Source organism: Xyrauchen texanus, chromosome 40 (genome assembly GCF_025860055.1).
Source record: "Xyrauchen texanus isolate HMW12.3.18 chromosome 40, RBS_HiC_50CHRs, whole genome shotgun sequence".
Lineage (NCBI taxonomy): Eukaryota > Metazoa > Chordata > Actinopteri > Cypriniformes > Catostomidae > Xyrauchen > Xyrauchen texanus.
Genome location: NC_068315.1, coordinates 8,631,166 through 8,753,302, shown reverse-complemented (window position 1 = coordinate 8,753,302; position 122,137 = coordinate 8,631,166). Strand labels below are relative to the sequence as shown.

Below are 122,137 nucleotides of genomic sequence, written 5' to 3'. Positions count from 1 at the left end.
TTATTCGTGCATATCGCCATCTACTGGGCAAGGAGCATAATTTTTAGTCAAAAATTGATTGATTAAACATTGATCTGTTTCTCACCAACACCATCATGTCGCTTGAGTCGTATGGATTATTTTTTATACTGCCTTTATGTACTATTTGGAGTTTTAAAGGCTTGGCCACCATTTGCTTGCATTGTATGAACCTACTGAAATTTTCTCCTAGAAATCTTTGATTTTGTTCAACAGAAGAAATTCAAACACATGTGGGATGTCATGAGGGTAAGAACATGATGAGAGAATATTTTGGTGAACTATGCCTATAATGTATTACTAAGAACAAAAGATGCTAATAGGAGCTCTTCTCAGCCTGTTTGTGTACAAGTTTGTGCGCGTGTGTGCGTATTTGCGTGAGGGAGATAGAAACATTGATTGTGCAAGTTTCTCCTCCCATTTGCGACTTCGCACGATGGCAATGTTGAGCAGTCTAGGGGTTGATCGTGACCATGTGATAGCCAGCTTTGGGAGAGAGAACGCCACTGTCTGAACATAGAAAAATCTAAAGGAGTTTCCATTGCGCGAGAGAAAGATTGCCCCTGCTTACAAACCCGTTATTCGAGTTCTCTCAAAGGCATCGACGGCTCGGTGAAAAGTGCTGGAGAGAAGCTGTTCCGAACAGCCTGACATCTCCGTGGGTCAGAAGAGAGACGCAATCTCAGCTGGCATGCGGGAGTTTTCGGAGTCATTTGACGGCAAACATTGTACAAAATAAATAAGAACTCGTTCGCAGATTCTTTTCCTTGATTGCGTCATCAGTTTGGTAATTAAAAACTCTTAACCGATGACTGTCGGTGATACAAATTTGCATAATTATTTTTGAAAAAGTAGCTACTGCAGGGCAGGAGTTTGAATCCTGGAATAAAACCGGGAACAGAGATTACACCCCTCAGTCGCCTTTTTTGTGGGGGACTGTCGTGTTTTCCCTTTGCTCAACACATTTCCGAGGTTTATAGGCAATATTTGAAACATGGTTGGGGAAATGGAAACGAAGGAGAAGCCCAAGCCGACTCCTGACTATTTGATGCAGCTCATGAACGACAAGAAACTGATGAGCAGCCTGCCAAACTTCTGCGGTATCTTCAACCATCTCGAGAGACTGTTAGATGAAGGTGAGAGGAAGAGAGCACATCCATGTTTTTTTACACAAAATAGCCTTTGGGTTTGGATGATCTGCGGATGCTTCGTGTTGTTATAGTTCTCTTTTCGAACTTTGTCATTCATTATGAGTCATACCTGAATGCTTTTGTTTATCATGATAGAAGTCGGGTATTCTTTTTTATTGTGTAGCTGTATAATTCGGAGCTTTTCTGTGGTGAAATTGCAATACTATGACGTTTGTGAGATTTTTTTTTTTAGTCATGTACAAGAAACATGTAACTCCTTCAAACAATACAAAGCAACAACTGAAAATAGCTTTGCCAAAATACTCATTATTTTATTTTTAAGAAAAGGCTCAAAATATTCGACTGTAGGGGGAGAAAGTCATCCTTTCAGAAGACTGTAAATTCTTTCGCTGTCCCTCGACGGGCGTGAAGCTGCTCGTCGGCCCTGCCCGGGTCACGCACGTGAGGGATTTGTAACCGTTGATGCCCAGAAACTTTTGCGGCCTGTGTGTCTGGTATCGCCAGGTGGCGTTCTCCAGTTCATCTGAGGGGTGTGGATAACTCACATCACCCCTAAATCTAATCTAGGGCTGTAATGATCTCATTCTTTACATGAACACTATCGTCTGCAGATTAAAGCAAATAGAAAGTGAGGACACTCTTTCACTATTTAAGGATTCGATCTTTTGAAAAGTACAAAAAGTGGGTATGATTTTAGAAATGTTTAAAAGTTTTTACTGAAATGTGTAAAAGTTTAAAAGCCGATTATATAAGGAAATATGGCGCGCGCGAGCGCACACACACACACACACATGTTGTGTTTCCATGTTTTATGGGGACTTTCCATAGACATAACGGTTTTTATACTGTACAAACTATATATTCAATCCCCTAACCCTACTATTATTTTGTATGATTTATAAGCTGTTTTCCTCATGGGGACCGACAAAATGTCCACACAAGGTAAAAAAATCCGGGTTTTATTATCCTTATGGGGACATTATTTGGTCCACACAAAGTGATAAATACATGCTCACACACAAACACACACAGCCTAATTGGGCTATTTTCACGAAAACTCTCAAGAACATGCCCTGGTACTATTTTACTCCAAAATCAAAAGAAACAAAAATTAAACAATGTTTTATATACTGTATAGAAAATGTCAGCCTATTTTAGACCAATTAAGATTTTGTACGTTGTAACATTATTTTCATGATAGTTACGCACATTTTACCTCCGAATTATTCTTACTGCAATGCAACAATTTGGTTGTTTAATTAGTGGTTGACCGAAATTCAAGTGGTTGACGCTCAGTGTCCGATGTATCGATATAAATCCAGTATAGCCGATATAAATGCTGTTGTACATAATACAATTTAACAACATTGAAGCAGATGACCACACATTTTCTAAAGTAAAACAAACATTTATTTTATGCAATATTTACTTATTTTCGGATAAACTTGAAAAGAAAAACATTGAAAACAAAACCTATTGACTATGCATTGACAAATCTATTGGTCGATTTTGGAACTGATGCAAGGGAAAGTGAACTTTTTGTTGTACTGTTAAGTGTCCTGAAAAAAAAAATCTTAATGGCTTTTTTTTTTTCTTAATGCAAAATATAATTTAAAGGTGCACTCAAAAGTTTTATTCATGTTGTCTTGGACACTGACCTCTAGTGGTGTGGATGCAGCATCATTCAAAATGAATAGTTTTATGTAACAGATCCCAATTTAGAAATGTACTATTCACAGTGAGTTTAATTTAATAATTTAATGAAAGTATCCAATAACATATCAGTTACTGAAATTAACCGAGCAGTATTCAGCTGATCATGTAATCTTAACATGGTGGCAACCGTGGGGGGGACCCTCTCCATGTAGAATAAAACAGCTTTTATAAGGTTACTGATATGACTGGAGTCTTCTCATCTCCAGATCTCCCTTTTTCTTTTTTTTTTTACACATGTTTCCAAATTGCAATAAATTTTTGAGGAGTACACTTTTTTAATGAGGAAAAAATTACTGAGTGCAACTTTAAATATGACAAGGGCATTTTCTGATCAGATTTTGTGAGAATCACCCTATTGTGGTTATATATGGGTCCATTCGTCTGCAATAACAATTCAAGGAAAGTTTTTATAAAGCTATCTCAAACTGAAAGCTGAATAGATCCGAAATGGCACAGAGCAACTGTATTTCTTTACTAAGGGCTTAATTGAAAACTAGAACGTTTTTAGTTTGCTAAAATGCATCACTGAACTGCATGGCTTGGATGTGTAGACTCTGAATGTATGTAATCAAATCCAAACAGACAGGCTGAGATATCTTCCATCAAACTGATAAAATCAGCACATATGTATCAAATCAGAAAGCATCATTATGAGCCATGATATACTGACAGGTTTTGGGGAACTACTGGTTACAGTTGAGATCAGGCTACTTGTTATATTTATGAAGTTAGTGGCAGACCTATTTTTAACACATACTTCAATAGCAAGTCATCTGGTGTTACCCTTCTGACTGGTATGGTATTGTGAAACAGTTTTTGTATGTAAAGAAATTAAAAGTTTGAGTTTTTATGTTAAAGTGTTCTATGACAAAACACCTGAATACTGTAGAACAGGGGAAGCTAAGTGCCTGATAACAGAAATACTTCTCCCTTTTTCTCTCTCTTTCTAAATCACACAGCACGTGGCCCTGGATTATTTCATTCTCAGTTTATTGCTGATAATCCAGTGGAATATAAAGTTTATCACTGTAATACTTTCACAGAGAGAAGGGTGATCTGGTAGATTTTTATATCCCCAGTATTTTGTCATCCATATTTGAGTGGATTCAGTCTAGCTGGTTCTCTGGTACAATGAATCTGTTCAACAGATCTCAATTGTGGCATGCTGAACTATGTATGTGTGTCATAAATAACTTTACTAAGTTTGAGATTTTCAGTTACTTTGTTTAGAGCTAATTTAGCCTTGCTTGTTCTCTTCAGTCATACAAACTGCGATGAGCAATTGCTGAAAAATAGGTGGAACTACAGTGTTTAGCTTTCTTTGATCTCCTTTGATCTCGCAATCTTCTAAATATCACTAATGGGTTTTATATTACTCGCTGCATTTTGTATAGCTTTATTGGCTCACTGTAGATTTATTTTTCTTATATATGAGGATCCCAGTTCTGTCAGGTTATTTTTAAGAGGGTACTTTATAATAAGCTTGGTATTTTGCGTGAGCATTTGTAGGCCATTTTTACACCCACCCATTGCTTTTTTTTGATACCAGAGAATGTTGTTTGGGTCTGCGGTTTTCTAAAGTGTTTATGTTCTTGGCTATTTTCTACCCTGAACTCAGTACAATATGTTTTTAGTTGCTTTATAGTTCAGGTCTACATTATTTTATGTCAGGTTTCTCAAGACTCTTCCTCATCAACTTAACCCCTTAAACTCTTGTGCTTTTTTGGGATGTAATACACAGTTTTTCACACTCAAATTTAAAGGCTCATCGTTCACATATACTTTGGACTAATTGCAAAACATTTGTGTAATTTTTGACACAGCCCACCAAATAATAATAAAAAAAGACTCCAATTACTCATAAATAATATTGTATATGTTTACAATCTTATGCTGAATAACTGGTAATTCTGGTTCTTTTCACCTCAGCTCCCTCCAAATAGTAATTTTTTATTCCAATAGATGGCAGGAAGTTCTAGACATTGTTTTCGTCTTATCACCTTCTGCCACAAAAGTGGCGCTATAACGCATTTTAACCCTCTCAGATGTGCTCGTCCATTCAGTCTAATTTTTATTTCATGCACCAGCCTCAATGTTTCATCGAATATCTCACCCTGTGAGTGAACTAGAAGCTCAATCTAGGTGTCATTAGAAAGCTGATCCTCCCTTTTGCAGTGCTATAAATTTTGTTGTCATCAATAGTCGATAACATATATTTCCGACGATTTGTTTAGCATACTTTTTCTGCGTGACTGCATATTTTGTTCTGGACATTTAAGATATAACATTGGATTATTCACAAATGCAAGCTCACTGAAAGGTAAACCATTTTTATTTGTAATGTGGATACGATATAATGGAATCTCGATGTAAGCCATAGGTTGATTCCCCCAAAAAACGTAAACACTGTGGCATTATAAAAACATTGCTCTTTTTGTTGGAGCATCCCAACCAGCCTGACACAGCAACATTGGCTCAACTAATGGCTTGAGTTTGAGGCAAGGCTGTCTGTTTGTCTAACCAGTGGAGGATGGGGGAGTGTTTGGGAAGCATGTTTGAAACAGTTAATTGTTTTTGCAATTCCATTTGGTGCAAATCACAATTCTGAGAAGTTGAAATTGAAATCATTTGAATTCTATTCATAACACATGCTCTTAAGTGTGTGTTGTATTTATAATGTTACAGATTCTCAAGGGTTGTTCAGACGTTCTACTACATAAACACAAGCACATAATATTTAATAATCTGCATTATTGAGCATTATTGGTCTGGCTATTATGAAGCTTCAAAATATGAATTAATTTCCTTCGCTTCTCTTTGTGTTCCATCTAAGGTACAGAAATTCGAATGGCATGCCAGTAATATAATTGTTTTGAGTTATTAAACCATCATAGAAGAAAATATCTGGGAGAAGATTCAGAAGCAATGTTGGACCTCTCTTGAAAAACTCTGGCTTTCTCTTGTCTGATTTCAATTTAAAGAGGGACTACAGACCCCCAAGTGTTCTTTCAGTTCTTTCAATGTATCTGTTTGGCAATAATTCTGCATTCAGCTGAACACATCAATTGCATTTAATTAATGCTTGGGATTAGTAATATTGGGCCTGCGTTAATAGCATCACACAAACATTTGTTCATAGTAGTTAGCCTAGATTAGGATCTTCTAATAATAACTTTCTTTGAAGTCTGTCATCTAATGATGATGTGTGTACATTTTTTATGTTAAAATACATGCTCTTATGTGTAATGACAAATATTAGTAAGCTGTTTATATGTTGAATTTTCTCCAAAAAGTGTTAACACTGTGGTGAATCTGGCGATATCAAAACATTGCTCTGTTTGTTTGAGCATCCCAACCAGCCATATTTTAACAACATTGACTAATGGCATGAATTTGAGGTGAAACTGACTTTTTTTTTTACTAATGGCAGATGGGAGGACTATTCAGGTTTGGAAACCATTAGTTTTGCTATTCTGATTGGTGACGCTAGTGCAACAGAAATTACACACTGCAGTTTTAATTAATAATTGGAATAGTTGTTATTTTGCCAAATGAATGTCTCCATAGCATCATGCATTTCCTAAAGGGTTGAAAGTTGCTTGGGGCAAAAATGATATGAAAAGTTGAATTATGACTGATGTATTGACCTTTGATTTTCCTTGCTTCATGGTCAAACTATAGTCACCCCTTCCAAACATAGCCTGTAACATGAGTAATCTAGAGATTTGACATGCATGATATGACCACGACAAGGACACACACGACACACAATGGAGTGAAGGACTGATCACATGAATCTGTGACCACTTCATGACTGTTAGAGGTGCTAAGTGTTTCACACATGTCATGTGTGTGAGTATGTATGATTGTACTTGATTATAGTTTGCAGAGAAGTGAGCTAAATATGACAGAACCTCTCTTTGGATACATTCAGGGATGCCCTCAATTTGAAAAACAAGTCATTTAGAAAGTAAATATTATTACTTTTTTTTAATGTAAAATGTTTTCTGTTAGGGTTAGTCTGTAGTAGTTGAAAGTGATCACACACCCTGACATCGACCCTATTCCGCTGAGTTACTGATAATCACCATCTCCCATCAGACGTTTTTGGTATGGTTTATAAAATGTGAATTTTAGTTGACTGTATTACAAAATAATAATAAAAAAAACAGTTTTAGGCACCACTCTGTGGACATTACACCCAGAAACTGGAGCTCACAAATGCCCATACTTTCCACAACACTTCTAGCTTTGACCACTGGGGGCAGTGGATCGATTTTCATTAAGCACTGACCGATTTCAGCTGAAATTGTTACCTACTGTCGCTAAATTTACAGTGAGATAATTCTAAATAGTTACAGGGTTAAACATCATTAATACATTAAACATAACTTTTTCTAGTTATGCTCTGCTTTAAAATATTTAGCTATGAAATTGCTCTTTGTGAGTGTAATAGCTTTAAAAATATTTTGAAAAACTCTTATCCAGTAATCATGAAAGTTATGGATTTTCATTGGTCAAAAGGTTTGGGAATCATTTAGTTTTATTTAAAAACAGTTCTATGGTATGTTCCCAATTGGTGTGTGTTTGTTTGTATGTATGTTCCAGAAAACAATTTCAATCTGAATGTGTCCATGTACCTATTAGTTATTATCATGTAAGTGCATGTTCCACAGCAATGTCTTTCAGTATGATTGTGTGTGCTGTGTGTATGTGTTTCCAACTCTCTAAGAAACTTACTGACCTTTTTGTCTCAGAGTGCATGTGACATCCGCGCTCTTTGATTTTGACTGCATTAAGCCATTACCTCCTTAGCCAGATCCCGTGACATAGACCGAGCGAGACACAGAAAGACCCAGGGGATAAGGGTATTGGTAGAGGGCATGCAAACTAGACATCCTCCCTCAAACTCTTGGAGAGAGCATTCAGGACAAATATCACAAAATTAACATTCACTAAAAGGAATCCTTCTGATATCTCTGTAGGGAGCAGGTGTCATGGAACAGGCTGAACTCGCTATGCAACCTACAAACTAATAGGGACTCACACAAGTTATTATATCTTGCATCAGAAAGCTATTTGGCATTAGAAAAAAATCTGGATTATTAAAGGGAGAAAACAGAAGATTTTCATAAACATCTGATGAAATTGGGTGCATGAAAAACTGCTATGACATCAGCAAGAGTTTTTCATAAAATCTTAATGTCAGGACTTGTTTTGGTCCTAATCTGTCAAAGTCAACATAAATCGCAAAATATTTTAGTGAAACAGGATATTCAAAGAGAACAAAATGTTTTTATTTTAAGTTAAGATCAATGCTGCCGATTGATCTTAACTTAAATTAAATCTGAAACATTCATTGAGTTTAGTTATTAATCGCAATCAGAAATAACAAAAACAAAGATGGAAACAAAGAAAAACATGTTTATTGCAAAAGCCAGATCTCACTCAGAGGAGAAATGGCCTTTTGGATTGAAACAGCATTGCTTGTCAGTAGCAAACTATCAAAATGTGTGCCTCGAACTATAGGGTGGCATTTCTAATCTCATTTTCAAATCTTTGCCTCTGTGGCAAACTGCAGATCTTGTGTGTTTTTGAAAATTCTGTTCAGTTGTTTCTCTTTGTCACCTCCTCTTTGACACGATAACAGTGTTGATTATCAAGTTTGTCAGTGCCGTCGCCCTGGTCTCATCTGTCTCTCCTGCTCTTGCCAGACAGCTTTGTTTGCATCTGTAAATCCTCAATACTTATCTTGCCCTTAACTGCCAGTTTGCCTTCTTTTTTTCTTGATACATCACAAAATCTCTCCCAGCAAAAACTTGATCAGTGTCATCCAGTCACAACAGCTTGTTACCGCTGTCAATTACAGTCACATCGAGATGATTTCATAGAGCTTACAATCAGAGCGATGCAGTTATGAGTCAAGGTGCACATTCAAATTTTTCTTCAAATGTGAAGAATCAGGATGAGATGTACACATATCAAGACGAAGCATTGAATGTGCAAAAGAGTTTATTTTAAAGGAATAGTGCACCCAAAAATTATAATTCTGACATTTACTCACCCTCAATTCATTCCAAACCCCTATGGGTTTCATTTTTCAATTTTACACAAAAGATGAATTTATGAAGAATATCATGGAGTGACACTCTTTTCCATATAATTAAAGTAACAAGGGACTAGGGCTGTTAAGCTCTAAAATCAGTGTATTTTTTACTCTCATAAAATAAGATTTAGTCATTATTGTTTTATGTGAATAAATGAAGGTACATTTCTTGTTTCAACATTGTACTTATGACTTTTTTGTTAGACAAGAAAACATAGCTTCATACCATGTGACACACTTTTGGACTTTCAGCCATTGAATCGGGGTAAAATTGAACAATTATCGAGTGGAGCCACATTGAGATCCCCATATTTCTGGAATTTAATAATATATGGTCTTAGAAATTAAGAATCAAAAAAGAAAGTTTGTTCAGAATCAGAATCTAAAAGGTTATCAAGACATCTTTAATACTTTTGGAGATATAGTCACTTTGGAAAAACAAACGTTTGGAAACACCAGTGGCATATAATGCAACAAGGGGTGCTGAAGTGAATGGATTTTAGTTTTTGACCTGCTTATCTCTGTGAAAATGTAAAATAATGTCACTGACACCTTTATAAGGGAATTTTTTTGACCTGTAGTTTTGCTCCAAAATCATAAGGGAATGTTTTCATTTTGACCCCCGCCTACAAAGAATGGATCTCTCAATAATTATTGATCCATGGCTATTAATATTTTGGCTTTCATAATAATTTGTTTTATTTCTTTAGAAAAAGTATTAACAAAATTTAAACCAGGAACATTTATGGCATTTTGCTGATTTCACATGGAATAACCCTGCTTTGAGTGAGAAACAGACATGGAATTGTTTTTATTCACTGACCACATTTATATGCATTTAAAAAAAGGGGATTTGCAGAAAGCGGCATTCTGAAACATCATATAAAGTATAAAACTGATTTCCTCATTAGGGGGATTAAGAGAAAGCAGTTTAACACTCCTGGGTTTCTCCTGGAGAACGCATGTGCGTGAACAGACCGAATAACAAACACCATAGGATGGAGCCCAAGAACAAGTCAAAACAGGAAAGAATTCAACATATCTAGGAGTACAGTGGGAAAGGCACATGCACTATAAACTATATCCATTTCCATTACCATTCACCATTGTAAAATATTTGCCGTCTGTCACATTCATGTATATGTATATGTGCATTGGGGGAATCCCAGAGTTTTACATAATAGAGCAACCCCACTATTGCAGGGCAATTCCGCTGCAAGTTGCGATTGAAACAAACATGGAAACAACTCTAGAATATTTGTAAATAAATCGCAGCAACAAAGAATAAAATAGCGAAGTCTTCCTCAGAAAATTCTGTTTCTGGAGAAAGCTGCTTACTGACTGATCCACATGTATACGGGAGTAAAGAGAAAGCCGCTAACACAGTGTATGTAAATGCATACACTGATTTTGAGTCTTAAGCAGCTTTCTTGCAATAAATGGCTTTCTGGTGTCCATGTAAACATAGTCACTGAAACAGCATTTGGTTGCAAGAATTGCGAGGACCAATTACTTTAATGTTGATGCTGATTCTATCAATGCATCAAGAGATGCAGTTTTGATTTTAATCTTTGTTTTATTGACTTTTATGATACTTTTATGGTGTTTTTTGTTTCTTCTTTTATTATTATTTTGGAGCTTTACAGCCCCAGTCCCCACTCACATTCATTATATGGGAAAGAGCGCCCAGGACATTCTTCATGAATTCAGCTTTTGTGTTCCACAGAAGACAGGAAGTTGGAAGGTTTTAAACAAAATTAGTAAATGATGACAGACTGAGAGTTTTCTTTTTGGTGAACTATCCCGTTTAATAATGATTTTTGTCAGTTGACTGTTAATTTTAGGATGTTTTATGCATGTAGCATCTAAGCCTTGGTTAAAATTAAAGAAGTTGAAATGGCACAACCTTCAATACAGGAATTTGCTCTGGAATTGAAAACAGCATTCAGTTCGAATATATATTGTCAGAGTAAATGGGAATATTGTTATTGCATGTACACATTTGTTTTGACACTGTCACTAAAAGCCTGACAATTGCAGTAACTGTACAGTCTGCTCTCTCAGTATGAACATGAAGGAGTCATCGAACAGTTTCCTGGCAGTGAGCGATTATCCAGATGGTTTCCCTGTTTGAGGTCTGCTCTTTCATCCCTTTAGCAGCCTTTTCTGTTTTTTTTTTTTTTTACCTTTTCTTTGCCATGTTTTCTCTGTTCTTCCCAGCGTCTCTCATCTCTCCTACACTGCCACAGATGGCGACTACTGTCTGTGTATGTGAGACTGAAATACTCTGTTTTTGATCCAAACTCACCAGCTTGTCCTGCACTTTATGGTGGACTGTTATATCAAAAATAAAAAAGACTCATAAATCTGTGCCAACTTACAATTAGTCACTGCAGAAACTGCATTAATAAGAAAATATTAAAAATATTTTACACCATAAAGTAGGGATGAGCACAAGAACTTGAGTTCTTGTAGGTAAAAGTAATGATCAATCATGAAGACAAAATAATTGCATGTCTACTTTTTTCAACTACAAAAGAGTACCAACCTGTATTTCTTAACAACTTTAAAGCTGTTTGTAGTCCTACAACCCGGAAGAGATTTAGCCATGGGTTCTTAGAACTTTGTTTTTAGAATAATGGTTATTGATTTATGAATAAAATAATCTACAACATAAATTACAGTCATACCTCAAACATGAAGCTGCTGTATTTGTTTTATACATACAGTAAATTAAGTTGGATTACAAGGATGTAAGTTAAAATGCTTGACAAATCAGACAACCTTTGTAGTCCTTATGTAGCAACTTGTGTTTTAAAGAAATGTATATACTGTATCTGTTGAGTATTTGAGTATGCAACATCAACAGAATGACTATCCCTATCATTAATTATATGCAAATTTATTTCTCTTGATAACTTCACTTTTATGTTGTTTAAATTAATCTCAGTGTGTGTTAGACCACATTTCTCTGAGCCTTATGTAATGACACACTGTGAAGTAGTGTTTGGTAGAGTAATCACATTGTTTGCATCTAGCATCCAGCGTGGTCTGAAGACCGCCAGCTCTCGCAGGCAACAACACTTTTGTTTACCAAAAGACCAAGGATTGTGTCTGACATCTCGCATTAAATCATGCTTTCTGCCAGCACAGATATTTGATTGCCAGTTCTTTCTGTATAAATCACATGAAAAATGACCAAAAATGTAATACAAATTTGGAATAATTATTGAGTTGCAAACTTCCCTTGGGTGACTTCATCCTCTGTGAGAAATTTACAAAGGTGTCAGCAGGAGTCATTTTAGCTAGATGTATGGCAGTGTATATAACAGTAACTTAATAAAATACTGTATCTCTGTGTTTAAAGTGCAGGAGACCTGCTGGCATAATGGAGGTGATATTTATGTCTCAGTGATGTAGTCGTTGCGAGCTGTGGTATCGGACTGCTAGACTCAGATGACAGTAAACAAACACAAACTGTAATCAAAGAAGTCTTGGTCTCTCACTCTCTCTCTCTCTCTCTCTCTCTCTTTCTTTCTCTTATGCTCACACGCATGTAATTATTGTCTACAGTAGGAAGCACTATCTCACTGTCTGTGTATGTGTGGTTTTTCAGTGTTGATCAGTTGCATGTAATTTTTGTTTTTAGTGCTCTTGAAGGTTGTGCTAATAACAGTCAAACTGAGGTTGGAAATTATATGTCACCTTATGTGTCACTTCAGTTCTTCTGTGATGAAATATATTTATGGTCAAAACAGACTGCAATATTTATGCATTTTAACTAATATTTATTTTTTAAGCCTTATGATACTAATCATTTTTTCATCATCTATGTATTTGCTCTGAAAAGGCTTAAAAGAGTGATTTTATTTTTCTCCAATTAGATGAACCAAACAGCTACTTCAACCAAACAAAAAAGACATTTGATCCAAGTACTTAAACAGAGTACAAGTCTAAGCATGTTTTCCACTCTGGGTTTCATTAAATAAACACAAATAAAAACTATATTGTATCATTTTCATTTACAGTTGAAGTTTACATACACCTTAGCCAAATACATTTAAACTCACAATTCGTGACATTTAATCGTAGAAAACACTCCCTGTCTTAGGTCAGTTAGGATCACTACTTTATTTTTAAGAATGTGAAATGTCAGAATAATAGTAGAGAGAATTATTTCTTTCAGCTTTTATTTCTTTCATCACATTCCCAGTAGGTCAGAAGTTTACATACACTTTGTTAGTATTTGGTAGCATTGCCTTTAAATTGTTTAACTTGGGTCAAACATTTTGGGTAGCCTTCCACAAGCTTCTCACAATAAGTTGCTGGAATTTTGGCCTATTCTTCCAGACAGAAGTGGTGTAACTGAGTCAGGTTTGTAGGCCTCCTTGCTCGCACATGCTTTTTCAGTTCTGTCCACATATTTTCTATCAGATTGAGGTCAGGGCTTTGTGATGGCCACTCCAATACCTTGACTTTGTTGTCCTTAAGCCATTTTGCCACAACATTGTAGATTGTCCATTTGGAAGGCCCATTTGCAACCAAGCTTTAATTTCCTGGCTTATGTCTTGAGATGTTGCTTTGACATGTCCACATAATATTCCTTCCTCATAATGCCATCTATTTTGTGATGTGCACTAGCCCTTCCTGCAGCAAAGCACCCCCACAGTATGATGCTTCCACCCCCGTTCTTCACAGTTGGGATTAGGGATGTCCCGATACCACTTTTTCCACTTCCGATTCCGATAACGGAAATCTCAGTATTGGCCGATACCGATCCCGATCCGATACCAGTTTTGTTTTATTGCATAATCAGTTTATAATATCTTTCCATTATTGTGTGGAAATAATTGGGTGTACTCTTTAATATGTAAAGAAACACAAACCTTTAACTACACATTATTTCAATATAAATGTATAGCTTATTAAGAAACACTTTATTATTAACTAGCATACTGGATACTGGCACTCCCTGAGTTCTGATTACATGCACCTGCATATCATTAGTGGCTAATCAATGACTGCATAAATACCCCGCTTTCTCACCGCGCGCGCACACTCTCTCTCTCTCTCTCTCTCTCTCTCGCTCTCTCGCTCTCTCGCTCTCTCTCTCTCTCTCACTCACTCTCACTTTCACACTCTGTGCCTGTTCTCATCGATAGTAGAAAGTTCTGGAGTCTCAGAAATACTATGTCAAACATGTGTCTTCATTATTGCCTGCAAGTATCATAAAATTGTTGTAAGTTATCTCTTTCATCGTGTCTATACACTGTCTGGATATTACTTACCTGCTGTTTCAATCCTCTGCTCAATAAACCCTGCAGAGTTCATATCTCTGCTGTGAGTCTCTCCATGACAGCTTTAACTTTTAAACCCTCACCCTTTTTATTCACAGTTTAATTCGCTTCTTATTTATATTCTGGTTAAATGCACCTCCAGTGCCGTTCTAAGTCCATATTATAAGTGAACCGAACTGCTGAGCATCTACATCTGAGATGTTCGTTTGTAGCGCTCAAATATTGTGCACGTGTGAAGGCTATAAATAGCCGCACGCGCGCGTGCGCGTGTGTGTAAACCGAAGCACCATTCACTAACGGGCTGAAGCTGCGCGTGCATTTATATGTTTACTTATTAAACACAGCCTATTGCAATTCTTTGCCTATTGCTTTAATGGTGTTTTAACAGTTCTTTTATGTAATTTTTTAAGCTTGACAGTAACGAACATGACTAACACAGAGTATCGGATTTGGGTCGGGCTCGTCAGACCGATACCCGATCCGTCTAAAAACGTCAATATCGAAGCCGATACCGATCTAGGTATCGGATCGGGACATCCCTAGTTGGGATGGTGTCCTTCAGCTTCCAAGCCATCGCCCTTTTTCTTCCAAACATATCTATGGTCATTATGGCCAAACAGTTACATTTTTGTTTCATCAGACCAGAGGACATTTCTCCAAAAAGTAAGATCTTTGTCCCCAGGTGCACTTACAAACTGTAGTCTCGTTTTTTATGGTGGTTTTGGAGCAGTGGTTTCTTCCTTGCTGAGCAGCCTTTCAGGTTATGTCAATATAGGCCTTGTTTTACTGTGTATATAGATACTTCTCTACCCATTTCCTCCAGCATCTTCACAAGGTCCTTTGCTGTTGTTCTGGGATTGATTTGAACTTTTCGCACCAAAACTACATTCTTCTTTAGAAGACAGAATGCGTCTCCTTCCTGAGTGGTATGATGGCTGCATGGTCCCATGGTGTTTATACTCGTATATTAATGTTTGTACAGATGAATGTGGTACCGTCAGGTCTGTGGAAATTGCTCCCAAGTATGATCCAAACTTGTGGAGGTCCACAATTGTTTTTCCTGCGGTCTTGGCTGATTTCTTTTTATTTTCCCAAGATGTCAAGCAAAGAGGCAGAGAGTTTGAAGGTAGGCTTTTAGTTGACTCCAATTAACCTATCAGAAGCTAATTGGCTAATTGCCCTTTACATCATTTGTTGTTATATAGTCAATTAAAAGTGAAACAATCTGTCTGTAAACAATAGTTGGAAAAATGACCTGTGTCATGCACAAAGTAGATGTCCTAAACGCTTGCCAAAACTATAGTTTGCTAATATGAAATATGTGGAGTGGTTAAAAAAATTAGTTCCCCTTCTGTCACTCACTTTGCACAACGTGCAACTCATGTTGTTTAGAATGTAGTGACACAAGGTGTCTTTCTTGAGAGCCTCATGTACCTTTGAACTTGAGAAAAGGCCAATGAGAAATTGGCAGACAGAATTTGCATGTACCGTCCCCGGACATACGGGTATAAAGGGAAGCGTACGTCTGTCAGTCAGATTTTTTCTTCAGAACCGAGCGGTTGTGCAGCAGCAAGCTGAAGTTCACTACTGTTCCACTCACCTCTGTTGGCAAAGCACTGCTGTTGGATCTACGGTGCATTACCAGCGACTTCTTCCCTCTCTGCACGCTATGCAGTCCATGCCCCATGGGCGCTTCGACGGCGCTTCTGTCTGAAAGAGTGTTCTCTCCTAAAAGAGTATTTTCCTCTAAAAGAGTTTTATTTTCACTCATAAAAGAGCAATACACAGCTGGCGTTGAACATCCTTTTCAGGACGTATCTTTTTAAAGATGCCTTTCCGCCACTGTGTAGTTCCTGGATGCGGTTGATATATCTCCAAGACTGACAGTCATAGATGCTGCCTCGTGTGCCTGGGTAGCGATCACACTGAGGCAGCGTTTGTGGATGGTTCATGTACTCACTGCGAGAACATGACCATGGTAGCGTTGCAGTCACGGCTTTCATTTCTTAACCCTCTGGGGTCTGCTGGATATTTTCGTCATTACAGCAGATACAATTGAAAATACTCCGTCATTTTTGGGTATACAGATAAGTGTAAAACATCATTAGAGACTATAAAGGGTCTACTTTTATTTGTGTACACTCACAATAACAACAAAATCTTGTGCTTTTGTAAAATAAAGAAAATAAAAAGGGTGAGCTTTCAGCAGTCTCTGTGTTCACGAGCATATTTCAGAAACACGTCACAAAAATGAACTGAAATGCATTTGGGTGACGGTTTTATCCAAAGTTTTGTACAGTTTTTACCGGTCCATCTCATTATCTGTAATGTGATCTCACCCACCAGCAGAGCACGCCATTCATACGCTAATGTGCTGAGACGATCAACGCAAATGTACACGCCCCCGACAGTCTTCAGAGGTTTGATGTAAACACAACACAACTCAACTTTTCTGCATGTTTGTAACAATACACATTCGAGGAATCTCCTGGATATTAAGGAAGAGTTAACATTTTCCTCAGAAGAAGAGCGGGACTCCGATGAACATTTGTATTTTGAAGAGAGACTTGATCCAGCCGAGGATACAATTTCGGATGAGTAAGTCAATTAGTTTTCATTAGCTGACATGCTATTTTATATAAACATGTACATATTTTACTACTGGGACTGTTTCCAGACTTGCCAGACAGGATTCATAGTATTGACATTTGAAATATGACTCCTAATAAGCAAGTTTTAGTTACATTTAAATGCTGTTTAGGCTAAAGCAGCTATTTAAATTGTATGCTGTATAATATAAATATGGTATGTAATATGATATAAAATAATATGAATGTTTAGATTATATTTTATCTATTTATTATATAAAATTCAGCTTTGATCACAAATTGCCTTTTACAATGTATTAAATAGAATGAATATTCATGATCATTCACGCCTCCTCGCATTTTACCTTTCAACACAAAAATTGTCTTACAAAAGTTAAATTACTATATTGTTTTGTATGAATGAGTGATCAGGATGGTTTTCACATCATAGCAAAACCTCAAAAGTCTTGTGGACAAATGTTTAATATGTGTTATATGGCCTTATTTCAGTGACTTAAATTTTTTTTTTAGTTTTTTCAAAAAACATGCATAAATGTTATTTTCTCAAAAATACAAACCTGTACACACATTTTGCTCACATATTATTGTAGCCCAGTTTGTGCTGAATACAGTGTTATCAGACTTTAGCCATTAATATGTTTTTAAGCAACTGAAAAAAGCACAAATGTCAAGGCACGTCAAAACTTCTCCAGGGCCCAAAATACCCTCAGACCCCAGAGGGTTAAAGTGAATGCCACTTCAGCCCCCCAACCCCCCGCGTCGCTCCTTGTTCCCACGGGATTGAGGATGACCCGGCTTGCGATGGAGGCGATTTGGGGATGGCACCGGGCTCGGTTTCGCCAGGGGAAAATCCCCACGAACCTGTGCAGTTCGGTCAGTGCTTTCATTTCTGCAAGAGAGGTTGGAGGGGAGGCTATCCCCCTCCACCTTGAATTTGTATGTAGCCGCTATCGCGGCCCACCAGGACGCAGTGGACAGTAAGTCCTTGGGTAAGCACGACTTGATCAGGTACCTTAGAGGTGCCCGGAGGCTGAATCCTCCCAGCCAAGCCTGTTCCCCTCCTGGGATCTCTCAGTGGTCCTCTCGGGCCTTCAGAGACCCCCCATAATTAATATCGCAAGGAAAATCATTGCAAATGAGTTGTAAATGTTTTGTATATATCATCCAGCCCTAGTCTCTTGTACCTGAAGGGATAAGTCATACTTTGTTTTAAGTGTAGAGATTGTTGGAGTTTTAAACTTTGTAGTAACACAAAACCAACTGTAATCTATTTATCTGTTTAATCACCTTTCGTTCAACACTCAATGTAGAGTGATCAATTACACAACTTAAAAGGCCAAAATGTGTCAGTTATACGCCTTGGAACTGCCAAAAGCTTTTAAATGCCTAATATGTTTATATTTGTGTTTACTGTGGGCATCATATGGTGGAATTCACTTTGAGGCTGTTTTTCATCTTTATTCGAAATGGTAGCATATGTGTGCATACTGATGAAACCAGTCCTAACATTCATTGTAGATCACAAAAAGCTTTGTTTTGGAATTTTGTAGTAAGAATCGAGCAAATGGTCTGATGGGCCTGTGCCAATAGCATGTGTTGTACGTAACTGCGTGTATGTGTGCTTACACACGTTCACCAACTTAAGGCAAATGAGAGACATGCTCATGATACCCTGTTCATTCTTTGGAACTGGGTGTGGGTGGTGGCACTGGTGGGGGTGGGATTCAGAGGAAAGACAGCCTGCTGAGTACCAATGAGTTATTGTATCAGATCTAGTTGAGGTTCTTTGCTTTGCTCTGAGAGGATCCTATGGGAGCCCAATGGGCTACAGCTGGCTCCGCTCAGGGTTATATTGAGGTCAAATTAATCTGCAGTCCTGGGCCAGGCTTTGATGTTGTCATTTTGAACCATATTGTACATCAGTGTTAATCCATTAGAATATACGTCTGCCTCTTCCCAATATCCTCCAAAGAGCCTTTGTTAAATAATAATCATTGCTTCAGTCTTTTAAGCTGGTCTCTTTGGAATTCTACAGTTTGGACCAGAGAGAATTCAAAGTGTCTGATGTCTGATTCACTTTTTGCGAATGCACATCATGGTGCATATCTCCATGGCTGGCTGGGCTCTCATGTCCTTTAGGAGTTGTTTTTGAATTAGATAGTTGCATGAACTCATCAGGAGTTCTTTGAGTTATTTTTACAGGAGTAAATTCTTTTTTTGAAGAAAGATTGAAAGTTCATTGCTTTATCAGCTATGAGTTACACTCAGATTAAACTATCTAGAGAATATTAAATCTGTGCTATTTGTGGGGAATTTGCATATTGATAGCTTTTAAGGGCATTATTGACAAAATTGACTAGTCTGTGGTTCGCCTTAACAATTGTTGGCTAATCTGCCTTAAAGGTATACGTAGTTTACCAAACATGACAAATCTGTCATCAGCCCCTCTCCCTTTTATTATTCTAAACCTTTATGATTTTCTTTCTTCAGTGGAGCACTAAAGGAGATGTTAGGGCTAATGACAGCCTCAGTCACCATTCAACTTCAAATGCTGTTTTTAAAATGCAATGCTTATGATGGAACATTTAAAACAACAGCAATGTACACACACACACACACACACACACACAATACTGTATACAAATATTCAAACATAAAAAAAGAAAAACTGGTCCAATTTACTAATCAACTAGTCGACCATTGTGACTCATCCATAATGCAAAGTTTGCATAACTATGCACTTTGCATATTTATTGCATTGCAGAATGTATTCATGTGGTGACTTAGCTGGCATGATCTTTCTGGGGGTTTACCTCTGTCCGATGTTTTACCTTAAGCATTTTGTGCTCTATAAATTTTTTCATGTTTTAATTTCTGTTCATACTCTCCGGGGCTTAATTCTCTCCATGCTTTTGTATAATTGAGCTTGTAATTTGTCTGTTTGGCAGAGATTGGACGGGTACGGAAGGACATGTACAATGACACACTGAATGGCAGCACAGACAAAAGAACATCAGAGCTCCCGGATGCTGTGGGGCCCATCGCACAACTCCAAGAGAAACTCTATGTGCCTGTCAAAGAGTTTCCAGATGTGAGTGTTAAGTTACTTTTCCAAAGTTTATTACTTTGTTGGCCAGTTACAGAGATTGTTGTATTGATGCAACTTTAATCTAAATATATAAAATTGTCAGGTTGATTTATCTTGTAGTTTATCTTCAGAATCAAACACATTTATGCCAAAGGTTTGTCTTAAGTGGAGTGTGTAATTTCTCCACCACTAGCGACACCATTGGTCAGATGAAAAGGTTGTCCTCCCCCAGTCTTCTGCCATTGGTAAAGTTAATGTTGCTATGATGGGTTGTTTAAATAAAACCGAGCAATACAATATAAAGCTCAGCAGTGTTAATGTACACCTTTTGGGGAATTTAATGAATGGCTTAATTAAAAACGGGCTCTGCACATTAAAATGTGTTACGAGAAAGTAGTTAAAATTGAAAAAATGACACGCATCACCTTTATTGACACATACATTAATTTCAATGTAAAGCAGAAGATGTATTGAGAAGAAAAGGTGTGCCAGGTGCATACTGCTCTGGTTATCTATGCATACAGCATCAAGTGGAACATGCTCAGTTACAGCAGATTTGTATCTGGATAGTATAAATGCCACATTCATGGAATTACTGGAAAATTAACACAGAGAAACAGCCTTTTCCTTTAAAGTTAAATGTTATGTGGACTTAGAGTGCTCTTATAATCTGATCAGTGCATGTAAATACAAGTAAGATCGGGGTATTTATTAGTGCTGAAGATCATGTGTCTAATTTTGTAAATTTTTTGTAAAATACGTACTGATCCAGTATACTTGTCTATGCTAGAACTGAAGTAATCAAAAGACAACAATAAGCATGATAAATATTGCTTTATACAGGGATTCTGGGCATTATTTGGAGACTATCACCCTGTCCTGCTTATTATTTGAATACATCATGACTGTTGAATCATGTTGACAATGACAACTTTCACACTTCTCTCTGAAATCATTATAATAATTTATGCAGAAACAGTCATCAGACTTCAGACAGAGTGGATTACAAGGAAGCGAAACTGAAATATTTGTGGGTGTCCTCAATAAAGTAGTACGTTTTGAGTAGATGATTATGTGGCCCGTTTGATGCTTACCGGGTTTGGGGTTGAGGCAAAGTTGAGGAGATTAGAAATAGACGGAGAAGTGTTTTGAACTGTCGTCTCACATGGTTCCATGATCCTAAAGAGCTGATAAGACGGATAGTAGGGTCAGGGTTAATCGAGTTTGAATGAGAGACGTGCAACAGGGGCTCTTTTGTTATCTCTCATTTAGTTATAATTAACCTCTCTGCATGGACCTCAATATCAGGGTGAAACCCAACTTACTACTGAAAGTGTAAGCAATTAACTTATGAAAAAGAAAAGGGAAATTCTACACTGCTAAAAATGTGCCAAGTGTTTGTGTCTTGTTTTCCACTTAAAAATCTAAACATACTTAAAAAATGTCATTTACACAAAAAGCCCAAGTGTGCAAGATGTTAAAATGTTGTATTGTTTTCAGAGAATTTATCTTGAATTAAGTGTGTTCCTTATCTGCCACTCACTCAAGGTTGTGTCAATGTAGTGACTCTAGGGGTTGCCCTTGGGAGCCCCAAATACCTCTGATATTTGAGAAAAGGCCAATGAAAATTGCAGAGTGGAATTTGCATGCCAATCCTCTAGACATACGGGTATAAAAGGAGCCGGCTTGCAACCACTCATTCAGATTTGTTCTTCGGAGCCAAGCGCTGTGGTTCAAGATACCGCACCCCTTCTGCTCGTCTCCGAGGGCATTCTCCTGTGGCAGCAACACTGGCTCCCCCTTAGCCTGAGCCAACCGCTCAGCCCTGGCGTAGAGCCCCCTGCAGGATGTTGATGCCCCCCGTCTCACGATCCGGCTGACCTGTCCTATGGTGGGCACGTGGAGCAAGGTAAGTGCTTTAGTGGTTATTTCAGCACAGTCACAGGCTTGAGCCTCAATGTGGCAGTTCCTGCTCCCATACACAGGTACGTCAAGCGCAATTGTCCCCTTGGTACCCCTTGCTCGGAGGTTGAAGGCATGGCTAGGGCTCTCCAACCTGTCACGTTGGCTGACCAGCATGATCCGACTCGGCTACGCGATTCAGTTCGCCAGGCACCTGCCCAGGTTCAGGCAGCCCTTGCCCCACTAAGGGAAGTGGGTGTCTGCATCCTCAGCTATCTCAACAACTGGCTGATTTTAGCTCACTCTTGAGATCTATTGTGTACACACACAGACATGGTACTCAGACATCTCAGCCAACTGGGGCTTCAGGTCAACTGGGAAAAGAGCAAGCTCTCTCCGGCGCAGAACATCTATTTTCTCAGCATGGAGTTGGGCTCAGTTGCTATGATAGCATGCCTCTCGAATGAGCATGCCTAGTCGGTGCTGAACTACTGAAGTCATTCAGGAGAAGAACAGCGGTCCCACTGAAGCAATTTCAGAGGCTCCTGGGGCATATGGTGTCCTTGGATTGATGTGTGATGTGAGTGCTTCAGCGATGGCTTCAGACTCAAGTCCCGAGATGGGCATGGTGCTGTGGCATGCATCACATGGTTATCACGCTGATCTGTCATTGTGCATTCAACTCTTGGATGGACCTTGCATCTCTGCGGGCAGGGGTCCCCTTAGAGAAAGTACGTCGTTTGCAACGGGCATGCAGCCTCAGTTTCCTGGACAGGACCTCGACTGCATTGGCATATCAACTGCCTGGATGTGCTGGCAGTATTGCTGGCCCTGCGGAGGCTTCGGCCGTTGATCCAGGGGAAGCATGTGTTGGTCTGGACAGACAACACAGTGACATTAGCGTACATAACAGACAGAGCGACTTGCCCGCCATCTCCTCCTTTTGGAGTCAGCAGCGAGTGAAGTTGTTGTGTGCCACTCACATCCCAGGCGATCTCAACCGAGCAGCGGACGCACTGTCGCGGCATGTGACGCTCATAGGAGAGTAGAGAATCCACCCCTTGGTTGTTCAGCTGATTTGGAGTCAATTCTGTGAAGCACAGGTAGACCTGTTTGCTTCCCAGGAGTCCTCCCACTACCTGCTCTTGTACTCTCTGACCGAGTTCCTCCTCTGCAAAGACGTGCTGGCACTCAGCTGGCACCGGGGCCTGCACAAATATGCGTTTCCCCCAGTGAGCCTGCTTGCACAGACTTTGTGCAAGGCCAGGGAGGACCAACACATTCTCACACCCCAACTCGTCACACATGGACGAAGCGTCCAGGACCCCTTGGCGTCACTTATTGATGCACTGGGTGTACCTTTGGCGTCATTTTTCAACGTGCAGGGTAGTCCGATAGAACCGGAGCCTGTAGTGTTGAAATTTGACATCTTGGGCTGCGAACGGGTCGAGAGTCGAGACTGCAATAAATAAAACTAAAAATGAATAGGCTACAATAAATGATCTATGCCAGGGCTAGTATAATGGTGGCCCCCAGATCATCTTTATCTGGCCCTCCAACTGTTTTTTTATGTTTAAAACCCCTCACAATCTGATATCAAAGTGCCCTCTCAGCAAAGGTTTAGCGCGTTCATAGGCAACCGCATTCATCGGTGAGTTTAACCGCATTCATCGGTGAGTTTAACAATATAGAAGTCTATCGGACTACCCTGCACGTTGAAAAATGACGCCAAAGGTATACCCAGTGCGTCAATAAGTGACGCCAAGGGGTCCTGGACGCTTCGTCCATATGTGACGAGTTGGGGTGTGAGAATGTGTTGGGAGGACGCAGAACAGGTCTTGTTGGTAGCAGAATGCTGGCCCACCCAGACTTGGTTCTTGGAGCTCACGCTCCTCGGGACAGCCCCTCCCTGGTGAGTTCCTCTGAAGAAGGACCTCCTTTCTCAGGGACGGGCACGATTTGGCCCCCACGTCCAGACCTCTGGAATCTCCACGTCTGGCCCCTGGACGCAGAAGACCTAAGTAGACTACCACCAGCGGTGGTAGACACTATCACTTAGGCCACGGCTCCATCTACAAGAAAGCTATATGCCATGAAGTGGTGTCTGTTCACCAATTGGTGTTCTTCCCAAGGTGAAGACCTCCAGAGATGTACTGTTGGGTTGGCGCATTCCATCCTGCAGTTGAATCCTCCTAGACCACACCTCGTGTGAGCCTTTGAGCTAAAGGCCCTCTCCCTGAAGACGGCCCTCATGACTGTGCTCACTTCCATCAAGAGGGTTGGGGACATGCAGGCATTCTCTGATTTGTCTGATTTGTTCCTGGAGTTTGGTCCGGCATACTCTCACGTGATCTTGAGACCCCGACCAGGCCATGTTCCCAAGGTTCCCACTCATTTTAGGGACCAGGTGGTGAGCCTGCAAGCGCTGCCCTGAGAGGAGGCAGACCCTGCCTTGTCGTTGCTCTGTCCAGTAGGCACTATATGTATCTACTTGGACCACACAGAGAGCTTTAGGCACTCCGAGCAGCTCTTTGTCTGTTTTGGGGGACAGTAGAAGGGGAAGGCTGTCTCCAAACTGGATGGCCCACTGGATCGTGGATGCCATCGCCATGGCATCTCAGGCCAGGGCATGCCGTCCCCCCTGGGAGTCCCTTACTGAATGCAGTAAATTGGTCGATTTAAATCAGCTGTTAATAAGTTTGAATATTGAATATGCCATATTATTTACTGTACGTGGACTAATAATTGAGCAATAATTACATTTATTCTATACCATATCAATTTACAATAATTTTCATTGACCTTACCTTAACAAACATTATTACAATATATAATACAATACAATATAATGCTTAAAAGAAACTGGAGTGCAGCTCATATTCACCATTGAAATCTGCTAATCTGAAGAACCACACGTTTTTTTACTTGTGACGTCACGGTAATTACATTTTTTTAATCCAAACTAATAATCGCAGTTACAATATAAAGAACAATAATCGATAATTATGATTTTTGCTCTTATCGTGCAGCCCTACTGTGTAGCATCCTACTGGGCCTTGGCGAACGACGGCTCTCTAGCAGACATCTGTAGAGCAGTGGGCTGGGCGACACCCAATACATTTGCAAGGTTTTATAATCTCCGGGTTGAGCCAATGTTTCGTCCCGTGTGTTGGCAGGTACGAACAGTTAAGTGGTGGGCAGCTGGCCGGATGTACCGCTTGCACACAGCGCCGTGCACTTTCCCCCATGTTAGTTCATGAGACAGGTTAACCCTGGCTGTCTTTCCTCCTCAGCCCTGCGGCAGGCAAGTTCGATGCCGAGAAATTCAATGCCGGGCCCAGTACTTGCGCTGGTATGCCCTGTACTGGGGTAGGTTGTATGTTGTAACCCTATTTGATGTATTTTCCTCGATACAGTTTCCCTGACGGCAAACCTGTGTCTTCCCTCAGGTAGAGTCTCCTCCAGTGGCCTGCCTGCACCTGCACCGCCAGTCCACGTAACAAAGTTCAGCAGGTTGTGCTGTTTTGTATAGAGACCCCTAGTGTCACTACATCGACACAACATCGAGTGAGTGGCAGATAGGGAACATCTTGGTTATTGTTGTACCCTCCGTTCCCTGATGGAGGGAACGAGACTTTGTGTCCCCCTTGCCACAACACTGAACTACCCGCTGAAATGGCCGGGACTCTGTCTAGGCTACTCAACACAAACCTGAATGAGTGGTTGCAAGCCGGCTCCTTTTATACCCGTATGTCCGAGGGAGTGGCATGCAAATTCCACTCTGCAATTTTCATTGGCCTTTTCTCAAATATCAGAGGTGTTTGGGGCTCCCAAGGGTGACCCCTAGTGTCACTACATCGACACAACGTCTTGTTCCCTCCATCAGGGAACGGAGGTTACAACAGTAACCAAGATATTTTTCTTTCAGGTTTAGATGAAAACCTCACTAAATGTTGTAAGATAAAGTAGATGCTTAAAACAAGTGAAAAATATTTACCAATGGGTAAGAAAAATAAAAGATGCAGAAGTCTGTTCTTGTGTCAAGTAAACATGTTTTTGAAGGAAGTAAAGCATTTGAATAGATTAGTCTGATAGATGACATCAAAGAGGAACCTCTGATTTGTCTGGTGTCTAGTGTATTAAAATGTGATACATTTTGACAACCTGCTCAGAATTTCCCATTATTGAGTGACTTATTGAGGTCACAAACTTCATAAAGCAGCAAAGTCATTTGAAACAACACACCACCACCCACAGTGGGGTGCAATCATGTATGATATTTCACAATTATCATGATTATTCAGGGCTCAACACTAAGGACTTTTCAGATTTCAGTTTTTATATGCCCAGCTATCTGTTTCACTGGTCCCACCACAAACAATTATTTGTTTTTCATTTGCAATAATATGGCTCATGGCAAAAATTACAAAAAATAAAGGCAGAAATTCAACATACAGTATATGGGCAGGAAATATTCACAATCTTGATCATTATTGTTATTGAATCGATTTAATTATTTGGTTAGAAAAAATATGCCCTCATTAAGGTAATAAATGCCCCTAAAATTTAATCCAGGGAACAAATATAGACCATTCTGTATAATGTAAAACCACAATGTAAAATTTCATGAACACTTCAACCCATTCTAACTGTCTCCAAGACTATCACAAGTCTCGCAAATTTGTGAAAACCTCATCAATGTTAGCCTGCTAGATAGCATTACCTTGGTGACATACTTTATTTACATCAGGCATAAATAGACATGTTATAAATCAACAAATATAAGATTGTTGGAATTAATGAATGTGTACACATCCTTATTGTTGAGCCCTGTTATCTATTTTTGGATATATCGCTTTGCTCCCACACCCTTTTAAAAAATATTTACATATATGTTGGTCGTTTTGTGTTGTAGATCTGTTAGGGGCTCAACAAATCATCATCTTATCTGTGGTCGTCAGTCATCAAGCTTGTTTTGAGAGTGGCTTTGCTCCCCTGTAATGCTACCTGGTTTCCGATAATCTCATAAGAACCTGTCATGACTGCCACCATCCCAGCATCTGTGCCAAGTAGGAGTGAGAAACACACAGGTCAATGGCCTCTCTGCCCTCAGTTGCCCACCTATTTCAGAGAGAATGATCTAGAACATTATCCCTGCCAGTGCAGTCCATGTGAAAACAAATGTGGACTTTGATGAGGAGGTGGGAGGGGTGGCGGTATGATAATTCATTTTGCATGCTCTCACTGTCTCTTTGTAAAGAACATTTGGAGTGATTCTCATTCTGTCATTCTCTTCCCACTCCTTTCCCTTTAGCCATTGGGGTGGTAATGAGATTTATTCAATACGTCGTAGTTATTTCTTGAGCTTTGCACACTTTAGATGGATTTCATAAACATGTTACTTTAGCATTTCATTAGCATTTTGGAGACTTGTGTCTGCAGAACAAAAATGGGTGTTTTTCAACTGCTTTACACAAATTACCAACTACAGTGAGATTCCCTACTTTCATTGAATAGCTGAAAAACACCCATCCCAGTTTGAAAGCTCCTGCAGTTTGCGAAATGCCCATTATTGTTCCGCAGAGACCTATACTAAGCATTTTGTCGGTTTCTTTGTTCTTTAAAGCAACAGTTCACCCGAAATGAAAATTCTGGCATTTATTTGCCCTCGTGTCATTACAAACCCATGTGTTGTTATTTTCTGTGTAATACAAAAGATAAAAAAAAAATCTTTCTCTTTTCGAATGCCCAATTCTCAATGCGTTCTAAGTCCTCGTGGTGACTCGCCTCAATCCGGGTGGTGGAGGACGAATCTCAGACGAATCCAGATTCTGAATCTGGCCAGAATCTGGAGTCACTCAGCATGCCCTGGATTCGAAATTGCAACTCTATGTGTGGTAGTCAGCGTCTTTACTTACTGAGCTATCCAGGCCCCCCAAAAGATTAATTTTTAAAGAATTTTTATATAGCTCTTTGCCATTCAAGAATAGTTTATAGTGACGTCTGTCAAGCTCTTAAACAGACAAAAATAACACCATAAAAGCACTATAAAAGCAGTTCATATGCACTATATACACATATATGTTGTCTTTAGACAATTGACAATGTCTATTGTATGTTTTTCTTTGTTTTTGTTTGTTTTGTTTTCTTTATGGAGCTTGACAGAGGTGGTCACTAGATGGCCATTGCAATTACTATACGTAGATCAACATGATCCAACTGAGAATCTTGTGATCTCACGATTAAACAGGGGTACATGGGTAAACAAAAATACAGACAGAGAAGTTCACAAGTCAAACACTTGCACAAACATTGCTCAAAACTACAGTAACACAAGGACGCAGGCAGATAAACAGTGCCATTCACACAGTAGTGTGATGAGGTCATCTCTAAATGTACACCACAGAGGCTTCACGGCCCCCAGCAGCTGTGAGCGGCCTGAGAGGACATGAGCTTTAAAAGGAAGAGAATGTATTGTGACCCTTAGAGAGACGCAGCTGCCTGCCTTATCACTCAACCCTTGTAATAGATAAGGTTAAATGCTGAAAGAGCGGCGCTGCCGCCAGCCTGCAAATGCTGAAAAGCACAATGTCTCGGTCCCGCAATAAATCATGCCAGGGGCTAAATCATAGCTTTACATTCAATTGGCTTGACTGGTGATTTTCTATAAACCACTGTTGTGATGAGCCTTAGCTCAGTAATAAAATCCACTCTGTCTTTTAGAATTTACAATGCATGACTGATATATATATATATATATATTTTGTTTTTCTTTTGTTTTGGGGAGTGTTACAGATGAAAGAAGCTTAGAATATGCTTAGTGCTTGACAGCATTCAAACACGCACCCTTATACTGTACAGCAATATTAAACCTACTTACGGGGACGTTTTCTCCTAAAAATTTAGATGAGAAAATAATATAAACTATACATCCCACCATATAAAAATAAATAAAATATTACGAAATGAGATTAAATAGGGTGTAAGGGGCCATTCACACTAACACATTGTTAGTGAACAAGCTAGACATAACACAATGAATATAACGAAACACTGATTTCTCAAGACATGCTTTTAAAAGTTAAACTTAATTTTACTGTCTAAAAAATGTGGTGCTCCTGTGTGAGATGCTGAAAAAAACACTAAAACTTATCACAACGGTCAAAAATGTCCATCTAGCACTTTTGCATAGAAGTACAATTAAAAAACAGTGCCTGAAAATGCTAAATGTGTCCAGTGTGAATGGCCCTAAACCACTAGGCTTACTAAAGTTACACTGTCCAGCGATATCAGTGGATTTAGCTTTTTACTGTATTATTGAGGTTGTTATTTTTAAATCAATGTCAATTTTGTTTTTAAAAATGCACATACTTGGTTTTAATAAGAAATGTGTTAATATAAACATACAAAGTATGCTATTTATTATTGGTTGCTTGTTGATAGTGTTATGTAATATTGTTCATATGCCTAAACACAGAAACCATGTAAAAATCAAATGGAACATGAATTTAAAACACCTAAATGCAGAGAGGTGCTTGTATAACCTATACCTATTCCAAATCATGTGAGCTGTTAACTTAGGTGTGTATTTGTGTTTTTGTGACTTTTTGACCCCTTTGTTAAAGTTTATGTTTCATATTGTTCCATGTGACTTGTGTTAGTGCAGGAACAGGGTGGAGAACTGTTGAAGCTTCCCTGTGGCAATTGGGGCATTCCAAAACCACACTTTGTCTCTTGATGTGCCCTTTTCAATAAAAGGGGGATTACACATTCCATGCATTTTGCCAGGCTTGACAAAGTGCCTTTGACTAAATGATACAATTATGTTACCATGCAACAGTTTATGTTCAAGCACTGCCAAAGCTTCCATAGGGGAGAAACATTAGCAGAGGGGATGATGGTCTGTTTCGTGTGTTTAACCTTGAGGATGTGGTCATTGCTGCCTCTCTCTAATGCGTCAGAATTCTGGCTTTATTTAATGTGATTTTGAAGGGTCTTTTTAACTAGAATCAAGCTAAGTTTGGTTAAATAGTTAAAGGGCTAGTGCACCAAAAACTGAAAATGTCCCAAACCCAATTTACTTTCTTTTTTCTGTGGAACACAAAAGGAAATGTTAGGCAGAATGTTTGCTGCAGTCATCATTCGCTTTTATTGTATGGAAAAAAAGATGCAATGAAAGTGAATGGTGACTGAGACTAACGTTCTGCCAAACATCTCCTTTTGTGTTCCATGAAAGAAAGGAGGTCAGGTTTAAACAACTTGAGGGTGAGTAAATGATGGCACAGTTTCTGTTTTTGCATAAATTATCCCTTTAAGGATTAAAACTGTTTATACATAATGTATGTTTGTGCACAATGATAGAAATGCATCATGCCCATTTGATACTGTTTTTGTATGGCAAGCTCGTTAATCCATTTCAGATCTTCAGCACTTGGATGTCTTCCTCTGATCTTGATTTTTCTACCTTTTTTATGTCTCTTCACAGTTTAATTTTGTTGGAAGAATCCTGGGGCCCCGTGGCCTGACAGCCAAGCAACTGGAAGCAGAGACGGGCTGCAAAATTATGGTGCGAGGCAAAGGCTCCATGAGAGACAAGAAGAAGGTGAGCTTTTCTTCCATTCCTTTTCCTTTCATTTTTCATTTGCCATTTTTACCTTTTCTTTATTCTTTCCCTTTTTTCTTGTTTTCTTGTTTTTACTTTTATTTTCAGTTCCTTTTCTTTCCAATAATTGTTTGCATTTTTCTTTATTTCCTTTTCTTTCCTTCCTTTCCTTTCCCCCCCCTTTCTGTCCCTTAAAGAGATAGTTCACCCAAAAATTTTAATTCTCTCACTATTTACTCACCCTCATGATATCATGATGTGTATGGCTTTCTTTCTTCACCAGAACACATTTGAAGAAAAATAAAGAATATCTCAGCTCAGTAGGTCCTTAAAATGAAAGTGGATGGAGATTTCTCTCTTGAAACTCCCACCCTCTCGTGAAGCCTAACTGAAGCTATGGTTTATAGTTAAAAAGTACTTAAATATTTATCTTTTTCGCACATTAAATGATTGCATCAGTTTAGAAGACATTAATTTAAAAGCTGGTGTCGTATAGATGACGTTTATGTTGATTTTCTGTGATTTTTGGAGCTTCAAAGAGAAATCTCCATCCACTTGCATTTTAAGGACCATACTTTTCATTATAAAATACTATATACCACCTTTGCGCCAATGCATAACCAATACAGTAGATTCCAAATGGAAAGGCATCTAATAAAGTAGATGCCAAAATCTAGGCAATTCCATTTTATTGGAATTCCTGTCGGAGTCTGAATGGCCTTCTCCACTGTAGAGCAGAGGCATACGCTTGCCTCCAAGGCTGTCTGACACAGAGTAAAATTACTTGCATTAAAATGAAAATGAGTACTATTAGAGAAAGGAGAATTCTCTTCTGTTTTTCAAACTCCAAGAGAGCTCTTACACTTCCTTTCTCGCCATTCACCATTTAGTCCAAAACAAGAAAAGAACAAATAATGCTACTAAAATCTGTTATACTTTAATGGCATCCATGCCTTTCAGACGTTTGATGTCATCCTGTCAGCTTTTAAACTTAGCATACAGACACTAGCAAATATTAAAAATAATTTAATGTCTTTGGTTTAATCCTCTAGGCCTGTTTCACACTCCCACACACCAAGTCTATAGTAGTGATCTCTCTTCCACAAACACAGACTGCATACTTGCTTAAAATAAATGACTCATAAACAATCATTTGTTTCATTTTATCAATTTGAGACTTTCTAATTTCTGTGTTTATTCCTTAAATAACAACTGCCACTGCTTACACAAGCATACAGATGAACTATTAGGAGCATACTGAAAAAATATTGGGTTTCAGGGATTGGTGAGATTTTTCACTCTGCAATGCTATAATTCAGTGTGATGGCGAATTAATGGAACACAATGGGCTGAGTTGCTTCAGGCAAAGTGACATTCTCTCAGTGTATTACACAACCCACGTTTATCACACCAACCATCCACAGAGATGCTTATAGAGGTTGTTTTTATCAGTCAGGTTAGGAACACAGACTGGTGGCTCAGCATTCTTAGCCAGACGAGGTGTTGTACGTCTAGGAAGCCTCAACAGACAAACAAAATGGAAAGTTGATGCCTCAGCTCTTTCCACAACTTTGACATGATTGTGTTCTGACAGCAGTCAGAAGGGTTCTGTTTTTAAAAGGGCTCTTGTCTTAATAGCTTGTCAAAATTAAATTTGTCAAGTGTTTTTGAATATTGTGCAAGAATGATTATTAGATTTTGAAACCATGTGTTGCTTTATAAACAATTTAATGACTGCTCAAACTGCTGACAGCAGAGCAAAAGCAGTCTCTATAAAAATCTCTATCTAAAAATGCTGCTAAGCAATCCACAGAAAAATAGCAAAGTTACAGCCAGAGGCAAACAAGCCAGACGTCAAATGGAGATGCCATCTGCATCTTTTCTCTCTCTCTCTCTCTCTCTGTCTCTCTCTCACTCTCCTCCTCCTCCTCCCCAAAGTGTACAAACTTCGGGGAGGAGACGTAGTTCATGATTGGCGTTGTAGTTCTATAGATTGTGAGGCAGAGACTATTTAGCAGAGATGAGTCACTTCTATTTAAATTAATGGGAGAAATTGGAACGCCCATCCAAGAAGCTCCAGCACCCAACAGTCAAAATATGTATAAAGGAAGTCCCACCTTACAGGTAGAAGAGTAACTCACCTTTTAGATATAGACATCAACTCGCTAACTCGCATGCGCATTTTGTGTTTTAGCGCAATATGAGGTCAACATTCGGTTGCGTGAAACGCGATTGATTCATGTGTTAATACACACCGCATAAAAAAAAACACTAAACGCGTTTAGCCAGAGGGATTATAAGTCGAGTCTTCCACTGGTCACGACATGATACACAGGGCGAAATACTCGCTCAATTCACTGACTTATGTAGCTGAACTGCTCCGTGTTAGAGCTCCCTGTAACTGGGAGAATGGGATGAGGAAAGACTCTGGATCAGTGACTCCAAGCAACGTTATACATGGATTGTGTATGCAGAGAAAATGTCTTAGTTTCTAAAAATATTCTTCATTTTTGTTTTATTTTAAACTAGTTTGATTCATGAAACAAACCGTTTTTATGACATTTTGGAAGCATAAAAAATTATTCCATTCAAGTTGTATCAACTTGCGCCTTTGAAGTTGTGGTGTCTGTATGCACCGTGGATCAACTCAGAACAAGTGTGCACTGAGATGACTTTAGTGAAAAATATTAATTTATTCATCAGACCTATTCTTTGTTAGGCTGGCATTCCCCACTGAATTTTATCCTGACTTTTGAAAAACATCTCAAGTTGACTTTGGCATTGTCGATGGGCAGAGCAAATGATAATAGAAATGATGCATGTTCAATTGTTGGACTTTGCTGCTTTAGGTAAGACAGTGGTCTTCATTATTCATGTTGGCTGCCATGTTGATGGAAAAACAAATCATGCATATTCATGTCATTGATTCTTTATTATAAATATGAGGTGAAGACCTACTTTCTAAATATCTGTTTGTTTACTATGAGTGTTGTACAGTAGCTAGCATGACCTGTAATGTCTGTTGTATGCAATGCATGGCTTATTTGTATGGAATGCATAGCATAGTAGAAGAGAAAGTGGCTGTGGGAAAAAAGTAACACAAAAGTAACGTAATGCTTTACTTTCCATAAAAAAATACTTTTACATTAATTAAGTTTTTTAAGCAGTAACGCAATATTCTAACAAGTTACTTTTAAAAGTAACATTACCCAACACTTGTGTTTGGTGACTCTACACTGTAATTCAAGATTATGTGAAAAGTTCACATATTACAACCCAAATTCTGAAAAGGTTGGGACAGTATGAAAAATGCTAATAAAAACAAAAAGAAGTGAATTGTACATTATAGTAACCCTTTGTAATATTGAAAGCACTACAACTATACATTATATGTTTTAACCTGTGAATTTATTATTATTAATTTTTTTTTAAACAGTAATTTCAAATCAGATGATTGCAACACACGCCAAAAAAGTTGGGACAGTCAAGTGTTTTTCATTGTGAAACATCACCATTTCTTCTAATAACAGTTATTAAGCATTTGGGCACTGAAGAGACAAGTTTTTTAAGTTTAGAAAGTGGAATTTTCCCCCATTCATCCATTATGTAGGTCTTTAGCTGCACAGTTGTACGAGGTCTTCGTTGCTGTATGGTGTGCTTCATAATGCGCTACACATTCTAAGTTGGAGACAGGTCAGGACTGCATTCAGGCCAGTCTAGCACCCACACTCTCTGCTCACACAGCCATGCACTTGTAATCCGGGCAGTATGTGGTTTGAAGTTTTCCTGCTGGATAATAAAGAGACATCCCATGAAAAGATGGTGCTGGATGGCAGAAAATGTTGCTCCAAAATGTGTACTGCATTCTGTCTGCATTCATGGTGTTCTCACAGATGTGCGAGTTACCCATGCCATGGGCACTGACACACCCCTGGCCCATACAGACACTGGCTTTTGGACCAGATAACAGATTGGATGGTCCTTTTTGGCCCGGATAACACGACGGCTGTGTTTTTCAAAAACATTTTGAAATGTGGACTCTTTGGTCCAAAAAAACACAGTTACACTGTCCTACTTTTCGTATAAGATGAGACCGAGACCAGCAAAGTTGGTAGAGCTTCTGGACTGTGTTGATGTAAAGCTTCTGCATTAAGTCTTAACTTGCATATATGGATGCAGTGGCAAACGGTGTTGACTAACAAAGGTTTGCTAAAGTTATCCCAAGCCTATGTTCATGATATCCATTACAGATGAATGCTTTTTTTTAAGACAGTGACGTCTGAGGGATCAGAGAACACGCGCATTCAGAAGTGGTTTTCGTCTTACCCTTTATGGACCGAGATTTGACCAGATTCCTTGAATCTTTTAACTATATTGTGCACTGTAGAGATTGAAATGCCCTAAATCCTTCCAATTTGGGGAACATTGTTCTCGAAGTGCTGGATTATTTGCTGAAGCATCTGTTGGTAAATTAACAAGTCTTGAACAATCCTTGCTCTTGAAGGACTGTTTTTGGAGGCTCCTTATACAGTATACAGTACTATGACACAATTGCCTCACCTGTTAAACATCTCCTGTGTCACATCGCCTTGGTATTTCAACTCATCAAATTGTTATTAGTCTTAAATTGCCCCTGTCTCAACTTTTAGAAGCGTGTTGCAATCAAATTATTTGAAATTACTGTACATAAAATTTAAAAAAAAATACAAAACTATAAAATTCACAAGGTTAAACATCATTTAATGTGTAGTGCTTTCAATATAGCAAAGGCTGATCATAGTTTACAAATCACTCCTTTTTGTTTTATTCACATTTTTCATACTGTCCCAATTATTTGGAATTGGGGTTGTATATACTGTTTGTGAAGTTTGGGGAAGTGGGTTTTTGCAATTGATGAGCCCCCATCCACCCCGTTTTAAAATTTAATATAAAAATTTAATATGATTTATTGCAAAAAATTATGATTGCATAGTAAATTTGTGTTTGTCACATGAACAACCAGTCAGTAATGATAATTATTTATGTTTTGTTTTAACCTTAAATACAAGTATACGTGAGTCAGATCTAGATAGAGCACAACATTCTGGTTCCAGAAGTTGAAATCCCAATATTTTCTCTAAAGGGGTGTATATATTTAATGATACATTTTAAAACTTTAAAGACAGACCTACCATTAGATTTGAGGTTGTTCATCGATTGGATATGCTTATCTTGAAACCTTCACTTAAACAAATATTTTGTCTAATATTGGAATTCCTGGGGAATCAATACCCATACCCATGATCCTGTGGGGGAAATTCACCAATCAGAGAATCACTGTAAACAAAGCACGCCAAACAAGCTCTGCATCGAGTTGGTCTGCCTACACTCTCAAACTACTTGTATATTTGCAAATATCTGAATATTTTCTAATAAAATAAAAATATATTGTTTCTATACTTACAATCAACAACTTGAAATCAAAAGTTGTATATTTTTCTATTGTTTTTATTAGAAATACTTTTTTAGGTGAATGAGTCCTTACAAGACAGATTGTGAAATATTTAGAATTGATGTGAACTTTCTGTAATTAATAGCTTGCTTTGGATTTGCTTTTTACGTTCACTTTTGATGTATTGCTGTTATAGTAGGGGCATCGTGTAAGCAGCTTTTTTATAGTTTGCTGTGTTGTGCACAAAACTGCATTCCCACCAAAAGTTGGCAAAATAAAAAGGCCTCTATGCATTGTGCTGTTGCTTTGATTTCTTCTCTCTTTAAAAGTCACAGTTATGATTAGCATGTTACCAGCTGTGTGCATGACTGTACTCTTATTGGATGCATATATTTGATCATCTAATTACTTTTTTCTGAAGAGGTGGCAGCCACTTATTAGCGAATACACCGCCACCTACTGTTATCTGAGACTGGCGTCCCCCGGTCAAGGATGTGACTGGGCCGTCTATGTCTTTGTTTCTCTCATTCAGACTTTACCCTTGAGACCCAGGTGATCTGTGTGATTCCTTGAAGAAGGCGAGCGAGTTCACAGTAATTGATTGTTCTTTGGATCTGAGCTCTGTGTTGTAAACAAAAGCCCCGCTGTGATGAAAAACCCAACTGGAGACAATGTATTCAATAAGACTAGGTGCTCGGGCCCGAGACCCCGTTTCTATGGCAATAGTCACTGCTGTTGGTGGTCAGAACCCTGAGATAAACCAACAGTCATTTGACCCCAAGCTAACTGTTGCTATGGCAAGCAATCTTGTCTATGTTTGTTGGAGTTTTAGGTCCATGTGTAGCTGCACACTTGAAATAAGTGTCTCGAAAAGTTTCCATGGAAACTGGGCACCGCACACTCACAGGAAGTGGTCTATACTCTTATAAGCTGTAGATTCCCAAGTATTAAAATGGACCTGGAAAATACATTTGAATAAAGTCTTGTTGTGAATGTGACCTTGCGGGTTAGGGATGTCACAATGCCAAAATTTCAGTGGTTGATACCAATACCAGTAAAATTCCATAATTCTCAATGCCAATTATGATACCACAGCAAAAAAATGTTTATATTGAACTAGCTACTTTATTTTAAAAGTTAAATATTTGAGGCCTGGGTAGCTCAGCAAGTAAAGACGCTGACAACCACACCTGGAGTCACAAGTTGGAATCTAGGGCGTGCTGAGTGACTCCAGTCATGCTTCCTAAGCAGTGGGTAGAGTCACATTGGGTTAACCTCCTTGTGGTCACTATAATGTGGTTCTCACTTTCGTTGGGGCACGGGGTGAGTTGTGCGTTGATGCCGTGGAGGCGTGATAGCGTGAGCCTCAACACACTCTAGGTCTCCGTGGTAACACGCTCAACAAGCCATGTGATAAGATGCGTGGGTTGACTGACTAGTGTGAAATTATATTAAAAGGGTAGTGTATTCACAAATGATAATTATTTTATCATTTACTCACCCATATGCTGTCTCAAATTCTTGACTTTCTTTTTTCCGCGGAAAACAAAGATTTTTTTTTGGAGGATATGATTTGAATATATCCATTTACTGCCAGTCAATGGGGTCCAAAACTTGGCAAGCTCCAAAAAGGACATAAAGGCAAAATAAAGGTAATCCATATCACTCAAGAGGTTTCATGTCTTTTGAAGCGATATGATCGGTTTTGGGTGAGAACAGATCAAAATGTAGATCCTTTTTACATTGTTTGTGTTCCGCAAATGAAAGAAAGTCATTACATTTTTATTTTTGTGTGAACTATTCCTTTAATCTTATCAGGTGAGGTCTCTGATTAGAGTTATTTTGTTTTTTGTTTTTCTGTGAACAGGAAGAGCAGAACAGGGGGAAACCTAATTGGGAACACCTGAATGAAGACCTGCACGTCCTCATCACTGTGGAAGACTCTCAGAACCGCGCTGAGATCAAACTCAAAAGAGCTGTCGAGGAGGTCACGAAACTGCTAGTTCCTGCGGTAAGTGATATCAAGGTCCCTTTGAGGCAAGTCGGTTCACTCGGTGGCCAGCTTCAGTAAACCACCAGGTAGCAATTTTTTATGGACACAATAGGCATACAAGTACATCTCCTATCTGCTCGAATGGAAAAAGACGTAAATCTCCAAATCTGTTTATCAAGATTACATTTCAATAACATATTTGAAATCAGCAATAAAATATGACAACTATGTTGCTTCCTTAGCCTTAATCACACTAAAATAAATTGGTTTTTAGGCTGGTCCAGTAAATGATTAAAAACAGGTGATGGCTTTTTACTAAAAAAAGACATTTGGCTCTTTTAACTGAAAGGCTGGACTTCCATTCCTACAGTCGCCATATTGAGAATTGTGATTTTTTTAAAAAATATATTTACTTAACGAGTTGTCCATCTCCTCCCCCTTATATGGTCTCTCCCTGTTCTTCTGACCTCGTGTGAAATCGAGGTTAAAAAAAAATTGTGAAGTTGCAAAAACATTTTGACTACATTTACAATGGACACCAGAAAGCGGGTTCTTGCTAGAAAACAGTGTTACGGTTTGCATGCACTGTATAAGTGGCGTACTATTTACTCTCGTGTACATTTTCCTCTTACATAAAACTCTGGCATTAGCCCAATGTACGCAGACATTAAGGACAGTCGAAAATGTACATTTGTGTGTATAAATGGGTATAGTTTATAGTGTATGTGATTTTCCCTCTGTACTCCCAGAAAAGTTTAATTCTTTCCACTGTGTTGTTGGGTTCCATCCTATGATGGTTGTTATCCACGCACACACACTCTTCAAACACCCATCAGAAAACCGCTTATGCATTTACATGGCTATATTAAGCCGCTATCTCCGAGAGAAATCTAGGTGTGTGAAACAGTTTTCTTAATCCCTTAAAAATCATAAGGAAATGAGCGTTCTTGTTTACATAACATTTCAGAATGCCGCTTTCTGCTAAAACCCTGGAATAAACCGTTTTCTTAATTGCATGTAAACGTGATCATTGATTTGCCCTAACAAACACGACTCTTGGGTTCTCCTCAAAGAATTGCCGCTTAGGCACTGATAAATGTATTTTCTCTGAGGAGAGCACACTTGAGCTGCACTCAGTAGGTCTTCTGTTTCTACGGTAGTTGCCTTGCATCTTCAGACAGGTGAGTGTGGTAGGGGGCAGAGAACAGAGGAATTGCTTTTCTCCATGACAATAAGCGTGGAGACAACAAGCACACTTTAAACATACAAAGGTGAGCACCATGGGCAGTTTTGAATAGGCTTAATTACCTTTGCTCATAAATTAATAAGGAGCATCGGCAAGAAGGGTCATGATTAAAAACGCTGCACAGGGGACTAATGAAAGTCTCAGCATTGCTGTGGGATTCAAAGCTGAATGGCAGTTAACATTTGGGTGTAAAGGAAATTGCAGCAGGTAAAGAGGAAAGAGAAAAGAGGTTCAGATAAATTACTTGAAGGGATAGTTTGCCCAAAACTTTTAATTCTGTCATCATTCACTCACCAGATATTCAACAGAATGATAACCTTAGTCACCATTCACTTTCATTGCATATTTATTTCTGTTTTTGTGTTCCATTGAAGAAAGTAATTTGTGTTTGGAACATCATGAGGGTTCATAAGTGATGACAAAGTACATTTTGGGGTGAAAAACACCTTTAAGATAAGTTCAAGATATCAAGATAGAAATACTTTAATATTCTTACATCAGAGTTATTTAATCTAAGCTTGAAGTATTACTACAAAGTTGATTCACATTTTGTGGCTTAAGGTTACATTTTAACCTCAAATAAAATTCTTGGTCTTATTGTGAACGATTTATTTGTGCATGTATCCCAAAAAATAAAATCTTTTGTATTTGTAATCTTTCATCAAAATGAAACAACTTGCTCCGCCTCTAGAAAAACCTTCTTTTTCGACTGACATTAGCAAACCATATTATTCTTCAGCCTCTCTCCTCCTACCATCTGTCATAAAGAGACCACTTTTCACAATTCAATCAGTTCTTGATGAATAAAATATTTTTGTTCTACAATTTTCTGATTGAATATCCTGTTTCACTCAGAAATACATCACATTATGGAAGTATTATGGGTTATGGCATTTTTTCCATTGAATATTCTATTTCTCCTGAAAATCTGTTGCATTACAGAAATAAAATGGGTTGCGAAATACATTTCATGTTGACTTTATTGGTGGATTGAAGATACAAGCAAAGAAAAAGGTTTGGTTTCAGTTGTGTGGAATTTCTCATTGTGAAAATGAGCAATATTGTTTAGAAAGCAGAACAGAATTAAATGGAGAATGGAATTCAGTATTTTGTGTAACCGTGGATAGTAATCTCTTCTCCGCTGTCTAAGAGAGAGAGTGTTTCTGGACTCCCTGTGGTGCTACCATGGCAACCCTCTTGGGGATGCACTGATCCTTGATTGAGAGTTGTGCCCTTTCACTGGAATGGAATCCTGAATAGAGAATAAGCTCTTTATAAAGTTTAGTGATGTTTACTCTGGGAAGCTCTCGTTCTGAATGTAAACCCACCGCTGTTCTCTTTGTCTTCATCAAACCATCTTGGAGAAGACTATTAAACCTTTTTCCTTTTGTCCTTGCACTCAAAATGTGAAAGATTGTCATTGCCAACTTGTTGCAAAGCTGTGAGAAATGGTAGAGGTAATAGAATGAGGCGTGAAGAATAAAAAAAAAATAATAATAATTTTAATTCAAGCCAATTTCTAGCAAGTCAATTTCATGCTCTAATGCCCTTTGCAAGGTCACCTAATAATCTTTCTCCATCAATGTCATATTCTAAAAATGTCGAATGTTTCTCTGCCAGTGGAACAGTGTATAAAAATTGTTTACGATGCTAACAAGTTTATCAGTGAGGTGTATGTTTTTTTTCTTGTATACACAGTATATTAGGGCTGTCATTCGATACACATTTTTAATCAAATTCAATACCTGCTATGCCGATTAATTAATCAAATTAATCACAATTTATCGCATATATAAATATTTGATGAGAAAGCCCTTCAAATAACAGTAATTCAATATATAATGAATTAATAATTATAAATTGTTCTGTTTAAATAATTATAAATAAAATATATATGTATTATAAAAAATTATTTAGATAATTAAAATGCATTTCATGATTGTGGTAAACGAGTAAAGCATTGATATATTGGCCTACAAACCACAGCAATCCATTTGGGAACTGAAGTCATCAATCTGTCCGATCTGTCAGAGATTTCTTATAATGGTTTTCCAAGGACTTATCAATGTACACCTGCAGCAGACAGACGCTTTATGAGTGTCTCACTTTGGTTGCATCACGTCATACCTATGTCAACGTACTGTGTTTATCTTTAGGTTGCATACGTAACATAAGTTAAATGTAGTTTAAAACTCGTCTTGAGATCACTGTGTTCAGATTTGTGCTCTATCAAGCTGTTAAAACGCAAGAATGAGACTCATCTTGTGCTGTCTGCTGTTGGTAAGTGTGGTTTGTTCTCTATATAACTTACGTGTTGCTTATACATCTGGAGTTTCGTTTACTGCCCCCTGGAGAAATTACTTTAATGGCTCTGATGGTAGGAAAATTCCATATTCCAAATTCTAAAATAATGCCTTAAAAGAATAGTTCACCGAAAAATGAGAATTCTCTCATCATTTACTCACCCTCATGTATCCCAGATGTGTATGACTTTCTTTCTTTAGCAGAACGCAAATGAAGATTTTTAGAAAAATATGTTTGCTATGTTGGTCCTCACAATGCAAGTGTATGTGATCAGGCTCCAAAAATCACATTAAGGAAACAAAATTATTCCATATGACTCCAGTGTTTAAATCCATATCTTCAGAAGCAATATAATAGGTGTGGGTGAGAAACAAAACAATATTTAAGTACATTTTTATAAACTTTCAGATGTGAAAGTGAAATTAAACAGGCACCACATGTGACTTTTAGATGTAAAAGTGAAAGTGTAGATTTAATGTAAAAAGAAAAAGACTTACATTTTAAATCTGTTTCTCACCCACACCTATATCACTTGCATTGTATGGGCCAACAGAGATATTCTTCTAAAAAACTTTGTTTGTGTTCTGCTGAAGAAAGAAAGTCATGCACATGTGGGATGGCCTGGGATGGTGAGTAAATGATAAGAGAATTTACATTTTTGGTGAACTATCCCTTCAGTGTTTTTGTCTCCAGAAACCCAGTGAACAAGCCAAAAGCAACTGTGTTAGTTTAAAGTAAGATGTTAGTTAGAAAAGAGTGGGGAAAAATAAATTGGTCAAGGGAAAAAGTATTTTAAATTTGAAGAACTTGGTGAGCAGTTACAGAACCTCAGATAGGCACTTTTCCTCATGCATTCATTTCAATTTAAACTTTAAAAAAAATCTAGATGCGTAATCATCAAATTCTAGCAATGATCATCATCCCTACAGAGACTCTGACTAGTGGCAGACATTCACAAGCTTCACTTCATTTGGAAGGCAGATCTCAGAAAAGTAAGCAGAGAAAAGAGTGGTTTGAACACACACACACACACACACACACACACACACACACATACAGAGAGAGATCCCATTTTGAAAGACTCTTCTTTTCTTTCACTACTCTGCTTGCTGACATGGTTCATATTATTCTCTGGACTGTCTGTCGTACCCTTCTCTGGCCCGCTCTCAAATAAAACGTCACTATCCAGGAGCTTGATGAAAACAACTTAGTTGCTGATCTTTCCCCTTGTTGTGCTTCTAAAAATTTGAAATTTTTATGCTGTTGAAGTTAATAAATCATTGAATTGTCTGCTTTTTCACATGCCTTCATTTCATTCTAACTCTATTAGCATTAATAGATCTTTTTTAATTTTTAAATTTTTTAAGGATTTAGATGAAACTTCATTATTCACTGGCAAACATCATCAGTCAATTAGATGCAGTCAAGTACTGACCACTTCAGAGGAAGTTAAGTGCGTTGAGGGGGGAAAGCTTTTAGGATAAACCCGATGGAAAGGAAGGAGAGAGAAAGCAGAGAGGACAGTTGTAGATCCCAGCACTGGCTGTTGAGGATAATGCAATATGATGCTTTAACCTTTCTGCTCTTTGGGGTTGGCTTGTTTGGACAGTGGCAGAGTAAATCATCCTCTGGCTGTTAGCAAGCATGAAACCTTAGCTTTCCCATTGCCCCACTTCAGCGCACACATTAGGACAGCGGTTCAACTGACTGAGAATTGATTCTATGATCTGCAATAGTTTATATGCTCATCTCAATTTGAAGGTGCAAATTATTTTGGGGGAAAACAATTCTGTGGATTAAAGGCCAGTCAGTTGTCATTAAAAGTCCTGTCATGTTGATTCCATCTATATGAATAGTGATAGATCTATATATTTTGGCTAGTCAGATTAATCGCCCAATATTTAGCCATTTTGAGATTATTGTCAGATAACTGTGCTGATTGTCCAATTAACAAAGAATTTTGAAAACATATAATGTTTATTATCCATTGACTAAGCTGCCGGTAGATTTTTGACTTTATATTGTGTAATTAAAGTGTTCATGTAATTGTAGCACTATTGCGAATGTCTCATTTGCTGTCGCTTCATCTGTCAGGTCATCAGCTACTCTGCTCTCTAGATATCATCATGTGCAATTGAAAAACCTTTATTGACTGACCACTATTTATAAAGAAGCTAAAAAGTGTTTAAAATTATTCCTAACAATTTTCTAAACTTTGTTTACTGTGTGTGTGTGCAGGCGGAAGGTGAAGACAGCTTGAAGAAAATGCAGTTGATGGAGCTGGCCATTCTCAACGGCACATACAGAGACGCCAATATCAAGTCATGTAAGAATGACATTAGCAAACATCAACCTCTGTCCACTTGTACAGTTCCCCTTCTGTATCCATCAATCTTTTTTGAACTCTCGTTTCCTTTTAAAATTTTTACTTTTTTACTCTCCTTTCAAACAGAAAACTTTCCTTCTTTGGCGTCAAAACATGAAATGCTTTTACAATGCATTTTTATATCCGTCTATGTAAACAATCAGCAGATCAACATCTTTGTCTGTTCCGTCACATTTCGCTGTCTTTCAGATTCTCACGCAGAAGCGCCACAATGTTTTTAGATGCTGTGACTATATTAAAAAGAACGTCAGGCAACTCAAGACAGCTGCGTTCTGTTTTGTTTGTTGCGCTGCGTCTAGCCTTTTTAGCACAACAATACGTTTGGTCCCTAATGCTTGCTGTCACTTGTCTTTTCTTGTAGATGAATGGATATACATACATATGGGTAGTTGAAAATACTAAAATATTTATAAAATACTTTTGGAAAGTTGTACTTATTATGCATGCAGTTTTTATGACCTTATATTAATTGGGGGAAAAAACATGTCATATTTATACTTTCATTTTTTTTTCGCTAGAAAATAAAAAGATTTAAAGTAAAATGGTGATCAGTCACAGCGCTTAAAATATACACTTTCCATTATACATAAATATATATGTATTAGCCTAAAATCAAGTTCATGGAAATGTTATGCTTCAACTTCCCATATATAGATATTTATTCTTGTGTGTAAATGATAATTTGTGCATTGACAGTTGCCTATACTTTCCATTTTCTAATGTATGGGGATGTGAGAGATTTATGAGGTCCTCAGTTTCCATTTCACTTACATCTTTGTGTATTTGCTCTTGTACAACTCTATTTAGCAGCCTTAGCTTTTTCCCTGGCCGCCACTGCACAAGGTCCCCGCATCCTCACAGGCCCCTCCCAAGTGATGCCAACTGCGGCTCTGCGTACCCCTGCATCCGCTGCCCCCACCCTCATGCCCCTCATCCGACAGTTCCAGACCTCTGCCATCATGCCCACAGGCACGCCCCACCACGCCGCGACCCTCTTACCCCAGACCTCTGAGTCAGGCATCATCTATGCACCCTACGATTACCCCTACACCCTTGCCCCTGCAACCTCCATCCTCGAATATCCCATTGACTCCAGTGGTGTTTTAGGTGAGTTTTGAATGTTTGTTGTTTCTTTAAAGTTATTGCGTACAGATTATGCAATTAAAGGGGTAGTTCTCCCAAATATTAAAATTCTCTCCTCAGTCACTATTCACTTTCATTGAATGGAAAAAAGATGCAGTAAAACTGAGTGGTAGCATTCCGCCTAACTCCTCTTGTATTTCAATGAAGAAAGAAAGTCATATGGGTTAGGAATGATATTAGGGTGTAAATGATGACAGAATTTGTAATATTAGGTTACTATGCCTTTAACAAAATTTGGAGTAAGGGCTGGGCGGTATGACAGTGTATATACATGTGAAAAACAAATAAAGAAAAGGAAGAACTTGTTATTAAGGACTGTAACGCAAAGCAGATTTTAGTTGTATATGGTTGCAGAGCAACATCGCAACATGCCATATTAAGTAATATGGAATTCAATGAATGAGTTGTCACAGTTGTGCATCTAATAACTGTTTTATTACAGCTTATAGCATTTTCATTTGGTTTGCTGCCATTAAGTTCAGAATAAGAAGAGAACATAATCAAGTGACATGAAGTATCTTTTATAAACCAATCAGCCACAACATTAAAACTACCTGCCTAATATTGTGTAGGTCCCTCGTGTTACCAAAACTGCACCAACCCGCATCTCAGAATAGCATTCTGAGAAGCTGTTCTTCTCACCTCAATAGTACAGAGTAGTTATCCGAGTTATCGTAGACTTTGCCAGTTCAAACCAGTCTGGCCATTCTCTGTTGACCTCTCTCATCAACAAGATATTTCCATCCGCAGAACTGCCACTCACTGGATGTTTTTTGTTTTTGGCACCATTTGGAGTAAATTCTAGACACTGTTGTGAATGAAAATCCCAGGAGATCCTCAAACCAGCCCATCTGGCACCATCAGTCATCCATGCCATGTTGATGAGAGAGGTCAACAGAGAATGGCCAGACTGGTTCGAACTGACAAAGTCTACGGTAACTCAGATAACCGTTCTGTTGGCGCTGTTTTTGCAGCACGAAGGGGACCTACACAATATTAGACATGTGGTTTTAATGTTGTGGCTGATCGGTGTATGTAAATTATTCCATTCAATGGATTCATGCAAAATAGGCAGAGCCACAAGGTTATTTAATACATAATTCCCCTTTTTCTTTTTATTGTCATTATATATAGTGTTACTGTGAAATAAAATGACTCATAACGTGATATAAGATTTTGGTCATACCGCACACCCCTATTTGGAATACAGGATTTTTTTCTCATTTGCTCAGAGATCTGATGGACTAACTCCAGCGTTCTGTCTTGTCCTTGTAGGTATGGCTTTCCCAACAAAAGGCTAGTAAAGCTCAGAGGTTTAACAGTCTACAACCCATACGAGTGTTAAAAAATGCTTTGCTTTACAGCCGCCTTGGAACAAAAAAAGAGCAAATGGAGAAACTAAAGACTAAAGATCATTACTACTGATGTTTACACTGGTCTTAACTGTTTTTTTACTCATTGAAATATTTTCATATAAATACTGATAATTAAGCCTTTATTACATTCCTCTGTTTTAAATGTAATCTATATTTGTTTAGCTTGTAATATTTGTATGACTTATTTTGCTGCAACTGTATCTTAACTATTTAGAGTGATCAGTATTATTGCTAATATAACTTGTTTTTTACAGATGAAATAGCTTGTAGTGCATTTATATGACCTGAGACATCTAGTGTGTTAGGAGTTATTTGTTAGGAATACAAGGGCCTTATAGTCATGGTTTAAATTAAAGCAAAAAAAAATGTGTTTTTATGAAATTACTTCAGATGAAAGAGAATTTGACAGTGGGCAACATCAAATAATGAAATTTTACTTGGAATTCTAAAAGCAAGATCACTTGTTCCTTGTAATTTGGTCTTACAAGCCTTATTAAACAATTTTTGTGATGTAGTTTTAATGCATTTTGATTAATAATCTGATGTAAATTCCTGTTTTTTTGGCAATGTTGCGCTCTGAGCAGGTGCAGTGACTACTAAAGTACGAAGGCAGGATATGCGCGTCCATCCTTACCAAAGGGTAGTGACCGCAGAACGAGGTTAGTTTAGCTCCAGGGTTCAAGTTGTGCTGTGTGTATGTGTGTGTGTGTGTTTGCGTGTACAAACGTGTTTTATCTTCTTGGGTATGCTGATTACACTTCTTTTTCATTGCATCTCAATTCGTTACAAAGAGAGGAATCCTTTATAGTCACTTCTCACCTGTCGAACATACAAATTTTCCCAGCATCATGTGTAAGTTGTGCTGTGATGCTGTTTTCTAGGGTTTACACAAGTTTGTTAAAGGAATATTCTGGATTCAATAAAAGTCAATCAACAGCTTTTGAGGCATAATATTGATTACCACAAAAATGTATTGACTTGCCACAACTTTTCTTAAAATAAATTAATTAAATAAAACTGGGTTACAGTGAGGCACTTACAATGGAAGTGAATGGGGGTAAAAAAAAAAAAAAATATTACGTTAAAATACTAACTTTTTCAAAAGTATAGCCACAAGACATGTAAACGTGATTTGAATGTGATAAAATCACCAAAAAACTTTTCTGTGTAAAGTTATAGCCAATTTTACAGATTTGTTACCATGTCAACAAATTGTTACATTTGTCAACACATGATGTATTTAAACAACTTTACAGCTCAAATAATACATGAGTTTTAACTGAAGAACTAACCTCGATTTTTGCTAGTTTTTGTAGTTTTCAACATTTTGCCACAAAGTCTGTCAATTCAGCTTAACTTGTATTGAACCCAGAATATTCCTTCAACTCACTAAATCTGCCAAGCTGGTAATGCATTGAAACGGTTAATGTTATCAGCTTACTCATATTTTTTGAGCATGTTCTTGAGGTCACTGAAGCAAAGGTAAACAATAAACAAACATACTGTTATATAAGAAAATTATAATTTATTCATAATAGGACAAAACAACCTGTGATGGTTACAACATTCCAGGCTCTGAGATTTAGTGTGATCTGATAACTTCAGCACTTACATGCATTATGTATTAGACGAACATGATCTGAAGTGGCAAAAATATGCATCTAAACAGATCTAAAACAGCTACGTTTCGGTTCACAGAACATTTATGGCGCAAAATAGACAGTTCACTTTGCTCTTTTACACTGATGACATTGTGATGGCCTTTGGGCTCATAGTCAATGAGGGGTGATGGAGCTGACCTGCTTGTTTCCCTCATTTTTAGATAATTATGTTGCTTAAGTTCATTAGTGTCCCATTTGCTTACAAACGTCCTTTCTGCCATTCTGTTCCTTTGAAACAATGTTTCGGCAGTAAAACATTTTGCCTAATGAATAATGGAAACAACTTTACAAGATTTGTTTTTAATTTTAACTCATCTGAAAATAACATTGTATGAAAACCTTATTTATCGTGGTCCAAGCTAGCCAGACTAGCATGAATACAATTTAAAAGATGGTTGATGGTTTCTCCTAATTTATAGATATATGTATGCTAAACTGTATTTATTGAACAAATCCAGTATTGATTTATTTACTTCAGGCCTGTTATAAGCGGTTTACAGCTGTAGTTCAGTACATACTTTGATTTTGTCAAATTCGAAATGTTTTCCCTCATCGTGTAATTTCTAATGCATTTTTGCATAATGCATTCTTGAGTGCTTGTACTGTTTGATTTTTGTTTTAATTTGACATATTATTTATACCTTTTTAGTGCAGTTTTTATGTATAGATCAATGATTGTTGTCACTTAGTGTAAAACTAATACAATTGTGGCCAGAATCACTGAGAATATTTGTGACAGAATCCTTCAGATCTCTGAAAATAAATAGTATCTATGAGAATTACAGTATCAGCTTTTAAGACGGCTCTGTAATGAAACTGATATTAATCTCATGTTATAAAAACATGTATGTGCAAAACTGTATATATAGGCTAATCACGATGACTCCTGAAAAAAAAAACTGTAAACGTGAGCATCTACTGATCAATAATAGTGAACTTTACACCCATTAGACCTTAACAAGTCATAATTTAATAGACCAATATGACTGACCAATTTAATGCATAACAACTATGAAATTGCACAAAAAGTCAAATCTGTCTTGTCTGGCATACTACCCAAAGCATGAAAACAATCTTTGAGAATTTATTAAAATTCCTGAAAAGAGATGGACAGAACAATTTTTAAGGAATAGTTCACCTAAGAATGAAAATTCTGTCCGCATTTACTCGCCTACATTCGGGTCATTCCAAACCCGTATGACTGTCTTTCTTCCATTAGAAGTATTTGAGTGTTCATGCTGCTCTCTTCCATATACTGTACTAAAAGTGGATGGTAACCAGGGACGGTCAAACTTGAAAAAGGCCAAAAAGCACCACAAAAGCATAGAGGTCTGCACAGGACTTTAAAATGAAACCTGACCCTACCCGGCCAGAACGATACCGTCAGATTTTACGCGAGAACCCGACCCGAACCCACAGAATTTCTTCTCCTAGCAAGTACTGTTGCAATAGGCTATATTTTATGTAAGCATATAGGCAACATTCATAACAGTACTGAAGATTTATGTGATGAACGGACTGAAATTTAAGTTGTTATTCACTGAAAATCTTGCTTGAAAGTCATGGTCACATTCACTGTACAGAAAAGAGCAGCTTAAACATTATGCTATAAAAAAAACAAATTTTTGGGTAAACTCTGTTTAAGGGATCTCCTCTTCCATTCCTTTAAAATGCAACAAATGTCTCTTTTGACATTTTAGAAATATTTACTATGAATTTCAAATTGTAGGATGAAATATTCCTAGCACCTGGTTTGGGTAGTGTCACGTAAGACAGGCTAGACAATTATGAAGGTTAAGACTTGTTTGAGGAGGCAAGTCATCATATGCACTGCCTGAACATACAGTTATGTTTCCATTATGATATAGCTACTTTTGCTCTGTTCAATCCAAGCATTATTTAGGTGTTATGTAGTGCTTATGATCACTTAAACTTTCCATTCAAGAAATTCCTCATCATAAAAATATGGCACAAATAGTTTGCACTGCAGATTTTAAATCGTGATACTCAGACAAAAGTGAGACGTTTAAAGAAAAAAGAAAAACGGTAAAACCTCATAAGATGTTAGAATGTTTTTAAAGCAGGATGGTCACACAATAGGCCAGCCTGTTAGTACAACAACTGATGAACTGAAGAACGGTTTGTTTCTTGTTCATTGTTTTGCAGTACGCTTCTATTTTAAGTTCAAATGTATGGAAAAGAACATAGTTATCATATGTGGTTTTATGTTTTATAAAAAGCAATATGTTTACCTATTAAGAAAGAACATTTATGAAATGTTATTGTATTTGTAAATTAATAGGGAATTTATATTAGTATAAATGAAGGCTTAGAGAACAATGCCATGTTATTTTTCCCAGTGGGGGGGACAGTCATGAAATATAAGTTATATGTTTTATAAGCTATAACTGTAAGAGATTATCAGCTTGCGAAACAAGTAGATTTGTCTTTCTAATTGTCTTCTTGGGTTATAGTGTTGTTATAGCCCTCAATTACAGGCAATTTGCTGAATTTGCATTAGTATCATTGTTTTATTAGCGTTCTGTATTTTTTGTAAATAGTCCAATTTTAAAGGCAATAAAATTTGAGTTAAAAAACAGAATTTTTGTATTGTGTAAACATCTTTCTGGTTAGACTGTCACTTTCTCTTCTTTTGGTTTTTCCTCAATCACATCTCTGTAACTACTCATGAATCCATATCATTATCACTAGCAGCTTTGTGGCTTTGAATTGAACCAGCACTCTAATGCTTAATAGCAGTCAGGATTGTTCCTCTATGTATTTGCATCACTTAATCCTGGATAGATATCCCTTTACGCCTTGCAGTCACCATCAGTTTTCCAAATACCCAAACTCAATTGACTGCTACTAACTATTAAGTGCTGTTAGTTTGATTTGTAATTACTCAGTAATTGATTTGCCTCTTTGCTTCTTTAACCATTTTTACCTGGGAGATGGGTTCTGGGGCAAAATCATGAGGTCTTCATGATTTTGCTGGGTTAACATTGTCCAGGGCTGTTCAACTCCGGCCCGGGAGAGTCGCTGTCCCCCAGAGTTTAGTTCCAACCCTTCTCATGATTGATTAGTTACATTTACCCCAGTGGGGCGATTAAAGTGCCCCGCAACACTTTAATTGTGATTAGGGTTGGGACTAAACTCTGCAAGACCTTGGCACTCCAGAACTGGATTTGAATTGTCCTGATGTAGATGTTGAGCAGTTTTGTCTTACAGTAGCTGTAATTAGTAATGTCATATTGTCATCCAACCGTCACTAGCTGGAACTAATCTCCTTCTCTATCTTTTTTCTTTTGTGTCCTTTTGTGTCTCTTTTTTTTATTTCCCCTCTTTGTCTGTCCATTTTTTATCTCTAACAACCCAGCCGCCACGGCAACTAACCAATGACCCTCTGAGCTCTCAACTCTTCATCCAATGATGACCTGACCATTGCCTGCCTGCTGACAAGTTCTCAGACTCTCGTCCTTCGCTTCTGTGATTTGGCGGCCTGCCGGCGAGCCCAGAAGCAGCTTTAATTCGCTTAACACAGTTGAGAAGCCGTGATGGCCCTAACGCTACCACCCGCAGGACAGAATCGCTCCGCTTGTCTGAGGACCTTCTTGGTCAGGTGACCTGTGCTACTCAGCCTGCATGGAAGTGTCAATGCAATAACACTGTCTGAGCAAAGTCCCACTATTAGCCTTTCACACACTAAACACACACATATTTGTATTGATTTCTAAAAATGAATGTTTGAGCATAATGTTCAAAAGGATAGATTCAAAAACGAAAACTTCTATCATCATTTACTCACCCTCATGTTGTTCCAAACCTGTATGGCTTTCTTCCATGGAACACGTCATATGGATTTGGAACAACATGAAGGAGAGTAAATGATGACTCATGATTCATTTTTGGGTGATTTTTCCCTTGAACTCTCTTAGTGTGTGCACTCACAGTCTCTTATAGTTCTCATGGCATCCTGACGAAATGGAAACAAAATAACACATTTGAGTAAATAGTTGGTGAAACCAGCTATTTAAAACTGACTTTTAGGTTGAGATGTCCATAAGGGATGTAAAAGCCATGCTTGCCTACCAGCGTTTTATTCAGAGAGCTGTTTAAATGCATCCAGACACATGAACAAGTGTACAAACGCTGAATATCAATTGAAATCTTTTTGATATGAGGGTGCTGCACAGGAAGTGAATATATATTTTTCCACAGGTGTTCATTTTTGTATTCAGAATCAGTGTTGTTAAATTGTGATGAACAAATCATGTTTATTTCTTTACAACGACAAAGAAATTTTAGAGACCAAAAGAGTGTCTTTTTTTTTTTTTTTTTTATCAAACAAAGAAGTGCCTTATTTAACATCATCATCAATTACAAACAAGTATGAATGTTCATATCAGGTATTTCTCTAAGTCCTGTTTATGATAATGAAAACAAGAGGTGTACAGAACTGCGTTGCAGGCTTTACACTACAGTTAAAACCCTCTTTTAAAGTCTATTTTATCATTTTTCTTTACGCATATTGGTTAATAGAGTTTACCCTGTCACACTACATTTTGACCCCTTTACACTAGCTAACTATTTGTTTGTTTGTTTATTATAATGTATGTGTACAAGCTCTCTAATATGTTAATAGACATGAACCCCCACAAAATTCTCATTACCATAAAGCAAAAACATATGTTGGTAAAACTGTAAAGTTTTTGGACATTGTGTATTATTTCTTGAACTTGAATTGTTTTGTGTTGCTATGTTATAGCAATTTCTCACTTTGTATTGCTATGTATCTCACTCTACTTATATCTCAAGAAACATTTATTCAATTAGGCAGGTTAAAAATGATAATGGTTTAGGATTAATTAGCACAGAACTAGTTTTACTTGTCATTACAGGTTGGACTCCTTATGAAGAATTTAATTGTACCAAAAGAGCATTTTTGTGATCTCACATGTCTCCATGCCTTTCTATGCAGATGATTTTCAGTTATTTTAATGTAACTGAATACATTTCCTTCAGTCGGTCTTCCAGTTAAAATATTGAACCATTTCAGAACAGAAGAACAAGGAGAATGAAAGTCTATTAACAAACTAGAATTACACTTTATTATTTGTTATCATAACTGAATTTTGTGGAAATGCATCTCCTTTTTAATAATATTGGTTTTAAGCAGAGCAAATGCAATAATGTTTAGATGTTTGAGGTTGATGCAGTTGCATATGTATTATATATATATATATATATATATATATATATATATTATTATTATATATTATTATTATTATTATTATTATTAACCTGGACATTGCTGAAGGACAAATTTGGCAAATAGTTTTAATAGATTACATTTGTTTTACATGGATCTCTCACTCAGTCAGTTTGACCTTGAACTGGAGTTGTTTGTTTGTGTTTCTTTTGCTTTTATTATTTGATTTTTATTCAGTATTACTAGAGACTGTGTGTCCATGTGTGTGAATATGTGTTCCATTGTGTTTACGGGTGATTGTTTGTGCGAGTGTTTAGTGTATATGCCTATGAACTGCAACTCTCCATTGTTAAGCTTTTATTATTAAAATGTTTACTTTTTTGGAAAGCCAAGCAGCTCCTTGCATTGGAAAATATACAGTCCTATTTATAACCATTGTAACATTTTATAATGTATTTTTCTATCATATTTTGTAAGTGAGAAATAACATTAAATTATGTTTCCATATTCAGTATGACCAGTATGCCTTATTACAAAAGTTGATATTTGAGACTCCAGATATTTGATTGTTTTTCATGATGATATAATTCTATAGGAAAATAAAAGGAACACCAGTTTAATTATAATTTAATGAACAATAGTTGGTCCCAACCTCACTCAGCGTAAGTGTTACAAAAGACATTATTATTTGTTGGGGTGTTTGGTTTGTCATTGCTTTGCCTATGTGCCTTCTTATGTCAATTGTAATCTATTAACCGTTTTAGTTATATAATTTGATTAATCTTTTCTTGCCTATTGTACTAACATTTTATGATTTCTATACATTAACCCCATCAATAATTCTATAGAACGGGAATTGTGTGAAATTTAGCAAAAGAGTGTTTTACTGACATTGAAATATGCTGGACTAAACTCTGTACTGAGAAGCAATAGTGGAATATTAAAATGATAGTTTTAAAAAGAAACTAACTTGGTCGCTCTTTCTCTTGTGCTTTATACATGTGACAGATCATTTTGCCTACTAATCTGATTCAGGTCTGCTATAGATAAAAGATGGCCTCTGTCCAAACTTCTCTTTAATGTTTAATTGATCACCCTGAACAAAGCTGCTTTTCACCTGAAAGTGACGAGAAGATTATATTGTAGGGAAAAAAGCCAAAGGAGAATTAAAATGTATGTTAGTGGTACAATTATTTGACTTGAAGAACACTTACATGTACACCAACTCACCTCTGTTTCACAGTCATATATTTCTGTCTTTCTTAACACTCTCTGTTGTATGTCCTCCTTTTGTATCATAGCCACATGTTGTATTTTGGAAAGGCTTATAGTCATTAAGAAAAGAGTATCCACTGTTCAAAGTAGCCTAATTGTCTTTTGAAAGAGGCCATTGAAAGCTAGAAATGTGCTTCCAGATTTCTTTTTAAAATGTTTGAAAAAAGGACAGAGGTCACAACAGTGCCACATTTATTAACTGGAATATTTTGCACAACAGCACAAAACATCTGAACTCCCTTAGTGTAGAGATAAAAATTTGGCACATAAGCTTTAAACTACTTCCACATTTGTGCATTGAATTTCCTGAGAGAAATATCTGAGGATTAAATCATGAAAACCTTTTGAGTTAAGGGCTCAGACTGAATCGACTAAAGGCTAGTTCACTCTAGCTTAAATGCTAAAAACACCAACTTCCTATGGTAATTGGGTTGCATCAATTTGTTACCCATCTGTTTGTTGGGGCAGTGTGACGATGACAGATATGTTTCCCGACTTTCTAAATCCAACAGCCAATGACAGAATGTTTGAACCATTCATAACAGTCATCTTTAACCCTACTGTTATGTTTGGGTCATTTTTGACCCGTTTAAGCGAAAAAACAATCTTAATCTTGCATTTAGTCAAAATGCTTTTTACATGATTTCCACAACAATTGATGTGATTGATCAATGAATATTACATATTTATGATATGTTTATATGTATGCAATGTCAGGGTGGCTGCTATGGCATTGCTAGTGTGTTGCTAGGGTATTACTAAATGGTTGCTAGATGGTTGCTTACTGTCCCAAATCAAACAAGACCATCCCCACGTCTCTATGACATCCATATCCCTACTTATGTGGGAACATTTTGAATGGGTCTATGGGATTTTACGCTAATTTTTCGTCTGCCGGGCAGACATTTATATTCAGAAATACATTAATTGTGGTTTAAATGAAAACCATAATTCTGTATTTGTCTCAAATACATCATTTTGTTTCAAAATATTATATACAGATGAAATGCTACTGTAAAAGCTTGTGTTCAGTGTGATAAACAAACCTATGTCAATACTCATGTTTATAATTAAAAGGAAGGTGTGCTCTGCAATATATCTACTGTACTCTACTGGGTCTTTTTTGACCCACACAGAAAAGTTGATAGGAATTTTCTCTTCTAAAACAAACACCTCTCTGTCTGAGTTTATTTTTAATGAGTTTATGTTGTTTGTGTAATGGTCTGTGCTTAGCCGATAAAGCTAATCAGACTCTATAGTTTGCGAAAGACCTCATTCAAGCTTTTGGTTTCTTTTAAAAAATAGATTCATATCCAAAGGAAGAGCAACAGAGCTGAATCTGTTACCGTCCAGTAGCGGATCTAGAGATTTTTTCCTGGGGTGGCAAAGGGGTGGCATGAGGTTTCAGGAGGGGGCCGTCACAGACTTTGAAGAGGACATTTACATTTTGATGCCCAAAAAATGGAAAAATGGACATGCATCAAGAGGGAAAAAAGTGAAACGGATGGAAAGAGGAGAGTGTGATTAATTTGCTCCCTCAGAAAGCCAACTGTTCATTAAACACCACACATTTAGTGTTAAATAGGTCCTGTCTGTCCCAAATTACTAGCTAGTATGTGAGGTAATACTTTGACTCTTTCCTTTTTTGTCCCGTCCTCTCTCCAGTTCTAACCTACAATTAAAAACTCAATTTCCTGTGTTGTTCAATGACTGATGCTCCCTCCAAACCCCTTAACTCTACAGTGCTTCTTACCTTATCAAAAAAGTGTACACACACACACACTACCCGAAGTAATGGAGCGTAATGCAACAGTGGCAATAGTTCAATTTGTGGTTTTAGCTGAGGGCCAAAGAGGAAAGATGAACTGGGTAAGTCCCTGTATATAGCCCAGAGAGAGAGAGAGAGTAAGAGGCTAAATATCATCTGTTGACTCACTCTCTCATACTCTGATTTCCACCTTTAGAATCTGCAATGTCCTGTTCAACCTTTAAGCCCACAAACTCAGGACTCAGTGTCCAAACTTAGCAAACAAAAATAGAATATTATGCTTCCCTCCTTCCTTCCTTCCTTGTAAATCTACTGATTTTATTGGGAGCCAGAGACCGTTGAGGGAAGACGAGGTGGACCTCTTGTAAAAAATGAATGGGAGAAATTGCAGTGGCTGTAGAAAAGGAAGTCCCGCCTTTCAGTTAAAAGAGCCAGTTACCTTTACAGCAATGCCTTAACTATTTGCTCTAGTATGGATATGAGCATTAACTGGACCAACCTGATAACCTGACAGCTAAAGAAGCTAAATGAAAAATGGGACCATACCATATTAGAATTATCAAAACTCAAAATATCATAATGGTGAAAGAATACTTGTTTTTTATTATTGATTCTAATTTTGCCATTGTTTAAAGGAAATGAATGCTCATCTATACTTTTTGCTTTGCATTATTGCATTGAAATATATAAAATATATGATATAATTAAAAATATGAAATACTATATTTAAGAAATAATAACAAATTGGGACCATATTCAAATTTCATAATAGATCAAGAATATTCATTTATGTTTTATTAATATAAATGTTTTCACTATTTATAAAAATTTGATGCACATTTATCCTATTTAGCTTTGTATAATTGAAATGCAATAAGAAGAAAATAATAATAAAATACTTGAAAATATTATTACAAATTATTAGAAACAATACAATATAATATAATAAAAATTGACCATATTTAAATTTTAACTTAACATTTCACAATGGTGCAAAAAAAATTAAATCCTTTCTTCTAATCTGTACTTTTAGCTTTCCGTAATACTGCAAAAAAATATCATATTAATAAAATAATAAATCATATAAAATTTTATACAAATATAATAAACAATTTTATAAAAATAAAAAAAATCAAATAACATTGTAATTGTATTGCAATAATAATAAAAAAAGATAATGATGTGATTTCATCAGTTCCTCTGAGTTCTGTTATACTGAGAGTGCAGGACTTCTAGGAAACAAACTATACTTGATCCTAAACAATGACCACAAAGAAATGTCCAGCATGAGGATACGGAGAGGGTGGGGAATGTCCTCCTAAAGGACACACAGAACAAATCTCAAGGAACACTTCCTGTCTGTTCTATTAAAAAACTGCTTCCACAGACACTTCCATCAGTGTTTATGTAAGAGAGGAAGTCATCACTGTTTACTTTGCTTGTGTAATTGTTTCTATTCATAGGGAAAGATCTGAGAAATATCAGTGAGATGCATCAGTGAGATGGTGATGGTTGCTGCACAATGAGGACACAGTAAATTAAGCAGGATGATACAACAGATGTTAACGCAAAGCAGATTCACACCGAAGGCCCCTGCTTCAAATGTGCTTCAAATTTGCAAATGTGTTGCATTAGTAAAAATGTACAGGAAGTGTCACTGACTTGCTTATTTATAGTCATTTTTATTTCATTTTAGGTATCAATTAAGGACATTTATCTAGGGTGATTTGAAACTTTCTATTCAAAGGAGACTTTAAAATGATAGCTCATCCCCAAAATAAAATTCTGTCATCATTTACATCATTCACCCTCATGTTGTTCGTATGACTTTCTTCTATGAAACACAAAAGAAGATGAAAAGAAGAATGACAGCTTCAGTCACTGTTATCTGAATTTACATTCATTGCTTTTTCTCTCTCCATACAATGAAATTGAATGGTGACTGAAGCAACATCTCATGCCATGTCCACGCTAATATGTTTTCATTTGAAACGCATCCTTTTCTCTACGTTTTGGCCTTCCGTCCACTCTGAGACGCCGTTTTGGTCAGATCAAATTTTGCTTTTTTTCCCCAAGTGAAACTGGCATTCTCGCATTGTAGTGTGGCCTGGGAAAACGAATATATCTGAAAACAATGTCCTATTTGTTGTCATGTGACGCAGTCATGTGATCCATTGAACCATGTGGCGCAACCAACATAGAAATGATGTTGTCGTGTGACGAAAATCATAAACATAGAAGCTCCGTTTAGACCCACAAGACTTTGTGGGAACATTTTAAAAACAAATTATAATTTTGGCATATCATTCAATATTTTAACATTTTAGTGAAGTCACATTTGGTTCAGGTCATTTGGTGCAACCATGAGAAAACTTATTATATTATTCTTGACTTCATGATATTTGTAAAAATATTTTTCACCTTAAAACAGCTGTGCATGACATTTTTAAAGTCATTAAATATATTTTTTGTACAAAATACTAGAAATATTTTTCAAACAATTTGTAAAAACAACATTAATTGTCATTAATCAACATTTGTTGATTACATGTCTACGAACTTGAAACCTTTATTACCTCAGACAACCTCATTTGTCAATGACCCTTTAATTAAAATTATGTGACGTGAGCCAAGGCAGTTTGAATATCAAAAATTTAATAATTTTTTTGATTCGTGCTTCATGATGTCTGTAACAGTATAAGGACGGGCAAGATGGAGGCGGGAACCAGCTGAACAGTCAACATAAAATGTAATGCTATAAATGAACTTTAAACAACATAAAACAAATGATGAAGCATGTGTGTCTCTCTCTCGAACTGGGGAAACCCCACTCATGACGCACTCCCCTCCCTTCCTGGAGGGGGGTTGTTGCCCTTCCGGCCGTACCTGCCAGCAGGTCTTCCCCGCCCAGTCCTCAACTGCTCTTCCGCCCTCTGGCAGATGACAGCTCACTCCTCCCCTGGCCCCTGGCGGACGGCAGCGGTTCCTCCGGTTCTGGGCGGCTGGCAGCGACCACTCTGTCCCCAGGCAGATGGCCGCGGCTGCTCCTTTGGCGGACGGCAGCGGCGAGGACTCTGCGACAGGGCATTCCTCCTTCCTCCCGGGTTTTGGCACCACAGTACCAGTATAAGGACGGGCAAGGAGGAGGCGGGAACAGGCTGAACAGTCAACCTAAAATTTTAGCTTAAAACAACATAAAACATAAACGAACAGACACACATGCAGCGCAGCCGAGTGCTTCTCTCTCTCAAACTGGCACCTCTGGCTCGTCTTTATCCCTCTCCTGGCTGATTAGCCCGATTCAGGGCCGGTAGTGTGACCTCACGGCCCAGCCCGGCCCGGCCCGGCCCCGCCCTCCTCCTCGTCACAATGTCATTACGAAACTATCAGTATTTGAGAATTTGAATTAATGAATAAATCTATTTCTATTTAAAACTCAAAGTTCATTGAAGCTTCAAAAAGTGAACAATGTCACCAGTACCATTCATCATAATTCACTTAAAGTTTGATCAAGCACGTGAGCAGATCTTTTTTTCAAGATATGTGATAACTGTTTTAACATAGATGTTATAATGTAAAAGTCACCCTTGCACAAACATTAAAGAATAATTTTGCTTATAATCTTTCAAATTAGATTAATAAGATAATAATCTTTCAATAAATCACATATGTTGGGGCTGAAATTAAAAGATGCTTCTCTGCTGTATGCCCATGTCCTCATCAGACCCCTTGTTAGTGCTCCACTCCTCTTCCTCTCATTCTGTGGGGTACCCCACCCTTCCTGCATGTTCTCGGGGGGATGGGGCCTTGGGTCTGGCTCAATTTCTGGGCCCCCGCCACACTGGCTCCTCAATGCTGGACAATGCCCAAACTGGTGGGAGAGGACAGCAAAACTTGGCAGAGCACAGTAGAGAACATTCACAGTCATGCCAAAATCCTAAAGCACTGTCAGAGTATAACACAGAGCTTGAAATGATAAGAGCTATGCCAAGGGGCAACTTTGGCCCTTGGATTTTACTTTGTATCAGGGATAAATCTGTCATAAATGTCAGCTGTGTTTTAACGAAAACAAATCCACATTAAGGCGGAGCTGTTGAGTTTGGGTGGATTTCAAGTTTTCAGGGATATTAAACAGGTGATTCTGTTTAACTCGTTCTTGTGTCGTTTATATGAACAAGCTAGCCAACACAGTGAAACGTTCATGTCCCTCCACAGCCTAGCAAGCACTGTCACTATTGACCTTTAATATGAAGGACAAGACATTTCTGTGTCATGTAATTGGAGAACTTTCTGTGTCATATATCACCCCAAAGTCAAAAGAAAAAAGATGATGTAATATTTATCAATTTGGACAGTAATGGAAATCAAATATTTTACTTATATTGTAATATTTGTAAAAATGCAATAGTAAGTATGCATCATAGTAGCATTTGTTGTAATAATAATAATGGTGCAGAGAGATCCAGCAGATGGAAATAACTTCAAAAAATCTGATAATATGTAGAAGGAATAACAACTTTAATTTGTAAAATGTAATATATGAAATAAAATCTAAATAAACATGAATATTGAATACATTTAACAATACAGAAATAAAATGTTTGATTATAAATGTTGAGTAAATAAATCTAAAGATATACCCAAGGACTAAGTCCTGGAACAAAACAAATAATACAGACTATTGTCTATGGAACTAAGTAAACAAGAAAAAGTCAAAGTATAGATCTGAGGCCTCAGAGTTGGAGTCAGATGCAGAGAGCAAAGAGAGATGAGTCTGCCAAACACAGATGTGTTAGGGTCTTTAAAACCCTTTGTGTACGTGCAAAAGCACTTCCTTTTAAAGAGCAAGAGTTCTGCGTGATTTTAGGCAATAACTCAGGGTGTTAGGTCAGAGCACTCTGACTTATTGAGGTGTGAAAACTGTGGATATGTCTAAAAGTCCAAAACAGACCCTGTTGTATGTTTGTTCTAGCTAGGTATCAAAAATGACTGAGCTCAGCAAGATGAGCAAAGCAATCGAGACATCTTGTGTCTGTCTCGACTGCACAAAATTTAGACGATAAAGAATAAAACCAGACTCTAAGGTCTATGACTCTGAGGTCTCTGGAGGTCATAGAGTTTGCACAAACTCTCATACAATGTTATATAAAGAGAATTACCTAATATTCCAACATATAATTGAGTACACTGATAGTATGAATGTATAGAAACACGACTCTGAGTGACTCATCACTGATGATATTATTGAATAAAGAAATGAGTACATGAACATGGATATTTGAATATGATTGCAGAACTGATTATAATAATCGATTTTAAATAAAATGTTGTACTGAATTTATAATGATTTTTGTTTTCTGGCAGCATTATTTTTATAACAATTGTTTTGCATAATGTTAATGCGAATATGAGTGGAAATGTGCTCAATTGTCAAGAAAATAATGTCAAAGATCAATGTCATGTTCTAAATCTTAATGGTCCAACAAAAAGCTTCATTTTCTTCATGCAAAATATACTGTAATTTCTTATGTTCTTCTTTTGATTTTGGGGTGAAATATGACCCGGATATTTATTTTTTAGGTTCCCCCAACAAAGTAGTGTGCGCAAGCTCACTGTGATTTCTTTGTACTGTTTGTGTCTTAAAGGTTCTATATGTATTATTTTTAGGGTATTAAATCATAAAATGTCCATAATATGTCATTAGATAATTAAGAAACATGCTAAGTTGAAATACTGGCTTCACCGATAACAATGCTACAGCCAGAATATTCGACTTTGAAGTTTCCATTCTGGGCTGGAATTTCTGTTTATGTTTTGGCCTGTGTAATCCCGCCCACTGCCCATTTCCCAATAGTTTTTCGACACCGCGGGGTTGAACAAGTTTGCAGGCAAACAACACTGCGTGCTGCAGCCATGGAAGCCAGTAAACGAACTGGCTCAGAGTCAGAGATAACAGATTCCACCCGACCTAAAAAGTCTCGCCATCCATCTAAAATCACCATGACCAGAGAAGTAGTAAAACAAGGATAAATACTGGAGATGCCTTTGGAAGATGGAGAAATCTTAAAGCCTAAAAATCCTTTAAAACGGATGCTGAATTAGCTAATTTGCATGTCAACATTCTGTCAACCCACATGAGCTTAGTGTCTGGGGCGGGGCAGACTACTCTCCAATACTTTGAATTTTGACTGCAGTACCCATTTCAAACGCTTGTTGTCAATCTTACATATAGCACCTTTAAATATATTTGGGATGAAGTGACCCTATTTTAAAATGTCACTCATGCATGCCTGCCCAAGAGGTCCTCGCTGCAGCCTGTAGCACGATGACGTAGCTGGATGGTCCAATACGTACTGGACGCTGTTACGCTTTGTTAAATTAAAACTGTTTCTATATGCGAGTCCTTCCATATATTTACATGATGTTTAGCCTTCCCCCCTGGCTGTTTTGTTTTTCTCTTTATATATATATTATTGTAGTTTTGACTGTACATTGACTTTGTTTGTTTGAATCTTAATAAAAAAAAATTAAAAAACGCTGTTACGCTTTGTTGTGGGGACTTATTTAAAGACTTCCCACCAGGCTATGTTGGAGATGGAAGGAAAGGAATCCTTCGTGCCTTTTACTCGACCAAAGACTTTGAAGGTTAATGCTCAGAAGACTGCTTCATCAGTGACGGCAATCACTATAGCCCAAAGGACAACTATTTATAAAAAGTAAATGGTCACTTTAATGACAAGCGCTTGATCTGACTGCTGTGATCAGTTGTTGTTTTTTTGTTTTGTTTTTAATGTACGTACATGTCCTGCAGACACTGAAATAAAAAATATACTTCTGGTTTAAAGTTAGGTTTAAAATCATGTGATTTAAAATGTTGTAAAATTAACTATCCAGAACGTATTGGACCATCCAGCTACGTCATCGTGCTACAGGCTGCAGCGAGGGGTCTGCCAGTCGGCCATAAGATATAATTATCTAATAGTGCTTTTATTTTTATTTCTGTTTTAAGCATGAATCTAAAAAAATAAAAAAATAAAAATATGTGCCATACTTGTTTTATCTTTATGAAAACAAAATTAAATAAAAAGCGTGATGGCTTTAAAGACTTCATCTAAACGTTTTCAGAGAACCTCTTTGAACCACCCACCCGCTCTTGTCCTTTCATCTCCTCACAAGTTTAAGGAACAGAGGCTCTGCACTCCTTTAACATTTCCATGGTTACCCTGTGGAGTTTTCTGTGTGTACTTAGCATTGTTCTTGAGTTTTGGCACAATAAAGTCTCAAAATAAGAGGCCAATGTAACGGATGAGGATACAACACAAGTGTGATAAAACAATATTCTAAGAGATTTATTCATCATGTCATCAAAGTCATTTCCCAGTGTGGCCATGATTCTCAGGCTGACGATCTCTGTTCTGTTGCCTCTGGTTCTCTTCAGGACTGTGGGCTGTCTATAGGATGCCTTCCACTAACTGTGAATGGTCTTTTTGTTGGGGAACAGTGAGCCATTTCTGCTCCCACAGAAAGCCCTGGGTAATCTAGTGTGGATGCCAGGAAGTCTGAGCTCACAGAATGACAACAATTGCTTCACCTAAAGGGGTGGAAAACAAAGGGGAAGAAGAAATTTTGCGATGGTGATAGAATTCTGATTCAATCTCTCTCCTACACTGCAAATTCATCTTATATCTCATGCAAGCTAGGAGGATAAGATCTTTATTGATTTAAACAACAATTTGTGATTTGATGCTAGCATTACAGGACATGGTTTATTTTGGCACACAATATAGTGTGAGGCAGATATTTCCTCTACAAAACTAAACAATCAGTTGAAAAAATAAAGATTTTTTTTTTTCAAGTGACTTCAGAAAACTTTGGAAATTAAAAAGAAAACAAAGAATTGTCATTGGTTGCCATCTAGTGGACAAGCTTCATCATCAGTCAGAATTTTAAGTAAGACTATAAAGGAGATGATGCTTCAGTGTGCTGAATAAACCGATTTTGTGAGGAAACAGCTTAATGATTTGAGCACCTGTCTGCTAATCTTCAAAATGCTTTACACAAACAAATCCATTTGGAATGAACTATGTGTGGAGTTTACTACAAAACAAATTGTTGTTTTATAAAAGAATTCGCCAACCAATTTGCGACAGGTAGTTGTCAGTTTACGGCTCTTCCCATTCATTTCATGTATATACACTCACCTAAAGGATTATTAGGAACACCTGTTCAATTTTTCATTAATGCAATTATCTAAATCAACCAATCACATGGCAGTTGCTTCAATGCATTTAGGGGTGTGGTCCTGGTCAAGACAATCTCCTGAACTCCAAACTGAATGTCAGAATGGGAAAGAAAGCGTGATTTAAGCAATTTTGAGCGTGGCATGGTTGTTGGTGCCACACGGGCCGGTCTTGAGTATTTCACAATCTGCTCAGTTACTGGGATTTTCATGCACAACCATTTCTAGGGTTTACAAAGAATGGTGTGAAAAGGGAAAAACATCCAGTATGCGGCAGTCCTGTGGGTGAAAATGCCTTGTTGATGCTAGAGGTTAGAGGAGAATGGGCCGACTGATTCAAGCTGATAGAAGAGCAACTTTGCCTGAAATAACCACTCGTTACAACCGAGGCATGCAGCAAAGCATTTGTGAAGCCACAACACGCACAACCTTGAGGCGGATGGGCTACAACAGCAGAAGACCCCACCGGGTACCACTCATCTCCACTACAAATAAGAAAAAGAGGCTACAATTTGCAAGAGCTCACCAAAATTGGACAGTTGAAGACTGGAAAAATGTTGCCTGGTCTGATGAGTCTCGATTTCTGTTGAGACATTCAGATGGTAGAGTCAGAATTTGGCGTAAACAGAATGAGAACATGGATCCATCATGCCTTGTTACCACTGTGCAGGCTGGTGGTGGTGGTGTAATGGTGTGGGGGATGTTTTCTTGGCACACTTTAGGCCCCTTAGTGCCAATTGGGCATTGTTTAAATGCCTCGGCCTACCTGAGCATTGTTTCTGACCATGTCCATCCCTTTATGGCCACCATGTACCCATCCTCTGATGGCTACTTCCAGCAGGATAATGCACCATGTCACAAAGCTCGAATCATTTCAAATTGGTTTCTTGAACATGACAATGAGTTCACTGTACTAAAATGGCCCCCACAGTCACCAGATCTCAACCCAATAGAGCATCTTTGGGATGTGGTGGAACGGGAGCTTTGTGCCCTGGATGTGCATCCCACAAATCTCCATCAACTGCAAGATGCTATCCTATCAATATGGGCCAACATTTCTAAAGAATAAGATAAGAAGTATAAACGGTCCTCTCTTGGGAATTTCCCATGGGTTCTTATAATATTATTTATATTATATAAAATGAGGTCTGTGTTAAACATTACTTAAAGATACTTGAACATTCATTCAACAAATTACACACAGTCATACCTCAAACTAACTAATACATTCCAAACTGTCTCTATAAAACATAATTTTCCCGAAAATCCAGTGGGAACTCATGGTTAGAAAATGCGAATTCTCTTCTGGGGTTTTGGACAACAACCCAAACAGATACATTAAAACATATACACCGATCAGCCACAACATTAAACCACCTGACTGATATTGTGTAGGTCCCTCGTGCCGTCAAAACAGCACCAACCCGATGTTATTCTGCTCACTACAATTGTACAAAGTGGTTGTCTGACTTCATCAGTTCGAACCAGTCTGGCCATTTTCTGTTGACCTCTCTCCTCAACAAGGCATTTCCATCTGCAGAACTGCCACTCATCTGATGTTATTTGTTTTTGGCACCATTCTGAGTAAATTCTAAAGACTGTTGTGCGTGAAAATCCCAGGGGATCCAGTTTCATTTCTATTGCCCACTCCTTAGCTTTCCATGTAAATCCTGATCCATTTGAATGTTTTCTCTCCCAACTTTCTTCAAATACTTTCCTTGCTAGATGTTCCTTATTATGGCCCTTTAGATTTATCCAATAAGGCATAGATAGTTTTTGACGCCGTATATTTAAAGGCATTTCTGACAACTCCAACTGCATTGCTGCTACTGGTGTTGTATTAGCAGCTACCTAAATGCATCTTAATGCTTTAGCTTGTATAACATCCAGTTTCAGTAACAACGATTCGGATGCAGACTAATAAACTATGTCTTGATTCTGTTCCAAATTTTCCTTTCTGCTTTTCTTGTATTTGTCATCTAGATTTTCAGTGCTGTTCTCCCTTCTCCTATTAATATAGGTATTTTGTTGGATCGATATACTCCAGTCATCTTCTTTAAAAAAAAAAAATCATACATCTCCCAGCTGCGTTTCTCTTCCTACTGAAGAGCTAAATGTTTGCCAGTATTTCCTTTTAGCCTGCTTGATAATTCTCCTCATCTGTGCTCTTTTCCTCTGATAGTTAATGAGGGATTCAGGGATTAAAGTCCTTCTCAGAACCCTAAAAGCTTAATTTCTCTGTTTAATAGCTTCAGAACATTCCTGACTCCACCATCAGACAACCTTCTTCATTCTGCTACTCTTTGTTTTAGGAATTGTCTCTTCTGCTGCATTAATTATAACATAAGTTAATTTATTATTGCATATATCTCTATCCTCCTCTGGTTGTATTTATTCAGTTCATCATTACATATTTTATTAAATTTCATCCAATCTGTTTTATCAAATCTCCACTTTTTTTAAATGTTATTTTTGTTATTTCCAAATAATTTCTACACATTATCGGGAAGTGATCACTCCCTATCATAGTATCCTCTATTATATCCCATTGACATTTTATTGAAATAGATCCTGAGACTAATGTTAAGTCTATGCAGGACAGTGATGAGTTTCTAACATTAATTCTGGTTCCTTTTCCACTGTTTAAACATACTCATGATTGGTCATCCATGTATTCTTGGACTATTACACCATTTAGAGCTCACCCAAAGAACATTGTGAGCAGTAAAATCCCCACACCATATTACTTTACCATCACCACATATTGTGTTGAAGCTCTAAATTGTTAATTGATTGCATGGATTATAAAGATCCACTATTTTTACACTCCCAATATATATACACACTTCAATAACATCACATTCCATTTGTGTATCAATTATTATCTCTCTATATGCCACCAAATTTCTCACAAATGATGCACACCCACCGCCACTTGATTCTATCCTATCCTTCCTAATCGTTGTATATCCTGGAATTACAAAGTTCAACTGCGGTTTAAGCCAAGTTTACTGGATACATATGATATCCAGTGAAGTTGTTAAATCATATACACATTTTTTGAATTCTTGACCATTTGCAATTAAACTTCGAGCATTCCATTGTAAAATCATATTTGTCATTTATTTTTACTTCTCTGACAGCCTCTGACTTCTCTGAGAGTCCTGTGAGATTGTTGAACCCTCTTATTGTCCAAGTAGTGATTGAATCTGATCAACTGTTGTATCATTTATATCCAGATGACGAGCAGCTGCAGATATTATCATTTTCAGTTTTTCAGTTATTTTATTTGTTTGAGCAATACAATTAATGACTTCAGAAATTAATTCTACAAACTTGACCTTATTAACCACAAGAATACTTTCATTAACAGGGCACTTATGCTTGCAAGCTCATTTTCCAATACCATCCTGCATCTGGGTAGAGCTACTATACCTGACATCTCCATGTTCAGTTTGAAATTGTCTTACTGCTTCTGCATATTAAATGTTATATTGTCTTATATTTCATAGCTTCCGTGGCTTGTTTCTGAGGCTTACATCCTAGATAGGCAGCACTATGTGGTCTACCACAGTTACAGCACTTAACTTCCACTCCCTCTCCACATTTCCCATAATTATGATCTCCACTATATTTACAACATCTCCTTTTCTCTTTGAATACTGCTGCTACATGACCTAGTCTTTGACACTTAAAGCATCTCAGTGGCGGATGCACATATGGGCGTACTGTATAGCATACATATCTGATTTTGATACGTTCTGTAACCTTTTGCAGCTAAAATTTGTAGCCTCTGTAGTGCTATCCTCTCTTCCGCCATTCCTACTTGTAAACAAATGTTGCACCTTGGTCACCATTTCATCCTTTATATGTGTTTTAAGCACATCGTCAGCCAGTGAAACTGGTACTCCCTTAATCACCCCCTTAGTGCTTTCCATTTCTCCCAGGACATGAACTTTGATAGTTACCCCTCCCAAGTCCTTTATTTTCAATGGTATTTCTTGGTGTTTATCCACAATATACAAAAGTACAGGGTTATTGGACATGTACTTTACAGATATAATATTACCAATAGCTTTTTTATTTAATTTGGTCAATCTCATTGAATAATTAATGTTTTCAACTTCAGCAGCAAACATTAGCATAGCCTTAAATTCAGCTTCCATCTTCCTTGTCTTAATGTCCCTTACTCTTACTTCAGATATGTTATCATCCGATTCCGATTCCCAGTTTTTCCGTTTGTGTGTAGCTTGAACCTGAGACCATTCCTCGCCACCTATGAATGAGGAATCAACTTCCCCATCCATACTTCCTGTATCCATCCTCTTCAGTCACAGTACAGCTGTTGCTATCCCGCCAAACCACACTGTGCAGTCCAGAACACACTCACCCAACTCATCCTGGCCTTGGCTATAACTATGTTTGTTTGAGGGTGGGCCAAAGCAGCCCTTAGTGGCATTATTCAAATGTATTACATAGTGATGTAGATATTTTACAGAAGAAATCATTTCAAGTAATTCTATAGCATTGTTGACTGTGGGAGAGAAAAACTCCCTTTTGCATGGACTTTGTATCTTTGCAGACCTTTTACATGCACAAACAGCTATAGTAAACACTCAAGGAAAGGTAAATTCTAATTAAAATCTGAAATAAAATCTTAAAGAGCAGATTTACAAACATTCTAAAAAATAAACATCTCAAAGACATCTGCTGAATATCTTATTGACATCAGAGAAGAAACATCTTATAGGTGTATTACAGATGAGCAAACAACTTAAAAATACGTTTTCTAGATAAATACACATTAAATAGTTGTCTGGGACTGGGTGATGTAGTCTACATGTGCCATCGGGGATACATATCGGAGATGTCTAAGAGCGTTTAACTTGGAAATCATAACATTGTTAACATTTGCCAAACAAAAAACAAAAAAAAGAAGATTTATCATATACGCTATGTCACAAAGACATCAACTCAATGTCTCACAAACATCTGAGAGGAAACGTCACATGGACGTATCGCAGATGAGCAAACAACCTAAAAAACAAAGTCTTCTGGATGTAAAAATACATCAAACAGACATATCCCTGATGGCACATAGTCCTACATCACCCAGATGTCTTTTTGATGTGTTTACATCTGGAAGAGCATTTATTTATTTATTTTTGTGGCTTGTGCTGCAATATAAGACAAATTAAGAGATTAGCAGATGTTTTCCAGATGGAAAGACCTAAAATATGCATCTTGAAGATGTGCATACATGTGCTATCAGGCGAGTTTTTTTTTTTTATATGCTCTAAAATATTAATAGTTAGTACATATTTTAAAGTTAATATTCTAACAACAGCCATTATTTTTGCCCTGAATTCTGTATTTTTTTTAAAGGCCAACTAATTATTGCGAATTAACTTTTATATTTTATTTCATTTTAATTATGTAGCATGACCCCATATTTCTATGGTCGCAAAATGTCGTAAAAACAACCAGTTAATCCTAAAGTAAATCCACATTCACGTCCACTTCAGTGTGCTAAAGCATCGTGTTTTCATGAATCGATATCATCAACATCGCCTGCTATACTATAGCAATGAACATTTATTTAATGTTAATGTAACATTTCTGGCTGTTCGTTGAAATCTTCAGTGATCTTGCGACTCATTTTGCGGCAGCTTTACGGCAGGGCAGCATGTGGAGGTCAGAGATGCCGCAACACTACACTATTTTATTATCTATACTTGATATCTCATGACAGTGGTATATACGAGGGACATAATTTAAACTGAACCTTATCGATAAAGTAAATAGCTCGGTGTCGCTTTCACACGCGTCAGTACGGAAGAAGTCTGATGATTGCGTCAGTTTCTCCAGTATAATCTATAAAGAAATGGATGATAATAATACACCTGGATCAGGAGGCCTTAAAGGGGGACTTGGTAGTCTTTTCGGCGGAGGAGCCCCTGAATATTCTAATACTGAACTCGCAGGAGTACCATGTAAGTAATCTGTGTCTCATCTTTATTTACTTTAAGGGAAAGCTCACCCAAAATCTCACCATTTACTCTCCTATCCGCGGAACACAAAAGGAGATTTTAGGCCGCATTTTCAATCTCAATCACCATTTACTTTCATTGTATGGAGTAAAAGTAAAAATGGAACATAAGTGAATGGTGGCTGATGCTTCTACAACCCCTGGTAAAAATTATGGAATCACAACATTTAGAGGATGTTCACCCAGCTTTTTTATTATATATATTTTTTTTACTTCGTAGCAAATAAAAAAAATCACAATTAGTACTCTGGTTTTTATGACGGCCTGAATGAGGCATGGACTTCACTAATGAAAAACAATAATCTCCATCAAGCTGGTTCCAACTTTCTCGAATAGCTGTTGACATCAGCTGTGCTGGATGGAGCCGTGCCATTGACCAATCCACCATATATTTTCAATAGGATTGAGATCCGGACTGTTTGCTGGCCATGTCATTGAGTTGATATGCCTTTCCTGAAGAAAAGTTAACACACTTTGCTCTGTGGCAACATGCATTATCAAATTACTTCATCACCAAACCTATTTTCTATAGATGTAATTAGAAAATTGTCCAAAGTGTCAATGTACACCTGTGCATTGAATGTTGAGGTAATGATTGCCATCTCCCCTGGTCCTTTACCTGGCATGCAACCCCATATCATTAATGAGTCTGACAGGTGAAATTTAATTGTTTTCATCAGGCAGTCATCTTTATACAGGTCCTTCTCAAAAAATTAGCATATTGTGATAAAGTTCATTATTTTCCATAATGTAATGATAAAAATTAAACTTTCATATATTTTAGATTCATTGCACACCAACTGAAATATTTCAGGTCTTTTATTGTTTTAATACTGATGATTTTGGCATACAGCTCATGAAAACCCAAAATTCCTATCTCAAAAAATTAGCATATTTCATCCGACCAATAAAAGAAGTGTTTTTAATACAAAAAAGTCAACCTTCAAATAGTTATGTTCAGTTATGCACTCAATACTTGGTCGGGAATCCTTTTGCAGAAATGACTGCTTCAGTGCGGCGTGGCATGGAGGCAATCAGCCTGTGGCACTGCTGAGGTGTTATGGAGGCCCAGGATGCTTCGATAGCGGCCTTAAGCTCATCCAGAGTGTTGGGTCTTGCGTCTCTCAACTTTCTCTTCACAATATCCCACAGATTCTCTATGGGGTTCAGGTCAGGAGAGTTGGCAGGCCAATAGAGCACAGGAATACCATGGTCAGTAAACCATTTACCAGTGGTTTTGGCACTGTGAGCAGGTGCCAGGTCGTGCTGAAAAATGAAATCTTCATCTCCATAAAGCTTTTCAGCAGATGGAAGCATGAAGTGCTCCAAAATCTCCTGATAGCTAGCTGCATTGACCCTGCCCTTGATAAAACACAGTGGACCAACACCAGCAGATGACATGGCACCCCAGACCATCATTCCTTCTCCCCAGTCTTCCTCCAGACTCTGGCACCTTGATTTCCGATTGACATGCAAAATTTGCTTTCATCCGAAAAAAGTACTTTGGACCACTGAGCAACAGTCCAGTGCTGCTTCTCTGTAGCCCAGGTCAGGCGCTTCTGCCGCTGTTTCTGGTTCAAAAGTGGCTTGACCTGGGGAATGTGGCACCTGTAGCCCATTTCCTGCACACGCCTGTGCACGGTGGCTCTGGATGTTTCTACTCCAGACTCAGTCCACTGCTTCCGCAGGTCCCCCAAGGTCTGGAATCGGTCCTTCTCCACAATCTTCCTCAGGGTCCTCAGGGTCCGGTCACCTCTTCTCATTGTGCAGCGTTTTTTACCACACTTTTTCCTTCCCACAGACTTCCCACTGAGGTGCCTTGATACAGCACTCTGGGAACAGCCTATTTGTTCAGAAATTTCTTTCTGTGTCTTACCCTCTTGCTTGTGGGTGTCAATGATGGCCTTCTGGACAGCAGTCAGGTCGGCAGTCTTACCCATGATTGCGGTTTTGAGAAATGAAACAGGCTGGGAGTTTTTAAAAGCCTCAGGAATCTTTTGCAGGTGTTTAGAGTTAATTAGTTGATTCAGATGATTAGGTTAATAGCTCGTTTAGAGACCCTTTTCATGATATGCTAATTTTTTGAGATAGGAATTTTGGGTTTTCATGAGCTGTATGCCAAAATCATCAGTATTAAAACAATAAAAGACCTGAAATATTTCAGTTGGTGTGCAATGAATCTAAAATATATGAAAGTTTAATTTTTATCATTACATTATGGAAAATAATGAACTTTATCACAATATGCTAATTTTTTGAGAAGGACCTGTATGTTTCATTAGAATCGCACCAGACAAAAGTTCCAGCATCATCGCCTTGGCTAATGCAGGTTCCCGATTCATCGCTGAATATCACTTTCATCCAATCATCCACACTCTTCTTTATCCCACTGTAGCCTTGTTTTCTTCTGTTTAGGTGTTAGAGCTAATATTAGTTTGGCACAAACATTGACTCCTGTTTCTGTCCATTTGTTTTTCATTTGTTTTGTTGTGCATTTTCTATTTTCAAGGCATATTACTTGGAGTTTTCTATCCTGACGCTTTTACGTCTTCCTACGTCCACCAATATGTTTTCCTTTTATAACCTTCCCATTTTGTTTATACTTGATCCAAGTTTTAGACACAGCTAACTGGGAACAACAAAATGACAACTCTCTTTTAGGGGCCATGTTTCCTTTCAATTAGCCAGGTCCAACAGCTCGTTAAGGTCTGTAAGCACTATCTTTTAACTGGAGAATAATTTGCATTTTTAGACTTGTGCTGGTATTTGTTTTAGAAATGCAAATTACAAGTTGATTTCATAATAACATTGAGTGATTCCAATCATTTTTTGTTTACTTCATCTGAAAAATTAAATGAATAATGCCATTAATTCAAATAAAGTAATTTAAGTTATTGGAGGGATGTTTCATGAAGCCAAAATGTTCCGCTATTAAACAAAAATAGTTTTGTGTCATATCTGTGATTTGTTTATTTTACAAAGTAAAAAATCTTAGTGAACATCCTCTTAAGTGTGCTGATTCCATCATTTTTGCCAGGGGTTGCAGTCCCTAGACTCCCTACCATTCAGAATAATTTTTTTTGGGTGAACTATTCTTTTAACAGTCACTATCTGGTCAAATGAGTTAAAGTGGAGTATCTATAAATTTGCTTCAATGTATAATCTTTCATTCTCAGTGACTGGTATGAGCCCTCTCTCTCCCTACCTCAATGTTGACCCTCGGTACCTTGTACAGGTGAGGTACAGTAATGTAACAGTTGCATTTCCATACAATATGTGCTTTCCATTGTAGAAATGAACAGGTCTAATTAATTTTTAATGTCGCACCAACGTTTGAAACTTAAAGGAATTGTTTACTCTAAAATGAAAATTCTCTCATCGTTTACTCATCCTCATGCCATCCCAAATGTTTATGACTTTCTTCTGAAGAACACAATAGATTTTTAGAAGAATATCTCAGCTCTGTAGGTCCTCACAATGCAAGTGAATGGTATCCAAAACCTTGAAGCTCCAAATAGTACATAAACGCAGTATAAAAGTAATCCATAAAACTCCAGTGGTATAAGCCATGTGTTCTGAAGCGATCTAATTGGTTTTGTGTGAGAACAGGCCAAAACGAATCTACTTTTTCGATATAAATTTTGACATCAGAAGTTTCCTTGGCAATCTTGATTTCAAGCTCAATTACACTTCCTAGTGTCATCTAGCACTTTGCGCATGCATCAACCACTAGGAAGTGTAATCAAGCTTGAAATCATGATTATGTAATGAGACGGCAATTGCAAGATGAAGAGGTAAATAGGATTTACATTTTGGTGTGTTCTTACCCAAAACCGATTGGATGCATCATAAGGCGTAGATTAAACCCCTGGAGTTATATGGATTGCTTTTATGCTGCCTTTATGTGCTTATTGGTACTTCAAATATTTGGTCTCCATTCACTTGCATTGTATGGACCCAAAGAGTGGTCAGAGTGGTTGGGTGAACTGTTCCTTTAAAGGACAAGGGTTTTCAAACATTTTGATGCCAAGGACCCCAAAAATTATGCTCCCCCTGCGAGGGACCTCCTTTCTTAAATATAAAGACAGCTACATATTTTCATATTTTTACTGAATGAGAGAAATGGTAAGCATTTTTTTGTGTTAAAAATAAGCTTTGATATTGTTCTAAAACTAAAAGAAATTATAAAAATATCGTCTGGAAAATTATGAACTTAAAGTGTCTTTTGTCAAACCAACTTTTTGAGTAATGTAAAATGTATAAAATAAATATTTTTATTCTGTGAAACTTCTGTAAATTATTATTTTCCTCTCTCGCTCTCGCTCTCTCTCTCAAATGTCTTGAAATGACCCCAGTTTGTAGACCCCTTGGATTAGATTACAGGATTTACATTTATTTTAGGGTTCAACAGGCAAAAAATGTGTGATAAATGTTATTTTTAATAAATTATATGTGTGTTAAAATAGGAATTACATTACTTATGGGTACGTTACACTTATTTTTGAGGTTGCCTGTGGTGGCTATGTTTTTAATACTGTGTTAGAACTTTGTCACGTTCATGTTGCTTTTCTCACTCTCTTAGGACACAGATGAGTTCATTCTGCCAACTGGGGCAAATAAAACCCGTGGCCGCTTTGAGCTGGCCTTCTTTACCATTGGGGGATGCTGTATAACAGGTGAGGCCTGTTTATCTGAAGACTATAAAGCACATATGTTTGACCAGCACCTGCACCAGCTCTAATTCCAGTTCTCTGTTGCATATTTCCATAAAGGCGCTGCTTTTGGCACATTTAATGGGCTCCGGATGGGTCTGAAGGAAACTAGAGACATGGCGTGGTCGAAACCCAGAAATGTACAGTAAGTGTGTTTGCATTTGAAATAAAAATGATGATGTATGAGTACATAATGTAGGATTCAGAATCTATTTAAATATAAAGAAATGATAAAATAAAAAATACACAGTTTTTAAGTTGATGAGAGATTATGATTAATTAATTGTTGTAATTTAGACCTTATATTAATGTTTTGTCAGGATTTTGAACATGGTCACACGACAAGGGGCCTCGTGGGCCAACACGCTAGGATCAGTGGGTAAGAAATTCACTGAAATCATAGGCACCGGCATGAGTACTTAAAAGTGACAGCAATAATCATTCATTAGAAAAAAAATATTAAATTACTTAAATAAAAAAAGCACATGTTCCTAGAAATCGAACAACTTGCATGTGATATTATAATTTGCTGAATATCTAAATAACATTTGCATACCTGTTGTAATCTTGGTTTCTACTTATCTTCACAGCTCTTTTATATAGTGTGTTTGGTGTGGCCATTGAGAAGGCCAGGGGTGCAGAGGATGATCTCAACACAGTGGCTGCTGGAACGTTAACAGGGATGCTTTTCAAATCCACAGGTGAGCAGAAATCACATTGACTAAAGTGCTGAAAAAGTATGCTTAAAATCTCACAGTGGAATAGAACATGATAGATATCTGTTTTTTTTTGCAGCTGGACTCAAAGGAGCTGCCAGAGGAGGTCTTGTTGGTTTAGCCATGTCAGGGCTGTATGCTCTGTACAACAACTGGGATCACCTGAAGGGAACAACGCCTTCACATTACTGAGGGCAACTGAGAGCTCAAACTATGAACTTATTTTGACTCTGAGCCAGCCCTCAGCCTTTTTCACCCTCCTCTATTCCCATTTAAACCTTTGGAGAAGAACTTCAGGGATCCTATGGACAACCACATGTGTACTGGCTTTTTCAGAAGCATTTAAGGTGTAATATTTAAATTGCTGAGCCAGACGGCCTCCAAATGTATGGAATATGCACAGCTGTGAATTTGCTGATAATGTGAACATGTCAGTCAGTGTTTATTTTATCATAAGGATCTGTTGTCATGTACTTGTCTTGATTGGTATCAGTTGCAACCATACCTTATCTGATGAAAGAGGAATTCTTAGTCATTTAATCAATTTAGTCTGTTCTCATTGTAAATTGTTAAGATAAAAACTATTTTTTCAGTGCTGGCTGGTTTGAAATGTGTTCATTTGTTGTCCCTAAACTTGCCACATCAGCTCTGCACCCACCTAAAATAAAATGCAATGTTAAGCTGTCTTATACTCTTCATTTGTGTGGTATTAAATTGAATTAAGCCGTGTTTAACAATAATTGTGTTTGCTGCGTGTCAAAGATCAGTGTTTTCTGACTGAATTGCATGACTGACTGAAGTGTTGTTGGATGATTTAGTATTTAAAGGATTGTTCTGTGTTCAAAACAAGTTAAGCTCTGTCAATAGCGTTTGTGGCTAAATTTTGATCAATTAATTTAAACTCGTCCTTCATTTATTTAAAAATAAATGTGGTAACTGTGAAGCATTTGTAATGGAAGTGAATGGGGCTAGTTCATAAACGTTAAAATGTACACCGTTTCAAAAGTTTAGCCATGAGATGTAAATTCGTTAACATGATTTCAGTGATAAAGCCAACCTTATCTCTCTCTATGGTTATATCCAATATTACAACTGTGTTGTAATGATGACAACGCCAGTAAATCCTGATTTTTATTATGCTAAATTCATGTTAATGTAGTCACAAATCTTGTGACTACTTTTGAGACTTTGAATTTCAATCAGGGTTGGATTATGACTAGTAAGGGCTCCTGGGCCAATTCTCTTTTAGGGCCCTGGTCAAATTATCTTTCAAAGTTGAGATCCATCCATGAAATCAATTTTCATCGATTTAAGTCTCTTTTTATACCCGTTCTGTTATTTACGGTAATGGTAAACAAATTGATCAACTGAAACACGTTTGCTGAACAGCCACTGTTCTTAAAGAGCCATTTTAATGTTTGTTATACGTAATGTAAAGTCAATGTAAATACTACAAATTATGCATACAACAAACAAAAATGTAATAAAATGTGTTATGTGTAAACATGCATATGTTTAAAGGTGCAGTAATACATATTGACATATTTTAACTTCATGAAACACTTTTAATATAAAGGATTTAACAAATAGACACAGCTTGTACATGTGGGTTTGGTGAAACTTGGCCAAAAATTCAGGCAGTTCTGTCTAACTTCTAACTCTCTTCTAACTTCAAGCATTTAAAACGAATTTTAACTTTCACACAATGTTTAACATAAATAGATTAACATTATAGTCTGTCTCGACAAACTTTGTTTCTAGTTTAGTATTTTTGTGCCACACAAAATTAATAATCTTCTTATTCCCAACCACCTAAGCACAGTTATTTTTGTAATATTGGGTAGAAATGCAGTAAATGGCAATGAGCCACAGACTTTTCATACAAGGGGGAAAATACCCTATTGGGTTTTTGTGTTTTGTGTTAAAGTTGATGGGCTACCAGACCTTGGGCACCTGGGCACTGGCCCCATTGGCCCGGCCCGTAATACACCTATGATTTCAATGCTTAAGAACTGGCCCAATTTACTTCTATTGTAATTGCCTTACTGTAACTTACCACGACTTTCGATTCTTTTTTTAAACACGAAGGACGATTTGAAAATTTGTTTGTGTTAATCAACAACATTATGCCACATATGTTGTCCTATGAGCTTCATTTCAGGCATTTGACAGAAAAAACAAAATTTTGCAAATTAAGTTCTTAACTGTATTGTTGACATATAAAAATGAATTGACAGGCATTGTTTACAAATGGTTTATTTATAAGCAGGTTAGACAGTCAATGTACAGAGTACAGATGAGTGATAATTACCATATTACTGCAGAATAAATGTCATTCATTCAGCTACTTTAGTTATATTTGATATCCCCTCCACATAATATTTTGAGTGAAAGCATTTTAAGACTTTAGAGTTATTTATTCTATTAAATAATAGTAAAATGTATATTCATATTTATTATGATCCAAGCAGTATTACACCACTACCCCAGATACTCTCTCTGTAGTTTAAATATTTATATGCATGCATATATTAAATTATATAACTAATTAAAGCCCTTTTTCCTCAACTCGTTCAATTATTAAGGGGTTTGTTCACTCAAAAATGAAAATTCTGTCATCATTAACTCACTCAAAAGATGCAATGTAAGTGAATGGTGACTGAGGCTGTTATCCTGTATAACATATCTTGTATTTCAAGGATGACAGAAAGTCATACAGGTTTAGAATAACATGAGGATGAGTGAATGATGACAAAATTTGCATGTTTGGAACTTAGTCATTTTTAGGGACATACTCTTGGGAAATACCTTGCATTAGCTTATAAACACAGTGTTAAGAATAGAATTTCCATTTTGTGTGGAAATTACTTGCTCTCTGTTCAGTGAAAACCATTAAAACCATTGCATCAAAGGGACGAGATATTTCTCTCAATACTTGAAACTGACCATCAAAGCACCTTAAGGACTGTACACTGGACTGCCCAAGAGAGAAGGCGAAAGTATGCCAGTCCTTACAGAAAATGAGCCCAAATGAGCGTCATCAGTTTAATGTACAATAGCCAGGACTCTTGCAGATCTAGTTTTACAGAAAATGTTGCTTGGCTAGCTAAAAGCAGTTTTAAAACTTTACAGTTATGAACAACAGCGAAGCCCTGAAGAATCTCACATGCATGTTGGGAAACGACCCTCAAAGCAGTGCAAACTACCCTAACTTTGGTGGCTGGTGGCTATGCTGTACACCAGCTCTCAATACGTGGACCACAACTGGTTGACCAAGTCCAAAGGCCAGACCCAGACTGGGACATGGAGCTAAAGCTGTTATCAAGATGCTTCCTGTGCCCGCAGATGTGGGCAAAGAATTCTTAAAGATGGGAAATCAGTGCAGGAAGAAGTCTCTGATGCGAGTGGCCTCTATCCATGGGATGTAGGCTGCAGTGCGGGTGAAAACACTGGGCTTGTTCTCCACTGTGCATCCAATGGGACCAAAGCTCACAATGCCATGAACTTCCCAGTGGTCATGCTCCACCTGACAAAGCAGAGGGCCACCAGAATCACCCTAGAGGAATAAGATTCAAACAGAAGGTAGAAGATGAGTTAAAAATGGGTTTGAAGATAGAGTTCTTCTCTCTATTTTCTCGTAAAGCTATTCTTACCTGACAGGCAGCTGGGGTACCTTCTGTGTCACGGAAACCGGCGCAGATCATGGAGTCTCTCACACGGTCACCCCAGAACTTCTTCTGACGGCAGGTCTTGTAGTCAATGACTGGGAGCCGAGCTTGGTTCAGTGCCTCGGCAAGTGACACGTTTTCTTTTCCACCTAAAATTTACAGAAGAAAAGATGTCAAACACGAGCCCTGGATCAGTGGATCAGCTCACTTTGTAAACTTTACAATGCCAACTAAAGATTCTTAAATTCTAAATATTTTAGTTTTTGCTTCAGGCGATTAAAATAAACCAGTTATACATTTACATACCAGTTATTTACTGTACACACACTATCTTTGAGCCAATGATTTCATAGATGCTCTAGCTAATTTATTTCAAGACCTAACTAGACTATCTGAGATCAGTGTAAAAGTAGCAGTTCTACCAACTTAACTACAATTTTCAGTAGCGTGACAGTAGCTCAGCTATTTTCACAGCTGTGTAGCTTTTCCAGTAACAACCTACATTTTCCCACAAGTATCGTTGTAGCAATAGAAAACACTACATTTGTCACATTGTAATGCAAACTGAAACACTGGAAATCCAACTCATTTTAGTGATCCAGTTCTTCCGGAAAGTTCATGTAACTGAATTGGTTAAAATAAAACGATTCACAATATTTTGCGTTGGGAACTCCAATTCATTTCAGTGAGTCGGTTCGTTTGGAAGGTTCATGTAAATGAAATAGTTATTATTTTAATATGTTCCTTAAGGTTCACTAATACAATTTGTACGTTTTTTTTGCACAAAAACAGTCATATATTTGTAAAACATGATAATTTTTTACACTTATTCTGACCATCTGCGGGGTTTGGAATGAGGGGATGTGGCTAATTCAATGAAAAAAATCATCTGATTGTTATATATTTAAAAAAAAATAATTTTTTTGTTAGCAACTTGAAGTGTAGCTAACTACTTTTTTAAAAAGAGTAGCTTGACTGTAGTGTAAAACACAATATAGACTAAGCTAGTTTTAAAACACTTCCCCATGTCTTGGGAGACATTAACATTCACACATTTTGTAGATGTATTTATCCAAAGTGATTTACAGTGCATTAAAGATATACATGTCATCATTGTGTGTTCCTGGGAATTGAACCCATGACCTTGGTGTTGCTAATGCCATGCGCTACCAGTTGGAACTTGTAAAACACATCTCTTGTTTGATGTTCTGATTGACTGTTATAGATCTGTGCTCTAATAAGTATGATTGTATGAACAAAATGTGCTAATTCTGAATCTGACATTAAGCACAGAGGCTTTTGGTGCATTTCTGTATGGTACCTCGTGTGTCTCCCCAGCCAGTCACCCAGCAATAGTGCCCTGGTTTAAGGTTGGTCTGCTTGCGCGGCAGGCAGGCGTATCGGATGAAATTACTGGTCTGGATATCTGTTCCAGCTTTGACCAATGCAATGTCATAGTCCAGCTCACTGTGGGCTGGATAACGGAAGCGCTCGTGCCTGTAGATCCTCTTCACGGGAAAATAACGCTCAGCTGACTCCGCTCTTTTCAGCTGATGCTTACCCAAAACAATGCGCCAGCTGCTAGCATCCTCTGCTTTGCCTCTGAGCAAAAAATAAAATAATCAAAACTAAGAGAGAGGGACTTAGACACTGTAATCTGCTAATTATTATTACACTAATTGGCATTTATTAAATACTGTGTTGACCATCTAATTCAAACATATCTATGTAGGCTACTGGTAGTTATATTTACTTTCCTCACTGGTGGTACACTTATAATTTTTTCTTGTTAAAAGGTCTTTCATTGCAACTTAAAATATTGCTTGACTCATTATGTGTTAACGTTCTCTTATTATATATATATATATATATATATATATATATATATATATATTTAAGGATCATGTCTTACTTTTGGAAGCAGTGTGCAGCAGTAAGAACCCAGTTTTTGTGGATCAGAGTTCCTCCACACACGTGAACGTAATGTTTACTGCCTCTGGGACGAACCTACGACAATCAGACCTCAAATAAAGATCACTGACTTAGTCAAGTTTATTTGTTGAACATTTTAAGCGTAATTTACCTGCAGTGAGACCTGCCATGGCCAGGAATGTGGTTTTGCCTCGTTTCCTGACACAATACGCTCCACTGTATTTGGTTTAAAATGAGCAAGGCCACAGTCCTTTGGCCAGTCTGGGAACAGAAGGACAATTAAGTAAAAATCTGTGAAGTAATTTAATTCAATACAAATCACTCTGTCCATGCAATACTGTTCACTTTTTTTTTTCCATATAGACAAGGTCCATTGAATTTGCGAGGCAGCAAATGAAAGGTCTTATCCCAGTAGAGCAAAAAGGTAAAAGAAAGAAATCACATATATTTTTGGATGGAAAAGCCAGTTTAAACCAGTCTAAAATGGTTTGCTGGTCTTAGCTGGTTTAAGTTAGGCAAACCACTTGAAAACAAACCAGATCAGGCTGGCAGACCAGCTAAGAACAGCAAATATTTTCAGCAGTGGAACCTTTGAGAAACACAAATATTTGAGACAGAAATGTTAGTGGTCAGCTGGATTTCGTTTGGTTTCTCACCGAGATGGAGGACTTTGTGCTGTTGAAGATGACTGGGGTTGAATGCATAGGTGGAGGCTCTGTCCAGAGCCAGACCCAGCAGCATTAGCAGCAGTGAAAAAAACGGGCTCCGTAATGCCATGATCTACAGTAAACTGTTTGTTGCGCCCTGGAGATAACCCATTTATACCTTGCCTAGTACAGGGGCTGTCCTTTGTCCACTCCACACCCCTGTCACTGGGACAAAGCACTTTGACAATACCTCTCCTAGTCCTGGATTGTTCTGGTGGGGTAGCTGAGGGTTTTCAGAACAAGCTGGCCGAAGGGGATCATGGGAGTACCATCAGCACTTTCGTCCATTGCCACTGTGCAAAACAACTCGCCCAGAATGGATTGCCAGTAGTCTCCTTACAGTCACGCCATGTTGACAACTATTTGGATGATGGGAGACCTAAAAATGACCTTCTGCTGCCTTTCAAAAGCCTGCAGGGGCCCATTTACTGTGTAAAACTAAAAATAATTAACATGATCATGACTGAAACTTGTATAAAGTTTAGCTGAACCTATTTCTAATGATTTACCTGAAGCATTTATCCAATATGACTTGATCAGAATGAGCATTATTGCCAAGTATGCTTCCACATACAAGGATTTGTTCTTGGTAACAGAAGCTTCCAGTGCACAAACAATACAACAACAAGACAAAGATAATAAAAAAAATTATAAAAATAAAGATTGAATAGAAATATAAGTGCATATAGAAATTCACAATATGACAATATACATATAGTATGTACAAATACAAATCTGTTATCTACAGTGCAAGGGAATGTAATGCAGAAGAGGTAGGATATGTTAAATAATAGAATTGACTAGGCCGTGTAGTGCACATAATTATAGTATAGATTTATCTGTTCATAAGATGGATAGCCTGAGGAAAAAAAATTATTCTTGTGCCTTATGTTTATGGTGCTCAGTGCTCTGTAGTGTCAGACAGAAGGCAACAGTTCAAAAAGGAAGTGGGCTGGGTGAGTGGGGTCCAGAGTGATTTTACCAGCCATTTTCTTCACTGTGGAAGTGTACAGTTCTTAAAGGGAGGGCAAGGGGCAACCGATAATTCCAAACTGTCCTTTGCAGTCCTCTGATGTCCGATTACATAGCTGAACAAAATCAGACATTGAAATGCAGGACAGACTCAATGACTGCTGAGTAGAACTGTATCAGCAGCTCCTGTGGCAGGTTGAACTTCCTCAGCTGACGAAGGAAGTACAACCTCTGTTGGGCCTGGAGTCAGTGTGGGTCTCCCACTTCAGGTCCTGTGAGATGGTAGTACCCAGGAAAACTGAATGACTCCACTGTTGCCACAGTGCTGTTTAGAATGGTGAGTGGGGTCAATGTTGGGGTGTTCCTCCTAAAGTCCACAATCATCTCCAATGTTTTGAGCGTGTTAATCTCCAGGTTGTTATGACTGCACCAGTGAGCCAGCTGTTCAACCTCCCTTCTGTATACAGACTCATTGTCATCCCAGATGAGGCCTCTGACATTAGTGTTGTCTGCAAACTTCAGGAGCTTGACAGAGGGGTCCTTGGCGATGCAGTCGTTGGTATACAGGGAGAAGAGTAGTGGGGAGAGCACACATCCCTGAGGTGCACCAGAGCTTATCGTACATGTGCTGGAAGATAATTTCCCCAGTCTCACTAGCTGCTGTCTGTTCATCAGAAAGCTGGTGATCCACTTACAGATAGACGTAGGAACAGAGAGCTGGGTTAATTTATTCCATAGGAGAGCTGGGATGATGGTGTTGAAAGCAGAACTGATGTCCACAAAAAGAATCCTTGCATATGTCCCTGGTCCAGATGTTGCAGGATATGATGCAATCCCATGTTGACTGCATCATCCACAGACCTGTTTGATTGATTAGCAAATTGAAGGGGATCTAGAAAGGGTCCAGTGATGTCCTTAAGGTGGGCCAACACCAGTCTCTCAAATTACTTCATGACTGGAGTCATTTGAGAGACTGGTGTTGGCCCACCTGTATCAATTCAAGCATGAAAACATTTCCCTACATGTCCCCATAGTGCTAGTGATAGTGTGTTGTGTAAACAGCCTCAGAAAAATGGATTCTGGTTCCATGAGACCCTGGGGCCAGTTGTTCAAAAGTAATCAGATCTGATTATGGATCAGATTGGATCAAATATTGAAAATGGGTTGTTCAAAAGAAAAAAAGGATTCTGAAATCAGATTAGATCACAAAATCCAATCTTGGTTTTGATCTGGATCAAATCATCAGTTTGTGTTGTTCAAAATGTTTTAGTAAGATTGGGATACTTTTGATCCAAAAAAATCTGGATTATACTGGTCCCAGCAGAAGGGTGGATTTCAACAACAATAATGTAATAAAACTTTAATATTGGTCTAAAATACATCATTTGTATCATGTAATATATACAAACATGTAGATTTTTTATTTTGCTCTTGATTAGTTTAACCCTTATAGTGATAAAGTATACAAGTAAAGTATAAAGTACACACTGGGCTACCAATTAACACCTTTCAGTAACGTGAAAAAGAATAAAATATTCTGTCCCTATAAATAATCCCCCAAACAGATGTCAATAGCAAAGAAAAATATTACATTTTAACTGACCTTTATCACAGTACAATAATTACAATCAATCATCAGAGATCAACCAGTCAAAAGAAGTTTCTAACAATTGCATCCTTTATTGAATGTCCAGTCAGTGCCTCATTCAGAGAGAATGCCAGAGGCATCATATATGATATCAAAAATAGGGACATTTAGTCTTTTTATGATTTAAATCAGGTGCTCAAAATATCCACAATGTATTTGTAAATAATGCACAGTATATTTGTTTGTTTTATTTATTTGTTGTGGGTCAGATGAGGGTCTGACTGTTTAAATGAAATTGAAAATGGAAGAGGATATTTGTATTGTGTTATTGTGCCATTTTCTGTCTCTTGAAAAAAAAAACTTCAACCACATGCTGGCTATTCTAACTGTTGTTCTTTACATAGTAGCCTACATTGTGATATGTAGTCCCATTTAGAGCATTGGTAATCTGGATTTGGTCATCTTGAACACTTTGTATCTGTATTAGTGTGATCCAATCCAATGTTGTTTTGAAAAACCAACACAAATGTAAAATGGATTACCTGATCTTGGAGAGCAAAACATGGGATTTCCAAATCTAGATAATTATGATCCAAGCTAAAGTTTTTGAACAACTGGCCCCAGGAAGTTATTTATTGTTATTCACATAAAAATGATGAGCATAATTTGAAGGTTGTATTTTCTCTCAATATAAAATTAGGTTAGGAGCTAGAGTTGATAAAACAGGCATTCCTGTTGACTGAATTACATTATATACAACTGAAAATGCAACTAGCTTTTGGCAGCACCCTGTGGACATTTCACACAGAAACTGGAGTTCACATGTGCCCATACGTTCAACAACACTTCCAGCTTTGGCCGCTGGAGGGTGGGGGGGTCAGGGATTTGAATTTGTGTAAGCACAGACAAATTTAGCCGCAAAAGTTTAAACTCACTATTGCTGAATTCACAGTGATCAGCTAGAATTTCCATCTACTGTATGTGTGAAAACATGCAAGGACTGTACTATATTTCAGACCCTCCAGAGTGATAATTCTGGCTGAATGGATTTTTGTTACTTTCAGCACCTTGACCTGTTCCTAACATATCCTTACAAACTCTAAAATGTGGCACAGAAAAGAGAGAGAGAAAAAAAACAAAAAAAAACACGAGGAACTCAGAATATTCAATACCAGGGAATGTGCCTGCTCATCCAAATGCTTAAACTTAGAATAAAAGGGCCGTAGAAATGTCCAGGGCAATCTACTGGAACACAGTTCACCAAGTTTAGCAGGACCTTTTGACATGTTTTTATGCCCAATGAGAACTTCCCTTTAATGGCTATATCATAAACACAGCATCAATAGTGGGTTACTATATTGTGTTTTGAGGACCAGGCACAGAACATTGTTTAACAAACGCTTTATTGTTGCTGCTGATACATTTCAAGACATTCAATGTTAGTATAGTTTTTGCTGTAGAAAGCGTACAAAAGCTGCATCGTACTGCAAGGTGTTGATCCAGTAATATCTAAATTGTTGAATCACAATGCTCTGGTCGAAAAAGAAACTAAATATGCATTGGCAAAGAACAACAAAAGCAGTGTGTGCAGCACATACTGTTGATTTGGTCAGAAATTCTGGAAACACATTTACTTACCAACAATATGTCTTTTTAAAGAGACTTTTCATGCTCTTTAAAAGAGTATATTATGAACATGATTGACAGAGATTGCATTAATTGCAATTGATTCTGATTCTGTATATGATTGTTGTGATATAGCATATATATGTGATCATGATATACAGTATATAAACATAGTTTAAATCTTACACAGAATGTGATATTTATGAAGCATTTTATCTTTAGAAACTTTACAACGTTGTAATGATACTAAAGGGAGGTATTTGAGGTCTGGCCCAACTATATTTTTTTGTTTTGTTTGTGGTTTTAATCTTTGATCTGAAAATGTGTCACTTGAATTCTTTTACTAATGCCACAAAATATTGTGTCTGCAGATATTTAATCCATGGGTTGTGCTTTTTTACAAAGAGCAAAATCTTTCATTTTAAATCAGATGTAATATTTTTAGTAAGAATTTGGCACCGAAATTAAAATGTCTGTGAGTTTTCTTTCTTTAATTTATTATTACTACTTTTTTCAAATGATTGCGATCATCTCTGAGCTTAAGAACAGAACTGGGGCTCAGATTTAGCTTATAATGTACTACAGAAATACAGGAACACTGATCTTGAGTGTATATTTGCTTATCATCAGTAAGTCTGATAAGAAAACAGCTTTGCATGCCCACAGACCTCATGAGCATTCATATTTTTAACTCTGAATGGATTCTGGCCTTGAGCTCACTTTAACCCACCTGGCCAACTTGTAGCTGAACCAATAAGCATTTGCAGGGGGCATCTTATGATAATGAGAGCAGCTTATGAAACATTCAGTTCAGACATCAGCAACAACAAATAGACTTAAAAAAAGTGAAAGCAATATACTGGTAGTACTAATGGATTGTCATTGTCTAAAAGGACCTTAACACCACATCCGTGAGACCAGAAAACACAGAAATTGTGAAGAGTTTGTATGTACTGAGCTAATTTAAACCAGTCGGTCTTAAGATAATGCTAGGGTTGCCAACTTTTCATCATGCGATAACGGGACACTTGAGCATTTTGACTGCTTCAAGACGGGACACAACAGCTTTAATATGGGATATTTGGCCACCCTCTAAAATACGGGACAATAGGTGTACGGGCATCTTAATTTAGCCCAAAATATGGGATGCCCTGGCTAATATGGGATAATATGAGTTGGCCCTAGTTGCTCTAGTTGACCTAGTTTACCCTAGTTGCTCAAGGTAGCCCTAAAGAGTGTGCAAGGGTTACAGTAAATTTAGGGTACCCCTAGGTAATGTTCAATCATCTGCTGTTTGCTTTCTTTGTCTAAATCCAACAAGTAGGAGCTTATAATTACTGTTTCCAAAAAGGCAAATACAGACTGCTCACCAAAATTATCATGCTGGTATTTTGGACAAAAAAGGGGGACCTTAAAGGTACTTTGGAAGTCAAAACAGGAACAAGGCCATGTTTGAAGGTACAGTAGTGGAAACACACCACTATCTTTAAATTATGAATGGTATCTTTATGCCACATTGGTTTGCAATGTTGGTCCAAACAACACCCCCCTTCAGTCCCCTACAGTATTGGGGTTGGAGCAACATGCAGAACTGCGCAGTGACCTTATAATGCCTTCACTCTTTTTCCGTTGCCTGGGCTCCAGTGCCAAGGCGCTGACAGTCTCCGTTGAGTCTTCCTTTTGAGCAGCTGCAGCAGCTGCTGTCTCTTTGATCTGAAGTTCTAGATGCTTCTGAATTGCCAGGCCGAGCTCTTCGGGATCCAGAGCTGCACCATATACCTCCCAGGTCATTCCTTCAGCATCCCATTCCACCTGTTTCATGGGGGTCTTACAACACATGCGCTCTGTGGACAAAGATGTGTCCGAGGTAGGATTTGCTCTTAAATTCATTTCTGGAAACACATGGAATTGAGGAGAAACAAGGGAATCAGAGGATATGGTCTGCACACCAACATCTCTGAGCTCATGGTCAGATGTCATGGTAGTGGCATCTTTTATTGTCCTGTTAAGTCTAGTCTGGCCTGTCCGGTCTAGTCTAAGGCAGGAAGAGTTCTGTCCCCTTAATTCAGATCCACAACAGTGGCCTGAACTCCGGCTGTCAAGTCTGGTCTCGCTTACCGAGGACACAAGAGGCGGAAAACCGAGCAAGCCTGAATGGAGGATAGACCGCTGACCTGCACAGGGACTTCCCGCACAAACTGGCTGTGATATCAAATGTCCAGTGCAGGGAACACCAGTGCAAGCATTTCGCAAGCAGGAATTGTTCATCATATGACCCACATAGGTAGACCTGTGGCATGCAGTGAAATTATGGCTTTCACAGTTACTCTGAATGTGGTCCTCTGTATTCGCCTGTTGTGTGAAGCTATTGCTCAGAGCAGAAGAATTCATTCTACAAGTCATTCTGCAACAACTGCATCCCGTCGGGTTCGCCACATATCTGCAACACCGACAATTTCCCTCCCTGTTTACCAGATCCTTTCTCAATAGATCCCTATTTGTGGATGGTGAGTGTGGCACACACTTCACCCCACCAGGGGCCTGATTTTGTCCCAGAAGCAGATCCTGCGTTGGAGTCCTTCTGGGTGTGTCCTCCATGACGCTCCATGGTCTTGCAGTTACTCCATGCCAGATTACAGTCTCAGGGGTACTGTTTCCACTACACATACTCCCCTGTTCATGGTCACACAAGTTAACAGGGACAACAGTAGCTGGTCCACCCAGACTGACAGGCCTTTGAGTGCATGCTGCACTGCTGGCACTCTTGCGCAAATTCTCACAGTACCATGTCAGCTCCATGCGTTGAGGAGGTCCACTCATCATGTCTGTGGCGCTTTTGGATAAAGATATTATTGGTAGTTCATCTTCTTCCACTCTTTCACTGTCAGCAGATCCAAGACTGATGCTTGGGAAGTAGATCTCAGATGTCTGCTGTTGTCCTTCCTCCATAGTGAAATATCTGCAAAAGAAAAGTTAAAAAAAGGTAAAATAATTATAAAAAGTATACAATTAACATAAAAGGTTTTGTTCATCCAAAAATGAAAATACTCTCATCATTTACTCATCCTCATGCCATCCCAGATGTGTATGACTTTCTTTCATCTGCTGAAAACAAACAAAGGTTTTTAGAAGACTATCTCAGCTCTGTAGGTCCATACAAAGCAAGTGAATAGGTGCCAATATTTGGAAGCTTTAAAATCCACATAAGGGCAACATAAAAGCACTCCAGATTGACTCTGGTGGTTAAATGAATATCTTATGAAACAATGTGATTGGTGTAGGCGAGAAACTATACTAATAAACAATAATAATAAACAATATTTAAGTCCCTTTTCCTTCACTTTAACTTTCTCCTTCTTCTGTTTTTGGTGATTCACATTGTTCGTGCATATTGCCACCTACTGGGCAGGGTGGAGGCTTTATGATAAAAAAAAAATATTATATATTGATCTGTTTCTCACTCACACCTATCATATTATGTCTGAACACGTGGATTTAACCACTGGAGTTTTGACACTCATTCACTTGCAATGTATGGACCTACATAGCTGAAATATTCTTCTAAAATATTAATTTGTGTTATGCAGAAGAAAGAAAGTCATACACATCTGGGATGCAAAGAGGGGGAGTAAATCATAAGAGAATTTTCATGTCAGTTGGAATTTGTACATTTTTTTTGTCTTTAAAGGGTACATAATAGTACCTTAAGGTGTAATGAAAGCACAGTTGGTGTAGCTTTGAGGCTACTGCCCCAGGAGCAAGCTGTTGTACCCCTAAAGGTAAAATACAGTGTGGCTAAAGACAAAACAGTAAAAAAAATCCAGAATTAAAGTGAATGAGGGACCCAAATTATCTCTTGTATTTTTCTTGAAAAAAGAAATTAAAAGAAAGTTGGGGTTGGGATATTTGACACGAATCAGTGAATAAGTAATGGTTACTTACCAAATTAACAACTTCATTACCAACACACAGTACCAATAGTGGCAGCAACTTGTACACTGGCAAGCACCAGTCACATTTTCTTCAGACAATGTTAATTGTATTTCCATTTACAATTCTTATAATTAGAGTTTTCATAGATCTCTTGCTGCACATAGATTAAAGTCAACTGGAGAAGAAGCTGTCTAAGTTTTTCTCCTTGTGGGAGTGATTGACCAGATTACAGAACACTAAGCCCAACCTTAGTCTTAAGATCATTAGCTACAACACGGGTGTCCCAGCTTTTCTTAGGAGCACATTAATCCATATGGGGTCCTAACACAGATGGCCACCCAAGGATAGTAGATGCATAATAAAAACCGTCCTATAACAAGCATGTTTCCTTATTTAAAGCACTGATATGAGATTTTTAATTGTAACTTCTTTAAAGGAAATTTTGATTGATTCATTCTAGTGAATTAATGAGTGACAGGCCCATTCATATTTACATTACACTTCATCCACTCCAACAGATCTTTGGGAAGACACTTTTGGGACTACAGCTGGTGTGTCTCTCCCTACTGTCAGCACACACATACTTCTTACACAAAACTACTACAGACTCACCCTAATGAACTCTCAGCTCTTAACTGTGCTGTCTATTCTAAGCACACATTAATACTGTACAACACAAAGCTAGCATAACTTTTAACAGCATTTACTTGTTGCTTGTCTTTCAGCTGTCGCTGTTTTAAAGAAAGCTTTAAAGCAACTAGAGGTTTTAAATGCCCACTCTTTTGTCCCTGGGTCACCTTAGTTATAAATGAACCTGCAGCCTTTGTGTTATCAGCCCGGATCCATTTATATAACTAATTAGCCATTAGACGACCACCATCTGGTAATGTCCTTTTGCAATTACTTGTTGAATCATATATAAACCTAACTTAAGTGGGCCTAAAGCCTGTTTGTGCCAGAACCAAAATTCAGCCCCCACCTCATAAACGCCAGCGAAACAACAAACTTAAATATATAGCACAGGGCTCTTAAACAAATTTTAGCTTGAATGTCGAAATGCGGCATCTTATACCGGCCAAATTGTTTATATAAAACAATTTGGCTAGTCTATATAACTATTTTCATTTTAATGTTTAAATTTTACATTTCTATAACTTTTTATTATGTATTACAATCATTAAATAGTTTATTAAAAAAAGCGTACAAGTGTAATGGCTGATTTAAGTTTCTCGAAAACAAAACAGTTCATGCTTCATTTCAAGTTATGACGAACATGACTGAAAGCAAAGACGGTTTAGTGAATCAGATGTGAATTCAGCAACCGCTCTGAAGTGATTCAGTGAATTAACTCAGTGAAAGAATCAAGCAGTGAGTTTATCAGTGAAGAATGATTCAATCGAATAACTTGTGATATGGCGAATCATTTGAAGCAATCATAAAAAATAACCAGGTCATTTGTTTGTGAATCGGAATACAGGAGTCACACTTTGTTGTCGAGTGCAGCCAGCGAACATAATGCGATTAAACAATGTGTTGTTTTAGCGTTATTTCATGCCACACGCTGTTTATAATGTCACAACATCCAATTAAGTTTGCAAGCTCACAACTTTTTATTTGACTAATTTTATAAGTGTAAAATATAATTTATTTTGTGGTGATGCTGGAGATTAAGTGGTCGAACGAAGCTGCTGAATAGCGCTGCAGTTTTCTACACACTTTTCCTATTTGTATTGAAATTACTTTTACTCCTCTTTATGTGTCCGATATGAAGGGGCTTAAGGCCAACTGGAAAAAGCTATATTGATTGTATTTTCTCTTCTGTTTGTAACTATGCACGGCAACATTTTCTAGATCTATGAGGTCATCGCATGCAATGTCTACAGCTAATTTTGTGATAACTTGATCTAACATTTAATTACTTTTAAAATGTTGCACATTTATGAAGCTACTTCTCAAAATAATATTCTAAGTTGTCAGTGGAGACCATGGAATGATTCTTTACAAAATGACCAAAACTCTTGCATTAGACATGATGACAGTTGTTATCTGTCCACAGTGATCATGGGAAAATATGATACTTATCTTTCTTCTGCATCTAAAAATAACAGGCAAAGTGTTGATGGTTAACCCTCCTCTACCACCACATTCCTCAAACCACAGGCTAACCCCCACCCACCCAGACAACAAAACACCTGCGCTATAGCTCCAAGCTGAGATACACTTGCACATTGTGTTTACACTGTACACACTCCAATGGACCTGTAAAACTAAGAAATGAAGAAAGAAATCTCACCTTTAGGTCTTGTTAGCAAACATACAGTACATGGTCCAATCAAGGCCTTGTGTCACCCTCATGTCTTTCCTTTTTTTCACAACCCTTTTCAAAGCCTCACTATAACACTCAATTCTGCCGGCACATGACGCACCACTTGTTTTATAAAGACACAGCTGCGATTTCCCTCATGTCACAGGTAAGTCAACAACCGCCCTCTTCCTTCCCACCCTCCAGACACACACACACACACAAACACAAACACACACACACACACACACACACACACACACACACACACACACACACACACACACAGAGAGAGACATACCTCCCACTTCCTCCTCTCGTCTCCTTCCCCTCTTCCCAGCAAACTCCCACCTCGTTCACGTCTCTCCTCTCTTCCTATAGCTTGCTCGCGCAAGCTATAGGTCTTAGTAAACAGGATAGAGTGGGTACATTGTCGGATTATCAAACGCTGTCATCTGATTGCACACCACAGGCTCGTCTAAGGGAGGGAAATCCACAGTGGAAGGAGGTGCAAAAGGTGGGAAGGCAAAGAGTTCTGAGTTGGAGGAGGGGGGTGTTATAGGAGAAACAGGTGTCAGAAAAAGGAAACCAGAGAAGGAAATAAGACAGCCTTCCAATTCAACACAATAAGTACCAACAATCTCTCTCTCTCTCTCTCTCTCTATCTTACACACACACATACACACACACACACACATGTTCATTCTCACACATGCACAGCCCCTCTTACTCATTCAATCTCAAACAGTCTCTATCCCCGTTGCTATAGAAACAGCCATGCTCAATGGGACCCGATGAATTTTCATCATGTCTTTTTTTTAAGTTGTCATGGGAACAATGAAAACAGCCTCTTTGAAAGAAGAGCTTGTGGATGACAGGAAACCATTATTATGTATGTCCCTGATTGCATGAATCAGCTTTCCAATATTAGTCCATACATGAGCTTGTCATTGCAAACTCAAAGTTCACCCATATTTATTATGCTTTAGGTATAAAGGTTAAACAAAGGAAAAACTGTCATGCTGTTTTCTATATAAACTGAGCACTCACTGAGCACTTTATGAGGAAGACCTGTACACCTACTTATCTAATCAGCCAATTGTGTGGGAGCAGTGCAATGCAAAAAATCATGAAGATCAGAAGCTTCAGATAATGTTCACATCAACAATCATGGCATGATTATTGATGCCAGTCAGGGCTGGTTTGAATATATGTATTAACTGCTGATGTCCTGGGATTTACATGTGCAACAGTCTCTAGAGACTCAGAATGGAGCCAAAAACAAAAAAACATCCAGTGAGCAGCAGTTCTGAGGACAGAATCCTTGTCGATGAGAGTGGTCAATGGAGAGTGGCCAGACTGGTTCGAGCTGACAGAAAGGCTATAGTAACTCAGATAACCCCTCTGTACTGTACAAACGTAGTGAGGAGAATAGCATCTCAGAATGCACAACATATCTAACCTTCAGGCGGATGGGCTACAACAGCAGAAGACCACTTCAGGTTCCACTTCTGTCAGCCAAGAAGAGAAAGCTGAGGTTTCAGTGGGAACAGCCTCACCAAAACTGGACAGTTGAAGACTGGAAAAATGTAACCTGGTCTAATGAATCTCAATCTCTGCTTTGGCACACAGATGGTAGGCTCAGAATTTGGTGCCAACAGCATCCATGGAACCAACCTGCCTTGTGCCAACAGTCCAGGCTGGTTGTGGTGGTGTAATGATGTGGATAATAACAGGCACACATTGGGCCACGTGCAACCCTATATGGCCACAATTTACCCATCTTCTAATTGCTACTTCCAGCATGATAATACACCATGTCTCAAAACAAAAGTAATCTCAAACTGGTTTCCTAGCATGACAATGAGTTCACTGTTCTTCAGTGGCCTTTCTAGTCACCGGATCTGATTCCAATTGAACACCTTTGGGATGTGTAGAATGGGAAATTAGCAGCATAAATGTGCAGCTGACAAATCTGCAGAAAGTGTGTGATGCAATCATGTCAACATAGACCAAAATCTCAAAGGACTGTTTCCAACACCTTGTAGAATCCATACCATGAAGAATCGAGGCTGTTTTGAGAGCAAAGGGAGCCCCATGCAGTATTAGCATGTAGCAGTGTTCCTAATTAAATTCTCAGTGAGTGTATTTAGACTAGTATGCTGATGTTACATTGCATGCATCTAAATTGTTTGCATTTGTAATTTATCCACGAACAAATCAGAATGTTTTTTTTTTACAGAGAGAATTTGTTGGTATAAAAACCGACACTGTCTGTTTGTCGTTACTTTAAATCAGATGTGTCCAACAAATCCAACCTCTCATTATATTTGGCAGGAAAACACTACATTTATCAGTTTCTGTGCATATACTTGTAAGTACTGAAAGTATGCCATGGGAACTTTTAAAAGGATAGTTCACCCAAAAAAAAATTAAAATTCTGCTTAAATGTATTTACCCTCAAATGCAAATGTAAAAATATTATTGCGTAGAACATAAAATGATTTATCTAGCAAAATGTTCATGCTGCTCCGTACCTAGTCACCATTTACTGTCAATAATGAAGAATATCAATAAAAGTAGTAGTATCTCCTTTTATGTTTACACAGAAGAAAGGAAATTATACAGGTTTGAAACAACATTAGTGTGAGTAAATAAACACAGAATTTTCATTTTTGAGTAAACTAGACTTTTAAGTTTGTTTTGTATATGAATGCAAAGAATTCAAATAAAACATTAAGTATAGATGATATGTGTAGTATATACTAAAACCACAGGGAGCAGATACTAAAATAGAATAAAAGTAATCAAATAATTACTGAAATGAAACTGATTACTGAACAGACAGTTGAACAAAAGTAATCAGATTTCTATATTGCAATCTATTGTATTGAAACTCCCTGAATGTTTACTGCATTTAAAGGTATTGTGGGAACAGCAGACATGTTGCCTGATTGCAGCCTTGATAAACTTCCCCTGTTGTCCAAGAGTTATTCATTAACTCTTTGTGAATGCTGCCCTTTAACTAAACTAGGATGTTGTGGTCACTACAACACTGTTCAATTTACAGTTATTAACCATAGACTGATCCATTTTGTGACCAAATAATTTACAATCAGAAACATCTACGTGTTAAATAAAACATGTACATTATGGAAATTATAGATGGGTTTATTATTATTATTATTATTATTGATAAGAGGTATCTATCTGAGCCAACTTACTAAAGTGAAATATTTGTATTGTATTATATTATTATTATTATTATGTTTTTATTAATACAATATACTGTATAATAGATTTTTGCTGGCTAGAATTAGGCCTACATCAATTTGAGGCATAGAATGCAGGTAGATTTGTAAATAAATTACTGTATAGGACTAAATCATCTTTCAACAGCTGGCCACAATTTCTTTTTTATTGAAAGTTAATTTAGCTTGCTAATTGCCTTCAGAGTTTGCCTGCTAACCGCATACCCAAACTTGGTTTCATGTTTGTTTGGAAATGAACACTGCAACTGGCTGAGCAGATATCGGTCCCCTGCTTGGTCAAGTGCATGGTGTTGTTAAACTAACCTGGGAAGCCTCACGGCTACTGAAGTGACCAGCTTTAGTGTGACCAGACTGCCTACACCAAAGCAACAGCCACTCTCAATGGGACATCAGGGAGAGCGCCAATTTGATGGCCTCTGGGCATATCGGTTATGGGAATGGGAATCCAGTGACTGATGAGTCACACTGACTATACAAGAGAAAGAGAGAGAGACATTCTCCAGATAAGCATTGGACTTTGGCCATCTATGGCTGTGAGTAAAACAATATTGTTTTATGAACCTGATCTAACTACTGTGCATCCTATTCTATTATACACAAATGTAATATTATGTGATAGTGGACCTTAAGTCAAACAGATGACATTAAGTTTGTTTGTTTTACTTGGCTGCAAATGTTTGTTCAAAGTCCATTTATCAAATGTGACATAATACAGTATGTTTTGTAAGACACATTATCAATGTATGTTAGACACAAGACAATGGCAATTCTATGAAATGCCACTAACTTTAAAGCTTTCTTTACCTGATATGAGTGTCTCCTGCCATCCTGACATGCATGACTGTCCATGCTGATGTGATATACCATTAAACACTCCATAGCAGATGGTTGGCCCCCTGTACACTTATAAACTTCATGTGCTATTGACCAGTTATTGACCAATGGCCCCAAGTGTAAAAGCATGTTGTTAAAGATATTTACATGCATGTGCAGTGGCTCTAAAAAGCCTTTGGTCAAACTTAGACTATATTAATTTATTTGCTTCATAGAACTAAATATGGTGCTAAACCGTTTGCAATGACGTTTTAACCAACAAGTCCACCTGCAATGCTTTTGTGGAAGTATGAAGTCAGAGCCACTCAAGTTCAAACAGGTGTCCTGGCAGAGTAACCACAGATGTGCTTCACATTAACTATGGGCATGGATGTCCCACAAATGTTTGACAACTAGAAAAGTACCCTAATATGTTTTGCCTTAATTGTGAATAATATATCAATTGTTTTATATTTTGGAACCTATCAAACTTGTCAGAATTTTAGCATGACATTTTGAGCTAAGCTTGGTTTTAGGTTTTGTTCATTTGTTTTTAAGTGTGGCTAAAGTGTCTAAATACTTTTAGGGCTACTGTATATGAAGTTCTCCCTTTTAGCTTAACAGATCTGTGCTCCATCAGTAATTACCCACTGAGTCAAATGCACATGTGTGGCACTTTCTTGTGCTGTGTTTAAGGCATTTAAACAAGGATTTAAAACACTTCTTAAGTGTAAAAGATAGTATCAAGCTTTACTCTGTAGTAATAGTCTTGAGTATATTATGTTTCATTTTTAAGAGTTTTTTTTTTTTAACAGATTTTACCTGAAAATATAAGCTGTAATAAATGAATTACAATACCTGTTTCAAAGTTCTGGCTCACATGCCTCAGGATCGTTCCATCTGCCTAAAGTAGCTTCACATTAAATGAGAAAGTGTGCGATGTGTTGGCCTTAAAGAACGAAAAATGCAGTGTTTCTTGAGCAGTGGCAACACAATTTGCCCCACCTCTGGCATGCAGGTCTCTACTAAAGTCTGTTGACACAAGACACTTGACACTTCTATTTAAAAATCATGAGGGACAGAGTCTGTCTAACGGTGGAACCAAGTAGGTTCAGTTAATGCAAAGAAATGTCCTGTCTTGTTTAAAACACAGAATGAGAGAGTTAGAGGGGTGGGGAAAACATTCCAGATATATTGATGACTTTCAGCTTAGCTTATTTTGTGTCTATGCCATTAGATTTACATTTACACTTATTCATTTGGCAGACGCTTTTATCCAAACATCCATTTATGCTCATGAAAAAAAAATTTGAAGACAGAGAGTGAGTCTGCTTCACGGATGGAGTTGGAAGGTCATTTCACCAACACTGTGCTGCTGCAGTCTGGATCATTTGCAGGAGCCTAATTGCGCATGCAGTAAGGCTTGCAATGAGAGCATTACAGTAGTCCAGTCTTGTTATGACAAGTGATTGAACAAGAAGTTGTGTGGCCTGTTCAGAGAGGAATAGATTCACTTGTAGCTCAGGCTTGTGGACTGTCTGCAGTATTTCTCCTCCTTTTGCTGGTTGGCCTATCAGTCTATCTGCTGTGGAGAAAGAGACAAGCCCGAATGCAATACCGGGAACTGATACCAGCCAACCCCACAATCCCACACTGCACCACTCCAGTACTCCAGACGTCACAGAGCTTGATCTCCAATGTGAGGATCATTACATGAATCAACAGTGAACCATACTGTTTAAGTTCCCCCTTCCCTAAGCCCTTTTTGATTAACAATATAAACTACCATTCAAAAGTCTGGACACACAGACACATTCTTTATTATTACTGATTTCCACATTTTAGAATCGTGGCAGTTTTCTGATGAAATGAACACTAGAGGCGCTACAATAACAATCACATTCATTCACTTTAACACAAATCACGAGTAAAACGGCAGATTATCAGTTTATAAACACTTATTTTTTGCTTCAGTTCTCACATAATACTATCTCATGACATCAAAACACTGTGGAGGTGAGTGTGAGTGTATGTCTGTCTATGTGTGGCCCTGCGATGGACTGGCGACCTGTCCAGGGTGTCCCCCGCCTTTCGCCCGATGTTAGCTGGGATAGGCTCCAGCCCCCCGCGACCCTGTACACAGGATAAGCGGTTGAGCGATGGATGGATGGATGGACATCAAAACACCTTTACTATCGCACATGACTTGTATGGCTATACATTTTTAGGTTTGCATTACATAATCAACAACATTTACAAGCTTATATAAGCAAGATCAAGTTGCGCTGTAGCTTAACTGGAACTGGGAACAAGTCCAGAAAAACACACAAGATGCCACTTTTGATTTAATGTCACTATCGATAGGGAGGCTTTGTTGATTTAAAACTCAATAGAGAATCAATCTTAAAAACCTCTTCTGTAAGGGTGCACATTAAACTCGCTTTTAGCGTCACACAGTTAACATTTTATCTCGGAAATGTAGTGGGACATGTAATGAACCATTTAATGTAATTTAGCAAAAATGGCTATAAAATAAAAATGGTATAGTCACGCAATTCTCATGAGATCAGAGTATTTTAGATTTTTCAAAGTAGCTGTCCTTTGCTTAGATAACAACTCTACAGACTCTGGGCATTCTTTCAACCAACTTCATGAGGTATTCACGTGCGATGCCTTTAAAGAGGCAGTTCACCCAAAAATGACATTTTATTTAATCATTTACTCACCCATATAACTTCCCAGATGTGTACGACTTCCTTTCTTCAGCAGAACAAAAACGAAGATTGGAAGAATAATATCTATGGTCTGTGGGTCCATACAATGGAGGTTGTAGCTTCAAAAATCTCATAAAGGAAACATAAAAGAAATCCATATGACTCCAGTGTTTCCAAATCTTCAGAAGCAATATAATAGGTGTGGGTGAGAAAGAGAACAATATTTAATTCCTTTTTTACTCTAAATCTCCACTTTCAATTTCAGATGTGAAAGTGAAACTAAACATTTTTGGGATTGACAACTATATTTACTTACAGGTGTGAGTTTTGAAATGTTCTGTTCATACAACAGCTTACAGTAGTGGCCTGAATTCTGTCTGTATGAACGATGACATTGTCAGGCCAAGATAAGGCGAAAAGGTTGTCAGCCAAAGTTCAATGACAGCTTTGTGTTTCAGGAAGAGAATGAATTTCTGCCCTTATGCTGTCCGTTAAAGGACATAGTCTAGAGCGTTTTTATTCTGATAACCATCAGTAATCTAAGATGTTTTCTCTGTATGTGGTTACTACATCGAAGACTTTCTCATTCCATTGAGATTCAAGGTCTTTGAACTCGTTTAATGATTTCTTCGCTGATTAATTTTTCAAAAACTTGTTTCAAACCAAAAAAGATATTTAGAAGAATATTTCAGCTCCGTATAGGTCCATAAAATGCAAGTGAATGGTGGCCAGAAATGTGAAGGCCCAAAAAGCAGATAAAGGTACTATACAATGTCAATGTCAAATGTATTTATAATACACAACAGCTGACCAATGTGCTGTTCAACAAAAACTTTTTTAGAGAGAACAAAAATTTTAAACAAAAATAAGACAATAGTACAATAATATAAACACTGGAAAGATTAAAAGCCAATGAGAAAATATGAGTTTTTAGCAAAAATTTAAAAACAGGTCGTTTTGGAGCAGTTTATATTGTAGAGGTAGACAGTTCCAGAGCTTGGGACCAGCTAGGCAAAAGCATGATCACATATTTTGCTTCAGTTTATATCTAGGGACAATGAGCAATCTTTGAGCACCCGATCAAAAGATCTAGAGGGGTTGTGAGTACAAAGTAGTTGGGAAAGGTTGTGCTGAATTATTCAGTGATTTGAAGACCAAAAAAGAAAAAAAGGTTTTTAAAATCATCTCTGAAGAGGACCGGCAACAAATGAAGTAAGGCTAGGATTGGTGTAATGTGTTCATGCTTGCTTATGCCCTTCAGGTGTCTATGGACCATTTGTAGATGGACCAGGGATGATGAGTTCATTCCAAAATAGAGGGAATTACAATAGTCAAAGTGTGATGAGTAAAAAGTGTGGATCCCTGTTTCAAAGTTTTTGAAGGAAAGAAAGGTCTTTAATTTGGCTTAAATGAAAATACTTGATTTAACAACTGAGTTTATCTGTTTGTCAAATTTATGGCCCAGCTGTCAAATATGAAGCCCAGATTCTTCACTCACGGTTTAGCGTGAGAAGCGAGTTGGCCTAAGTTAAAATTTTGGGAAGTAATAACATCAGTGGGTCCAAACATAATAATCACAGTTTTGTTTTTGTGTCACAAGATTTTACGTCGATTTTATTTGCGGGCCATACAATTGCTTTCAATTTCTGATTGTGGGTTGAAATTAAGGTATGCATTCCTTTACATTAAGAAATAAAAAAATAACAAAATAAAAAAAAAAAAAAATATATATATATATATATATATATATATATATATATATATATATATATATATATATATACTGTATATATTATACAGTATTTTGCATTGCAATTATTTTAAATAATTTTAATCATTATTTTATTTGTATTTTTTTAAAGGTTAATGGAATCAAGGCCATTTTTTTTGCTTTTCAAAAATGTCTCAAATTGTAACGTGGGCCTTGAGGCCAAGTGTTCCCCACCCCAGCTATAGAGAGAAAATGTTTTTGTCAACTTGATGTGTGCAACAGAAAATTATTTTGACTTGACCCTTAATTTGTAATAATAATAAATTAATACAAATAAATGTGTGTGTTACAGTAATGCACTGTCAATGCAGGTTTATGGGTGAAGGCATTCAGCCAGGATAAATGTTAAAATGCACACTGATTTGGAAGTATAGCTTCAAGACATAAACATTAGGAATATGTGACCTTCTCCATCATTTTGAGTCACTTTGTTCCACAGACACTTTTTTTAAAGTACTTAAGCATTATGCATTTAATGATTTTATCTTGACAATGGTTTGGAGTCGAAACATAATAATCAAATCACTAATAAGCTTAGACTTTCGTTCTTACTATGGTGGATAAAACTCAGAATGTGTTTCTGGGTCAAAGTGAAATATGCATTGTAACCTACAGTAAGTGCTATGTCTGTGTACAGGTGTGATGGCTGTGTGGACCAGTGCTCTTTGAACATGAGCATGGAGTGGTGGTGGTGTAGTGGTCTAAAGCACTAAACTGTTAATCAGAAGGTCGCTGGTTCGATCCCCACAGCCACCACCATTGTGTCCTTGAGCAAGGCACTTAACTCCAGGTTGCTCCGGGGGGATTGTCCCTGTAATAAGGGCTCTGGAAGTCGCTTTGGATAAAAGCGTCAGCCAAATGCATAAATGTAAATGTAAACTGTGGATTGTCAGGAAAAGCGCCATCTAGTGGGGCAAGTCCTGATTCCTCTCAGACATTCTGATCTAAAGGAAGCAGCAGGCAAAGTAATGAAAGTGATCAGGTAAATACTGTAATGTTCAGGGAAATATTTGGGGGCAAGAAAGAGTGCTGTTTTAAATGTGCATTTTTTTTTTCTAAGAGCACGAGAGCTGCAGTGTGGTAGTGATACAGGCGAGAAAAGGGAATAATAAATAATAATTTACAGTGTCTTTAAAACTGGTGGTTCTCAACTCACAGATTGCAGCACCAAAATGGTAATGGTCTATTCTGAAAAGGTCACAGGTGAAAGGGAAAAAACTATGCTAAATGCAAATAATAAAATGCACCTAACCATATAATTTTGCATTGTTATGATAGCAAAATAAACAGGCTTATCAATGTTTTGCTGATGTCAGTAGCTGTGCGTTCAATAGGACTGTACTGTAATAAGCACAAATTTAATCAAACTTGCTAGAAATTAGGCAGATGCCAACATTGACAGGTTGTGTGAACTTCCCTCGTCTTTAAAAACCATGAACAAAACAATACAATATAAAACAAATTACCCATACAATTATCCTATTTACAGCTTATGTCCAGGAAATGTATGTTTACTTTTGTATGATAAACAGTTTTGGTACAGTGTTGGGTCACAACTTGTCCAATGAACAAACTCACACCTTTAAAACTGAAATAATGAAAAAATGGCAGGTGTGTGTGCCCAGGTCTCCCTGAAGATACATGGTGAGATACAACTCTAGCAGCCAATCACAGAGGAACCTAGTAACTGTCAGACAATCATTTCCATGGTGATAGGGTGCCACCCCCATGGTGAACCCTTACATTCATTGTCCTGGTATCAGTAATACAGAAATACTAAAATGCAAAACAAACATGTCGTTCTGCTAAACAGGAAATATGGGTAATAATTAAGAATACATTTCGTGAATAATACAAACAAACATTATTACAGTTACAATTAATTTGTAAATGTACATTCAAATAGTTAAAATGTCATGAAAATGTCATTTTCATACATACAGTATAGTGTATTACTTAGTCACAGACGTGCTGATTTAGGGCCATATAGCACGATTGTGGGTGTGATATTGCTTACATACAACATTTTGATGAACAAGTAATTTGAAAAAAATTAGGAAAAACTGAGTATGGTCATAAAAACGCATTTGTGCATGGCACTACATTCTTACACAACGGATCAGAATCTGCTGTTGCTGGTTCAAAACAAATGATACATCCAAGCCTCAGTTAGTAATTCAAAAATGTCACTTCAGAAATAGTATCAGTGCTTGCGCTTTTTAAAACAAGTTATTGAATAAACGAGGATGGATGTGTGTGTGTGAGTGAGAGAGAGAGAGAGAGAGAGACAGTGATGGAGTGTGTATGATCACCTGTTGCCACTCCCAAGCAGAGATGCTGTCAGCTTTCTGAAGATCAGCTTTCTCAGTGGAAAAATAGCATCCAAGCGGGAATATTTCTCCCTATTTTGCAAGAGTCGATTACTAAAGAAACCTGTCCTCCGCCATTTTAAACAGCACCCATTGTATAATTAATCAGTCTGTTGTGCCTCTCAGCTCAGATGAGCCGTAATCCTGAAGTCGGTTGTTTAAAGCCGTTTAAAGCTTTTTCCTAGCTTTAGTAGTGTAGTAGTAATAAAAGCGATCATGGAGTGCTGTATGTAAATGGCTGATGCGGATTCACTTTACGTCACCTAACTGGCTCAAATTACACACAAAAATTATAATTTGCCACCTCCTGCTGGCTAACATATGTAATGTAAAAAAAAAGAAGACAAACAATAGCTCTTTACACATATGCACTGCTCTTACACTTTAGTTTAGAATGGCACGAACACAAGCGGAGTAATACACACACACACACACACACAGTGAAGCGTCAGAGTGCTGATGGTGTCAGACCATCAGCGCTCATGGAACGTCTCTCGTCCAATCAGATTGTGTGTGTGTGTATATATATATATATATATATATATATATATATATATATATATATATATATATATATATATATATACATACATATACACACACACACATATACACATTATATACTGAACTACTAATTTACAGTACATGGATCAAGTAATCTGATAATTTGTTCACAAATCTTTTTACAAAGTCAAGTCATACAATGACTTGCATACACCTCTTCCATGGTTATACTTTGAGTTTTTTAAGTGTGGCATTAAGTAAAGTGGTCTCTGGTCAATAAAGAAAAATCTAATTAGAAAGATTGCATGTACAAGTGGAAAAAACTTAGCAAGAGTGTTTTGATCTTCATTTTTAAAAGTTTTTTTTAACCATATTGGACATTCTTAATTGTCACTGACCCATAAATATTGATAAATCATTTTTTAAATAAAGTTATTATAAAGTATTACTAAAAATACAATACTGTAATTTCAAAGGAGTCATTAAATAAATCAATAACATTTAGTGTTAGAAATTTCTGTCACCTATGTATCTGTACTCAGTCACTTTATTTTGTCTTTCTTTCCTGGCAGTGTTGTTGGGGGTGGTGGTCATTGGGCTGTTCATGTATGGAAGGGGCAGAGAGCTGGAACACTGGAATTCAGGCAATGGCAGGCACTGGGAGGAGCTCACAGTCCAGAGCCCACACTAAACAGCATGCATCAAACTCCATGCCAACCTTCCTCTCTTTGAAAAGAATTGTAGCCTTTTTCCTTTTCTCTGAGAGGGAAGTTACTTCACTACTGATGTCAGAAAATTAAATGGAATCAAAAAAAGGGAAAATGGAAAATTGTTTATTGATAGCACAAATTTGTGAATGAGGTTTGTTTAAAAGAACAAACTTTTTAGTCTGTTGTGACTTAGTGCAGGCAATAAAAATACAGTCCAGTTTACACACACACATGGTTCCAACATATCTAGACCAAAACATTTCCATTACTTCTCCATTTGTTTGTGATTACTGAATAAGGATTTGAAATTTTGATTCAGAGTGATTATCAAATGAATCATTCAGACCATTATGTGAACTGGATTGACAGATTCACCAAAAATAATCCATTAAAAATGACATCACTATGGCCTGCAAGCAAATTTATCTGCAGAAATATTTAGAGCAGAGCATAACTAGACATATGCACCTTATATTCAGAATATAAATTTCTACAAATTTAAATAATGCCCTAAATGCATGTAATATGGGTATAGGCCATTTCACATTGTTTTTGATGCAAAAACCTTTTTGCAGTTCTTAATCCTTAATTAAATTTAAAGTTACGAGTAACAATGTCCAAATTTGGTTTGCTAAGACTGCATTCAACTGGACTGTATTTGGACATGTAAACATCATTTTCATATGCGAGTTGTAAGTGTATTTTCCTTGGTGCATTTTGCAACACGGTTGCATATTGTGACCTGGGTGAGTGTAGCTGCTCCAGATAATCCACTACTGTAAGGCCTCTTATGGACTAATCACAGAGTGTAGAAAGGCTAGCAGATTGCAACTTGGTGTCCACCTGTTCTCATGGTCTTGATTAATGCCCTTGGGTTAAGATGGAGCTAATTTGGACATTTTAGCAATAGGAAACTGAAAGCAGGTACATTCTGTTTTTGTTATTGCTTTCAGAGTACATAAGGATACACTCTCTAATATGAATGGCTGACATGAGCTCCTTAATGGTTGGGATGTGGTTTACACCAGATCACCTGTTAAGGCCACCTCAGATGTTCATTAAAGGAATAGTTCACCATAAATGTATTTTTTTTTATTTATTTATTCACCCTTGTGATGTTCCAAACACGTATGACTTCTTCTATGTTTCTTGACCGAATTTCTTCAGTGAAACACAAAAGCTGAATTTTTGATGAATATCCTGGCCAATCGTTACCATATAATGAAAATTAATGAGGACTGAGGCTCTCAAGCTCTAAAAGGACAAAAATAAAACATCATAAAGAGGTTCATTTGCCTCCTAAATTATATCCTGAGTGTTCTGAAGCCATACGATAGCATTGTGTGACAAACTGAAACTGAAATAAAATTAGCTATTCACTGAACATTTTGACATCAGACTTAGCTGAAGAGAAGTTACGATGTCTGATTCAAGAACAAATCGTTTTTTGTACCAGTTGATCCAGCACTGGTCTGAATAATTTGTTCACCAATCAGACTACTCTGGTTCTTGAGTTCGACTCATTGACAGTGCATTGGAGAGCCCACTGGAGGGGGAAGATTATCAGTAAATAATGGTCCATTCCTCACACAAAGCTCTATCGTATATCGTTTAAATATTGCACGCAAGTCATATGGAAGTAATATGGACCACTTTTATGATCCATTTTTGTAATTTTGGAGGTTGTCAGCCCTAATCCTCATTCACATTCATTGTATGTAAGAGTGGCCAGGTTGTTACTCAAATTCATCTTGTGTCATCAGATTGTATTCAGCAGAAGTAAGAAGTCATACAGAAAACCATTGTGGTAAATACGTTTTTTTTTTGGTAAACTATTCCTTATGAACTATCCCATTTAATATCATTAGTCTGAGAGCTCTACAATAAAAATTCAGCCTCACAAGAGGGTGTGAAACACTGCTGCCCTCAGATTCCAGTTCCTCGGAATGTTCTTCACTGAGCATTTGATAACTTTATACAACTTGGGGCAATTTCCCAGGTGGGAAAAGTTCTGTAAGTGGTGTCCAGACTGCCGGCCGTTGTTTGCACCCCACAGCATAGTGGAGCATCTTTGGAGAACTTCTACTGTCACAGAGAACTGGCCGTTAGTCCACTGTTTCAGTCTGACCACTGTTATAGCTGAAGAGAGACCGAAGGAGTACCGTGAAGTACCACGGAACATGCGCTCCCCCTCACTAAAATATGCTCCTTCCTCCCAGGTGAGCATGGAGCCGTCCTCCTCACCCATGTTGGCCAGGTTACAGAGAGCCAGCAGGCAAGAACTCAGTAGAGCCTCGTTTTCACTGTACTGGAGTAGAACTGATACCAGTCGTGGGACAGCTCCAAGCCTCAGGAATCTCTCTTGCTGCAAGTCTGGAAAGAAAGAAAATCCCAAATTCAATGTTTGGCACCACTTAAGACAGACTTTTCAAGATACAGGTCATATGTACTGTAGGTGGGGCTTCAGCTCCTCTTTCTGTCATCTCAGGGATGGTGCTACAAATGTAATGAAAATCTGTAGAGTTTTACTCACTACCGTCATAGCAGATTCTAGCAATGCCCTGGGTAACGTGGAGGAGAAGGTCCTGGTCCTGGTTGAGTAATAAGGTCACAAGAGTGGACACAATGCCCGTATCAAAGCACTGCTCTCTTACAGGAGCTATGGACAGACAAAGTATAGAATAATCAATAGAGATTACAGAATTCTTTTTCACTAGGTTTCAGAGTCAATGTGATTAAAATTATAGTGAAAAAATCTACTGCGTTCACATGGAATTCTTCTTACTCTTAAGCCTGAAACATTATCTATACAAGTACGTGAACACAGACACTTCTAGCAGCGCAGGCTTGATTTTGTGCATCTTTGTGTTACAAAATTCATCAGACCGCAATTCATAACTCAACACAAGTATGTTTTGCATTCTAGATGTTGCCACAAGGGCCAGCATAGAGGACATTGGTGTGAACTCTCCGCTTCTACATTTAGTTTATTTTTTTAAGCCAACTACTTTTATGCCAGAGCAACAATTTGAGGAGAATACTGTTGAGCAAGTAAGTTAAACTCAATATATTTTAAGCAACTTACATAATTAATAGCACATATGGTTTTATTGCACCCTTGAGTACTGAGGTTTGTTACCACCAAAGTAATGCAAGAACACACATTATTATATTCAACCAGACCTCCTTTTGCCAATGTGTTGGCCAAACGCAGTGGCCTATGTTCATGTACTTGTGTAAAGTACTTTACTAGCCTTACAAAAAAAGTGCTGTAGCAGTACCATGATACAGTGATGGTATCGGAAGGTAATACCATGTGACGGTTTTGAATAGTATTACAAAGGTACCTTGATATATGCCATTGTACTGAATCATTTTCATTTACCATGGTATTTACATGGTACTTCAATGTACTCAAGCCATGTTCCTACCATGGTACATGTCTAAAACTGATAATTGCATGGAGCTTTTTGGTTCTTTTTTATTAGTGTAGGGTGCTATTTCCAAGCCAGCTCTTCAACTACCACTATGAAGCAGCTTTAGAGAACAGGATGCCAAGGCTCTTGGTTATGAGCAAAAGCTGGCATTATTTACTAATTTGTCACTTATCCAAAGGAACTTACAGTAAACACATGACATAGCAGTTCCACCAAAACAACCTGGAGTTGGGTGTCTTGCTCAAGAGTAATAGCTCATGGATGGTTGCTTGTAGAGTTCGAACATGCAAACTTTTGGTTCCCAGTCCATACCTTTAACAACAAGTCTACACCACCATTCATTGCATTCTTACAAAACAATTGTATTCTTACCATCTCTGGCAAGTTCAGCTACCAGTCTGGCTGTGTGAGTGGTGAGTGTGCTCTTTCTTCTTAAAATCTGGGCCAGAACAGGCAGAATCCCGCTTTCTACCACCTGATGGGCTATGCCTTTCTCTAAGGCAGGAAACACATGCATGGGATGCCATCCAAAACAGTTAAGATATATACAATCAACCCAAGTACAAAAAATGGATATCGTTATGTCGAAGAAAAATCAGGGTTACACTGAGGCATATACATTGTCCTAAGTGCATGTATTTACTGTATGTATGCTGGAATTAAGAGCGCGAGAACATGCTTCTAAAGCATGTTTTCACAAAGGAGAGTGTAAAGTAAGCAAAGTACACTGTCTCTCACAGCTGGCCACCTGACCGCTTGTGTGTAAGTGAGCAGTCTGTGACTGGATTATCAGTCCGGTCACTCAAAAGCTCTAAACAGAGACAAATACGGATTTGTGTCTCTGTTTTCAAATCCACAAGGGTTTGATATCCTTGCTATAGCCATACAACTTGACATTATGGTTTGTTTCCTGTGCCCAGATGATCTGTGTTAAGTAATGGATAATGTACAGTCAGCTGATCATCATGGTAAAATAAACTTTGGCTTGAAGTGCAAGGAGTTTATTTTGTGATATTGCCCGGCTGACTGTACATCATCCTGCTTATTACGCAGCAACTTGCCAAATAAATAAATTAAAGACATTAAATAATGTTTTGACTTGATCATTTTAATATGCGAGAAGAAAAAGTTAGCAGGGAGACATGAAACTAGCACAACTACTGTATGTCAATTAAACAGATAAACAGTCATTATACAAAAACATTTGACTGTGTAATGCCACAACTGACAACTCAGAATAAAGTATTTCAGACAGCTATGTAATAACTTATTAAATGAACAGTGTTTCCCAACCTTTTTTCTACCACGGCACACTATTTACGACTAAGAAATTCTACGGCACACCACTACCCCACATAGGCTAACCGTCGGCAATATTTTTCCTTTTCAAGAACTTGTCCATGTTTTCTGTCTGTCTTAATAGTGTGCTTACTTGTAATGTTTGAAATTAGGCTATGCAAAAAAAAATACATTAAAAAAAGTCACATAGGCTACGCTGTTTGAGGCCACAGGTGGCAAGAGCGCTAAATGGGTAGCCTAATGAAAAACAACAAATTTGCTTCTTGTCTAATTTGTAGATTTGTTCTTGCAATGCCACAGCAAATTACAGGGATGCAAACTCATGAGGGACGAAAAAGGTAAGACAATCACTGGTCCACGAACATGTTTTCTGGGGATATTTGTTTTCAAAGAATTAGCTAACTTGGATAAACACAAAGCAGATCTACAGTATAATTTTCCTACAGTAGCTTAAACTGCTGAGCATGGCTTTTATCAGAAAAGACCACAATAATAGACAAATAATAATAATTTTGAGTTTCAATAATGTTCTTTCGTCATTTTTTTTTTTTGTTCTTTCGTCATTGTAAAGCGTATTTTATATGCGTTGAGTTGAGGCGTCAACGCCAGAGTCAAGCGACGCATCGCCCTCTAGATGACAAGAGTAGCAGAAAGCGGCACAGATGGGTATGGAAGCCGGTTTCCGCCACAGTTAAATAAAAAAAGGTGATTTTGTAAGTCAATATAATGAGATACTAAGTCATTATTATGAGAAACTTTCTCATAATAATGACTTAGTATCTCGTAATAATGAGAAACTTTCTCATAATAATGACTTAGTATCTCATAATAATGAGAAACTTTCTCATAATAATGACTTAGTATCTCGTAATAATGACTTAGTATCTCATAATAATGACTTAGTATCTCATAATAATGACTTAGTATCTCATAATAATGACTTAGTATCTCATAATAATGACTTAGTATCTCATAATAATGACTTAGTATCTCGTAATAATGAGAAACTTTCTCATAATAATGACTTAGTATCTCGTAATAATGAGAAACTTTCTCATAATAATGACTTAGTATCTCGTAATAATGAGAAACTTTCTCATAATAATGACTTAGTATCTCATAATAATGAGAAACTTTCTCATAATAATGACTTAGTATCTCATAATAATGACTTAGTATCTCATAATAATGACTTAGTATCTCGTAATAATGAGAAACTTTCTCATAATAATGACTTAGTATCTCATAATAATGACTTAGTATCTCATAATAATGACTTAGTATCTCGTAATAATGAGAAACTTTCTCATAATAATGACTTAGTATCTCATAATAATGACTTAGTATCTCATAATAATGAGAAACTTTCTCATAATAATGACTTAGTATCTCGTAATAATGACTTAGTATCTCATAATAATGACTTAGTATCTCGTAATAATGAGAAACTTTCTCATAATAATGACTTAGTATCTCGTAATAATGACTTAGTATCTCATAATAATGACTTAGTATCTCGTAATAATGAGAAACTTTCTCATAATAATGACTTACTCTGCGCATGCGCAATGTGCTCAGTCAGACGAATTGTGCGTTTCAGATTGAGACGGATCACACAAATGACAACAGCACAACTCTTTTGAAAGTAAGTATAGTTTTATAGCAAGAGGTTTGCAAATAACAACAATTTAGCGCGATGTAAGTGCTGGGCAAGTGTGACTCGCGAATCGGTTTCACACCGCAAGCGAGGTGTGCATTATTAAAATAAATATATAATAATCTCGTTTATAATACCACAGTTGTTACACCTCAAGACATTTTCAGGTTTTAATTCATAAAACGCTCTTGTGAGTATAACTACGTTCTTACGCCAGGGATTCAGGGGTGAACCTCATTGCGCGCTGTTTTTAGTTCTTCACCTAGGGTCTTGCGTACAAAGTCTCCGTTACGGATTCGAAAGCGTCACTTTAGACCTACTAACGGAGGTTTATTGGAGTAACGTGTGTGCGTGTGCGTATGAGCGCTGGAAAGAAAGTGTTCAGACCTGCGTGTGTACCTGTGGGTTCGAGCTGTTATGAATCAACTGGGGATCGTTTTAACTGTGGATGTGCGCTTGCACACTGTGGTAAAGTCAGTTTTACGTATACTGTTACAATGTGATATGTAAATAAATAATAAAACAATGTGACAAGCAATACATCTTGGAAAAATGAACCTAACATTTATATACTTGCACTGTTTTAAAAAGATGCCCATCCAAAAACGTAGGTTTACATTCCATGTTTTAAAAAAGTTACTCTGGGTGCTTTTGGATGTTATTTAAATAGAATACTTGATTTTAAATTTGTTATTTAGGTGATGGCTTAAATTTCATAACTGACATATGTTTGTCTACAGGATGGAAGAGCTAAAGGGATTCTTGAGACAGAGGAATGTCCCTGAGGAAACAATAGAGACACTGGAACATGAAACGGTGAAACAGATACAGATTAACACAGATAATGTTCATAAAAGTTTAAAAGTATTTTGTTAGAGATTAACATTTTAGCTCCAAACTCAAATATAAGTCAAATGTCAGCTTTAAACATTTGACTAGAAAAACTTGATTTTCATTTGTGCCAGCTGTGGGCAACAATGAAACTACTTTTCTCACTAAAATCTTGCAGTTACAACTAAATTGGCTGGCACTGTACACTCCTGAGCACAAAAAAAACGGGTCAAGCCCAAAATGTCAAAACATTAAGTGAGGAATATTAGCAAGACTTAAACAAATGCTCTCCTGAGACCTTCTGTGCCACCATTTGCTCATTAACTGTTTGGGGAAAAAGCTGGAAACGGGAAATGCACTTGTTTTTTTACCAAATTTGGGGAAAAAAATTATATTTCTTGTTGCTTAGTATCTCAAAAATATTATCGGTGAAGAAAAAACATATGTGTGAAAAACACTTTGTTGTCAAGTCACTTCATAGACTTCAATGTATTCTGCAGTGCTGATGCGAGTCATGTGAAAGATTCTTAATGCGTATAAATATCACTCACTTTTGCACATTAATCATTGTTCTTCACAATCACAAAAGTGACAGATTGTGGTTTCATAATGGCGAATTTCTCCGAAAGGTGAGCAGTTTAGATCCCTGAAAATATTATTATTTTCATGCATTTATTTATTTTGTGGAATTTGATCATTTTCCACGGCACACCTGACAATCTTTCACAGCACGTGGCACAGTGGTTGGGAAACACTGACTTAAGCCAATTCAACTTTGAAAACATCAACATCAGACATCAAACAACATTAGCAAGATGGACAGTGCTGTTTTGTCACAGTATAAGCTTACATTAAGCAAAAAAAATAAACGGTAGAAAGGAATAAAGGTAAATCGTCCTCCACCTGCAGCCTTGATCTGTATCTCACATAAGTAAGAGGAGGGAAGGGGATGAGGAATTTCATAGCCTTTCGAGAGAGCCTGCTGGAGATACGTCACAATATTTATTTCACAAAAATGTAACCTGAAAAATTTAATGAAATACAGAAATAAAGAAAAGAAAATCTTAAAGAAAGCCCAAATGTTAGTTTGGGATTTTTTGAAGCATTTACCTAACTGCAACAAGAAATATTAAAAAAAACTATTTTGAATGTCTCAATTTACATGCTCATTTAATTGCAATTAATTTAAGTAATTTTTTGTACAATTAATCACACTGAATTAATGCAATTAATCGCATGCCCACGGACCATAATAAAGAAGATTCCTGAGAAATGCAAGCTTGTAGTACCACCTAGTAAGTGAAATTTCAGCTGTATGAGCAACGCACAGTTTATACAGTGAAGAAAACACTTTAGTAGGCAGAACAACATGCGTTAAGTTCTTGCGTTCAAAACACTTGGAGCGCAAATGCAATCTAAGGGATCTCAAGATGTGTTTAAAGATTGAGTATTAAACTATATTTAACTTGACACAGTGACCTAAACATTTTATGTTTATGATGCAACACACCGAGACATCTGATGTAGGTGTAAATTGAAAATTTTGTATGGTCTTATCTATGATTAACTCTTCTGCTACAGGAATGTAATGCATTTTAATTATCTGAATATTTGTTTATTTTATATATATATATATATATATATATATATATATATATATATATATATTTATATATATTTAAAGATAACTATGTATCATTATTTCATCATTATTTTAATCAATTGACAGCCCTACTTTATTTACATCGTTACTGATTTGGAGTGCACACAAGTTAGTTTCGTTGTGTCTGTTATTTATATTTGTTTCAATTTGAGTTTAAGTTTACCGGTGATGAGTGGCGATGGTCTTCAGACAAGGATGGCAGAAGCAGCATATTGTGGTGACGAAAATTAGAGTCCGGGCAGGATGAGGAATTTAAGCATTATTGGTTCCGATCCGCACATACCATTTTGCTCAGATTGCATGGGGGAGGAGGAAAAACTGATATCTTTATTAATTGACTTCTTTAGTTCTATATTTATGGTATCTTTATAAAATTAGCTTTTCTTCAATTTTGATTTCATAAATGTATTTGTTGATTTGATCATGATTTAAGTGTTAATTGTTAAATGTAAAGTTACTTTGTTTTCCCTTCTTGTGATGTAATGGGCCCATCCTTTCCTTTATAAGCTGTTGCTTTGTTCATTACAGGGGACAGCTTTAGTTTGTTAGTTGTTTTCTATTGAATGTTGTGTTATCTTATTTTCTTTTTGTTTGTGGATTTTGTTATGTTGTAAGAAATTTATGAGTTTGTAAGTCCTTTTTTATTTGGGTTCAAATAAAGACCAATCTTTTCAGTTAAGAGCTTGTGTTCTTTGTTTCTGACCCTCTGTCCCTCACAGTAGGCAAGCTCACAGTAGTTTAATTCAGCTTCTTATCATTCAAATTCTGTTAAAATTCACCTCTGGTGCCGTTCTAAATGCATGAATGTGAACCGAACTATTGAGCATCTACATCTGATATGCTGTTCTTGAGTAGCGCCCAAATATTGCGCACCACTGTGAAGGCTAAGTGACATTTTTGGAAAATGTTATCAAGGTTTTACATTTGCCTATAGTAAGACTATATAAGTGAATTTCCCCATTTCCAGCTTTTCCCCCAAACAGTTAATGAGCAAATGGTGGCACAGAAGGTCTCAGGAGAGCATTTGTTTAAGTCTTGCTAATATTCCTCACTTAATGTTTTGACATTTTGGGCTTGACCCGTTTTTTTGTGCTCAGGAGTGTACAATGCCAGCCAATACATTTAGTTGTAACTGCAAGATTTTAGTGAGAAAAGTAGTTTCATTGTTGCCCACAGCTGGCACAAATGAAAATCAAGTTTTTCTAGTCAAATGTTTAAAGCTGAACGAGTACTCGATTAATCAATTACTTGTGCAACATGTTGTAATACTACCAATGTCAGTGCAAGAATGGATTTGGCGGCTTATATTTGAGTTTGGAGCTAAAATGTTAATCTCTAACAAAATACTTTTAAACTTTTATGAACATTATCTGTGTTAATCTGTATCTGTTTCACCGTTTCATGTTCCAGTGTCTCTATTGTTTCCTCAGGGACATTCCTCTGTCTCAAGAATCCCTTTAGCTCTTCCATCCTGTAGACAAACATATGTCAGTTATGAAATTTAAGCCATCACCTAAATAACAAATTTAAAATCAAGTATTTTATTTAAATAACATCCAATAGCACCCAGAGTAACTTTTTTTAAAACATGGAATGTAAACCTACGTTTTTGGATGGGCATCTTTTTAAAACAGTGCAAGTATATAAATGTTAGGTTCATTTTTCCAAGATGTATTGCTTGTCACATTGTTTTATTATTTATTTACATATCACATTGTAACAGTATACGTAAAACTGACTTTACCACAGTGTGCAAGCGCACATCCACAGTTAAAACGATCCCCAGTTGATTCATAACAGCTCGAACCCACAGGTACACACGCAGGTCTGAACACTTTCTTTCCAGCGCTCATACGCACACGCACACACGTTACTCCAATAAACCTCCGTTAGTAGGTCTAAAGTGACGCTTTCGAATCCGTAACGGAGACTTTGTACGCAAGACCCTAGGTGAAGAACTAAAAACAGCGCGCAATGAGGTTCACCCCTGAATCCCTGGCGTAAGAACGTAGTTATACTCACAAGAGCGTTTTATGAATTAAAACCTGAAAATGTCTTGAGGTGTAACAACTGTGGTATTATAAACGAGATTATTATATATGTATTTTAATAATGCACACCTCGCTTGCGGTGTGAAACCGATTCGCGAGTCACACTTGCCCAGCACTTACATCGCGCTAAATTGTTGTTATTTGCAAACCTCTTGCTATAAAACTATACTTACTTTCAAAAGAGTTGTGCTGTTGTCATTTGTGTGATCCGTCTCAATCTGAAACGCACAATTCGTCTGACTGAGCACATTGCGCATGCGCACAGTAAGTCATTATTATGAGAAAGTTTCTCATTATTACGAGATACTAAGTCATTATTATGAGATACTAAGTCATTATTACGAGATACTAAGTCATTATTATGAGAAAGTTTCTCATTATTACGAGATACTAAGTCATTATTATGAGATACTAAGTCATTATTACGAGATACTAAGTCATTATTATGAGAAAGTTTCTCATTATTATGAGATACTAAGTCATTATTATGAGATACTAAGTCATTATTATGAGAAAGTTTCTCATTATTACGAGATACTAAGTCATTATTATGAGATACTAAGTCATTATTACGAGATACTAAGTCATTATTATGAGAAAGTTTCTCATTATTACGAGATACTAAGTCATTATTATGAGATACTAAGTCATTATTACGAGATACTAAGTCATTATTATGAGAAAGTTTCTCATTATTATGAGATACTAAGTCATTATTACGAGATACTAAGTCATTATTATGAGAAAGTTTCTCATTATTATGAGATACTAAGTCATTATTATGAGATACTAAGTCATTATTATGAGAAAGTTTCTCATTATTACGAGATACTAAGTCATTATTATGAGAAAGTTTCTCATAATAATGACTTAGTATCTCATTATATTGACTTACAAAATCACCTTTTTTTATTTAACTGTGGCGGAAACCGGCTTCCATAGATGGGCGATTTTACAAGTTTGCCACATAAAAAAGCGGGAGGTGTGCACATTAAACATTGAAAACATGTATTTGGAAGAGAAGAAGAAAGCGTGCAGTTGCTTTGATAGCAGAAAGTAATAAAAGTACTCGTTTATGTTTATGTCTAAGCGTTTTCTTAGTGAATTTAAATTATTTAAATAACTGGGGTCTCCCAGTATATTCGTAAACGATAGGGTGATGTCTCTTCAAAAATTTCGACAGTTTTTAAATATTTATTGTTGCATAGTACTCTAAATGACATTATTAGTGAAGCAAAAACGTGTGTGTGTGCGTGTGTGTGTGTGTGTGTGTGTGTGTGTGTGTGTAAAATCACTTTGGTGTAAAGTGACGTCACTTCATAGACTTCAATGTATTATGCAGCGTTGACGCGAGTCATGTGAAAGACCCTTAAATATCACTCACGTTTGCACATTAATCATTGCTCTTCACAATCACAAATGTAACCGATTATGGTTAAAAAAAACAGCGAATGTTTCCGAAAGGTGAGGAGTTTGGATACCTGAAATTATAATTTTTTCATGCATTTATTTATTTTGTGGAATTTGATAATTGTATAATTTGATAATGCACAGTGGTTGGGAAAAACAGTGCTAGAAGTCACATGCCTCTCTAAAGCCAATGTGCCATTACGATACACTCTAAGCAGCTTTCAGCCTTACACAAAATGCTGGCACAAACTGCATCTAACCAGTTCAAAGAGAATCACATACTAATGAACAGAGGTTTCAGTTTACTTTATCTTACAGAGACTACTTCGTAACAAATACTGATCAGTGGGGTTGCTTTTTGTTAAACAAGTGCTCAACTATACTGTGTATATGTACTCACTTCTCTCCATGGCAACAGTCAGCATTGTGTCCAAATATGGCTTCAGTTCTGCATCCACAAATTCTGTGCTCACACTAATGGCCTCTATTGCAGCACATAATGAATCTATGAGGGAAAAAAGTTTGTTCTTCATAAATATATTTAATCAAAATGTACATCCTTTTAGTCTTTCCATAGCATGTGCTATTATTTACCCTTGGGTGTGTTGGGCAGTGGACGACTGGCTCCCATCCTCTCCATATACAGTATATGATGTTGTGTTGTCCTGTTTAGTTCTCTCAGCTCTGCTCAGGTCCCAGATGACCACAGAAGTCTAGGCAGCATTTGTATTTTTAAAATCATTTTTCCCCCTTTCTATCCCTTAATTTTTGTCCTCTACCTGTTTTGAAATGCTGTCTCTACTATTGTCCGGTTATGCAAGCTTCACCCTCCCTTACTCGTTTATTTTTTTCCCCTCAATCCCAGTCTCTCCTCCTCTTTCTCCCCACCACCTGCTCTGATTCAGACTTACATTTGCACTCCAAATCCTCAGTCTAGCCAAAGCCCCATAGGTGGCACTGTGAACTACAGTTAAACATCTCCCAGAGGACATGAGAAAGAGTGGAACAACAAACAAACAAAATCATTAGCTCAGATGCAAATCTGAAAACATGGTGTGGATTTTCTCTGCATACCCCTTAGGGTACAGAAAAGCTGCTTTTGTAAAAAGACAAGATTACACAGTTGAAATTGGCGTAATTGAATAGTCAACCGGATTAAGCACAATAGTTGAAAACAAAACACTTTGCTATAATTAATATTCATAAGGACACAAAAATTATAAATAAAGACTTAATTAAATGCTCACATTTTCTAAATAAAACATGTGTGGTGCTTGCCATTACAATATTAGGTAGATATGGCTGATTGCTAAGGTTTTTTCCAAGTGCACATTGCTATAAGTTTGCAAAGATGTTCGGGATGGTTTTCAGGGTGTTCTGGGTGGCTGCTAGGTGGTTCCCTACTGGTCCATGTTCTGGATTGGGTTCCTCTAATGAAATATATGGAATTTTTGGCCAAATTTATCATCCACCAATCAAAACAAATATAAACGATAAATTACCCGAGCAAGCATCACAAAAACATATATATACAAAGTGCATAAAAAAGTTAATGCTTTAATACAAGCCTTTAATGAGCAGTCTGCAAAACCTTTTGTGTATAGATTAGTCGTTCACACACTACACATCAGACATAACAAGAAAGGGGAAATAAATAGTCAGAAAAATCTAAATATGTCCTATTGAGAAGATATGTCATTACTCAAACTAAATTACTCTGAGATTGTAAGCTTAAGTACAAAAGAACCATAAGAACATATCAGACATAAAATACTAAAATGAGGCCAATAGAAACTGATATTATGATCCATCACATCAAAATACAACATAGTGCTTAAAAAATTGTCTGCATGCTACTTTAATAGCATACATTGTCTGAGAACATTTGTTGTACAACAAAAGGTTGAGAGCACAGGTGAGGTTTGAATCAAAACATCATAGTGAAGGAAAATCATGCTAACCTGACAGACATCTATATTACTTACTTGATTGAACAGATTGTGAGAGAAAAAAATCACTTGTGAGATAGAGTGAAAAGTCTAATGTTATAAAACTAATATTTTCTTCGAAAACATTTTTGCACTCAGAATTCATAGTGTCTCTCTGTGCCTCTCAGGCACATGGCATTATGCAAGACCTGCATTAGTGGTGTTGAGTCCACTTGATATGGTTTCGTACCCTACAGAGACTAGGGTTAATACACTGCTCTCCATCTCCGTGGACTGTGGAACCTCTGGAGCAGCAGAATCCAGATGGATCTGTTTGCCTCTTTTCCGTCTTCTTTTACCCTTTTCTTTAAGTTTATCATCTTCAGTGGCTGTTTTGGGCTTGCGATTGCGTTTGCGGATCCTTCTAACTGGAGGTTCAGGTTTGGGGTCTGTGTTCCCTGAAAGGATTCGAATTTGGCGGTCAATTACAGTATCGATGATATCAAGAGCCACGTCCATCATGCCGTTACCGAGACCATGTGTAACGTTGGAAAATAAATGGCTATTCGCAGAGTCATTGAAGATCTTCCGCATCTCCTCTAGATAGTTCCTGATTGACAACAAGAAACAACTATAATTATTGTTTGAAACTAACCTGAACCATTTGCACTGAATGCAGAGGTTAAAGGTGAAATGTGTAATTTCTTACTAGTGGCACCAAATGGAATTGTTTGTTTGAGAGGCCTGATTGGCCAGACATAACAACATTGGCTCAACCAATGGCTAAAGTTTGGGGTGGGAAAACACAGTTGTACAAATAATGGAAGACAAAGAGAGCAACTAAAACTATTTAAGAATTAGAGTAGAATAGAATTAAATAATAATTTCTGCAATTCTGTTTAGTGATGCTAGTGGTGCTAAATTATACACTTTACCTTTAAACGTGACTTGTATCAATTTGTAATGATAAAGCATATTTTTGCTGAACCAATGGCATGTGTTTGGGGTGGAACTATTTCTTTGGCTGACAACGAGAGACATGGGATGCATTGAACCTGTATGGTATAAAAAAAATACCATACTGGCTAAATGCATAACATTGTCAAGGTACCATTAAATCACATGCTTTACCTTGTCTCAATGATTTTTGACCAGTGCTGCACGTGGTTTGTTTCAGGAAGCAACTGTTTTGCCATGTTCTCATAATCCACATACTGCCGTGCAAAGTCTTTCATGTCTTTACAAAGGGCTGCTGTGTCACCTGCAAACAACATTTCACATAATTTGCAATTCCTTCTCAGTCTCAAATTAATATGGAATTTATTTATAGTAATATTTTGCTGCAAGCTAGTGTTTTATAGAGGTATGGTTAAGGCATACCTTCAGTTAGTTTAGAAAAAGAACTGGACACTGCAGTGTTTGTACTTGGTGACAGACCAAAGACATTAAGGGACTCCAAGAGGGTTTTCTTACTAGCCGGACCTCGGCTGACTCTCGTGTAGGCAGCCAAAGATCGGAGCGACATCTTCTCAGGTGGTTCCAATCTCCTCTTCACCTCATCATAATGGATATGGTATTTACGGGCCTTTGAACTCTTCATATTAGGGTCCAGCAAAGAGGCTACCTCTGCAAAAGGGACCTGCAGTGAGTTTACTGCACCATCCTGGGGGGGCGGTGCACTCTGGCTCTCTGATGGACCTTGTGTTGATACATGACCATGTGTCGGGATATGTCCCTGTGCTTCCATATGGCCTTGCGGTGGGGATTGTAGATGTGGCATGGGCTGGATGTGTGACTGAGTCTGGATGTGAGATGCCATTTGGACATGTGATGGGACTGTGTGTGGTACGGCCTGACATACTTCTTGAGGTACCACGTGATGTGTGATGATTTGCGTGATGTTTTGAGGTTGCGCTTGAGGCTGATACATGGTTATAATGGGGTTACCGACAGAGACGTGGACAACATCACTGTTCTGGTGAATGGCAGACATGTGCATACCCGCAGACGGATCCATCGTTTCCCTCTCACAGACAAAATGATGATATGTTTTTTGGAAGTAACTGTATCTGACAAACGAGAACAAATTGACAATGGAAATGAAATATTTCTGACAAATAAACAGCTATAACATTGTATAAAAGTAAATCAATTTTAAATTCAAAATAAAATAGCATTCACATTTCACAAGCAATTTAATGTATTTCCAAGTTGAAAAAAACTTGTTTCATACATCAGAAACGGACTGAATTGTAAAAAGTGGTTGGACAGGAGAATTGAGGGCTTTGTGACATCAGTCGAAAATAAAAGTCATTTCAGAGGTAGGGCACATTTTGATTAAACATTAAGGAGAGTAACATTTTGTTTTATGTGGAATAACGTGATCAGATGGACCATACGTAATTAGACCATGAACGTGTAATAATTTTTTATTTCATTTTCATGACTTCAGGCATTTGTTATCAAATTAACTTAATGTTTTATTAAAAATAATCCAGTGTATGCTTTACTAAGTGTATATAATTATTTTGATAGAGTTACATTTCAGAGGTGCGACTGCGAACATGATAACGGTTGATGTCACGTTCTGGTCCGCGGCGCGAGACTGATGAACTTTCAGGGCGAGTGCACGCGAGGGCGCTCAACGGTATGTTTCTTTCATAAAATGAGCATTTAAGTCACCTAGTACACATTAAACTGGGTTACAACAAATGCATTTGTACAGGAGCAGGTTTTATATTTACTGCATGTATTTAGAGAAGCCCTTTCCGCAGAAAGCTGAGTGCACAAGTCAGTGCTGACTTAAAGAGAAAAGATAGTCTGCTTGTTTTGATGAACAGTCGGGCAGGCCAAAGCCACCATGATGTTTGAAACATGATATTGCAACGTTTCATGTGCTCTAATCGTTCAAACGTACGTTTTAGTCGGACAGCTCTGAATAAGAATGTTAACCTTGAATCAGACACAAGTTGCTGACAGC

The 122,137-nt window shown here is 37.4% G+C and overlaps 6 protein-coding genes across 12 annotated transcripts in view; 2 read left to right on the top strand and 4 right to left on the bottom strand.

Moving 5' to 3' along the window:
• Window positions 1-461: 461 nt before the first annotated feature.
• LOC127633461 (protein quaking-B-like) lies at window positions 462-52,370 on the top strand. Of its 3 annotated transcripts, none has more exons than XR_007969214.1 (8): window positions 462-1,154; window positions 19,846-19,988; window positions 30,373-30,489; window positions 37,788-37,931; window positions 43,702-43,789; window positions 44,657-44,956; window positions 46,268-47,027; window positions 51,409-52,370. XR_007969214.1 is itself a non-coding variant. In XM_052112583.1 (8 exons), the coding sequence occupies exons 1-8, from the start codon at window positions 1,013-1,015 to the stop codon at window positions 51,429-51,431; spliced, it is 1,032 nt and encodes a 343-aa protein (XP_051968543.1). In that variant the 5' UTR covers window positions 462-1,012; the 3' UTR covers window positions 51,432-52,370. The 3 variants fall into 3 exon arrangements, 2 of the variants coding, with proteins under 2 accessions (XP_051968543.1, XP_051968544.1); XM_052112583.1 differs by having other exon boundaries at window positions 46,953-47,027; XM_052112584.1 differs by lacking the exon at window positions 46,268-47,027.
• Window positions 52,371-70,178: 17,808 nt separating this feature from the next.
• LOC127633464 (mitochondrial import inner membrane translocase subunit Tim23) lies at window positions 70,179-76,754 on the top strand. The gene is made up of 7 exons (XM_052112587.1): window positions 70,179-70,516; window positions 73,749-73,807; window positions 75,155-75,248; window positions 75,345-75,429; window positions 75,605-75,663; window positions 75,875-75,985; window positions 76,080-76,754. Exons 1-7 carry the CDS (start codon window positions 70,408-70,410, stop codon window positions 76,190-76,192), a joined length of 630 nt encoding a protein of 209 aa, XP_051968547.1. The 5' UTR covers window positions 70,179-70,407; the 3' UTR covers window positions 76,193-76,754.
• Window positions 76,755-78,227: 1,473 nt separating this feature from the next.
• Window positions 78,228-82,415, bottom strand: LOC127633462 (elastase-1-like). The gene is made up of 6 exons (XM_052112585.1): window positions 82,257-82,415; window positions 81,752-81,861; window positions 81,581-81,675; window positions 80,990-81,270; window positions 79,654-79,817; window positions 78,228-79,556 (listed from the first exon to the last, which is right to left on the bottom strand). Exons 1-6 carry the CDS (start codon window positions 82,375-82,377, stop codon window positions 79,377-79,379), a joined length of 951 nt encoding a protein of 316 aa, XP_051968545.1. The 5' UTR covers window positions 82,378-82,415; the 3' UTR covers window positions 78,228-79,376.
• Window positions 82,416-86,291: 3,876 nt separating this feature from the next.
• On the bottom strand, window positions 86,292-97,792 carry LOC127633457 (GRIN2-like protein). 4 transcript variants are annotated; one of them, XM_052112575.1, is made up of 3 exons: window positions 97,672-97,791; window positions 96,304-96,469; window positions 86,292-89,452 (listed from the first exon to the last, which is right to left on the bottom strand). In XM_052112575.1, the coding sequence occupies exon 3, from the start codon at window positions 89,440-89,442 to the stop codon at window positions 88,045-88,047; it is 1,398 nt and encodes a 465-aa protein (XP_051968535.1). In that variant the 5' UTR covers window positions 89,443-89,452; window positions 96,304-96,469; window positions 97,672-97,791; the 3' UTR covers window positions 86,292-88,044. The 4 variants fall into 4 exon arrangements, with proteins under 4 accessions (XP_051968535.1, XP_051968537.1, XP_051968536.1 ...); XM_052112577.1 differs by lacking the exon at window positions 96,304-96,469 and having other exon boundaries at window positions 97,672-97,792; XM_052112576.1 differs by lacking the exons at window positions 96,304-96,469; window positions 97,672-97,791 and adding an exon at window positions 93,030-93,172.
• Window positions 97,793-104,654: 6,862 nt separating this feature from the next.
• LOC127633463 (rap1 GTPase-GDP dissociation stimulator 1-like) lies at window positions 104,655-118,018 on the bottom strand. Its single transcript, XM_052112586.1, has 5 exons — window positions 117,824-118,018; window positions 117,630-117,734; window positions 108,691-108,813; window positions 107,415-107,540; window positions 104,655-107,254 (listed from the first exon to the last, which is right to left on the bottom strand). Exons 1-5 carry the CDS (start codon window positions 117,867-117,869, stop codon window positions 106,779-106,781), a joined length of 876 nt encoding a protein of 291 aa, XP_051968546.1. The 5' UTR covers window positions 117,870-118,018; the 3' UTR covers window positions 104,655-106,778.
• Window positions 118,019-118,790: 772 nt separating this feature from the next.
• The window catches only part of LOC127633458 (transcription factor AP-2-delta-like), a 3,486-nt gene continuing 139 nt past the window's right edge, over window positions 118,791-122,137 (bottom strand). The window contains exons 2-4 of one of the 2 annotated variants that reach the window (XM_052112579.1): window positions 120,538-121,226; window positions 120,289-120,418; window positions 118,791-119,767 (exon numbers count right to left, since the gene is read on the bottom strand). In XM_052112579.1, coding sequence (XP_051968539.1) covers window positions 119,356-119,767; window positions 120,289-120,418; window positions 120,538-121,174 — 1,179 coding nt within the window. In that variant the 5' untranslated portion in view covers window positions 121,175-121,226 and the 3' untranslated portion in view covers window positions 118,791-119,355. The remainder of the gene's footprint in view (window positions 119,768-120,288; window positions 120,419-120,537; window positions 121,227-122,137) is intronic. The other variant, XM_052112580.1, reaches the window with a different exon arrangement.

Coding starts and splice junctions, on each gene's coding strand:
- LOC127633457 (XM_052112577.1), bottom strand. CDS start 89,442: ATGGAGGAAGGACAACAGCAGACATCTGAGATCTACTTCCCAAGCATC.
- LOC127633463 (XM_052112586.1), bottom strand. CDS start 117,869: ATGGAGAGGATGGGAGCCAGTCGTCCACTGCCCAACACACCCAAGG. Junction 107,541..108,690: donor AGCTGAACTTGCCAGAGATG/GTAAGAATACAA, acceptor GTCTGTCCATAG/CTCCTGTAAGAGAGCAGTGC. Junction 107,255..107,414: donor TAGAATCTGCTATGACGGTA/GTGAGTAAAACT, acceptor CTTTCTTTCCAG/ACTTGCAGCAAGAGAGATTC.
- LOC127633464 (XM_052112587.1), top strand. CDS start 70,408: ATGGATGATAATAATACACCTGGATCAGGAGGCCTTAAAGGGGGACTT. Junction 73,808..75,154: donor ACCCTCGGTACCTTGTACAG/GTGAGGTACAGT, acceptor TCACTCTCTTAG/GACACAGATGAGTTCATTCT. Junction 75,249..75,344: donor TGGGGGATGCTGTATAACAG/GTGAGGCCTGTT, acceptor ATTTCCATAAAG/GCGCTGCTTTTGGCACATTT.
- LOC127633462 (XM_052112585.1), bottom strand. CDS start 82,377: ATGGCATTACGGAGCCCGTTTTTTTCACTGCTGCTAATGCTGCTGGGT. Junction 81,862..82,256: donor GCACAAAGTCCTCCATCTCG/GTGAGAAACCAA, acceptor TTCTGTTCCCAG/ACTGGCCAAAGGACTGTGGC. Junction 79,557..79,653: donor GTACCCCAGCTGCCTGTCAG/GTAAGAATAGCT, acceptor TTATTCCTCTAG/GGTGATTCTGGTGGCCCTCT.
- LOC127633461 (XM_052112583.1), top strand. CDS start 1,013: ATGGTTGGGGAAATGGAAACGAAGGAGAAGCCCAAGCCGACTCCTGAC. Junction 1,155..19,845: donor CGAGAGACTGTTAGATGAAG/GTGAGAGGAAGA, acceptor TCTGTTTGGCAG/AGATTGGACGGGTACGGAAG. Junction 43,790..44,656: donor AGACGCCAATATCAAGTCAT/GTAAGAATGACA, acceptor AACTCTATTTAG/CAGCCTTAGCTTTTTCCCTG.